The sequence below is a fragment of the Echiichthys vipera genome (assembly GCF_963691815.1).
Source record: "Echiichthys vipera genome assembly, chromosome: 15".
Classification (NCBI taxonomy): Eukaryota; Metazoa; Chordata; class Actinopteri; order Perciformes; family Trachinidae; genus Echiichthys; species Echiichthys vipera.
The window spans coordinates 9,460,273-9,594,459 of NC_139840.1; the positions used below are offsets into that span (position 1 = coordinate 9,460,273).

General features: G+C 40.1%; 9 protein-coding genes across 15 annotated transcripts; 4 read left to right on the forward strand and 5 right to left on the reverse strand.

The window, feature by feature from the left end:
• Positions 1–241: 241 nt before the first annotated feature.
• On the reverse strand, positions 242–13,427 carry ranbp3b (RAN binding protein 3b; the record flags this gene model as incomplete). Of its 3 annotated transcripts, XM_083928280.1 has the most annotated exons (17): positions 242–1,438; positions 2,236–2,431; positions 2,943–3,085; positions 3,742–3,862; positions 3,947–4,071; positions 4,646–4,742; positions 4,853–4,928; positions 5,030–5,124; positions 5,512–5,631; positions 5,982–6,091; positions 6,306–6,398; positions 6,608–6,673; positions 9,796–9,867; positions 9,987–10,064; positions 10,159–10,195; positions 10,347–10,402; positions 13,374–13,427. In XM_083928280.1, 17 exons carry the CDS (start codon positions 13,393–13,395, stop codon positions 1,395–1,397), a joined length of 1,551 nt encoding a protein of 516 aa, XP_083784406.1. In that variant the 3' UTR covers positions 242–1,394. The 3 variants fall into 3 exon arrangements, with proteins under 3 accessions (XP_083784406.1, XP_083784405.1, XP_083784404.1); XM_083928279.1 differs by lacking the exon at positions 6,306–6,398 and having other exon boundaries at positions 13,374–13,395; XM_083928278.1 differs by lacking the exon at positions 13,374–13,427 and having other exon boundaries at positions 10,347–10,430.
• Positions 13,428–22,229: 8,802 nt separating this feature from the next.
• On the forward strand, positions 22,230–24,753 carry ccl25a (chemokine (C-C motif) ligand 25a). The gene is made up of 5 exons (XM_083928295.1): positions 22,230–22,303; positions 23,013–23,098; positions 23,528–23,645; positions 23,770–23,887; positions 24,134–24,753. The coding sequence occupies exons 2-5, from the start codon at positions 23,035–23,037 to the stop codon at positions 24,155–24,157; spliced, it is 324 nt and encodes a 107-aa protein (XP_083784421.1). The 5' UTR covers positions 22,230–22,303; positions 23,013–23,034; the 3' UTR covers positions 24,158–24,753.
• A 3,021-nt stretch (positions 24,754–27,774) lies between these two features.
• On the reverse strand, positions 27,775–31,391 carry LOC310957630 (serine/threonine-protein kinase NIM1-like; the record flags this gene model as incomplete). Its single annotated transcript, XM_083928281.1, has 4 exons — positions 27,775–28,530; positions 29,617–29,885; positions 30,906–31,178; positions 31,322–31,391. The coding sequence occupies 4 exons, from the start codon at positions 31,389–31,391 to the stop codon at positions 27,775–27,777; spliced, it is 1,368 nt and encodes a 455-aa protein (XP_083784407.1).
• A 10,963-nt stretch (positions 31,392–42,354) lies between these two features.
• On the forward strand, positions 42,355–44,118 carry admp (anti-dorsalizing morphogenic protein; the record flags this gene model as incomplete). Its single annotated transcript, XM_083928287.1, has 5 exons — positions 42,355–42,646; positions 42,733–42,869; positions 42,976–43,098; positions 43,206–43,395; positions 43,694–44,118. The coding sequence occupies 5 exons, from the start codon at positions 42,355–42,357 to the stop codon at positions 44,116–44,118; spliced, it is 1,167 nt and encodes a 388-aa protein (XP_083784413.1).
• Positions 44,119–45,314: 1,196 nt separating this feature from the next.
• Positions 45,315–47,956, reverse strand: LOC310957853 (excitatory amino acid transporter 1-like; the record flags this gene model as incomplete). The annotated part of the gene is made up of 8 exons (XM_083928587.1): positions 45,315–45,459; positions 45,631–45,765; positions 45,903–46,097; positions 46,249–46,482; positions 46,648–46,822; positions 46,940–46,997; positions 47,271–47,452; positions 47,854–47,956. 8 exons carry the CDS (start codon positions 47,954–47,956, stop codon positions 45,315–45,317), a joined length of 1,227 nt encoding a protein of 408 aa, XP_083784713.1.
• A 2,828-nt stretch (positions 47,957–50,784) lies between these two features.
• On the forward strand, positions 50,785–54,308 carry cib3 (calcium and integrin binding family member 3; the record flags this gene model as incomplete). Of its 2 annotated transcripts, XM_083928293.1 has the most annotated exons (6): positions 50,785–50,835; positions 51,585–51,619; positions 51,964–52,075; positions 52,553–52,700; positions 53,916–54,111; positions 54,287–54,308. In XM_083928293.1, the coding sequence occupies 6 exons, from the start codon at positions 50,785–50,787 to the stop codon at positions 54,306–54,308; spliced, it is 564 nt and encodes a 187-aa protein (XP_083784419.1). The 2 variants fall into 2 exon arrangements, with proteins under 2 accessions (XP_083784419.1, XP_083784420.1); XM_083928294.1 differs by lacking the exons at positions 51,585–51,619; positions 51,964–52,075.
• Positions 54,309–54,921: 613 nt separating this feature from the next.
• Positions 54,922–60,273, reverse strand: LOC310957638 (ras-related protein Rab-8A-like). Its single transcript, XM_083928292.1, has 8 exons — positions 60,126–60,273; positions 59,479–59,539; positions 58,596–58,656; positions 58,420–58,497; positions 58,213–58,302; positions 57,972–58,037; positions 57,837–57,887; positions 54,922–57,608 (listed from the first exon to the last, which is right to left on the reverse strand). The coding sequence occupies exons 1-8, from the start codon at positions 60,247–60,249 to the stop codon at positions 57,519–57,521; spliced, it is 621 nt and encodes a 206-aa protein (XP_083784418.1). The 5' UTR covers positions 60,250–60,273; the 3' UTR covers positions 54,922–57,518.
• A 1,500-nt stretch (positions 60,274–61,773) lies between these two features.
• Positions 61,774–72,241, reverse strand: LOC310957636 (tropomyosin alpha-1 chain-like). 3 transcript variants are annotated; one of them, XM_083928288.1, is made up of 9 exons: positions 71,962–72,241; positions 68,990–69,115; positions 65,107–65,240; positions 64,470–64,587; positions 64,313–64,383; positions 64,117–64,192; positions 63,235–63,297; positions 63,084–63,153; positions 61,774–62,434 (listed from the first exon to the last, which is right to left on the reverse strand). In XM_083928288.1, the coding sequence occupies exons 1-9, from the start codon at positions 72,073–72,075 to the stop codon at positions 62,352–62,354; spliced, it is 855 nt and encodes a 284-aa protein (XP_083784414.1). In that variant the 5' UTR covers positions 72,076–72,241; the 3' UTR covers positions 61,774–62,351. The 3 variants fall into 3 exon arrangements, with proteins under 3 accessions (XP_083784414.1, XP_083784415.1, XP_083784416.1); XM_083928290.1 differs by lacking the exon at positions 61,774–62,434 and adding an exon at positions 62,640–62,875; XM_083928289.1 differs by lacking the exons at positions 68,990–69,115; positions 71,962–72,241 and adding an exon at positions 66,330–66,748.
• A 6,161-nt stretch (positions 72,242–78,402) lies between these two features.
• ap1m1 (adaptor related protein complex 1 subunit mu 1) lies at positions 78,403–92,737 on the forward strand. 2 transcript variants are annotated; one of them, XM_083928283.1, is made up of 12 exons: positions 78,403–78,582; positions 79,501–79,657; positions 79,777–79,844; positions 79,946–80,076; positions 81,740–81,887; positions 82,066–82,192; positions 82,463–82,605; positions 85,192–85,263; positions 85,516–85,674; positions 85,783–85,908; positions 91,479–91,554; positions 91,970–92,737. In XM_083928283.1, the coding sequence occupies exons 1-12, from the start codon at positions 78,541–78,543 to the stop codon at positions 91,990–91,992; spliced, it is 1,272 nt and encodes a 423-aa protein (XP_083784409.1). In that variant the 5' UTR covers positions 78,403–78,540; the 3' UTR covers positions 91,993–92,737. The 2 variants fall into 2 exon arrangements, with proteins under 2 accessions (XP_083784409.1, XP_083784410.1); XM_083928284.1 differs by having other exon boundaries at positions 82,466–82,605.
• Positions 92,738–134,187: the final 41,450 nt, after the last annotated feature.

The window sequence follows — 134,187 nt, forward strand, 5'->3', positions numbered from 1 at the left end:
TTGATCCTAGTCCTGCTCCGTGCAGTTAGAGCACAGCGTACATCAACATGTAGGCCAGATCCAACACATGGATACAAAACAGATCTCCTTTTCTTTGGCTGTGGTTTTGATTTCATACTGAGACAATCAATGTCCAAGTATACCACCGTGTACTGATGTCTAGCTCTGAAATTTGGAATTAAGTTTGTATGTGGCACAGAAAATCAGGTTTCAGAAGGAAAAATCCCAGATGTCAGTCCAAAATGGTTTATTTTGTAAAGGGGTAGTTGGAGATGAGAAAACATGGTGAGCTACTAAATGATATTTTCAAATGTACATGACATTCAAAGGGTATTAGAGTTATCACTCAAATTTTCCACACATTAACGCAAGTCTTCATTCCAACATGTTTTCCATGACGTGACAATGACAATGGATAAAACTTTTGTATATTTTCAAAATAAAAAATATGTATCAACACAGTAAACCCTTGGGATGCTGAAAAGAATAAAAAGAAATAATTACATGCAGAATGTAGACTGAGTCCATTTACTGAATTTGGAAAAAAAAAAAAAAAAACATTAAAAAACCCACAAGGTGAATGACTAACACAGCTTATCAATTTAGAGGAAATTTTGAGGTGAATGCATTTGCTGTTTTGTCCTCACTTCATCAACTCACATTAGCAGAAACCACATTGGTTCAGTCTTTTATTCTGTATAATATAGGTCGATAGGAAATATAAGAAACTGCTATTAATGACAACTTAAGTGGTCCTGGCTAGTCATTACAAACAGCACGTGTTGAGATGCCTCATGGAAAATGACGATCCAAAATAAATTACATATGCCAAAACTCAACGCACACTGGTTGGGATCGGTGGGGTGAGGGCGGTAGGAGGAGGGTTGGACTCAATGTAGGAACAACTGACTGATGACTTGTCAATACAATATGAATGAAGCTCCTCTGGATGTGTGGCGTCCAGAGGTACAGCTGTAGAGTGAGTAAAAAGGTCCCAAAGTAGAAACTGCAGTCTTAACATGTGCCATACTTTAAAATGTAGAGGAAAACACCCTTACACTCATCAATATGATGAGCAGAAAAGTCCCAAACCAAAGCTTTGAAGTCTTTATTTTTGCTATCGGGGAGAGGAAAAAATACTCGAGAACAAAAATAAAACACAAAACAGGAGAGGGAGGGAATAAACGACTCCAGATATTACGCTGAATGCAGAGAAGATGAACTGCACGAGTTGGGTGGAACACTCCGGCACAAGGGGTTATTTCCTGGAGCTAGACTTCTAATATCCAAAAGTACTGGTCTGGAGGACCCATGTTGGTCAAGGGGTGTCCATGGAGATGCCTACAGCAAAATGCCTCAACGGCAGCATCTTAACAGGCTGTCCATGAGTGACGCTATGTGGTTCCTGCTGCCTGGCTCTCTCCTCCCTCTGAATTACCTGCAGGAAGAAAGTGACAGCAGGTTGACATGGGCTTTGTAGGCCAGTGGTCTAAATATATACCAAAACAAATAGCTGAGGTCAGATGTATAAATTATGTGTACACATAAAAAAATGTGTTTATGTACAAGTGCCTAGGCCCAGCACATTTTCCGGTTGAGAGAGGTGGGCTTAAGTAAAGCACAGATGAACATGTACGAACACGAGCATGCTCACGTGTACGAGCACGAGCACGAGCATTGATGATGGTCCTGATGTCTGTTTATATACGACTGTTCCTCGCTGCGGGCATTTAAAAAGATGCCGCCAAAGGTTTTGCGGTGGTTTGATGTGGAAGTGTTTACTGAGGATTTGGTCAGATGAAAATATTCAAAAACAGTTGGACAACAAAAAAAAAAAACTGGTGATGCCGTACTATCAAGAAGCAATCGAGCTGAGGCCCAGATCATTTCAAGTAATGCAAGTACATGCGGGACTGAGCAGCGGGGGGAAGAGGGAGTGGGGACAATCACACTTAAGTACAACACAGATCATCTGGGCCAAGTGTAAGTGCGCCCTAAGAGAAGAGACTGAAACTCATCACCATTGGTACATCCATGCTGACCACTCACAATACGCTTGGTAACACATAATGGCACATAACTTGAAGCAACTGTGGTACACAAACGGACTATGACGGAACAAACAATTAACTTTTGACAGAAATCCGTATGTAGACAGAGCTCTTGCACCCATGTTTGACAGTAAGTCAATCACTGTTGAAGCACACACACACACTAACAAGAAAATTCACTGACTCGTAGCAGGAGTAGAGGCTGAAGCTGAGGCAGGGGCATTGTCTTCCTCGTCACTGTCGTCCTCATTGGACTGCGGTACCTCGGCCTCAGGGATGGTTGTTGTTGGGGTCTCTGGCTCCTGATCCGCCCTGCTCTTCAGGGCTAAGATACGGTGATGTAACGCTGCAGCCAGCTGACCTATGTCCTTAGAGCTACCCTGAAGAGTAGAGACACAAAAGGGGAAAAACACTCAGCTACACTGAAGGAAAAAAAAATATGACGTCATCAGTGCAGTTCTGGAGCACACTATAACACCCCATGTAGATGTTTCACGTTAAAAGCTTGCCTGAAAAGAAGCATTATGCCCTTTGAGCAACTAGAATGCTTTTGATGAGAAAAGGTCTTTGCAGAAAGTTTTTAATTGCATTAACAGTAGGTTAGTGTCTACTGAAATTAGGTGAATGCGGGCAGTACTAAAACCCAAAACAAAGGGTTGAGTATTGCATGGCTATGCTGTTGTATTGTGTTTTTTCCCCCAAATTACCAAAAATAAACTCCCTGCACCAGGCCTAATTAAAGCATCTGGTAGTGAGTGACAAATATATGTACAGCTTTAAAAAAAAAAAAAAAAAAAGACCTGTACACAAGCACTTTTTAGTCTTTGCATTTTTGTAGGAGATAAAAAGACAAAAATCTCCCCAAAGCTTGAAAAAAAACAAAAAACATACCGATATTAGGAAGACCTTGACCCCCTGGTCCTCTGTGTCCATGGCAGTGATTCGTACACTCTTCTCGCTGGCCTTGTCCACCTGCATCTGAGCCCAAAGTTTAGTGTTGAGAATCAACCGGAGGCTGCCCTGGGTCCTCATCACTGGAAAAGTTTTAACACAAACACACACACACACACACAACAGTAATGAATTTCATGCCCAAGCTGCCACTTGTTTCACCGTTTTTTATGCCTATAGCCCAGTGTCTTTTCTGAGAATGACTGAGGTTTGCCAACATTTTAAGGTGATAGTTTTATGTTCATCAACATTAATCAGATCTGAAGTGTTATCTACCATGCACCTAGGGTCTGGAATAGTGTTATGCTAAATATCTGATATCTAAACTTTGTAAAAAGGCCCTTTGTCTTCTATTCTTAAAGTCTTATTAATTGATGACAAAACACTTCTTACTCCACGTTCCACCATCACACATGTAGTGTAACAGCATGCTGTGGTGCCTAGTCAACAGAAGAGTGAAGCACAGGAATGGGCTCCCCCTTGTGTTCATTGTCAGGTATTTTTTAGAATTATGGCAATAAATACCACAAATAAGAACCCCATGTACTTTTGATTTATCTCTAAATCATCCCAAATCTTTCTGGCACAAACATTCAACTCGCTAATAAACACTAGCATTCAATTTTTCAATCAGACCATGCCCTGATCATTGAACCATAAAAATCTGAAGCTGTGCACATTCTTGACAGTTAAATGTTTACTTTTGTCACCCCTGTGAAGTTTCTGCAGGTGTGTTTACCTAGACGTGACTGTAGCGTGCCGTCGTCTGTTGATGCCATGTCGTTGAGCCTCAGCAAGCCTCGACCTCTCTCTATCCACGACTGAGCAGTCTTCTCAAAAACATATAACTTGCACTGCATCTGACGTAAGAGAGACAACAACTTTATTGTTTTCCACCACATTCATTTAATGCATGTGTTGAATCAAGAGGTCGCGTCTTCTACCTGTAAAACATTGCTTTCTGATTCCTCTCCAGTTTTAACGTCGACTTTCTCTAAGATGCACTTCTTGGCTGTGGCTTTGGTGTAAGCTGCTGCAGACTCCTCTAAAGACTCTGACACGCTGTTCACTGGTGAGATAAAATACAGTAGTGAGAAATCTGCACCTTACTGGAGATAACATCTGGTGTCTGACATTTTGATAAAAAAAAAAAAACAGCATTCAGTGCAAAACTGCCTGGCTGGCACTCCGTCACTAAACACAGACGCTATACAGGCCGTTGCAGATCCTTTGCAAACAACAGCCACTTCCTTTCTCAGCACATATGAACGATTAATTCATTACATTTCATTGTCACTGGATAAAGAGAACAATCACTTAAACATACAGTACTGTTAGACCACAAAAACATCCACAGTATCACCTTACTAGGTGATGTAAACTTTTATGTTTAGACCACAGAACAACTGAGTACTGTTAATAAAAAAAAAAAAAAAAATCTGTTTGTAAATCACAGCCTCCACTGTTGTAAAAATATTCATCAAACTAGGCTGTGCAGTACACTCATTTCAATGTCACATTTCTATTGGAATGCTCATTTAACCATCCCAGGTCTTGCTTTTGTTGTTTGTAGTTCTCACTGCAGTGCAGCCAAGTGTCTCTCTATTAGTAGACAAATAATAATCAGTGGGGTTGTGTTTTACCCTTCTCTGGGGTGGTTTCCTGTGATGAGGGCTCTGAAGCAGGAGCAGCTGAAACGTCTTTATTTTCCTCAATTGAGGACTCGCCCTTCGGGGGACTCTGAAAACACAACAAAGCTGATCACTGGAACTTGTTCAAAGCTTACGTATCAGGAGTTTTCCAATATGGCAGACGACAGACTCACTATACATCAGGTTGCATCAACTCACCAGAACTCGTTCAGACATGTTCTGCCCAAAAACAAATTTTGCCCCACTGTCTGTACTGTTTGTGGCATTTTTTGAACTGAAAGTACACAGGAAAGAAAAACAAAAACCAATGAGTTGATTACCATCAATTATGAATGAAGATGAGTTGCAAATACTTGGAGGACATCATTCCATTACCTTGGGGTAGAGATGTACTGTAAGAAATAATTAGTGCCCTCTGATTCCAGTGGCACGCCATCCTTTGATTTGCCTTCTGTACTGTTCTCTTCCAACTAGAGAGAAATATGTTAAATTTGGTGTTATGTAAAAGAAAGAAGTCACCCAAATGTTAAGTTTCTGACCATATGCAAAATCTGGCCCAAACATTCCTACCATAACAGTTCCAGACTGACCACAAAACTATACAAAATAATATTGACATCGTACAAAACACTACAGGAAATTATTTTAGCGAGGGAACTAAGACCTTTGACGTAGTGTTAGTAAAAGAGTGCTTGAAAGTAACAAATTAAACATAAAATGTAGACTATAACAAGGCAACTCATTATTCAGATAATCATCTCAGATGTTTAAAAGCCCTGTGCGTATCTGTTTTTGTTCACGTTGGCACACTTCCTGTATGTTAGAAACAGGTCTAAGACGAGTGGAAAACAACCCACCTTTGCTCTGTCTTTTATATTCTGACCAAACACAAAAGATATTGCTACATCTGCTTCCTTCTTCTCTCCTTCGTCACCGTCTTTGTAACCGCTTGCTCCATCTTCCTCATTTTCATGTTTCTGAAATGGAAACGAAAGTAGCACCAGGGTCAACTTTATTATTATTATTATTGGTCAGTAATTATTTTTAATGTAATGCTAGATCTAATTTCGCAGTAGAAAAATGTAGAAAATGTACTTTTACTGACTATTTGCACATGCAATACAGGGAAACTTGTCATATAACTTAAAAAAAAAAAAGAATACCAGGCTCAATATATTCTCACATTACAGTGGAACACAGAAATAACCACACATTTTTCCTCCTCTATAAATAACACACCAAACTTTAAGGCTTTTACACAACTTTTTTCTAAAGCCTAAAACAAAGCCTGTACAGAACTGACTGGGATTGTATCGATACCAGGTACCTGTGAATTGGCCAGGGTGGCTGAGTGCTCTGTGTTGTTCAGGAAGAGGGATTGGGTTACAAGTGCCCCGTCTGATGACTTTTTCACACCGTTGGTTCCACAAATGGAATCTAAAAGAAAAGACAGAAAGGAAAAAGATAATTTTCTGGTTTTTTTTTACAGTCTCATAGGACATTTAGCGTGTAAGGTACATGCCGCAAAAACACTATGCTCTTGCACTATACAAGTTATCAATATTAAAAGTTAAATTAATTATCAGACAAAGATGATTTATGCTTTATAAGTATCAACTAATTAGTGCAGGTGACTCCAAGCTGCACTCACTGGACTCTATATGTGATTTAGAGGGCGGCGCCTGGAGAACTGCAGGGCGGAGGACACTGCGTTGCTGCTCCTTGGGTTTCTGACTTGGGACGCCTGCAACAAAGCCAACTTGTCTCATACTTTTTGAACACAATGAGATGTTCTGGGTCTACATGTTCAAGTCTAGATGTACCATTTCCATTTCTAAGAGGGTTATATAAAGGGTGCAAGTCTGGGTTCAAGCTCAAGACTTTGTTTCCATTTCTATCAACTCAGTGTGAGAAAACATTATACGATGAAGGCTTACAACCTCAAACACCAACCTGAACTTGGTGCCTGTCCATGTATGAGAGTCGGTGGCTTTAAACGGAATCCCATAGGCTTCTCCTCTGGTGAGACGGAGCACACAAGAGAAGGCAGACATTAAAAAAAGATCCAAGAGTCACACAGCAACTTATAAAAAGTACGTTCTTTCTGTCTTTGCACCTTGCACCACAGGGCCGTTACCACAGCAACCCTTGTAGAGCTTCAAGAGTTGTGATGCAATTCTGCTTCTGCGCAGTAACATGGCGGGCTCTAGGGCCTAAGATCTATTTCTACCTCTGACTCTCCATCTCACTGGCTTTATTAGCCTGACATGACCTGGCTCTAATCAGCGCTAAAGCAGAAAGCTATATCCTCTTTTTCCACAACATTTATGAGATAATCCCTGTGTCTAGTGGACATTCATTTTAAACAAATTTTAATTTTTTACAACCTGGGCCTTACTTATAACGATCATTACAGTACAGTTGACCTGCTATACTTACTGTAGTTCTGTATGCAAGTAGTTAAACAATACCTGTTTGATTTCTAGTGTATTCATCTTTGTTTTCACTTCCAAATAAGTGCTTTATGCAATATGCTGAAAACAGTTATTTATCAATGATGCCCTGACTGTTTGCTTAAGTGGATGCCCTGTCCTCTCTGTAAAGCTATACTGACTGGTGGACTCACCTCTGCCAACTCTAAACAATTTAACCAGATTTCAGTTTTGCATCGCTCCCTTCAAGGAAATGCATAATGACGTAGACGGCGTTTATATTCATTAAATCGCCTGAAAACAACAGCAGCCTGCTACAGTTAAAGCACACAGACATCTATACACACATACCAGACGGTTCAGTTAGAACGCAACTCCCACACAGACATGACCCCCACATGGACCGGCTGTGTTTCAATGGAATTCATCAATGAGCGGCTAATTAGAGGTAACTGCTCCCAACAGCGCGGGGATCATCAGCCCGTATGCACGTCTTTTAAGCAGACAATGTCTGTAACAGAGCAGCTAATATTTGTAGCCGAACAACAAGTTAGCGACTGTCCTGCAGCTGCTCTCTGTTGATTACACAGCAACTGAGTGTGACGAGAGGAAAAGAGCTCAAATGCAAACACTGTGCTGCATCACGTGTCTTTCGGTTTGATTAAAAAAGGCGTTATCTTTTCAGGAAAAGAAAGTGTGAAAAAAAATAAAATAAAAAAAATAATAAAAAATACCCGAATACCAAAACCGAAAATCTACCCAACGAACGGATATCCGAATATTTGGGTCCCGCCCTACCACAAATCTAAGCCAATAGTCTGCACAAGCGTGGAGACCCAAAGCAATTCTGTGGAGGACCTAACTTAACCTAATTAGCAGACTTTAGGACTTTTCACACAGTGATTCCAAAGGAATGAAGGAACGTCGGCTTTGTGGTCATTCACACAGACCAAGCAATGGTGGCGTAAAGCTGCACCAGTGTGTTTTTGCCCACCAGAGGTGTTGGTGTCTAGTTTGTGCGAGTTGATATGCACAGTTAATCAACCGCTCACAGCTGACCTGACACTCAAACTGCCAGGTTTATACATTAAAGTCGCAAAACTGTCAGCAGAGAGAAGGACAGAGAGACTACAGCATCACAGCACCCATGCATATGTGTTTGAGAGGGGGAGAAAGAGGGACAAGAGAGGGAACGAGACGGTGGACTATTCAACACAATGTTTTGTAAGTTGCGGCTCTGTGACCTCCGCTACCGACTCAGAGCCACAAGAGATGTGTGTCCCCATAACGTCTCCGGGCCTCTCACACAGATGGCGGGATTTAATGAAGAGGCAACAGCCCCGCAACAACTAGGCAGTGTGAATGGGGCTTTCTCTCAAATACAAAATAAATAATCTGGGGACAGTCATTATATATTTATGGTCTATACAGATTAGCATAAGGCACAACACCTCACCAGCAAAAAACTGTTTTATAATCCCTCATACAACCAATACTTTGACATTTTCAGCGGCACAACTATAAGCATGTGACACTATGGAACTTTTTAATAATCCCTCTGCCCTCTAGGAGTTTTGAGAAGCTCCTCTCTAGCAAGTTCAATTTCATTTAATACTGACAATTAGCTTACCAGACAAATACACCAAATAGGCTTCACCTCCCTCTGTTGGGTATATTGCATGTTCATTTTGCAACACATAAATGGACACAGACCATGGTGCCACCACAGAGAGGACTACCAAATTCTTACAATGTGACCAAACCTCAACCACAAGCTCATCGAAACAGCCTGAACCGATACAGAGATGTCCAACTTGACTCCACAGAACCGGTGAGTTTCTTCCATTTTAGCCATTTTATAAGATTAATACTATATATACATAAATGAGGCAATTTAGAGTAAACTTGTTGTTGTACACTCATTTATCATTCAAAAACATTCCTAGGGCTTGGCAATACAGGCCAAAACTCATATCTCGGTATTTATAGGCTGAATGGTGATACACGATATACGCCTTGCTATTTTCTATGACGTGGCTAAATGTTCAGTTGTAAGTCACACTTGCATGTGGGATGTCAGAAGCACTTTCGTTAAAACAGACAGTGATCAAAATAAAATGCAAAGACAGTGTTTCCTTCCTTTTTCAAAAATATACAGCCGCAAACATGGAAATGAAAAATGATTTTAAATAACTAGCATATATTGAAAATATGCCTCTCTTGCGCTGTGTCTCCATGTTGCAAGAAAACGTCTAAGTGATGAGTGATATATCGCTATACCTTAAAAAGTCGATATACTGCCCTAATCATTGCTGAAAATCCACTCATGCTACCACATTTGGTTGTAAATGAAAGCTTTGTGTTCTATAATTGCATGTTTTCATAAATTCAAGAATAACTTCAGACCTCCATGACAGATACATGAAGGGTTAGCTCAAAAGTAAAATTACGACATGCAAGTTAACTAGAGCTGCTCGGAGTGAATGGGGTGCATTCACACAAAACTTCACTTATTTGCAACTATTGCTGTCAAGCTGTAGGAAAATAGAAGCACATGTTAAAAAAAATATTCCTGACAGTTCTCGGGCTAGCAAAAGTTAGTGTTTGCCAATTGTATTTGTTGCCTTGAACTTTCCCTGAAACTAAGATTTTTACTGCAGGGGGCCTTTAAGCTGTGAAGAGAAACAACTGGTGGTTTAGATGCCTCACCTGGCTCAGAGTCAGAGTTCCCAGTTGGAGACTGGCAGAAACTTGAGGGCATGAATACATTGTTCTTGGGAACTGAAAAGTAGCAAAGAGGCATTGCACTCAGCATACAAATCAATGTGTACACCACAAGCAATCTTGGTTCTTGAATAAAAAAAAACATGCTCTGCTTAGTTGTCACCACGTGCCCTTACCAGAATGTGGGGGTGGGAACGATGAGGTCCTTTCCCTTTTCACTGGTGGACAATAACTTCCCTCGTCTTTATCTGAATCTGAAAATAATAATGAAATATTAATATTATTGCACTTTATATCACTATATATGAGAAAGATAATATTAAAGAAAGAATTAAGACTCAGATTTACCTTCTCCATCCTCTGCACTTGAGCCCTCTGCAGATCGCTGCAACAGAAGTGAAAGATTTGAACAACTCTTCTGTAATGTGTGCTTTTCAAGAATGCTGTCCATACTGGATATAAGCATAAATGAAGTCAGCAAAATTATAAAATATGGCTTCAGCTTCAATACATATTTAAACAACAGAGAAACTTACCTTCTGTGCTTTATCTTTTTGGAAAACAAACACAGGAGGCGCTATGGCAGGCTTGTCTGTTAAAAGAAGATGTAGGCTAGTCATCCAAGCACTAACAAAGTGTACAGCAATCCCATCTGTTTGATTATCGTTAATAGCATTAGAAAACAAAATAGCTAAGAATATAGGAATCACACTGCTGCATTTTCACTAGCATTGTAGCTCCATATCAGAAATAATCTCTGTTCACATTAACAAGCCTGAAAATGCATACACTGGGCATGTGCATGCCAGTGTAAACAGGAAGCAGATTGTCTAATGTTACTCTGTGGTTGAAAATCATACAACTGTTACTGAAAGTAACACATAAGGCAGTAACAGCAGTGGAAAACACAAATTGGGAGTTGTTGCAAAGCAAATACAGTAACTTATTAAAGTTGTACTAGGAGTATTCTCCATCACAAAAGGAAGGAGATCACAAATTGAAGATGGATGGATAGATTATAAACAATACAGACCAAAATGCTTCTAGATGCAACTGGATAGACCTAAAACCAATTAGAGCCATGAAACGTGACCTACAACCAATCACAGCAACGAAACAGCTTTGCTTGCTCAGTGGGTAACAATGCCGGAAGGTAAAAAATTAAGGCTCACACTAACATGCATTTCTGAAAATATTTTATTTGAAATATGGACAATACAGGGGCAGAGTACTGAGTTATATTTGATTAGCGTTGACTAGTTTGACAGTTTGATCTGAGTTTTGTGAGCCCGAAATTTGTCTGCATGGCAAAGTGGCCAGACGTATCAGCCAGAAAAAATTAAACATGAGTTTTGCAGATTCGCCTGGTTTCAAGGCTAAACAAAAGGCATGTCAGCATACCTAACTGATCTCTGATTCTGCCGGTTCAGACTAAAAAGCAACCATGGAGTTATCAAACTTAAACAGGCTCGGCAGCATTTCCAAATTTCTCTGCTTTAGAGCCTTGGAACGCTGGAGTATTGTGGGTGTGAGGCGTAAAACGTAGCAATAGATATGCATTTTTAAATGAAAACAACAGTAGTGTTGAGGTAGCAATAGCCTACTCATTCCATGGCCTAGATTTTCCTCTGAAAGCAGTAATGCATGAGGGTTGATGAATATTGCTAGAAGGTTATATGCATTACTACTAATCGGCATAGTCATTTAGCACTTAATCAAACACCAAAATTCAATGCACAGTGATACATACCACAAGCAATAACATATGAAACCAAAAGTCACCCAAAATATTGAGAGATGCAGTAGACATCCTATATTTCAGAATGTATGTCAGACAAAAGTTTTGGTTCACAAACTTACAGTGCCTGCCTATATATAAATACTTCTGGTGAAGCTTTCAGTGCGGTAAAACACAACCTTTTACAGTTTATTTAAATGCCATGGACAAAAAGAATAAGTGTAAAAGGAAAGTGTGGCTCATGAAGATACATTTTTACAATGCTGAACAATGTCGACCAGTCATTCAACCAAGAAATTATACCTTACTATGCCTTATTATATCTTAATCAGTCTAGACCTACACTTAATCATACAATATTAGGATTATGACCTAAAAATAATCCTCAAATACCTAAAAATAAGAACCAATGTGAAGTACATTCATGTAAATACCAATGTATTACACAGCCATTAAACTTTCAGTCACTCCACAAGGCCAAACAGTAACTATAGCGACTTTTGTAATCAAAGGGGGGATTTTATTCAGCTCACCACACAGATTGTGTTGCTGCTATAAGCTAATGGCACAGATAACCAGAGAAAGCAATCGCCAGGCAAGGTAATGATTTGATGTCACCTCAGGCCACTTAACTTAATGCGTCTACCTTCACACTGTAACCTCTGCAAGATGTGCAACCCTGTAACGTTAGCAGACAAAGGTTTCCCTCTGTCTGGATTGGGCCTATTACACTGAGCAGGTGTAGCATCGTTGTAAGCCTGGACGGGGTTTAAAAGTATGCAGTAATTAATAGCCAAAAGCACATTGCCGAGATGGTTTCATGGCCCGATATTCACTGTCTCAAACACAACCCCCTCGTATCTTACACTAACTGTATGAATGAACACGTTTATTTGGCAGAAAACAAGAAAATGTTGTGTGACCTATATTAACATCCAGATTTGTAACTGAAAGGCTATCTCTCTACGGCTTGCAGTCAGTTATCTTGGATAATAACTGTAGGAAGTGAAATTCAAGCAAACCCGACATGCTCCCGGCTTATGTTAACCAGCTAGCCTTAAAACTATCTGACTCGTTCCAGCAAATAGTCTGCGCCACCGGTTGTTCCCTAAAGCCCCGACCGTAGCATAGCTTATTGGCTAAATAGTTAGCTTGCTAATGCGCCTCATCCCGCATGAGTCATCTCGCCCGACAAGCAAGAATATTACTGAGCTATCCCATAGATTACTTATCAATAATGAGTATATATGCCCAGGATAAATGGAGAATATCAAATAAACAGCGAATGCATCTAAAGCATTGTCTCGTAGCTTTCGTTTTTCCTCTCTACGCGCCTAAATGAACGTCAAGCAATCCTGCAACACAGAGCTAACTACATTTAACAAGGAGGATGTCGTGCTATAAACGTTTCCTATCCATTGAAAAATCATATGTTACAAGCTGTGCTTTTTATATTCGGTCTTGCAAACTTTTGGTATATTTCCACGTTAACGTTAGGTCTTTTAGCTCACCACAAATGGCACAACATCCTGCCTATAAATAGCCGGGTGCTAGCCCAGAGGTAAGCCTGCTAGTGTCAGGCAGCAGTCGAGGGCGTTCCGAGGCATTCCGGGTATTAGCCAGAGCCCAGCCGTTAGCATTGTTAGCCTGCTTGCTAACGTTGTAGTCATTTGAAACGCCGCAAAGCTATAGCTCACCTGAACTCACTACTAACAATGTGGCCAGGCGGCGTAACACCAGTTATCAAATATGCAGTCAATATACATGCACAGTTTATAACGGCACAATAGCTGTATTGTTTTTTCTCACACTGCCACTTACTCACCTTCGTTTGCCAAGTCCGCCATTTTACTTCTACGCTCACACACCCACAACCCACCGCGCAGATAACACAAGTTGAGGCAGAAATGTTTTCAGTGGCAGAGAGCACATTGCCACCGTTTACTAATGCAGTGAGCGCCTCCCCGCTCTCTCTGCTGTGGCCGTCTGTGAGACACATAAATAGCCTACTGCCTGTGTCCATGGTTGTCACTGTGTTTATGTTTTGAAGGGAACACATGTTTCAACCTGCCCCAAATAGCATTTTAAAGTTTTCTTGGACAGCCCAACCCAGGGGTCTTCAACGTTTCTTTAGGCCATGGACCCCTTAGCTGAAAGGGAGACGAAGCAGGGACCCCCTACTACATTGTATTAACCCCCCTGTTATCCTAAGGGTCAATTTGACCCCATTTAATGTTTAACATCTAATTTTTTTGTTGTTTTTTTGCTTTATATTTATGACTTTTCCTCATTTTATGGGGACAACTCATAAAAAAACTAAAATTGGCATGATTATATTTTTTTTTTTTTATTGTTCTTATTGCACATGTACTTGTTGCACCGGTGTTCCTTTGGGTCAATTTGATAATCTGGATGTTTTAATCATTAATATTATCGTCTATTTTACAATTCAAATATTATATGAGGTCAAATTCATGCTGCTGTCCTTGATAACGGACGTTACTTTCATTCCAGATGTTACAAATAACACAAAATAGCACTTTAAATAACAGACTTACTTTAAAACACACAGACAGAAATCCCTCCATGCAATTTAACATCAGTGATTTTTTTTCATTTTGTTAAATAAATACATAAAGTACCCGACTTAACTTGAGTCACAAATTGGTTTGGATCATTTTCCAGATGTTTAAACTGCTACGGTCAAATTGACCCCTAGAATAAATGGTGTTAGTAAAATTTGAGGGCAACAGGAGGGTTAAATTGAGTTGCATATTAAATTGGGCCTAACAGCTAGGGCGGTCTGAAGCCTTTTATGGTGCATGCACTACTATGGTAATACAATGATTATTATTAACATAGGCTATTCATATATTTATACATCTTATGTTAATGTATAACATACATTTGGAAGGCACATTAAATCCTTCAGCTCAATTGTATTTGTGCATGGCTGCCTCAGTGCCTATAAGCCAGTAAGCCTATCATCAAGGTTGTGTGAATGTATTGATTTATGAATAACTGGAAAGATTATCCAACAATCCCAGACCCTCTGTTGAAGATCTCTCGCCTAATCTACTAATAGGCTACAACAACTCAGGTCCTTATAGAAATAGCCTACCATGTTGTGAGAGCACTTATTAAAAAAGTGTTGTCAGCTAGGATACCTTTAAGTAAGAATATAAATAAGGTACATTTCTTATGACCTTGGAAAGAAAAATATAGGCTAACTATCAAATCTTCCCCAGCAAATTATATTGGTGATTGTCATTGAGATACGTTTTGTGGGCATCGTCATTGTTGTCATGATTAGAGAAAAGGAAAGGCTTTGAGAAATGAGACAAATTGCAGGAGGAGTAAATGTTCCACAGGTGCACAAGCATGAACAATCACATAATAAGATGAAATATGTCCAGAGTGCAACAATAATGAGCCCTGAAGAAAAGCCATCGATTGATAACAAAAGAGACAAAGTAGTTCTGAAAAACACAGAAAGTTAAGCTTCTGCAGAAAAGATAAATAGGTTTACTCTAAGTCAGATGTGACAGGGCGGGGTGAGCGAAGCAAAGGTGAGTCATCATAGTCTTAAGGTAATTAATTCATGCACAAAAATCGCTGCAGAGGAATGGCGTTCATGACGTTTTACTTTTAAACCCTTCCAGCATTGAGGGATATTCTAGTCTTGGATATGTGTCTGCGTGTGTTTTTCCTTGACACATTAGTCAATTTGTTACTTTTCCAGTTACAGCTGTATCTCTGCAGCCTTCCTCATAAGTGTTAGTGAACAGGTGATGGTAGTATTTACCATGACAGCCAATAATGTGAAGCGAACAAGGCATGGATTCAGATTGTGTCTCATCACGTTTACATTTATACACAGAATGGCACAATGCTGCCCCACAGTGAAAAAGTTTATGGGTATGAACGACCAGGACATGGCAGGATATGACATGGATAAAAACAGACATGATGATTAATATGCATGGTTATCATGGAACTTAACAAAAGGAATCTGGTTGAATCCTCTTTGATAGGCTTTGGCAAATGGTTTGGAGTAATTTCAAGAATGAGTAATTTCACTAAACAGACTTAATATAAAGATTGCCTGTTGAGTTTTTTTTAATAGTAATTCTTTCCATCAAAACACTTTGTGTGGCCTTGAAGTCTTACAAACATGTTGAATACATTTCCTACGTCATAAACATCTGCAAAACCTTGAAAAAAGTGTTTTGAAATGAGCATTGATTACACCAGCCTGAACTCCTCTTCTTACTGGTGTCTTTTTTGGAGGGCCACAGTCACTATGCTGTGAATCAGACATGAAAACATCACACACTGTTCTGCAGTGCCATTATTCCCAGAACTGTAAACACAGAAAACCCACTGATCAAACCTGGGAGTGTCACATGTTTAGACATTTGGGAAAGCAAGCATGAATCTGATTTTTTTAAAAACCTTTTTAGTTCATCTTTTTTGTACATTATTGTCTGACATTTTTGTCAAGTTAAATTGTCTTTATATTGATGTTTTTTATAGCTTTCTGTTGTATACAGACTTCTGAGATGATCTGGTGCTTTGCATGTGACATTTTTCAATCCAAAGCCAAAGCAGTTCACTCCATCTGCCACCAGATGGCAACAACATTTAAAGCTGGAGGTAAGCCATCGTTGTACACAGACAGTTAACACAATACTGTACTGTATATACAGCCGAGATCAAAATTAGAGAATACATTATTAATACTCGATTTATTCTGATATATAGTTTTTCTTGTTCAGAATTTGATAGAATATCCACTTGGGCTATACCACCTAGAGTTTTTTTTTTTTAAATAACGAAGCAACTTCAACAACAACAAAAAAAAAAACAGTGAGCAAAATTAGAGAGCAGCAACCGTTGTGTCAGAAGAGAAGATTTAAACAATGTTTTTTAGTTCTATAGGATTCAAAAATGAACAGGAAGTGTAGAGGCCACAGCTTTGAATGACTTCAGCACATCTGCGCCCACAGGACATCAGTAGTTTCTCACACTGCTCTGGTTTGATCTTGGTCCTGTCTTCTTCAGTCTCCTCCACAGATTTTCCAGAGACTCTCTATGGAGTTATGTTATCATTAGAAAACTACATTTTCTTTTTCTGGAAATAACAACAATTAACCTGTTAACAACATCAAAAATGACATCTACATCCAGACACAATGAGATAAATATTTGATTGTCTTGAGATAATGAAATTTCAACAATATCTAGAATCGTAGCTGCACTCTGTTGAGGAATGAAACCCATTTACCCCCTCTCTCTCTTTTATAAGAATAAGGGTCAAAGCAACAGCTCACACACAAGAAAATGACATGTTCTGCAATTAGAAAGTGAGCGGATGCCAGATAAAGAAACAGAGGGTTAGAAAACAGTGGGTAAATACAGCACAGACACAAACATAAACAGTTTTTTGCCCTGTTAGTTCAATAATGGTTAAGGAACACTGAAGAGAGCACATTTCACAAGTGTTTGCATTGCACAATAACAACCAAACTTTTTTTTTAAGAATCATACTCCAAAATTCCCTTCAGGCCCAACTCAAAACAAGCCACTGCATGTGTTTATGCTGCTTGCCACAAAGCCCTCATCTGTCAGGGGAGCTTGGCTTGTGCTTCGAGGCAAAACCGTTTCAATTTTTTTTTCCTTATCCATCTGTTGTCCAATGTCCACTGTAAATGTGCAAGTCAACATTTTTATTGGTTGCAGGCCAGGGAGCTTGACTCTCACTAAACTCTAATTATACCCCAGCTAAATGTTTGTGCGTTTTTTGTTGTGGTTGACTAAATTAACTGCGTTACCACCCAGTTCAGCAGATTTCCAAACAGGCTCTGTAACATAATATAGTAGAAGTGGCATCATAAGAGCCTGGAAAAGCTGACTTCTGTCCTCCTCATGTGTGAAATGTGCTGCTTTGAAGTACAGACAAACTCGGTTACATAACACACAATCCCCCCCCCCCCACACACACACACACACACAACCCCCCACCCCCACATGACTGTAACTAACACCTAGATAAAAACCTGGGGAAATTTCACTGTAAAATAACAAGGGTATGATGCAAACATTCTTCCACAAAACCCAAAACCATCTACTCATCTTCTGAGCTACAGTATGTTATCTAAAGAACACAGCCTTTTGGTAGAGCTAAATAGAGTTGTGGTTGATGAGTAAATTGGAATAAAAATAATAATGCTAGCAGGTTGCGGGTGTTGCACATGTTCATATGTACATATATACATATCTTTACATAATAAATTGTTTTTTGCTGCTATATTAATGTTCTGCATGTCATGTATAGCCCCTTTAACATCTTGACACAAAAGGAAGTACATTACAGAAGTAATGACACCATCTCATGGAATTTTTAATATTACAGTGAATACTTTGATTTTTGTTTGTTTGCATTGTTGCTGTTGTTGTTGTTGTTTGTACCTCTGCCCATGGGGTTGCCTTTGTCAGTCTTTTGTTAACATGTTGCTTTGTTGATGGTGTCGGAGAAGTAATCGCTGAGTTGTGACGATGTCCGCTGTCTAAATTCATGAGCAGGAAACCTTTTGATCTTAGTGACATTTCCTCATCTAAAACGGTCAGGGCAAAGTTACACTTATCAAATGAACTTATCTCTTGACCTTTTTAACATTAAAGTCATAATCCAAAAGATTTGAGATATGTTGTTTCTTGCCGCCTCTTTGGCAGTAATATCTAATTGCAGGCGAGCATGTACTATCAGAGCCCTCCATCGTGTCGCTATGGATGTTGCTCTTTTGTAAACTTTATTTACACACATTCACCTCTCTACTTCCAATCCATCCTCTATAAATCGTCCTCGTAAATCCATACACACACACACACACACACACACACACAAACACACACACACACACACACACACACACACACACACACACACACACAAACACACACACACATACATTCCAATTACACTTCTGCCCTTACTACAAGCCTGACTCAGAAGTTGGAAGTTCTCGATTTCCAATTACAATGAAACGCAGCATCACCGGCAGTGACAAGCTTCACCGGCAGACTAACTGCTGTCATAGCGTCACTAACATGGGGGTATATTTGTATGTAGGGAGGAAATATCGCCGCAGACACAGATATTGGAATAATCAGCAAAGAGGCAACAGGTGCTTTCATTAGTGGGTCATGTGATGATGATGGATAGTAAAATAACAACTAACTTTTTATTTGCATTTTCAAGCTGCAAGCAGGAGAAGAAAATACTGACTTTGGAACTCCTCTGCCTTTCTATTTGTCATCATGACCAGAAATCCTGAAACCCTCTTATACTTCAAAATCAGATTGTTTTCCTCCACGTTTGGTTCTGCTTTTCTCTTTTTCATACACATGCAGTTTACAAATGGATGGTTGCAAAGGAAGTAAATATTAAATCACTATCATTATTCAGTCTACAGCATGTGAGACAACCTTGTCCTAATCTCAGCTGTCGTTTTTTTGTAGTGTCTGCCAAAGTAAAGTTTCTCACACATTGATAAATGACTTCTCATTTATGCATGCAAAGCGACAGCAACGGTGAAGTGATAAAACAACATATCAAATTGTCTGAAAGGAATGCTGAAGACAACCCACTGTATCATCACATGGCCCGAGTCCAATACCTTCGGCAGTGGACCATCATCTCCTGACAAATATTCAATGCCATTAATCCATCAGGATATTTTCGAATATGCAATCATAACCGGGAATGGAAATAACCAGAGCCAACTCTTTAGGGTTTTTTCTTGTTGAAGGTTGCAGGTTGCTTTGCCAAAGGACATTCAGATCTTCTTCTTCTCTTTCATTTTCTACTGTGATCGAACTCACATGCCAAACATGGAGCAAGACCAGAATCACACAAAAAGACTGAGGCAATTAGAGAATAAATCAAATTTATATGAAGTATTTTAAAGACTGGGTGGGAACTGAGAAGATTCATACATTTTCAGATTATTTCTGCAGGGCACAATGCACATTTGAATGATCAGGAGTAAGTGCAGTTAACAACTTAAGTGAGCACAAGTATCCTACAGGCAAAGGAAATGAAAAACGCCTCATTGGGCTTTAGCAGGGTGTTTGGATAAGAGTAAAAGTATAAACATTGAACAGTGCTATCCAATGTACACTCAAGCACTCGGCTCATTAATATCTGTCACAAAGCGCTCAGCCACAGCCCGTTTGGGAGAGGTGGGCTTTTGTAAAGCACGTTTGCACATGTACGAGCACGAGCGTGCGCACGTGTACGAGCAGGAGGACGAGGCCTACGGAAGTTCTGACGTCATTTTATGTGCGCCTGTTCGTACATGGAAAAAAAAAAAGACGGACCATGCATGGACCTTTAAAAAACAATGGCGGCGAAAGGTTCACGTTGGTGTGATGCGGAGGTGCAGTGTTTACTGCAGATTTGGTCGATGAAAATATTCGAAATCAGTCCGACAAGACGCACAAAAACTCAGAGGTCTACGGAAAGATTTGTAAACAAAGCGATGCATCGCAATGACGTCAATCAATGCATGTGATGTGTTACGGCGTGATGACGTATAGGCAGGCAAGAAGCATTCACGCGAGGCCCAGGTAGTGTGAGTACAAGGGGCCTGGCCCGCGGGGGGAGAGGGAGAGGGGGACAAGTACCCTAAAAGCAGGGGGCACGATACGGATGGACAGTGTGAGTGCGCCCTCTGTGACGTCACCCATAGGTTTCTAAAGAGCCATGTGAAGCTCAAGGCCTGCAAACATGTGGAGCGTGTGGGTGAAGCTGAGACGGGCAGAATGGTTGCTGAAGGATGGCATCCAGCTGTTACTCAAAGCAGCCATGCCCTTAAAATAACTTTTGCATAACTTTAAGCCTTAGTATAATTTAAACAGGTAAGTTGAATAAAAAATTCCCCCTCATACAAATCAACTATACAGAAAATAACGCTTTTTTGTACCAGGCTGTTAACGTGTTGATTTCTGCTGTAAAGGTGGCCATTTTAACATGGTGGTCCATGATGAATGACTCACTTTTGGAGCCAGCCTCAAGTGACCATTCAAGGAATAGTTTTTGAGTCTTCTGCGTTGGCTTCATTTTTTTTTCCAGGTTGCCACTTTACCTTATCGGTTGTTGACACATTAATTTCAGATGCACATATATTAATGACTTTATAATAAGGTGACTAATGACTTGTTACTTCCTCATTCCTGCCAACTCCAAGGGTCAAAAGAGGTCTTTCAGGCTGTCATATAAGGTGAGTTTTATTGATTCTGAGATACAGCCTTTATGGGCTTATAAAAACTCACTGTGTGCCATCTGTTGGGAACTTCCACACACAATTAAAAGTAAATGAGCAACAGCAAAACTTTCTCCTTTATACTCTACATCAATTAATGTTCTCTAAAAAATATGCGGCGTTTATGTTTCAAGCTTAAAAAAGCTAACCAGAGACAGTGAAAGCATTTTATCTCAGCATAGAAATAATGCGTAAGAGCTAAATAATTAATATAAAATCATACCCAGAGATAGGATGTCATCTCTGTGCGCATGGCAGTCATGCTTCATATCATCAAATGAAGGTTAGAAATAATTTCACAGGAAATGTACAGGCTAAAAGTATTGGATTTCACTATAACGGCATCCATCATTTTAGAAGAGCGGGTCTCAGTGCTGCGGGCCTAGTTTTGAAAGGACTCCTGAAACTCAACAAACTTTATACCCACATCATGAGGAACGCCCTCAAAGTTTTCTTTTATCTGCAATTTAAATGTTTTATGTCTTTAACATCACAAATAAATCAATATTGGTTGACAGAGATGTCTGATAATGAATGAATGAAAAGGGTAATAGGGTTTGTGGAGAGATGTTGATAATGCTAGTTTGCCTGTTTTATGTAGTAAGTATATTATTTGCACCTATATGTTATCATGGGTAACGTTTAATCAACTCGTATTGTATGTACAAGTATAGCATATGTGATATTGTTATAATTGATTTATTGATATAAATAGATATTTGATGATCCTTCCTTTGATATCGACCCAGTTTGAGAAAAATACACATTTACATTAACACAGAGGATTGGGACTAGATAAGCTTCAACAGTTCCATCTTAGCACAAGAAGTCTGTTGTCCAAGTCTGTTATTCCATCCTTTGTGTTAAATGCTGTTGTTAAGTGCCCGGATTTGCTCTGAAGAACTTTTTGGATAGGAGCTGAGGACAAGTTATGCAAGAATAATGACAGTAATACATTCATCATAATAAATCACTCAACAGCCTTTGACGAATAATTGGAAGACTGAGTATTTCTCAATCTGTAACTATCAGCGTGAGGAGATGTTAAAACCTTTAAGGGTTTTATAGGCCAGTCTCCAATTACAACAACCCCAGGCTACATGGGACTTGATTCTATGGTAGGAAGCATTTCCTACTGTATGTAAACTAAGACCAACTGTGCACTTGTTTTACTTAACATCACAAGTATCTCAAGTTCTCTTTCTATGAACCCCTACATTAGGTGGGGGCACTTAAAAAGCAGCACACACTATTCTCACTATGTCATCATAACACATTGTGTTAGGTTGCGTTAAAAAAAAAGAAAAAAGAGAAATGGGTGCAAAGGTGAGTTGCGTTTATTGAAATACGATCCTGACTGCTGAGTCCTTTATAAGAGCCTCGCCTCGCCTGCTCAGCACAAGGAGAAAAAACATCGGAAGAGTTGGAGGTGAGTAACCTGTAATGTAATATAAAGAGAGACACTGGGCTATCTTTTAATTTGGAGTTTCCTCAATGGTCTGTAATGGGCATTAGTATTCTATCAGATAAGTAAGATTTATCAAATTTGTAGCAGTGTTATTTATTATTTACTATACTCTACTTTATATTGTACGTCAAGATGTAACTTTTCATTTGCGATCTCTTGGCAGGTTTACGTTAAGAATTTAAATGTTGTGCCTTCAAACAAAGAAAGAAAGAAACAGATTTTTAAGTAAGAGCGAAGTTACAGTGAACGGATGTGAATTATTTTTTCACCAGCACATCAAAGGAAGTAGCTTTTTTTTGCTTTTCAAAAGAGCAAAAAAAAATAAAGTAATGAAAACATACATGAATGACCATCAAAAAAATGTTTTAGAATTGTGACTGCTTTATTTATCAGGTGTCAAAATGTCCTGAAATGTAAATAGACTCAAAGAGAATGACATTTGTTTAACAACCAAGAGATGTACAGTAAAAAGGCGAAAGTTGTTACATACATTAGTACATGCAACACATGTACATATACAAAAAGAGAGTGGATCTTAAATATTTGCACAAGGTTCAAGGTTTCTAATGTGATTAGGGAAGGTGCGGGAGGAGCTGAGGTAGTCAGAGAGTGATAAGGTTGATTGGCGGTAAACACTGTAATTCTTTACATCCATCTGGCTTTTTTTCAGAGCTGCAACTACAGACTGCACCATGGGGTTCAACACGCTGTTCTTCCTGCTCACCCTGTCCCTTCTCTGCCTTGCAATGGCACAAAGTAAGTCCCTGTTAAAGAGCAGCCGGTATCTGTCATAGAGGCAGCATGTAGTACACAACAAAGATAAAAAGAGGGTCAATGAGCAGAGGCAGGTTTATTGCCTCACTACCTGCGTGGGCAGATATGACCTCGTTCGGGACCTTGAATCTCATCAATAATCTTTTGATTGATTTATTTAGCTATTGCACAATTTAAAAATTCTATAGGCCGACATACAGCAAGCCACAGTCTCCAGACGCCTTTTATCCTCATTCCTCTTTAGGGAGCGTGTGTGTGTGTGTGTGTGTGTGTGTGTGTGTGTGTGTGTGTGTGTGTGTGTGTGTGTGTGTGTGTGTGTGTGGGAGAGAGAGAGTTTATATGTTTGTGTGTGCTGTAGCACTGGACTTATTGGACTTCTGACTTTACTGTAATGGATTTCTAATTATTCAGCAACCTATGAAGACTGCTGTTTCAAGTATGTGAAAAAAATGACCCTGGGCACTCAAAGACGTGCAGTGGAGTACAGATTGCAGGTGCCAGATGGAGGCTGCAACATCCCTGCTGTGATGTAAGTCCACATGTACAGACACTATTTTTAGAGAGAAAGATTTGTTTTGGATAGATATTTTTAGATTAGATTGTCTATCACGGCTACTCAAAACAAACATCTGTTTGCATCAATTATCCTCTAGCTTCACCATGAAGAGGGGGCGTGAGCTCTGCACAGACCCCAGAGAGAGATGGGTCGAAGAACTGAAGAAGAAGATCGATGGAAAGATGGCCAGAAATGGCCGCAAGAAATCCAACAAGGTGGGCGATATCTGAAGTTTTTTGTTTGTCTATATTTCAGTCCCAACTTGTTTGCCTGTTTGCCTTGTTTGAGAAAAACTCAAACCCTGTGTGTGTATTTCAACCAGCTTCCAGTTGAAATCTTAATTAATATTCTCCAGAAATGAGAGTCTTGACTAGAGTAAAGAAAAATGACATATGATTTTTGAAAACACTTGAAACAATTTGAAATATGTGTGAACTGATGAATTTCTTTGCTCTTTACAGCATCGACGGCCGTACAAAGGCTGAGGGCGACTGCCCAGTCATTTTTTTCTGCGCCTGCCAAATCTTGTCATTAAGCAACATGCTGTTTTATGGAGGTTTTATGGCGTCTTACTGGAAGGCAGTTGAGGAGGCTGGCAAAGGAAATTTTGTAGCATTACTTCTGCTTTCACTTTGCACTAAAATAAAGGTCAACGCTCGGGTAGAATGGCAGCAGCAGGTTGTTGTTCAGTGTCGGACTGCTGACGCTGAATGGCCACCATTCACATATACATGCCGTCTCTAGCATGCTGGCCTTTTAATACATGAGGTATTCAATAAGGTATTCAATCAACGGTGATGGATTGTAAATGATAATAATGATATACAGTATATATACAGTATATGTATAATGTTTAGAGTATTTCTTGTATGATGTGTCCATATATCCATCAAATTCTTGTTTATATGCAAACGTAAATTGTTAAAGGTAAATGTCTTTGAAATGTGTCATAGACAAAAGAAAATCTCTTGTCTTAATTTTTTCTATCCAGTGTGAAAGTCTGTCTTTTCATACATTGTGTGTATAGGTTGTATTATATCTTTCCAATAGAGCATTATGACAATAAACTTACCACTTCCTATTCAGTGTTTTTTAAAAGCGTATGATTATGTTCACATACATTTTCCGGCTCGCCCACTGATATATTGTTTGAATTTGAATAGTTCATTTGAATTTAAACACATTTTTACACTATATTTTCTTAAAACAAGGGACATTATGTTTTAAAAAAAAAAAGAGAAAAGGGTCCTTGCTCATGAATTTTAATCATTTGAGGAAAATACATGGTGTAAGCAAAGTTCAGGGACATTATATCAAGGCATATGGCAGTAACGTTTACCTTAAGGGCAGGTTGAGCTCCCTTAAATGCCTGCACATGACCTCATTTCAAGGTTTCTTTATATGAGCCTGCTTCATCACCTGATGTTATCATCATTAAATATGTGTTGTGCTGGCAGTATTTCACTTTAGAAGTTAAGATACAATTAAAATACGACACAGTTCTATGTAACAAGTAAATATGTACTCTGACCTTACACAAGTGAATTCAATAGCACAGTTTCTACAACAGATCACTGCCATAAAAAGAGACCTTGATCTTGAGTTTTAGACAGCCATTTATAGTAAAATAAGTGACACATTCACCATTCTACACGCTTGTTATATAGAAATTGCTCTGTAAAACAGTTCATGTGAATGTTATTTAGATGATTTAATAATTTTGCACACATTTGCCTTTAAGATGCATACAATTGTATATTGTTCTGCTTCCAATATTCCTTTTTTTCTTTTCCTATCTCATCTTAAAACTTTAAAATTCACAGCCACAGATCGCACAGCTAATTAGATCAAACAATTAACAATTTAGGCCAGTAAAATCCCAAGATTTAAATATTATGAATGCAGCTGAAGTGCAAAACATCTGCAGAACGAGAGCAGGCACATAGTACCTGTTGTGATGTGCTGATTTACAACCATTAGTCTCTGATCTGGTGCTGGATTTACTCATTGATTTACTTCTTTACTCTCTCATTTCCATGGGCTGCTGGGACATGCAGCTGATAAAATCTCAGTATGAGTAATACATTGCGTTTGACTGTGCTGTCTGATTTATGACTTCCCCACATTTTCACTCAATAGCAACGTTCTTACACAGTTCAGGTCTGTGCACTACAGTATATTTATTTTCTGACGTGTGTTGATTCAAGGAAAAGTATGAGCACATCTTAGCTAATGCACAGGTGACTGAGAGTGATGGAAATAAGTTGTTACAGTAAGTAGGGCAATCAACATTAAAAAGGTGAAAATCCTCCAAGTAGGCTGCCAACAATGCCAAAAGGCGACAGTGATAGATATCCTGACAAATGCATAATAATTACCAAGACATTAATGACATATACAATACTGATGGACATGCAAGTAGAGTATGACTAATAGATACAGCACACCACCTCCAGAGGTCAAAGACTTGGGTTGCAGCATGAAAAGGATTTTGGTGCAGAGGCTTTAGTTTCTTCTTGTTTATATCACAACAATGCTGACAATCTTTACTTTTGCATGCTGGGGCAGAAAGAGATGGCTTGTTGGCATCGTGATCAGAAATTTAAGCCCTTTTTCAAAAAGGGGAAAAAACCATGAAAGGAAAATATGACACTGGGAAACAATACGTGTAGAAATCACTTTCCGCTGAAACAAACGTGGTAAAAAAAAACCATTGAGCACAAATAGAGAAAAATGGAAGGAAAAAAGTCATAGCACAGACTTGTTGTTTCCAAGTAGTATCTCTGCCACCTTCATAACTTTGAAATTGATGTTAACAGAAGTCTGTGCAAGTTTGCTGTGACGCCTGCTGGAAGTATAAATCATGACTTTGACTGGAAAGGGCAACAAAAAAGATGAAAGCAGATGAAAAGCCTTGCACACCACAAAGTTATTTGAAAATGACATTATATTTATTGCCATAATATTTTGTACTGTTTAATCTAAGCCCAAAAACTGGTATGCCAGCTAATTTATTTTATTGTATTTGCAGGCTCATAAATAACTTAATAACTAATATTTGACAGCATTATTGTATTTTACAAAGCATGTAGGGAGTTGTTTGTCATTCTGAAAGGTCAGAAAAGGTCAATGTTGAGTTCACTTTCAAAAAATATCTTGAGATCAGAATTAAGATATTTACATCTGAGCCTGCTCTCCATGTGAGTCTGTTCTGAGACCCTTTGTTGAAAGTCTGGCTGTAGCCCACAGCTTCCACAGACCTCCTCTTTTGAATGCAGTGTAGTTAAATCCGGTAAGCCCCACTGATGGGGCTTCTCAAGTCTAGGCTGCTGTTGAGGAGATGGACCTCAGTGATGCCAAGATCTGCACTGGGAACAAATAACCATTCAGCCATTTCCCACCAAATCAAAACAAATGTGACTTTACCATCACAACCATAAGATAAAGGAAGTGAACACACAAAGAGTCTGTTGTGTGGCATTCTGACCGGGCTACATAGTTAAACAGTGACCCAGACACTGACCATGACACCAGACAGACACCAGGCAGACACCAGGCCAGACCGTCTGTACAGACATCCTGATGGACTGTCATGAGTGTTTATTTTCTTTACAGCCATATATACAGTACGTAATGAAATGATGCTATCTTTGAGAACTGTGGTGCATACAACATGCTACATATTATTAGTTAACAAACTAAAAAAAAAATTCAATGTGCAAACAAAGTCAACAGAAAAAAAGTAGTTTACAAAACAGCAACACAGGGCAGTAAGGACACATATAAGACAAAAATTACAGTAAACAGTGTATTTCTACAGCTTAAACTTCTGTTGATGCTGGGCGCTGGCATGTTGGATTGTGAGGTCTGGGCTCAGAGAGATCTCCAAATGGAAACTTGGAAATAGAGACTTTTGAATTCAGCTGGAACACAGCATGAGTATGAAGCTGATGTCCTCAGGCAATTAGCTTTGCTTAGCATAAAGACTGGAGGAAGGGGAAAACAGCTACAGTAGCCTGGCTCCCTCGAAAGCTCAAAAATGCACCAAAGGCAAATAAGCGCATTTTCAAAAATATTGAACTTTTCTTTTTAAGAAATAAACTTACATGATGATACAGACTACAGAGTGGTGTTTGTTTAGCAGGTCATCTGAGCCTGCTCTCCATGTGAGTCTGTTCTGAGACCCTTTGTTGAAAGTCTGGCTGTAGCCCACAGCTTCCACAGACCTCCTCTTTTGAATGCGGTGTAGCAAAATCCGGTAGGCACCACTGATGGGGCTTCTCAAGTCAAGGCTGCTGTTGAGGAGATGGACCTCAGTGATGCCAAGATCTTCCAGCGCTGCCTTCACGTTCAGTTCATCTGAGCTGAGGATGTCAGAATTTTCAACCAGGTGGTAGGGTGTAGGCTTACAAGAAAGGTAGGCCTCGGGGAAGTCAATACCTCTCATCCAGTTGCTGTCCATGATCTGTTTCACAGTGAGGCGATCCACAGGGGCCGGCAACAGGAGGCCCTTAATGATCTCCTTGCATGATCCAAGGACATAAGGAGGAATGTCATAGGAGCCCTGCAGGATACAACACCTAAGCCTGCCTGTGTTATTGGCTTTGAATGGCATGGTGGCAGTCGCCATGAAGTAAAGCAAGATACCAAGAGCCCACATATCTGCATATTGACCAATGTAACCTTTCCCTTTGAACAGCTCAGGGGCTACATAAGGGGGAGAGCCACAGAAGGTGTGAAGAACATTGCCGGAGCAGCAGGACGTGCTGAAACCAAAGTCACCCACTTTAATGCAGTAGGTGTTGGTATAGAAGACATTCTCGGCCTTCAGGTCCCTGTGGATAATATTATTATCATGCTAGGAAAAAGAGAGAAGAAAGAAATGCTTTACATTGTTGTATCACATATGGTTTTCTTAAAAGCTCATTGGAAAGTTAATTAGCTCACCTGCACTGTTTATTTAAGGTATTGGAACATTTAAATGTAAAGCCACAAGTAAAGCTGTATTCTCAGGGGTCATTATTGCCTTGATTTATTAGTCAACACCTCCAGCTCAACCAAGATATTAGGGGTGGATGTGTTTCTTACAGTTTTTCTCAGTCACTTTGGTACATTTCTCGAATCATCTTCGACATTTGCATAACAGTAAGTGCTTTTCTCAAAACACTTCATACAAATAGCAAAACACCATGGATTACCTGCAAAAGCCAGCCTCTTGCTCAAAATCCTTAGTTCATCTCTCAAAAGTAAATATCTGCGCCAATGAACATGTGAGTGCCATCAGAATTACAAGTTCTTGTGTAATTGTGTTCGGATAAGACAGTGAAATTGCTTAGTCATGTTGTCAATACAACGGTGTACTCTGGAGTGGTGTTCTGGTGTAAACTGTGGCTGAAGTTCTGATGACAATTATTGTAAAGTTTAAGTTACATCTTAGTGTTTGCAGGAGATTGATTGCAAGAGCACTGCAAGTCAAGATTCATCCGGGAGCAATTTACCAATTCAGGACAGATTTAGAAAATGTCTAATGGAAATATAAAGAAATAGGCTCGACATATTATGACAACTTGTTCAACCATTTTGCATGTATAGACTTATGCGATGAACTAATGCCTAAATGGTGTGGGGCCGGGACTATTCAACAGAGGCCCATTATAATACATTTCGATCAACATGACAACAGCGACTGATAATGTAAAAAACAGCAGATAATTGTACACACAATCATTTGCATGAATGTACCAAAGCATTTGAAACTTGTTCAAATAAATGAGAAACTACTTTTTTGATGTGCACAAGTGATTTCCATTGTGGTCTGAGAAGTGTGCCAAAGCAGCTGAGATATATTCTGTTACTCCAATATTCTGCACTGAAAATGTCATCTCTCATTTTAAGACAAAATGTACTACTCACAATGTACACCTAAAGGGTGCTGTTGACTCACCATATGTTTGACTGCAGACAGGACCTGAGAAAACACAAGCTTGCTCTCCAGGTCTGAAAGGCGCCCCCCGGTGCTGATGCGGGAGAACAGCTCTCCTCCGCTGGCATACTCCATCACCAGGTAGAGCCTCTTGAACGTCTCCACCACCTCATACAGGCGGACGATGTTTGGGTGAGACAGCTTCTCCATGCAAGAGATTTCTGAGGTAAAAAGCGCTTGCGATCGTTTGCCCAGGCGCACTTTATCCAGGATTTTTACTGCAACTCTTTCTATCAGATGACGACAGATATGGGAAGTGAGGCATCAAGGAATACACACACTTGACCTTTCATCTCTACCTTTTCTATTATTGAATCTTCCTCATGTTAAGAAGCATTGCTTTTACTTCATGTTTTGATCTTTGACTTTTATTAATTCTTACAGAATGTTTGTTTATCCGCATCATCGGCATGTTGCACACAAATTGCTGGCAGAAGACAGTATTGATTAGTGGATGACTGGTTGATGAGATCTCCTTTGACATCTGGAATGACCCCAAACTGGATTTACCTTGTGTAACATGTTGAGCTGAGCTCCCTGAAGTGTCTTCCATGAAATTAATGTGTCTGCATATTCAATTATTTCACGTTCATCTTAGGAGTCCATGGAAACTCTTTGTTCTATTTATTTATTTGCTTTCACAGAAACAACCGGATCTTCTGTGTGTAGTTACAGAGATGTATAGTAAAAGTTTCCTTATATAAGCCATGTACACTCTCCAATGATCATGATGTTTAAATGGAAAATGCGATTTAATACAAATACAACTCTCTCGAAATATAACATTAGCATAAATTTAGGAAATGACAGATTACAAAGAATATCTGAGACAATAATATGACATGAGTAACATTCAGTTTAGGCAAGCTGACATGACCCACTTTTATTGGCAGTGTTTGCAGTGGTGCTTCAAATGTCTTAACTGGGAGAGTTTTCAGAGACGTGTGGCCTTTTTTCTAAACAATTCATCATTATTTTTGACAGATTTATTGCAACAACTATCGCACTTTAATTGTATAAGATATTGGCCTTTAAACCAACTAAACTCCATCATCATGTATTTTCTCATTCTAAAGAATGAACAGAAAATACAACAGTGTGAGAAGCTTGAACATTGTCCTTGTGACTAAAAAGGTTATTTATTTAATCCTTTCCAACAGTTGAGGTGTCAGTCTAGAGCCCTTTATTCTACCTGATCACTGAAGCTGAGAGAATGGGGGTAAAAAATATTGAAACACCCAGAATCTTACCTTTGGTCAGGTCATGTATCCCCAATCTAACATGGGAAAAGTTTCCGGAGCCGATCTCTCCTTTCAGCTCGTAAAGGCCCACCCGCCGTCCAAATGTCAGGTCATCCATCACCCTGTCTGAATGGGTCAGATTATACAAGGCCTTCCCATACGCAGTGAGCTGCGTCACCGCATTCTCCTCTGTCAAGTTCTCCGTCTCCACCTTTTTTCCCACCTTTGGGGACATCAGGGTGAAGATCTCTTCCTGACGTGGGGTTGTCTTCAAGTGAGCCCCTGAGACGGAAAAAGAAGTTGGTGTCATACTTTGTGATGTAGCAGCAATGTTTAAGATACTAAAATTATTATTTACCTATTACCTTCAATATATTTACACAGCATTTATTCAGATGTAAATGTGTCGCTGTGTCTGTACTCACATGTTTTCCTTTTGATGTTCTTCTTACTCCTCTCTATGTTGATGCCATTAGTTTTACTGTTCAAATACATGATTTCTTTCTACACAGGAAGGCTTTTTTTAGATTTAGATTTTTTTTTTTTGGGATCTAGAAATGTAAAAGGTGGAAAATCGCCACAAAACAAAAACTGAAGGAAAAAGTGATCCGAAATGATGTGAGCAGCCTGATGTGAATTACAAACCATCCGCATGCACCAGGAAAAATGCTCTAAGATGATGTTTTTCAGATATCCAACTGTCTGCATGTCCAGATGCCAGATGCTGATGCTCGCCTGCTGTCTCCCTACACTGCAGTATTGTCTCATGCTGTATAATCCACAACTACTGCATGATACCATGTAATCCCAGAGCGTTGGACTCCTCCCATGCAGACAGACAATAGACAGGCTTTACAGAGGCTTCTTTGAGATCCAGACATACGACCTGATGCATGCACTTCAACAGGACACTGATGGGATTATCTCTGCATTGTGCTGGTTATTTGACCATCATTACTGTTAGGGGTCAAGGGACTGAGGAAAGGTTATACCTGCAGTTAAAGTGGTTCAGTTTCCTGTGGTTGGGACATTTAATGAAGGCCTACTGTAAATTACGATGTAATTCAAATGCTGTCATCAAATGTTTTTTTTACTCTGTCAGAGGTGCTGTGTAGTTGAAGGCTGCACTGGGAACAAATAACCTTTCAGTCGTTTCCCACCAAATGAAAACAAATGTGACTTTACCATCACAACCATAAGCTAAAGGAAGTGAACACACAAAGAGTCTGTTAGTGTGGCATTCTGACCGGGCTACATAGTTAAACAGTGACCCAGACACTGACCATGACACCAGGCCAGACCGTCTGTACAGCTGTACAGACATCCTGATGGACTGTCATTCCCGCCAGCCTCTGCTACCCAGACTGGACACGGTGTCTGTCTAAGAATCATCATGCATAAGCTGCATGTCTATGTCGTGAGGGACTCAGTTTAATCCAATCACCACCTCACGTGTGGAGTTGAAATGAAGGGAAGAGAGGCTTCATTCAAAAAGGTGTGTTTGTAAAGGAGGGGGCATTTTCATATTTTTCATTATTATGAAAATACAGTACCATAATGTGTAAGTGGAAACAAAATCGCAGTGTATTATTGATGCTTATTTTAAGGAGGAGTAAGATCTGAATGGGATTTATTGCCAAGTAGGTTTTCACATACAAGGAGTTTGCTTCTGATGTTTGGTGCTTACAATAATCATATTAAGAGTGAAGACCATAATAAAGCAAAGTAGGCAACTTCAACAGTCAAGAGAATAATGATAGAATTGAAAAATATGGAAAGAAATACTATTAAAATACTATAATAAATATTATATTATATTATGTTATGTTATGTTATGTTATGTTATGTTACGTTACGTTACGTTACGTTACGTTACGTTACGTTACGTTACGTTATGTTATGTTATGTTATGTTATGTTATGTTATATGCCATGATTTACAAATCATCCCTTTTTTGTTCACCAAGAAAAAGAAAAATATTACAATATGTTTCCATTTGTCACATCCTTAAAGTGTTCAGAAAAATGTCTGTCTTAATGTTATCAATTCTATAACAACTGGGCAAACTGTATCAGCAGAGGGAGATTGTGTGAAACAATCCGAAACTTCAGAAACAATGCAGCATTTTATTTTATTTGACTTGTGAGATTTATCATCAAACCCACAGAGTTTATTTTCACTTGTGATACCCAAACATGTTGACCTCTGACACCTGATGATATTAGTCGTTTCTATGTTTTAGGGGAGTCTGTTTCACATAACAAAACAAAACACACAGTTCGTGGACCCCCATCTTTAAGTTTTAAAAAACAATGGTGATCCGCTTTACAGAGTTTTATAGTTTTTTAAAGACATAGCAAATGATCTACATAATTAAATCAAGTAATAACTACGCCTTAATCTGGGTTTTACCAGGATTTTGATGCACTTCAATAAAGTTTGCTGTAAATTAATGGGAGGAATCAACAACTGAAACTGTTGAAGGCGTCACCTTAATCAAGGTGTCTGAGTGCTGATGGCTCTCTGAACGATGATCCGTTGATCCCGGTGAAAATGAGGGGATCATATCAACACTTCAAAGAAGGACTAACACCTTATTAAGATAAAGAGAATCAGTCAAATACCAACCTTATAACATGGCTAAAAATCTTTCCTGTGATTAAAATAAGACTTTTTAGAACATGATGTTGTACATGATGTGATTAGTTTGAAAAAGGAACAGGAGTACTAAGCTTGATCTTTTAGCTGTATAATTAAGAGAACACGAGGTGATTCTGAGCCAAGTTGCCAGTATAGTATGTTCTTAGCTGAGAAAAAAAATGTAAACAAACTCATTGACATGTCTGAAATCATGTTAGCTATAAAGTATGTTATTCTAATTCTTAATCTGGGCTCTTTCCTCTGAAGGGAAAAAAAAGAAGCTGAGATTTGTAGGGCAGCTCTGAGGGGTCTGGCCATTTGGTGTCACGTTGAATAAACACAAAGGTGCTGGAGTTTTCTGAAGGGGAGGCTAAGGCCCCCGCACTGATCCTGTTTATGTGTTTGGGCCGGGTTTTGTTTTAAGTTGGAGGTGCTAAACACCTTCCCCCTGAGATAAAAGATGATTAATGCCTTTGAATGAGTGACGCTTTAATGGCTCAAGGCTACTTAAGCCCTTCATTAGGGTGAGCTCGGGCCGGTCGACACACTCGAGGCGCTGGGTCCCTCGTAGCAGAAACAGAAAATCTGCAGAGATTTCCTTTGAAGTGGGCCCCTGCTTTTAAGAACACCATCCCCACAAAGCATTCAGCATGGAAATTTGATTAGCTCTCACTTTTTTTTGACCCCACACCACTTTGAGAGCTTGTTTTCAGGGTGACATTTGGGGCTGAAGCTTGATCCCATATAAATATCAGAGACATCAGTGAGCAGAGGGACACTCAGTATCTGGCAACTGAGGAGCACATTCGGACTAAAGCCATGGATGTACCCCGGCCATGTCTTCTCCTCCTCCTGTGTGCCCTCCACCTGACCTGTAAGTACTGTTTGCTCTATTCTATTCTGCTGCTGCTGATGTGACATGCATAGAAGCAGCTATTAACTAACTAACTAACTAACGAACTGACCAATCTGTATAAAATAGAATTGCTTATCTTTAATGATATGACTGGTAAACATGAGCGTAGAAGAGGGTGTGATGCTGCACAGCAAGGTGGGGGCAATTCACTTTCAAGATTACTAAATATTAACTTTTTTTCATGCAAATCCAAAATGTAATGTGTTTGAGTCATGCATGATATAATCACTATTTTGCAAATAAAGCAATGAATATTGTTTTTTTTTTGGCATGGCTGTTCTAAGATAAGAGATAAGATAAGATATTAATTTATTAGTCCCACAAAGGGGAAATTTCATTTTAAGGAACTGCTAATTAACACTTTTCATTAACAAATGACCTTGAAGAAAATTGATTCCTGCATTAATGTGTGTAAAATAATATGATAAAAAAATATAATAATATAATGAATAGACGATACAATGATATCAGTGTTCACTCCCTGATGTTTGTGTTGCGTTGTCTAGTGACCGGAGTGTTGAGCAAACACATAGATCACAGAAACCTGTTCGCACAGAGACTGTGCTGCAAAAGACAGAGCCACTTTGTCTACATTGGACAAGGTAATGCACCACATGTTCACAGAAATGTAAAAGCATCTGAGATCCACTACCCCTGCTGTCAGACATCAAACCGATTATGTGTGTGTGTGTGTGTGTGTGTGTGTGTGTATGCGTGTGTGTGTGTTTTCACAGACATCTCTGGAAGTCCTATCAGTGTTGATGTGGGGATGTGCAGGTCTCACTGTGGGGGAGCACCCAGGCCATCATCACATGAAGCAGGACAGCAGGAATACTCCAAACACGCCTCAATGCTGGAATTTCTCAGGAGCAAGAAAGTAAGTGAAGTGTCCCCACACGGCCACAAGGGCGCGCTGTAACGTTGTGAGTGTCTGACAAAGTTGTTCTTTGAAATTATCATAGGCCTTGATTTGATAATGATACTGAAGTTTCACAAAGCATTATTTTAATATTAAAAGCATCATTCATATCTTTGTAAGATAAGTTTTTGTGGGCAACCAAACTGCAGAAACCAAACAACAAAAAGAATCAAAGGCCACAAGTGTCTCAGTCATTTGCACCACTTACATGAATGCGCACAGAAACACGTTTGGACATGTCTGAACCCAACTGATGATTTCTCTGAACCCTACAACAGATGAGGACACGCGCACCTGCAGCTCCAGAGAGTCCGCAGCCGCCGAACCAGCTGCGCTCCTGCGGGATGAACCAGGTGTGTGAGCCGACCGGGATACGTGTGGACCGGGTGCTTCTGTTAGAGGGACCCCGGGAGGTGGAGGTCATCGAGGACTGCCAGTGCGAGATCAAGCTGACCCAGTGCATCCGCACCCCAGCACTGAGGACTTACTACTCCGAGACGCCGTATGAGACCGTCATCGACGTGGGAGGATGCTCCCGGTCCAAGGGCTCACCAGGTGTGTGTTTGAGTGTGTGTGTGTGTGTGTGTGTGTGTGTGTGTGTGTGTGTGTGTGTGTATGTATAGGGTTATATACTATACATAGGCTACTAGTGTCTTTCTATCTATCTATCTATCTATCTATCTATCTATCTATCTATCTATCTATCTATCTATCTATCTAATTAGATATAAAAATTACTGACTGAGAGACAGGAAGTCCCCAACACAGATAGAAAGATTGAACAAAATTGCAAAAAGAAAATGCAGCCAGTTTGTCAATCAGTCCATTTGAAATCAATATGTCTATCTATCTATCTATCTATCCATCTATCCATCTATCTATCTATCTATCCATCTATCTATCCATCTATCCATCTATCTATCTATCTATCTATCCATCTATCTATCTATCAATCCATCTATCCATCTATCCATCTATCCATCTATCTATCTATCTATCCATCTATCTATCTATCTATCTATCTATCTATCAGTCCCACAGATAGAAAGATTAAACAAAACTGCAAAAATATGCAGCCAGTTGGCCAATCAGCCTATTTATAACAAAAGGGGATAAAAAATGGTGCAAAAATGTTTTTAAACTTAACATTTTTATGTTAGTGCACATCCAGTGGCCACAGTGTCACTGTCTCACAACCAATATATTTAACTGCAGTGTGTCTGTGGTATAAATAAAACATTAGAAAAGAATATACTTTATACTATATTAGATAGCTTTAGATTTATCACTATTCTATGTGCTTATCCAATGAAAGCCACAATCTGTACTCTTCGCCTATTTCAAGATTTTAGCTAATTATGCACACATACAAAAATTAAAACGACCTATTCAATTAAATTTCACTTTTCCAAACATGACACTGATAACTATATGTATATATATAACAGGATCAGCACAAAATACAACTTATGAAGTCGTTGTCTAAAAGAGCCCTCAGTGATCACAAAGCTCAGCCTGTTGTAATGTGGGGATATCTGTTTATTTTCATTTGTATCACAGATAATAATTGAGTTTCTCCTGCTGCCCATATATAACTCTAACTTTTCCTTTTTGAATCCTTCACAGAGGGATTCTCCTGTGTCCCCACTAAGTTTGACTCAGCCTTGGTGGAAACCCCCAACAAAGTGGACCTCATCCAGACAGTGGCGGCCTGTGAGCTGAAAGAAAGCTGCTACAGGGTCCCATACATGGAGTATTATTATGAAATAGTCCATCACGCAGACGGAGTCAAAGAGGAGAGACTCAAAGTAGGTGTAAACTAAAACTTTATAGTTCTAATAACTTATCAGTCTTGTTCAACCACGAAAAAAATGTGAGTGAATCCATCTTTATATTCGATTCCAGACTAGCAACTTCTTTTTCAATTAGCATAGGCTACTTAACACTGGAAGAGAAATTCATTTGTGATGGCAGTTTCACACTCTCTTTTGTAGTCAAGTTGAGAGGAAACGGGGGTCTGCTTGGGTGCCAGACAGTAAGGAACCATCTTCATTCATCAGACATGTGTGGAAGACAGCACTTAATCAAGCTAATCCACTGGCCGGCCAGTGGCTGGACTGCAGGATGTTTGTATATTCATGTACAACCTGCAACAATACACATGACAGACTGGCAGATTTGAGTCCCAGCTCAGCTTTATTGGGGAAAATACAGTTTAAACTGTTTGTTGTTCATGTAGAAAATGAGGATCTAGACTCATTATTCTCCCTTAAACCTATACAAATTCACAAAGCCACACTACGAAGCACTTACTACAAAGTTTATCTCACAACTCAACGCATTGTGGTTTTGATATCAGACTTTGCATGATGAATAGCTGTTAAGATTCACTCAATGTTTTACTCATCATCGTACACTTTACCCCACGGCTGGTGGGCCACCTCCGACCTTTAGTGGCTCAGTGTGGTGTTTGTTCATAAAAAACTATTCTGGGTGAGCTCCATCATACATCTGTGCTTTAAATACATAGAAATCTAACTGTAAATAGAATTTAAGACCACATGATATGGTCTTCGTGTCATTTAGAAGAGACAACCTTAATGTGCGCTGCTCCCTTCACTTAGAGTAACTTTCAAAATAACTAAAATTAATAGAACGGGTCTCTCCACCTTATTTCAAAGCTCTTCCAAGTGCACTGGTGAATTAATTAGTTGGCACTTGTCATTGAGTATTGGTATTTTAATATTTCAACAAGTTCATGTATTTCTTCTATGATTCCTTGTGATTGTTGTTGTTGTTTGTAACTTGTTTATGCTGTTGTCTTAGCCAGGTCACCCTTTAAGAATATATTATTGATTTAAATTGGTCTGATGGGGTTAAGTAGAACAGAAAATATCAAATAAAAAGATTTTGAGAGTTTGAATTCCTGGATATAAACTGTCCTCTTCTGTGCTTCAGCACCAAAGGTGCGAGCACAGCGCAAACACAAATGGTCCCTGCAGGTGTCGAATCAAAGCAGTTAACATGCTAAACTGCCAGCTGGGCCCCAACTCAACTGGGTCAATATTTGTGACCAGCTGTGAGCTGATTGCCCTCTCTCTGTGTTGCTAATTTTCCTCAGGAAATAGATGTGGGCAGATGTTTGGGAGGCTGCACTACAGGAAACCGATGCCTTCTCAGGTAAGCACGAACACAGCTGCTAAACACCCACCCACATACACACACACAGCCACACACTCTGCCTCTCTCATAACAATTGCCTGTGAGCTCTGACACTTTCCACTCAGCATGTTGTCCACATTTAACTCCTACACCAAATGTCAGTCTGTTAGAAGTCTGCCCCAGTGCTTTATTTTCAGATTGTGGCAGACTTCTAACAGTGTAATATCAGTTTATCATACGTATATGAGAAGTATAAGAGGTTCACATTCCTAATTTTTATATCACTGGACTTTGATTTTATGGGTGGAGGAGAAAAAATACAAAGTACAAAAACACTTATCTGAATTTTAATAAACCCCTTATCAACCCAGTATCATACCAACATGCTCCAGCACTTCTTTGAAGCTATGTGGTGTTTATACTCAAACATTGAGTCTTCCAAGATGTTTTTTATTGCTGCATCATTTCATCCATTACAAATATTCTAGATGTACTGTGCATCATTAAACCTGACATTTTCAGTAGCTTTGAAAACTTTGGGATTTTAACTATAATTTGAAATCAGGTTCTGGGGCTTTGTACAATTTCTTGGATGCACAACATGATTTTATTATCACATTGTCACTGGACAGACATAAAGGCATAACATGATAGAAGCACAAAAGGAAGTTGATTGTCACATTGCCACTGGACATATCAACAATATAGAGACATAGAGATAGTAGACACTATAATTATGGTATTTAATTGGTATTTTTTGTGAAAGACTAAGGCTTCGGGCAACATAAAGTACAGATACTGTAGCTTTATTGTACCTCAAGGGGAAATTTGATCTGCAGTTGGCAGTAAAAAAACAACAAAACATTTAAAAAATACAGTAAACAAGGTATAAAACATAGTAATAGCACACAACCAACAGACTGATTAAGGGCAGTTTCATCACTATAAATGTAAGTGTCAAATTACACTCAAGAGTTGTGCAAGTTAAAAGCTTTAATTGCACAAGGAACAAAATAAAATTGGTACCTGTTTGTTTCTGCTATATGTATTCCTTTAAGAGTGGATGGTCAGTGCTTGACAAGATTGACTTCTGCAAAACTTGATCACAGTTGTCTGTTAAAGATCTTTGTGAGAGAGAGCTGCTGTATGCCATTTACCTTCATGGCCTGTGTGACAATTTTGTATTTTAAGATTCCCATAGAACGACATCAAACAAAAACATTAAAATGGACTCAATATAACATTTGTAGAATAAAACCATCAAAGTCTAATCCATGTTAAAAGAGTTTAGTCTGCACAGGAAACAAAATCTCCGCAGGCATTTCTTGAAGATTTTGGATATGTTAAGGTCATGAGTCAGGTTTTTATCAATCACTGTCCCCAAGTATTTATAGGACTCAAGCATCTCCACTGTGCCCTTGACTGTGGTTGGGAGAAAGTGGCTGTGGTTTTTTTTTCCAAAATCTATAACCATGTCCTTAGTTTTGAACATTTAACTTGAGGAAATGGGTCACACCACTCCACAAAATCAGTCACCACTGGCCCATGATTGACCTCTCCATCCTGGAGCAGACTAAATATACATATACAACGTATTCAATTGTTGTTTGAAGGAGTGCACAAAGTGATTTAAATATTCTTCCTGTTTTCTTTTACATCACTCTCTCATCTCTCCCAACTGAATTTCTGTGTGTGTGTGTGTGTGTGTGTGTGTGTGTGTGTGTGTGTGTGTGTGTGTGTGTGTGTGTGTGTGTGTGTGTGTGCGCGTGTGTGCGCGCGCGTGTGTGCGCGCGTGTGTGTGTGTGTGTGTGTGTGTGTGTGGAAATAATATGTAGTGATAAAAATGAATTTCCCATCAAGGGTAAATAAAGTAATTATTGTATCTTCTTTTGCAGGAGTCAGTCTGATCCAGCAATCTGCCACTTGTGGGCTGACAAACAGTCCAGCTCCTGTGTTCCTCAGAGCTACGAGAGCCACAGCTTCCTTAACCAGCATGGCCACATACGCACAGTCCTCTCCATCACCTCCTGCCTTTGCCAAAACTGAACACTGTGCCCCCTACTGGAAAACAACATCCGATCTCTTCTCAGGAGTTTGAATTCACAGCCCATTGATGACCCCACCAAATACTATAACATTTGTTTAAGAATTTGCTACCCTAAAGTATTATTGTATTATATGTAATATATGTAAAGTGATAATTTTGTAAATAAATTTAATACAACAATCTGTGAGGACTGTACCACTGAACAACACATTTGACCAAACTGCTAATAAAACATAAAATATTTTGGGTAGGTGCATTGCTAAGAAAAAATAAGGCAAATGACACTTAAGACACTCTACCACTGAGCAAATACAGTGTGTAACCCTATTTTAAATCATTACATACATGTAATTAGTATGATCAGTACATAAACTTCAGATTAGAGTTTAGAAAGGTAACAGCAACAAAATGAAGTAATGGAACACCAGATGGAATTTAAGAGAGTCTGAAATTTTAAATACATTTAAATCAGTCTCATCTAAAGTTTCAAAGAGAAAGTGAAGCTTTGTAGAAGTAGTGGAAACGAGCACATGAAAAGCAAACCAGTTCTGCAAATGCCCCTTTGAAAAAACACACGTGCAGGTAGTTAATAGCTTCGTATTTTGATATGAACGTGTGAAACAGCTCTTTTGTGTTTTTTTCTGTCATCGTAAGAGAAGGGGTTTTATGACTTGAAGGTGTCCTGTCGAAAAACTTTGATCTCTTAAATGTTTATTACAGTGGGGGTAACCAACTTTTTTCCACCGGCAATCTGTCTTTCGCTCGTGCGTAACTGTGCGTAAAGATCAAAGGAACCAAATGGCACGGTGAGCCACTTCTGAGTTTCCTCGGGAATCACGTTGACAAATAACTGAAAAACAAACCAAGCTTAAACAACAAAGTAGGTTTGGTTTTTGACCTCGGAATTAGTAATACTTTATGCAATTTATATACATTGCTGTATTTAAGTGGTGAGGGTTTAACTCTGTACCGAAACTCAACATTTCCAGAGTACAGACACTTTGGAATTCACACTATAACCTTTATTCAGCGCGACTTGCGTCCAACTGCTTTAAATTGTACACAGAAAAGTGTTTTTATGGGCTAAATGAACAGACTGGTTGGAAGTTCCAGTGATCTTTCTGCACCACATAAATCATTGCCATTGCAGGAGGTCAGGCCAGTTCTTGCAAATTTGGTGATTATCCAGCTGTAATTGGATAAGCAGTTATGTAAATCTCGCGACACCCGTCTCTTTATCGAAGTAATTGGTTACCACCTAAGACACTGTGGCCATTATTCTAAATTAATGGATTCATTTAGGCGCAGTTAACCTCCCATGGTGAGTGCGTTTCCTCAAGAGATCAGCTCCAAGTTGGTTCTGTCCATATTCTCTACACTCCTCTACTATAATATCAGAGAAAATATATTCCACAACAACATAGGCACTGTTCAGTAAGTACCGAACTTTTTCAAAGGCTGAGAGAAGTTTATTTGAGCCTTTATTGCCAGACGTGGAAACAATGGGCTTGAATAAAATCTACAATCGGGTTCACACCTTGTTAACGCCGCCATTAGTCTCCCTTTACATTCGCTGATTGGTGATTTACATTTGCGACCAAATAGCATCTTTACTGCTGTTTACCAAGGCTTTGGGGGCTCTGAAGAGTGTATGGGAGCATTTGATATAAAAAGTCGAGCTTCCAGGACCCTGCAGTCACTCCAACTCCAAGTTGCTGACCGGTTGTATGGTCCGGGGACACCGACGCAAAAGGAATCTACTCAAACCTCAGAGATGCTGCTGTTTGTGATCAGCTTTGCCGCATTCGTGTGCACCGCCGCTGCGTTGCCTCCACTCTATTTGGAGAATCATTTCACCTCCGAGAACGAGTCAGAGGAAGTACGATCAGCTGCCATCAAGAGACTGTTGGAAGTTTTTGGGATGGAGGACCCCCCTGCCATCCACGGACACAAGCAGCCACCTCAGTACATGCTTGATTTGTACAACACGGTTGCCGACGTGGATGGTGTGACCAAGGACCCGTACCTACTGGAGGGGAATACTGTGCGCAGTTTCTTTGACAAATGTAAGCTTTGGTTTGTGCATGCATACGTAGACATTGAAGTATGGTCACGTTTGTGAAGGTGTCTAATGATATCACTTCCATTGCAGTGCGCAGTGAACAGGTGGAGTTCAGGTTCAATTTGTCTACGGTTGCCATCACTGAGAAGATTCTTACTGCAGAGCTCCATCTTTTCAAGCTGCGACCTGTGGCACCACTGGTATTCAACCGACATCATTACTGCCAGGTATGCACCATTAGACAAAATTATGGTAACAATTTCATGAAACACCCAGATGCATCTCTCCTTTGGACATTACTATAATGCCCCTATCTTTTTGTGTTTCGTTCAGGTTAGTGTTTATCAGCTGCTTGACACCAGCAAGAACAACAACACACATGAGAAGAAGCTGCTGTCTTCTCGACTCATCCCAGTCCACTCTACTGGTTGGGAAGTGTTCACCATTACACAGGCAGTAAGTGTCCACTTCTCTTTCAGGTCTAAATTAACTTTTCTAGGTGATTTTTCAACTTACCTGCCTGAATTCTGTTTTAATGGACTAATGTGAATTTCTTCATGAAGGTCCGCTCCTGGATGATGGATGAAGGCAGCAATCTGGGGCTCCACGTGGTGGTTCGGACCATAGGAGGAAGCCAGGTGGATCAGAAACTGATCCGCTTTGCTTCAGGACGCAACCACCACCAAAGCAAACAGCCAATGTTGGTCCTCTTCACTGACGATGGCCGCCGCTCTACTTCTCTTGAAAGCATAGGTAAGATTTAGGTCACCTTGAATGTCCTTTACTTGATCAGGGTATCCCCAGTGTTAGTAAAATTCCACAGTTTATTTTTTCTATTTTTGTGGTCTTACTCCTTAAGAGCAGGGGTGTAGATAAGAATTATGGGGCCTAAGTAAAAATCCTGGGCCACCCAACCCCCATTCTCTTCTCATCACTGTTATTCAATGTATCAATTTATCTGTTGCTATCAACAACTCAAACACATCTCTTACAACACATACCATATAAAATACTGTATTTTCTAACAAAACACTCTCCTTTCCCTCACCAGATCCAAATGATACCACAGCCACTTCCAGCCTTCCCCAGGCCCCCATGTCAGGTCCACCCTCCCGTAGCGCCCGTTCCCTGGACTACAGTGAGGAGGAAGGTGCGTCTTTGCCCTGCCAACGCCAGCCCCTCTACGTCGACTTTGAGGAGATCGGTTGGTCGGGCTGGATTGTGTCTCCCCGGGGCTACAACGCTTACCACTGCAAAGGCTCCTGCCCCTTCCCTCTGGGTCAGAACATGAGGCCGACCAACCACGCCACAGTCCAGTCCATCATCAACGCTCTGAAGCTGATCAAAGGCATTGAGACGCCGTGCTGTGTGCCCGACAAGCTCTTCTCCATCAACTTGCTCTACTTCGATGATGATGAGAATGTGGTGCTGAAACAGTATAATGACATGGTGGCTGGAAGCTGTGGCTGCCACTGACCTCAACTAGTTACTTGTGTTGGGCTGTACAGATATTATAGGTAAGGTTTTTGGTGCATAGATAAACAACTGCCCTTTTATGTGCAGAGTCCCATATGTGGCGTTGTAATATATGTAAATATCCATAAATTATAATATATGGCAGTGATAGAAGTGATATCCTGTGAAAGATGTGAATGTGTATATTTTATGTTTTATGTTGTGAATTGTTGTGAATTGTTACACAGTCAGAATAAATGATGTAAAAAGAAAATATTATAGAATTGATTTATTTGCCAAATTATTTCAAGGTCTAAACTGAAGTTGATTATTGCAGAAAAACTCACTATTTACGTCTCAAAATGGTCAAAATTTGGTCAGAAAAAAGAAAAGGAAATCCCAACCCCTGCAGTCTTCATCTCCCAAAATGTGCAAAATGGAAGAATGCTTGCAGTCTTCTCCAGAGACCGCCGTTTTCGACCTGCAATCATTTGATTTTGGAGAAATGTCACTTGGTACAGCTACACCAGCGATAGAAATGAGGAAAGGAATATATAGAATTTTAGCCATTTTTGATTGAAATTATCACAAAAAAATTTTTAAATCCTGCTCAGACCACACAAGTAAAAGTCAATGATAATTGAGTTTAGTGAGACATTTTCACAGCAGTTCCTTTACATTAGGACGGATCTCACTGAGTTATTAACTCTTAAATTGATTATATTTTCTTACGGTCAGATTTATTCACAGAAATTATATGTGCTGTATTTTTTTCGCTCATTAATGTCTCTAATGAGGAGGACAGAAACACAATTTGAAGTACAGTATCAAGTATATATCAAGAAAAGCTTTCTTAAGATTTGATGCAATTAAATTGTCTCCTTTCATTAACACAGACCATAATATATAATACCTAATCCAAGGTGAGGAAAAAAGTACCTTTAGAAAGTTAATTGTCCAGGGTTACAGGTGCTGGAAATCCTTGAAAACTTGAATTTTAATGGTGTACACCATGCTTGAAACTGCTTGACATTTAGTATATGTGACGCAAAGTCGACTTACAAAGACGTTACACATTTTGCAAGGTGAAACTTTGTTGTGTTTTAATTTGTCTTTTCTTTAGAAGGATGTCATGAAACATACTTTTGGTTGCTACAGTACATGCATACATATTTTAGTTTGAATCAAGCTGCAATGGTGCACTGTGGTATTGCCTCTCAGTTAGAGGGTTTCACCTTATTTTCTTCTACCAAGCATTCTCCTGCAGGACATGGACTCTTGAGCTCATGTCTGGAGAGATGCTGCACTACACCCACACCGATACAGTCAGACAGCACGTTGGTGGTTGTCCTCAGACGATCTCTGTCAACAAACATACAGGGAGTTCTAATGTGAGGAACTTATAAGTATAACTGTGCGTTATCCTCTTAACAACCAACACCATGACGCACAATATTGGGTTATTTTCAGACTCTAATCTTTGAAATCAATTTGCCACAAAAACAAATTCCAGCCACACACAGACAAACCTACAGCATCCAGTCAACAGAGATGATGAACGAAATGCCTTCAAGGGGCAGCCCAACTGATGACAACACTATCGCTGTGGATACCACGCTTCCCTGTGGGATACCTGTGGCCCCAATAGCGGCAACTGTGGCAGTGATACTGTAATCAGATAATTTTGAATGAACAAGTAATAATGGTAAACCTTATTATACACAGGAAATACCCAAACGACTGAACTGTGAAACATTAAAATAAAGAATGTAATTACGTTCATGCAGGTGAAGTGATTATCATACCTGATGATGATGATCTGGCCCGTATCAAGCTCCATATTATGAACTTGGGCGATGAATATGGAAGCTATTGCCTCATAAAGTGCTGTGCCATCCATGGTCATTGTGACCGCTATAGGCATCATGAAGCGTGTCACCCGTTTGTCCATTTTAAGATTTTCCTCCAGGCAGTGGATGGTAGTGGGTAGAGTCACAACACTGGGGAAAACAAATGCATATTTATACATTTTCAATAGTAATCAAGTCATTATTCAAGGTTCTTGTTATATTCAATATTTTCTCAAGCCAGATCCATCTTTACTGAAATGTATGTACTGAAAAACAATTAAGACAAGGAAGTCCAACCCACCTTGATGAGGTCCCAAAGGCAGTAGTGACAGCCTTGAGTAGGCCACCCATAAACCTGATGGGGTTCTTGCGTGTGACAATGACGTAGATGAGGGGAAGGGTGAGGAAACTGTGGATTACCAGGCCAGTGATCACAGTGAGAGTATACATGGCAAGCTGGAGGCCTATGACTTTAATGTCTTTCAGCTTCAAAATCTGTCCTGCAACCAAGAAGAGGACTCCCACTGGGGTATACCTGTGGGAGGAAGATGAGACACAGCAAAGGTGCAGTGCAGGGGGGCAAAATACAGCATATATTCCGAAGGATGGATGATAGTGTGTTCTGTACAAACTTCAGTGATTAAACTTGAATATTATCATTATGTTCCACATCTTCATGCTAGCAGCTTCTCATTCTTACCATATGGCTACGCTGATCAGATGCATCGTGGCTTTATACAGGCAGTCAAAAAAGTCTTTCAGAGGTTTCGCCTCATTCTCCATACTGCCCAGGATGAGGCCAAAGGCGATGCAGAACACTAATAGACCCAACATATTGACCCCGTCTGAGGTGCCTGGCATTGGCACTGTGTCATCTAAAGGGTTACAGTGCTGTTACACATCATTATGATATTGATTCCTTTTAAATAAAATTGTTAACTTAATTGTTAATTTGGTCACAATAACCAAGAAAGGAAAAAAAGAAAACTCACTTGTTTGAGTCAGATTGGAGACAGCAAGACTTTGGGTTCTGGAATAAACTGTTTTATACTGAATAAAAGAAGGAAATCATAATTGTTAAGGACCATTATGAAAAAGTCGAAAACCAAACGATGACCACTGCAAATCTTACTTTTTTGAAACAAGCAGCCACCAGATTTGGGGGAAACATGTTTCTGTAAAGCAAAGAAACACAGTATAGTTTAGCTTACACACACACACACACACCCCAACACACCCACGCACACACACGCACACACACACACACACGCACACAAACACACACACACACACACACTTGATTAGATCCAGAAAGGCATCTACAGTCTGCAGAGCCTCCCCTTCATCACTAGGGGGCGTTGAGGCGTTCCCCGGTGATTTCCCTGGCTGGACAAGCAGAACTAGGACGATACCCGTGAAAACAGCCAAGAAGGTTGTTGTTATGTAATAGCAAAGAGCCTGGAGCCCCATTTTCCCATAGGTCTTTCTGTCCACAGATGAAATGCCTGAAATTCAAAAGGAGGCGCAACTTATAAAGGAACAACATATTTTAGGTGTGTGGCTGACATATCATACTGTATGTATAACAGTGTGTATAGTATACAAAGAGTCAACTCTCTGAACTTAGACTGTCCAGGACTTATCAGCTCCCCTCTAGTTCCCAGGCCAAGTCGCAACGGACTGAGCTGCTGCTAAGCATCTGCTAACAACAAACTTCACTGGATTCAACATTTTCTTGAGAAGTTAGGTTTGACTGAGAATGTGGGTGCTGTGAAGGGTGATATTTTTATCCAGTACAGCAACCATGCTGAGAATGTGTGCACTCTTGCTAGTGCTGGACACTTGACAACACAACATAGCCAACCAGTTTGGGGCCATTTGACTGAAACACATCAGGGGATCTAACCTGTAATCAGACTGGAGATGATGAGAGGAAGCACCAGCATCTGTAGCATCTGTAACAACAGCTCTCCAGGAAAGGTGAAGTACTCTATATCTCTGGCTGTCATGTTACTGGATTTCAGAGCGAAGCCCAGGGCAATCCCTCAGGGAAATATAAATGAAGGTGGACATGCCAGTGTGTCTATCAAATGACTGCTTCACATAATAAACAGTGCCTATAGAAAGTCATGATACCCCTTTGAAATAGTCCCTTTTTTTGTTTTACAGCCTGAAATGATAATGCATAAACAATTATATTTTTCCAGCATGATTTACAAATTTTAGCTGCGGCCCTCTGTTAGACACTTGAAAACGGGCAGGTGGTTCACCTTCCAGCATGACAACGACCCAAAACACACCTCCATAAAAACAACACAGTGGCTAAAGGACAGGAAGGTGAATGTCCTAGAGTGGCCCACTCAGAGCCCTGACCTGAATCCTACAGAACATCTGTGGATGGACTTGAAGAGTGCAGTCCATCACCGCTCACCACAGAATTGACTGAACTCAAACAGTTCTGCAGGAAGAATGGGGAAATATTTCCCAATCTAGGTGCACAAAGATGGTGGAGACATATCCAAACAGACTGATGACTGTAAATAAAGCAAAAGGTGCCTCCAAAAAGTATTACATCTTGGGACTTATCACTTTTTTCAACCCTGCTGTTCTAGTTTTTCATTTCTTATTAATTAATTTTGGAAAAAAAAATGCACTTGAATGTTGTACGGCAACATGTATGCATGTATTATCATTTCAGGCTGTAAAACAAAAAAACGTGACCATTTCAAAAGGGTATCATGACTTTCTATAGGCACTGTACCACATGCAGTGCAATCAGTACACAAACAATAGCATTATGCTAACAAAAACAGGTGAAATCAACATTAACATGCCTGTAATGTAAAACAGTACTCAGGTTAGGACACACGCAGGATTAGAATGTTGTCACAGATTTGCATCCAGCATAGTATAAAGGAAAATGTACTCATATTGACTGCTAAAGTTCACAATCTAGTATGGACGCTCTCAGATTAGATCGAAAAGGCCATAAAAATGATTTTAGAACACGCTCATCTAACATTGAGATTAAAAGAGTGTTACTTTAAAATTACTATTAAAGTTAAATGTCAACTGATAATATTTCATAAAGAGACTTACCTATGACAATAGCAGCCACAGTAAGCAGAACAAAAGCATTTCTCCTGAGAAAACCTTTAATATTACATTTACTCTGGCGTGAAGCATCCAAACTTGAGGGCTCAGAGGTCTCCTGGCATGTCAGGGTTTCGTCCACTGTGCTCAGCTTAGAAGGTCCATTAGAGCTGGGTGGCATTTCTGACATACTTGGACCCTACACTCAATAGAGAGTGCAAAAAAAAAAGGTAGGGAGACAATTTAAAATCTGCTTATGTTTATGACAGCTATCTGTACATGCTATTCAAAACACAACATGGTTAAAAAGTAATAACATAGTGTACAGGAATCAGTTTTAAGGAAAAGACAACACTTAAATAAGAATCCAAAAGTCCTCAAGTATTCTTCATTCTAGTGGCGCTGATGGAAAAAATAAAATTCCCTTTTCATTTTCTATCAGCCTTGGTAAAGAAATGATTGTATCAAACCTTTTAAAGAACTGTCAAGCTCCAGGTGGTTTCCTCTTGCAACTTGAACTAGGTTTGGTGTAAGTTTATAGCTAATGATCATTTGCCTGTTTAAAAAGTTTCGTACCCTCCCCTTCCCTTGGGCCATTAACTCAACTTTATTAATAAGGCATATAAACATGCAGCCCAAAGTGCTTCACATAACAAAATTCAAACAAGACTGACAAAAAACTGGGGATTTTAAAAAAGCAGTAATGTTTGACTTGTCAGCATTACAGTATAATTCATGAATATAAACCCTCAAGGCAGTGAGCAAACAACAGGTGCAGGCTGCTGGAGGAGCAGGAGTTAAATACCTGTTTAATGATCATAGCTCAAAGTATAATGGAAAACCATGAGGGATGGAATTATTTACTATCATGTCTATTTTTTTTTTTTAACTTATAAGCAGTTCATAACAATAAGTCCCAATTGCATAATTAATTAGATGAACTGTCAATGACCTGGGCCTGGAAACAGCAGAATATGGATTAAAATTAAATTAATTAATTTGAGGTTTATTTAAGGTTTTGCTAAACTCAGCACAGTGAACTTCCAATAACCTGTAGCCAGCAGGTATTACTCGCAGTTGTGACAGAGTTTGCTGTGAGTCTGATGGTGCTGACTGAAACGCCACAAAAACAGGATTGAACAGCCTCCAGCATGCAGTGTGCAACATCTCCTATCATAAAAATAGCATAAGGCGTAAGATTGTCCAATATGAACATAATTCCTATAGAGCTGATAGACTTAATATTTAAATTATATACATGTTCGACTTTAGTTTTAGGTCATATACTGTATGTAATGCCTGACCTAAAACTGAATGGGAAAAGGTTTTTCATAATTGGATAAATATCCAATAGTGAAGTTCTCATCTCAAACAAAACGTATCTCCCGTCAAAAAGTCTATTTGCCCACTACAAAACCCTGGCTCTAAAGAGTGTAACCTGAGCTGTGACCGAGGCGTTGGCCATAGAGTGGCACTAAAGGGGGTTGATACCGCTTGGCATGATGCTGGACGACAGCCCTTATTCATTGTCAAAGGGGCTGCTATTCACAATGGAGAAAACGATGAAATGCTGCCATTATAATGGGGACCAAAGGGCCCGGTGGCAGCCCGACACCTGATCTCCTCTTTGGCTCTGGCTTCCTTTTGTCCCTGTATTTCATATCTGACATTTCCACACACCCTAAAAATGCACTTGATGCTGGAGCAGCGATGGACCTGAGGCTTGGTGTTTGCGTGCTCAGACATGGGGAATAAACAGACCATCTTTACGGCACAACAGCTAGATGCCTATCAGGTTGGTGTCAATCCTGCTTCTTTCTGAATGAGGCGATCAACCTCACTCACTTTCAGTGGGGCTTCTCTTATCAATACGAGCTATCCGCATCTGCTCTATACACTTGTCTTCACATCACAATCTCCAGACCTTGCTGTTCAGAAAAGTTTATTTTTGAACATTTTACATTCAACAGTCTTCAGAGGCAATTTGTGGTCCTAAGTTAGTGTTAGTTAAATGCTAATTGTTTGCATTTAAAACCAATGGTGGTGTTTAAGTATTACTCTCAGGCACTTGTACTTTATTTAAGTATTTACAGTCCACTATATTTAAGAAGGAAATGTACCTTTTTCTTTTACCTCACAACATTTATTATAAAATATTTACTGGTACTACTACTACTTTTCAGATTAAGATTAAACACAAAAAACATGCAGTGATCTTAGCAAATATGATGCATTGTTATATCTGAAACAATACCAGATACAATTAATGCATCAGTGAGAACCAATAATATAACATGATGCATTATGAGCACTATTGAGTTCATTTTGTTGCCAATTTGTTTTCTTGTGGAAATGCAGGACCTTTACTTGCACCAGAGTATTTTCATAGTGTGACATTGCAATTATTACTTAAATAAATAACTGAATATTTCCTCTAACTCACATAAAATAAGGGATTTAGCAAAATATATTATAGGAACATCTTTATTCTACTGCTCTTTGCAATAACGTCTCTTTCCTTCCGTAATGTGATTGTATTTGCAGGACTGTACATATTTTACAAGGAAAGAAATTCTCAGGTGAGCAAATGATTTCACTGATGGTTCAAAATCTAGATCTGAGTGATTGCTGGTGTGACACATATCAAAGCTGAATTTCCTTCTGTTCTGCACAATGCTACACTGTAACTTTAAACTTCTGTCCTACTGTGGGGCAGGCTGCCATTGAGATTGCTTTCAGAACTTCACTGTACTGGAACTTTTTCAGTGTTGACCACAAAAAAGAGAGAAATAGAGACTGTATATGAATAGTTTTCAAGCTGAACCTTTCTTAACTACACACTGACCCTCTAAAATACACAACTATATAACAGAAGATATCTTGTAATTTAATATTGAAAGTAAATGTTTTAAACCTTCCCTAGACTGTTCGACCGCTATCGGGATTTGGCACCGCAGCTCGTTCCCCTTGACTACACCAGCCAGCCAGATGTGAAGCTACCATATGAGCTGATTGGCAGCATGCCAGAGCTGAAGGTAGACCCACTGGCCCACGCACACCCTGCAGACCCGCTCCCTCACAGTGTTCCCAATCCATAATTAATGGCCAACTAATCGACAGAATTCTTTGAAACGTTATATGTTACCCGACTCCTTTAAACTTGAAGAATGCTGGTGAGTCCCTCAGGACACTCTTGTTGGAAATGGGTCAATTATATGCCTCTTTACACAATGACAGAAAGGTAAACAGGTGTGTTAACACGCTGGTCACTGACATGTCCTGAGAAAGGGAGAGTTAGATTATCCTTCCCCCTTACAGTATATGTTTATTATTCCAAATTTTAGAGATTATTTGAATTCTCATTAGCAAAAAAAGCAAGATGAAAACACACAGTCATTGAGCACAGGGAAGCCGTCACATCCATCAACCACCCGTTCATAGTTCTGTATGATTGACTGCTCTGAATTGTTTTATACGTTTTATCAGACGTTACTGGTGTCCCCTCTGTCCAGGACAACCCATTTCGTCAGAGGATTGCTGAGGTTTTCTCTGAGGACGGAGAGGGAAACATGACACTGGACGACTTCTTGGACATGTTTTCAGTCCTGAGTGAGATGGCTCCACGTGACCTCAAGGCCTACTACGCTTTCAAAATCTATGGTAAAATATCTGAAGAAGTGGTGTAATTAAAAGAAAATATTTTGTGGTGCATATGTAAAACATTTAATCATAAAAATGAACCTTTGCTTCCCCGTTAAATATTGTCTTGCTTTTCTTCTGATCTTTTAAAACTCAATAATTAAAAGTACTGATGTGGTAACCTCTTCCCTTTGCCTCAAACTGAGCCTGAACATTTGATGAAGGCGACCAAAATAATACATTTGGATTAAACATTGATATTACAGCAAATATGGACATTTGATCTTGAACTACACACGAACAAATATATTATTTTTTTCCCAAAAAAATTCACAAAGAAATGTGTTGAATGTTTTAGTGACTTTACAGTTGTACTTTAAACGTTTAATGACGGAAATCCAAATAGACGTGTTTCGAATTTGGGCAGTGCTGTTTAAAAAAATAACACCAGCACCAATCACAGATATAGGGTATGAATTTATATTCTAATTAACCAAGTGGTGTAAAAGTGAAGTATTTGAAAAAAGTCATAAAGTATCATGGTAATGGAACAATGTGTTGTGTTTTTTTTGCTGTTAAAGAGGGCGAAGGGTCAACACAGAAGAACAGGGTAACATGTAAATAGAGTGTAAAGAAGCAGATATGATACAAGCGTATGAAAGGGGATCATGGTGAGGGGTTTCAGAGCTGTAAGCACGATGGACGGTGCAGGGAATGTTATAAATGATTAACCAGTCCATTATTGAGGCAAAGAGCCTGTCAAAGCCCCGTTTGTATAAGCCCCCCCCCAATTAACTAACGCTGACAGATGAAGAAGTTACATACACACCATGATCATGGGTCAAGGAAACTTTTCATTCATTATTCAGACCAATAGAGGGGGTAAAAAACAAAGATGGTGGCATGCTGTAAAAGCGGTAAATAGCTGTGTTATGGTGGGAAAGACTGATGAGGTCATATGGGCTCAGATACCTGGAAATACCGCTCTATTAAAGGACTGGGTGTCTTTAGGTGCAAAAGTATTCATCTATATGGCGGCAAACAACAGTTATCTTACTTATTTCTTATTCAAACACCTTGTTTTGTGCAACCACTTTAGTGCAAAACCCAAAGATATTTACTTTAATATTGTAGAATATGAAGAAAACCATTAAAGGCCCACATTTTTCCTTGATTGCTTGATTAATCATCAACAGTTCACTTCTAGAAATCTCCTTCTTTTCAATTTTCTGAAAGATTTCAACAATGATGACTTCATCTGCAAGTCAGACCTGGAGAAGACGCTGAACAAACTGACCCGCAACGAGCTGACGGAAGACGAGGTGAGGATGGTGTGTGAGAAGGTGATAGACGAGGCCGACCTGGACAACGACGGTCGTCTGTCACTAGAGGACTTCCAGCACATGATTGTTCGAGCTCCAGACTTCCTCAGGTAGGCACATGGTAACCTTTTACCTTTTATCAGATATAATGAAGAGTAAGCCCGCCTACATACATAAGACGTAGGAACACGCATTTTATACTTAAGTGTCAGTTATTGTCATCTAATGTGAATTGATCTACTTTGCTCAGATTTGTTTGTAACCCTGATGTCTTTCTGTTCGCAGCACCTTCCACATAAGGATATAAAGAAATTAAGCAATTGAGCATTTTGTAATTTGAATAACACCTACGGACGGACTTACAATACTACATAATAATAATGCTACAGAATGTCTGGAGAGTTGGTGAATCCTGACGTCAACCACAAAAAAAAAATGTATTCACATTCTCATTTTTTTAATAACTGCTTTTTTTTTCTTCTTTATTTTGTAAAAACAACCAAAACCATTCTGATCATAGATCATCAGACTTTGACATTTAGCATACCAAGTAAATGCTATGAGTAACTATGAATTGCCTTTAATGGGACCATTACAGTAAACAGATTAGATTTGTACAAACATACTAAGTCAACATCCAATTTTTCTTTTATTATCACAGCTGCAGAAAAAACAGCAGTCATGGTGCGACTGCAGATCCATCATCACACAAAGGCATCAACCAATCTATAAAGACAAGGCTCATTAGTTATGACCATCAACAGTAGATTTGTGTTTTCTATCTTTAGGGGTTCGGTTACAGGCTATAAAAGAAACACATGCCAGAATATTCCAGTGGGTCATAGCAGGCCAATACAAGGAGAGCCATTTATCATGAAAGCCGTCAAGCTCCTTTGTGGGAGCACGGGGTCAACTGACAGTGCAGTTTCCTCTGAGAGCCAGCCAACAAAGACAGTGAATACAAATAAAGTACGTTTTATAATCTTATTTTATTAAATCAAAAGTACACATATCTACAAATTGTAGATATATTTTCATATGGGTTTAGAAAGTACAGTACAATTTAAGTAGATCTTTTTTTCAATGTGATATTTACAATGTTTCTTCCACTTTTTTTCTCCAAAATGTATTGTATCATTCTCCCTGTGTACTTCACAAATGATGGAATGAAAATATGGCTGTAAAAAGGGATGTACAGAATATTAAAGGATATGATTTAAAAACAAAATCAAAGAGGGAGTATCATTTCAGCTGACACAGTTATGAGTCCCACAAAACTCCGCTCCCTACATTTCTGTTTATGATTTAAAGCTACAGTATCATTCGAATGAGAAAACAGCACTATCTCCGCATTTTAAGCTTAGACTCGTCCAACTTTTTCTTCCATCACGCTAAATTCCCCTCGCATCGCTGTCCCAATGCCATTTCTACAAACACAATCCTGCTTTTGGCTCAGTGAATGACACAAAACAAAAAAACCCATACACTCCATTGCACAGGTCTACAAGTATGTCTGAAAATTACATTATACAAATATGCACAGGTCCAAGATTCACAATGCATAGCTCACCTATGACAGAACTGAGTATTAGCGGTTAAGACAAATGGCCAAGGTAGTCATGAGGTTCCAAATGATTTGATAATCTTAAAAAAAAAAAGAAAGAAAATGCGCAGGCAAGCAAAAGCAGATCCTCCCTCAATATTGTGCATATAGGAGTTTGATTTTCAGACTATGGACAAATGTAGGAAGGAAACATGAACAGTGGAAATATACTGAGACTCAAAATCAATGTTAAATAGTGGGTAAATGTTTGGATTTTACACATCTAGTTCACTGCGGCTCCCGCTCTTTATAAAATACTGCTTAAAATGGGTGGTCACCTATAATGCATACTGTGCATGTGGTGCCACCTAGCTGTCAAACTAATGGGCCACTATCAAACAAACACAAGAAAGTGTACAGTAATACTAATGGGACCACCTTTCGGCCTTCGGTTAAGCCAGCGTTCATGTAATAAACCAAGAAAACGATCATTTAAACTATAATTTGGCAGGGCAGTAGCACAGAAACAAAGGCTTGCAAATTATTTTACCTTTTTATAAATATATATAAGTACATCAGGGCAACGTTTTTCAGTGAACTAACACCAGGACAGTGGATCACTAGCAGTGAAATAGCAAAGGAGATCAAGTCATTTATAAGTTGGTGCAGTAAAAACAAATTAGGAATTATGGCCATTATATTACCAAGACTTGAAATTTTTTTTTTTCATCATTAACTAAGTAATTGAATTGTTGTATTGCAAACCTATCACTTGGCACAGACTACACACAACACACGAGTTACTGATAAAGTGCAAGGAGAGCTTCATGGATAGCAGGAGAAGGGGCTTACAGTGCGAAAACTTCAAAAGTGATTTAGACTGCTGATCAAATCACCAGATACGTCATTTTGCTCAACTGTGAATCAGAGCTGCTCAGACTTCAAGTCAAATTAAAGGCAACACTTCGAAGTAATCATATTTAGAACTGAAACAATTAATCAGCTATCAGCCAACTATTTTTATATATCGATTCAACTTTAAGTACATTTTCAAAAAAATCACTTTTGCTAGTTCCAGCTCCTCCAATGTGAGGATTTACTGCTTTCGATTGTCTTATGTGATAGCAAGCCAAATGTTTTTGGGTTTTAAGACTGTCGGACAAAACCAGATCTTTAATGTTACCTTGGGCTTTAAGAATGTTTAACAGGCATTTTTCACTTTTTTCTGACATTTTAGATCAATCAAGAAGAATTATTAATAACAAAAAATAAATGTTAAATGCTCTCTTATAACGCTGTATATATTTATATCATACAGTTGGGGCAGTGTGTAATTATAAGGGTAAAATGAAACAAACATAAGTCATATCAAATTATTGCCATGGGCTATGCAAAAGAGGAACTCAAATGGAAAACCTTTCAATCCAATTACTGGCTGATGAGTGATATGATTCTCAACAGCTGAAATGAAAATGAAAGCCTGTGCAACTCTGTTTCACTAGAGTTCAAGCCTATCAGTCTCTGGTTGAAATGTATCACTTAAGGGAAAGAGCACTAATAAAAATAGATCATGTTTGTATTTGCAATCCCAAAACTTTGACATTAATTTAATGATTTCTCATCCTCGGTTGTGCTACCGGCTATGTGAAACATGACTGCGTAGTACAAAGAGACTAACATCAGAAGTAAGAGCCTTTTGTGTGATATGGAACATCTGGATAATGCTCCATGTGGAGTCCTCTACCAGTCAAGCACCCATGAAGACAACAGATCTCCTTAAAAATGGAAGAGATGCACCACTGGAAGCTTTCAGAAGAGGAAGAGAGGAGGTGAAGTCCTCTGCTTACTGGGAATATATTGGTTTGTGTGGACTGGGAGGACAGGTCATGGCTGGGTAGGAAGAGGGACGGGAAAGGAAGTGCACAGTCCATTTATGTCCAGCCAGCTGGCAGCCAGTATCGAAGGCCTTGGTCCTCAGAGTAGGCTACAGCGGAAGAAGCTGGTCTTTTTCTGGGGCTCTGAGATCTTGACTCCATGACTGCTCCCCTGCGGCGTGTTGCCCTCCTGCAAAATTACAAATAAAAAAAGGTCACTGCCACCATGTAGAACTGCTGGCTCAGGGGCCGCTCTCATAGGGTTCAGCAACGCTGATATATTCTGAGAGAAATCCTGATGTACTTTTCACAAAAAGAGGCAGACTGCTATTGCTAGTGAAAACTTTGAAACTTGAAAAAAGCGTTTCAGTTAATACAATGGAACTGCTAAATGTAATGCTACTACGTTTTTTCTTACCAATTTTGTGTCCATTTTTGATTTGATGTCTCTGGCAAGTGTCAAAAATGCCTGTGAAGGAGAATAAATGCATGCGTTACATCAATGACATGATTTGTTAAGCATATTATAACTCAAAGAAGAATGGCTGCTTACATTCTCCACGTTGATATTGGCCTTTGCACTGGTCTCCATGAACTTTATTCCAAACTCTAATGCAAGCTGAAATGAAATGGGATCAGAATTTTTATTTTTAAATTATTTTTATTTATAAATACATCACCCTACATTTGATCCAGTCCGCTGATCACTGATTATACGAGTGCAATAGAACACAGATTATATTATTTATTATCAAATATAATTAGATGACAATGTTTCTCTTCATTCTTCTCACCTTCTCCCCCCTGTCTTTGGACACCTGCCGCTTGTCGTTGATGTCACACTTGTTGCCAAGGACCATCTTCTCAACATCAGACGATGCATGCTGGATCAAGAGAAGAGAAATTTAATTTAAAAAACCAACAACAAAGCTCTACATTTAATTTGATTTGCGAAGAAGAAGCAAACACGTGAAAGAGGGTCAATATGAGCCAGTAAATACCTCCTCTATGTTCCTTATCCAGTTCTTGATGTTATCAAAAGACTTCTCGTTGGTGATGTCGTAGACAAGCATGATGCCCTGTAAAAGAGGTAAATAAAATATGTTGAGATTAACGGAGCTCAAGGGCTGGTGGCTTTGCGTTACATTGGGCTGACAACACATTGAAAAAGACCCACCATTGCTCCTCTGTAGTAGGCTGTTGTGATTGTTCGGAAGCGCTCCTGACCAGCCGTATCCCTAAAAAAACACCAGACTTGTGACATCTTAAAGTGCAACATCAGAGAACAAAGGAAAGAATATGAAACGCCTTGAAGATCAATATTTGGATAAATCATGTGAGGAAGTCTCCATTAATATCTTACTGCAGTTATCCTCAAAGCAATTTCAGTCAAAAGCAACTGGACTGGTTGTTTGTCTAGGAAGACGTTTCACCTCTCATCCAAGAGGCTTCATCAGTTCATGTACGCATCTGACCAGGCTGGGACTGGTCCAACTAACTGGTGTGAGATCCAGGTATTTAACCTCTCACAAGGCCGATGATGTCGATGATGTGAGAGGTTAAATACTTGGATCTCACACCAGTTAGTTGGACCAGTCCCAGCCTGGTCAGATGTGTACATGAACTGATGAAGCCTCTTGGATGAGAGGTGAAACGTCTTCCTAGACAAACAACCAGTCCAGTTGCTTTTGACTGAAATTGCTTTGAGGATAATGATGACCTGGACGAATGAGAACATTCACAGGCTTACTGCAGTTACGTATGCCAACTGTTTATTAAAGGAGGTTGGTTTATCTTACATGGACTTCTCCCAACGCCGTAGTAACAAGGAGCTATGAAGCTTTGGTACATTAGAGGTCAATGTACAGGTGATTCATTTTGTAGGCTATAACCTCCTGATTTTTTCAAACTACAATGAAATATTTATTTCTGCTAAAATGAATGACCCTACTGTACATGTGTGAGGAACCTTGCCTTCAGTAAAGTGTGCCATCCGTACTTTACTAAAACAAGGCCAGTGTGTCAGATGTCCTGCATTCAATTATGATAAACTAACTTACCATATCTGTAACTTTATCTTCTTGCCGTCAAGCTCTATTGTCCTAATCTTGAAATCGATGCCTGGAGGGATAAAGAAGGACCATGAATGTCAATCATAACGTTAGCTTGTTAGCTCAGTGTAGCTACCTGTCAAACACTGGTCGACACTAACCGTGATACAAAACATCACACTTGGACTGGAAATAAACGGCTGCTCGGCTTCTTTTCGTGTCATACAGTGGTAATATATGCATAAAAGCACAACATATTTTATCATGCTTAGCTAAACGAATCAGAACAAAGTGCTACGTATCATGTTTCCGGTGTCTTACCAAGATGTAGACGGCACCTAATAGCTAACGCTGGAGCTAACTTGGCTAACCACAAACGTTAGCAGGAAGGGAGCCACCCGGCATAAATTTATAATACAACACAAACATTTATATTCCTAAAATAAAGACGGGTAGCAGTGTTTTCCCCTTCCACTTCTTAATATCGAGGCAATTGTACTTACGACATCTTAAAAGATAAATTATCATTTATCAAAGACAAACTACTTCAAGCCGTGAACGTAGCACAGCCTCCAGCAAGTAGACGGAGCCCCTCGGACAGCCCTGACACATTGTAAACAGAAAGAAAGAAATAGTTTACGTCACCAAAACCGCACCTATAGTTGAGATAAACGTTGAGTTGAAGGCGTCTTCTGAAAACCTGAAGAGGACACAGGTCTTCCCGACACCAGAGTCACCGATTAACAGTAATTTAAACAAATAGTCGTATGTCTTCGCCATACTTGATATTATTGCGGAAATCCCGCCCGGCGAAGCAGCGATGTGAATGTAGCGAAAAGGCGCCCCCTGCTGGCCCGGAATATACCTGCTGTTTATAACCGCGACCAGTGGGGGTTCAACGAGTAGCATCCAGCTGAAGACGATACTATTGGGTTCAACACTTCACTGACTGTAGTCTGCAGTGTTAGACGTGACAATGTACATTTACTCAAGTGGCCTGTCCTAAACTATGAAGAATTTGTTCTTGAACAACTTCATTTAAGCTGCTTTAAACGCATTAACTGTATGTAGGAGAGCCTCTATTATAAAGTCTATGATTAATTCAATTCAATTTTATTTATAGTGCCAAATCATAACAGAAGATATCTCAGGACACTTTACAGACTAGGTAAAGAACACACTCTATGATAAACAAAGACCCAACAATTCCCCCGTAGAGTACGATGGCAACGAAAACCTTCCCTATAACAGGCAGGAACGTCAGACAGACCCAGCTCTGTGGAGGACGGACATCTGTCTGCACTGGTTGGGGAGGAAGAAAAGGAGAGAGAAAGAGAGAGAGAAAAGACGGACAGATGGACAGAGAGAGACAAAGACAGACACACTTCCAGTAACTATAAAAATATCTATAGTAATGTGAATATGACTGATATGTTATGGCAGTTAATACAGCAGAATAGTAGAAACAAGCACAGCTAAGGTTATAGATTATAATAGCAGCAGGAAGCGTCATACAGGACCACGGCAGCAGGCACCACCATGATCAGCAGAGACCTGCGAGACGACAAAGCACAAACAACTCCGGGGAAGAAGCTGAATTAGTAACATGCATTGATTACACTTGTCGTTTTTAAAGGTGCTTTTTACTCAAAAAACATGTTAGTCTATTATGCAGTTACAGTAACTAGTTACTATGCAGATTAAGAATTGCACAGCAAAACATATGTCTGGTTTATTATATATGATGCATTACAACGTTTACATATTGCTTACACAACAATTCCTACATATCTCCTACATAATCCAATAAGCCTATATAATATTGATTCAGGAAATGAGTACCTCTACAGGAGAGGCTTTTAAGGTGGGAGACAGGCTTCGGTTTCAGGGGAGGCTCAGTGAGTGGAAGTGCAAAAATATAACATTAGTTTTCAAAAGAAGATCACATAGAATAACCTAAATGTGTGTGATTTGGTTTAAGAAACAGTTCCTAAACTTCCCCGGAGTTAAAACAAAAAACAATAAATAAAACAGTTTGGTGTAGTCTGAAGTGATGTCACACAGAGATATTAGATCTTGGCTCGATTGAGTGCCTGTGTGTCAATCCCATAGTCCTCCAGCATCGTCCCAGATTGTGATGACCCATGTTGTCATGACAATAGTTTAGTAATTGTATAGTTACTATGGTTTAGTACTCATATTTTGATTTTGTATGGTGCTTTTGCAGGTAAATAGACAAAAAAGTTCATGATTATAATTTCTCATTTAGCTAATTTACACTAAAAGTCCACAAAGAGTCTGAACTGATGGCCGACTTATCTTTATTCGATTGCTGTGGTTAACACGAAGACTGAATTGTCACTTACATACTGTATATCTCAACTGAAAACAACAACTAGCAGCTAAGCAATAATTCCAGTTTTGTGTTTGATGAATCCATTGTTGTGGCAGAACACACAAAAACACGTTGCATGTTAGCACATGTAAATTAAAGGCAGAGTGCTTTCTTTATAGTTGTGTTAAAATTGCCTGAAGGACGCACACAAACACACATGCAAAACTGTGCATACACAGACAGTCAACATATCAGTCAACAGAACTCACATCATCATAATCATCAGTTTTATTTGTGCTCAGAGTTTGGTCTACAACACAATTTCCAGCACCGAAACTGATTACCATATGGTCCCACAACCATTTAAAAAAAAGGCAAAGAAACAAAAGAACCATAAATATATAAAAAGGGGTACATGGGTTTTAACAACCAGGAATAAGAGTGAAATTACAGAGAATGGATGGCATGTAGAAAATATCTTTTACAAAACAAATGTTTGTTTTTTCTGTTTTTTTTTTTAAAGTTGTTTGATATTCTTCTTAGCATTTTACAAGCTATTGAGCTCCTGCAGTGTTTGGTCCAGGACTTGGTGCATTCCTACGTTTTGCTCTTTTTCTTTCGATAGGTTCTCTGCGAAAAAAAAGTAACAGCAGATATAAAATACAATGGCTATGTCAGTAAACCAATTCATTGATCACATAAGTGCAATGGGTAAGCTAATAAATATGATTAGAGCAGACATGGCAAAAGAAACAAATCTGACCTTTTCCTAATGGCTGATAAATATAGAAACTACGGATTAACCAGGCTTAACGCAAACGACAGAAGTCAGAGTAAAAGAGAAAAATATCTTTATTGAGCTTTAGTTTGGCGCAAAAAAGGAGCAAGGGGAAGTGAGAGCAAAGGGAGAAAAGAAGAAAGAAAGTGCTTCCAATCAGGCAGGGAGAGACAAAGGGAAAGTGAAAACATTGTGAGCTGAATGCGAGGTTTACAAGGTGTTCATATCATTGAGGGCATGATCCAGCTCCTCGCTGATAGCCTTGTATTTCAGCTTCTGAGTGTACAGTTCGTCTGCAGGTCGAAGGGCAGAGAGAGAGAGAGCAGGTGGAGGACAGGGCAGAATTGTGCAGACCATGATGGGAAATCGAGAGAAGAAAGAGAGAAAGAATCAAAGGTTAAAAATAAGGAAATGAAGATTGATAAAGATTTGAACAAAAAGGTTGCGTAAAGACACAGAGTAGATCACTGTAGGATTGAAAAGGATTCAAACGAAGCGTACCTTCCAGGTCATCTATGGTCTTTTCCAGCTTAGCCACTGATCTCTCTGCAAATTCTGCACGGGTTTCAGCCTTTAAAAAAGACGATAATCGTGGTTATCATCCCCACACGGATTCCCTCGGAGAATACAGCTCAAGCAGTCATGAACTTACCTCCTTAAGTCTGTCACTCAGCACTTTTATCTCCTCCTCATATTTGTCTTCTTTCTGAGAGTACTATAGAGACAGGAGAAAAGTCACTGAAATGCCAAAACAATACATGCCAACTGGATATTTGTCTCTTTATTTAGAAAGACAGATAAGGGTTTTATAGTTTTAAAGCTCAGTCTGGACAGAATAGGGACATAGTCCTCCACTTCCTCTTCTTTATAAAAAGACGAAACCTCATGATGCTCTGCTGCTCCAGGGGAACAGCTGAGTGGTTGTACTGGGAACCTCCTTTCTTTGTGAATGTGGTAGTTGGCGATAGCACAGTGGACATACGGTTACACTACTTGCCCACCGCACCCACTGTCATTTTGCTTTTCTAAATAGAAGTAAACCCATTGAGTTCATTTTTGTGCACCCACATGCAAGTATCTGTACATCAGCAGCATCAGATTTACAGCACGGTTGGCATACGTAACTGCGGTACGAGTATCAGGAGTTGGATTTCCCCCATAATGTGATGATTTAAAGTGAGAAGCAAAAGTGCAGAATCTGATTATTTATATATAGTCTAAATATTTGTTAACATCATATTTATATACAGTCTATGGTAAAACAGGGGTGCAAAGGGAAGTGGGCAACGCAAAGGGTGCTTACACTTCCCCGTCTCAACCTGGCAGCTGCCACAATAGGCAGCGCAGCAAAAGCTCGACCAGAGAGCCGGAGAGGCCAGACACAGCTGCGGTGGGTTTGCGGTGTAAGCAATAACGTCGATGTTGTCACAAGTTTATCAACAGGTGGGAACGTTTCCTCACCATGGCATCTGTAGAGTGAAGTTGTTTTAAAGTCAAACAGCAGGCTCCTTCAGGCAGGATTAATGACACTTACCTTGTCAGACTGAGCCTCTAGCGACTTGAGGTTGTTGGTGACGTTCTTCAGCTCTTCTTCCAGGTCAGCACACTTACTGTTTGAACAGAAGAAATACATTTAAATATCCTAAATACATCCAACATTGCCATGATATTTGGGTAACAACTGAATGATGCCTGCAAGGACGCATATAACTTCTTCAATTTGTGCTTACAGTTCTGCAATTTCTGCCCTCTCCTCAGCTCTCTCCAGCTCACCCTCAAGGATGACCAGTTTACGGGCAACCTGTGATAAAAAATAAAAATAAGAAAATTAAAATCACAGCTGAGCAAAAACAAAAGTCAGCTGAACTGTGATCCCCGGGCCTGTACCTCCTCGTATTTGCGGTCCGCCTCCTCAGCGATGTGTTTGGCTTCTTTGAGTTGCATCTCCTGGATCTCCATCTTCTCCTCATCTTTCATGGCTCGGTTCTCAATCACCTTCATGCCTCTGATGATCAAAAAACGCAGACCGCCCTTAGTCCAACACGACCACAAAGACCACAAATTGCTGCAGACTGCCTCTGACTATAGGTTTCATCCCCTCCCTTTTGTGGTTTCAAGTCCAAACATTATGCAGATGCTAGGACTTTGTCTTTGTATGTTTTGCCGGCATTTTCTCAGGGTACAAACATTAAATAAACTTACAGTATTGGTTTATTATACATCTTTGGAATTTCTTCTTCTATCCTGTACAATCATGCATGTATTTTGTAATATGCTTTATTTTAAATTTAGCTTCTTAATTTCCCCTATCTTAAATTTTAGCTTATTTTGTATCTTATGTGGTGCATTTCTTGTGCAGCTAACATCTAATTTCACAAAATAAACACTTAATTTCCCTTCTGGGGATTTTGTTATTATCTTTTTTCACTAAGTAGCTTCTCTGCTTCACTTTTGACTTCATACAGCTAAAATGTGTCCGGCCTACTCAAACTCTTCTTCACTGCTCCCAACCTCTGAGTCTCACCTTTCACTCTCATCCGCAGCCTTCTCAGCCTCCTCCAGTTTCTGCAGGGCTGTGGCCAGTCTCTCCTGAGCACGGTCCAACTCCTCCTCTACCAGCTGGATCCTGCGGTTCAAAGATGCCACATCGCCCTCTGCCTACAGAGACAGAGAAAGAGTCGGAGGGAGAGAAACAGTGAGGTCACAGGTCAGCCAGGAAACAAGCTGCTGCCACAAGAGGAGGGATACTGTTGAAGGTGGCCGAAGCTGCACATGGGAAACTATCTATAAGGGATTTGCGTGTGATACTGCATTTAGGTGTTTATGTAACTTATTTCTTGCTGTCAAAAAGTCTCAATATTATGAGCAGTTTATTGATAGTTAATTATTAATGCCCATTTATTCTGCTGAATCGCATAAAATGAATTTCCCCACCGATGATTTCTGGACTTTGCAGCTTGACCAGAGAGGTTGAAAAACTGCTGATGCAGAGTAACATAGTGGCAGACTTAACCCTGACATATCTGAGTGGTACAGCTGGCTGTTGAAATGTAAAAGCATGTCTGTTTTGGGGATAACAGATGACTTCTTCTGGGCCCGTTTCCTGTGGGACTGACACCACAGATAACAATGTCTGCTCTCTTCTTCCTGTGTAGAGGCTGAAGGGGAGGCGGTAGAGTAACCGCTCCTAATTTCAGATGTGTGTCAGAAGTTATTCAAACACAAAAGCTCAAAGGGCGAGTAGAACAAAGACTGCTGGCTTTGCAAAACAGGGGAAAAAATACATTTCCAGGTGTCTTTGGCCAAAGTTGGGGGGAAATAAGAGCTTTTAAAGCCTTATTCGCCTGCCACACCTTAATATTTACCCTACCGCGCTGTTAATGTAATACAGAGGGCTCTCGTTTCATTTGGAGGTGTTTGAGAGGATCTAGGGCGGGTTGAAGTTAGATAACGTAGCCGAACAAAAGTCTGAGAGGAAACGTCGCTACAGTTATGTCACAACTTTCTATAAACATCTAAAAACGACCCCATTGACACATTACAATGTTAAATTAACACATTTGCAAATGGGATTACGCCGGAGAAGTTTGAAATTCCTATAGGAGCCCATCATTCTCGCTTCCTGTAGCCCGATAATGACAGTTTTCAGTGTAAATGCTCTTTAAAATCCTCAATAGAGTCATGTGCGCAGTAAAGATAGAGTTTTTTAAGAGTAATTGAAGTTGGATACATTATTATTTATCTCACTTTTTCGCGCAGTTCCCGTTCAATGTCCAGCTCCCTTTGTACTGCCAGTGCACGGTCTTCTGCATCATCAGCCTGTTGCTGCAGAGCTTGGATTTTCTTCTTCACTCCTTCCATAATCTCGACTTTATTGTTATCTCACAAAAAAGGAAAAGAATGAGTCCCTCAAAAATGTAGCGGGTTAGACCGACCGTATCCTTAAAAAGTTAGTGTTTTTGCGTCAAAGTTGCAGGCTCCGATGAACACTTTTTTTCTCTCCGGGCAGGAAGTCAGGGACGTGCAGGGCTGGGATGAGGGGGGGAGAATGGGCTGGGAGTTTTCAGGAAATTTATGGCGAAATCCTCCAATCCTGTGAAGAAGCCTGTCCCGGATGACATCACAGGATCTAGGAGGGGAAGGCGCTGCTCTTTTCCTCCACAAAAGAGGTGTGTAAAGGCAGTGTTTGTCTTTCTATTGTGGACTTATAAGGCAAGTGTAAGGTGTTGCTTCGGCTGCGTGTGTCTGCGCTGATTGGAAGGAGGAGGGCACAGCATCAGGAGAGGAAGAGCCTCATCTGATTCATAAGTCTGATCCGGGTAGATTATATGAATCATATAATGTGACTCATTACATGATTGTGAAGTGTGTAAGCGAGGGGGGGACGAGAATCAAAGTAAAAAAAAAAGTCAAATGTAATAGTAAAAGTAGTGTAAAGCAAAGGTCCAAAGATTGACTTCCAGAAGGCGAGGAGGAGGGGCAGGGACTCAGGGGTGGGGCTGAGACAATCCTCCTCACCAGGGGTTGTTGACCTGCAGCGGCTCGGAATGTAAATTGATTTGGTTGCAGACATGACCCGCAACCATGGGATGGCGACACATTCCTCCAGCGCCCTCTTCCGCCTCCTCCTCGCTTTTTTTCATAAGCAAATTCTGGATTTTTTTTATTTTTCTTCTGTCCTTTTTAGATGTTTGTATGCAGCCTATCAACAACCCTCAGTGTGAATCGCATTAGAACAGCAGTAGTGGTGGACAGCCCACAGAAATCTAATCTGCGGTCATCTGAGACAGGAATCATCTGTAATCTGACCTTTAACCTTTGGGGTTTTATCTCACCTTTCACTGGTAGTTAGACAGAGGTGTACCGTGGAGACCTCTTTCATTTAAAGCTACATAGGTTTATTTCATTCAGTTTTAGTGTAATTGTCACAACTGAAACCTAAATAAATTCTAAATACATTTACAATATACACTTATTTCAGATTCTCAGTTGGGAAAATATGCTGCTTTAAAATATTGAAATAAATGAATTAAATATATCTGCAAATAATATTACACTGAATATCTTTGGACTGCAGGGTTTCAGGAATCTTTGGAAATTGTTTTTTCATACTTTTCTCACATTTTATAGATCGAGCATTAATGGAGATGATATTTAGGCTAATCAATATAATAATCAGCAGATAAATGGACAATGAAATTAAATGTCAGTTGCAGCCCCAGTAGTTATATGTGTGTACAACAACACATGGTCTTGTTACTTCTAGATAATGCATCTGTCTTAACAATGTGAAAAAGTAAAAGAGTACGGAAGATGATACCTTCATGCATCACTGCTAAAGCCATGTTAGAAAGGTATTTTTCTGGTGTCATATCAATGATATTGCTCAAAAAAGAAAACTAAGTTTGTTGTGTTTCTCTCCATATGTTGTTTTTCTTTGTGCTGAACCTCTTTTAGGGTTTATCAAATAAAACGCTAGGCCGTCTTTTTCAGGCAGCTGAGATATTATTGCAAAAGAAACAAACTAAATAAATAGCATGCACTCTAAAGGTGAATGGTCATTCGCTATTGTTGTCAGTAGTATTGTAAGGTATGAACGGTAAGGCCAGATCGAGCAGAGTTTAATACCTCCAACCCAAAAAAGGCCAGAGCAGTGATTTCATTAAACACTGCAGTATGGGCTTCTCTGTTTGCTTAAGCTGCATTCCTGGAATTCCTGGTCGACTACAGGCTGGCCAAGTTTTGTCTGTGCCTGAGAAATGGCTGTTACAGACCTCACAAAGACACCAATAACCCAGTTAGTGATTCTTAACACTATTCTCAACACTATGTGAAATAGAAGATACAAGTTAGTCATTTTCAGGGTTCATCTCTGGGTTGTTAGTTGCCATCTACATTGTGATGGATCACAAGGTCCTGAGTTTAGTGTACTGTGTCTGCCATACATACTGAACAGCAACTGTCTGTGTTTAATACACAAAATAGGATTTTCCAACTCTATCTAATGCAAAATCTTTATCATGAAGGTCTTCTTGACGGTCTCCTTTGTTCCTGGGTTTTGTTGAAATCAAATAAACATCAGACTTATAACAATTGTTCCCTCATTTTCCATAATTACAACTACATATATAACTTTCAAAATAGTTATTATCTATTGTATTTTTTAAATGTCATTGTTTTTTAGAAACAACTTAACACTAATCTACTAAGGTGAGTCCAAGCTTGACCTTTTTTGGGGAGTGTGAGCAGTAAAAGTAAGGCGCTGTGGGTGTTTAAGGCACTCGGTTCAATCCTCTTTGAAATGAAGCGTCTGAAAGAGCGGTAATCAATAGGCTTAAACAGAAGTTGTGGTGTTCAGCTGTAATGTGGATAATGTGTTTCAGATGGTGTCGTTGTGGTTAACTCACATCTGCAGCCTTCTTCTCCGACAGTTCCAGTTTCTCCTGAGCATCCTTCAGGGCCTCCGAGTACTTGTCAAGCTCGTCCTCTGTTCCCTTTAGTTTCTTCTGCAGAGCGAGCAGCTCATCCTCCAGCTGAAAGAAGGCAAACATGACAGAGAGTCAGGAAGGATACCAAAACCAAAACAAGTCTAAATAAAACACTGCACAGAAAAAAAACAGTATTATGATGGGGAAGGGAATGCTCATTCGTTGACATTTTTAGATTAAAATAAGTGAAATAGACTTGACAAATAACCAGAAGCTCTTGGATATAGGGAGTTAGAGAAGGTCTACAGCCATGCCAGTGTCTCTGTGGGGCTGTAGCTACTTTAGGAACAGTGGGGCTTTGAGTTAAATGCTCACATGTTAACAAGAATGATGTTAACATACTGATGTCTATCACGTATAATCTTTACCATGTTCACCATCTTAGTTTAGCTTGTTAGCATGTCAGTTTTACAGATACTAAGCAAGCAGCAACTTCCGGGCCTGAAAAATGAGGCCAGCGTGGAAGTGACTGCCAAAGACTGCAGTTCATCCAGTGGCCACTTGAGGGTGGCTCCAAGACCGAGCCAATCAACATAGACCCCCGTGTTAAAATTCTCAGCTTTACAGCACAAATAAACATGTTTAAAGCCTGGTACAAAAAACGTTTTTAGATATTTTAAGGTCATGGCTGCTTTGATTGACAGGTGGGTGCCGTCACAGGTGGCTTACATAGACTGTAGGTGTCCGTCGGCCTGCTCCATCAGCGCTCCACCTCTTTGCCCATTTTTGGTTTAGCCAGGCAAGTTAGGCAAGATGGCGATGGCCTAAGCCGCCCACTCTTAGCTTTATTTTTGCTCTTCAGTAATCTATGGGTGACGACACGGAGACTACGTCCATATGTTATACAGCATATAGTTTTTAGTTGTAAACCAAAGAATTGGACAAGTGGAAAGTGTGACATGATGATGGCCCAATGGACATGAATGTCTGTACAACGTGTTGTGGCAATCAATTCAATATAGTTGTCAAGATATTTCACGTAAAAGCGGTGCAAGAGAAAACGTCAGGTGATCACCAATGTATTTCATCATGGGAACTATGAATGTCTGAACACAACTTTAATAGCAGCCCATTTGATAGTTATTATAGTTCTAGATTTAATTCTGGACCAAAGTGTATCTCTAAACTATAGGACGTGCTGTCAAAGATTTTCATCGGGACCATTTCTTTAGTAGAAAGTAGCTTCATGGTCAACCCGTCGTGGTGAAAACGGCGCATTGCTGCTGAATTTTTAAAATTCTTCTATAATTTGGGCATGCCAGTCGTTTAATTGCTGCCAGAGACTGGTGTCTGCGATGTATGTAAAGATTGAGTATCCGTTTTGTGTATTTTCAGTGCCCTCCGTCAGCCTGACTGCACTCTGATGTCGGCCCATCTTGCCAAGAATAGCAAAGAAAGAATCTCCTAGCACCGCTTGAATCAGTGCCACCCAAGCAAACTAAAGAGCTCGCTATAATCTTCTAGGATTTCATGCTGACTGTTCCCTGATGTGGAAGACATGCTGGGGGTCCATATGTGCAGTGCCACTGACAACTGTCACTCCTTGTGCACTCTGTGGGTCTGATTGGGGCATTAGAAACCAGAGAGAAGATTCTTTCCACTTGCTTATATCTTTGCTTTGCCTGTGCCTCTCCAACTCCCTGCTCTCTAGCATTCCTCTCGTACTCCTATAATGACAAAACCACCTCCCACTGTGCAATAATTGCCTCCATTGAGACGTCTCAAATATCATATTACATCCCCAGATTGTACTCTGCTCATATCAAGTACGCTATCATTAAGTCAGACCCCATAATATCAAACTGTCTAAGGCTCTTGCACTGGAGCACCAAATATGGATGTGCAGACATTTGGACTTTGTGAGTTTTGTTGTCGACATTAAAGATGTAAATTGAGATAAGGATGCTGGGTAATGCAGTCCTCAGAGCAACAGCTGCTCTAAATGGGTTGTTTAAACGCCTGAAGCTCCACTTCTGGTAGCTTCGAGTAATCCCTCTGGTTCACCGTGGAGAATATGTCCAGCAGTCATCACTCTGCCATTCTGTTTGTGGGCGTCCTCCATCTTCTCCTGCCCACCAAAAGACAAGGCCCAGGGGCTCAGCATCAGCTGCTCTCTGTTATTCAGCATTTGGTGCTTTGGGAAATACTTGACATTTTATGTTGAGCCCCCAAGTGGTTTGGTCTGTATTTATTTATTTGAGACTACATTATCATTGTAATTAAAAATCTTCTATGTGAACAGCAAATTATTCTCATTGGGCTGTTTTCACAAAGTAATTAAAGTAAAGCTGGTTTAACAGTGGTTTAAATAGACTCTGTACGTCTCTATGTGCCCTGTGATAGACTGGCTTCCTGTCCAGGGTGTACCCCGCCTCACGCCCGATGTCAGCTGAGATCGGCTCCAGGCCCCCGCGACCCCGACAGGGACAAGCGGTTGAAGATGAATGAATGAATGAATGAAATAGACTCCATAAAATAATTTCAATGTACATGAACAGAAAAAAATTCCAACTTTGTTCTTGTGGTAAAAACTCTTGATAGGGCTATGAAATAAAGTTCAACTCAATATCACAACAGTATCAAAATACTAAAATAATGAAAAATAATCCAGTTGATGTTCCACTGTAATGCAGTTCAACACACACAAAAAATTAGGTTAATTAGTTCGCTCCGATTCATTCATTTGGACAATTCTAACCATATTGTTGTTGTAGATAACTACAGTATGTATCTGTTCTTAAATCTATATTCTATTTTCCTGTCTTATATATAATATATAAGTCAGTCTATCATAATACTGAACTGACTAACTCTAGATTCAGTAAAATGACCATTATACAGTCCATCTCATCCATCCGTTATTCCCAATCAAACCATCACACTTGACTCACCAGTTTGCATTTATCCTCCGCTGCCTTCTGGTCGGACTCAGCCTGTTCAGCCCTGTCGATGGCATTCTCCTTGTCCAACTTCAGCATCTGCATCTTCTTCTTGATGGCCTCCATGGTGACAGTTGGGTCTCAGTCTCGCAGGTTTTGGAGGAAAAAAATGTTTTTTGTTTCTTTAAGTGAAAAGCTGTTGCAGATGTTCAAAGGAAGACACCCTCACAAGAACAGTCACAATGTTGACAGGGGGACAGAGGGAGCTCAGAGCGAGTGAGCAGAGAGGAGAGGAGGATGCACACTGAGAGTTGGTGGTGCTCTATGTGATTTAAACTTGACTGGAGCTTTACAGACAGCCCCGCTCTCTAGTGACAGCCCTTTCCCACCATTTACCCCTTCCGCCACTCCCCGTGTTGGCTACTCTGGAGCTGTGCCCCCTCCCTAATCTTAACTTTACCTCTTGAAGGCTCTTCTGAGGAACAACATGGTGTAGATGTCATATCTCCTTATTTGGATGATGGCCTGTTTGTTATGAATAGTACATGAGAGAAATAGAAGATAAGAAGGAGAATGATCCAGACATCTCAGACATCAAAAGGACATTGTTCACATTAGTAATATAAGTTACTCTGGGTTCATTTCCCCCCCTTTGGGCTGCATATCTATATGCCTGTGTTCTTACTTAGGAATGTTCAAATTGATGTTAATACCAGAGTTGGTTAGAAAGGACATAGTTTTCATTCTACCGCTGAATGAAAAAGGGCTGTTGGAAAAGGATCCCGCCAAAGAAAATTGGGAAAAAAAAATGGAGAAAGAGCTGTCTGCTCGTGATCTACACCAGGCAGCAGGAGGGTTACAGTCGAGCTACACGGACATAAACCATAAGTCTACTGCAATTAAGATCCTTTTAATTACTACTGGTCTGACAGACCTTTATTTAGATCTGTTTTCTGTCATTTGTAAGGCGCACAACATAAAAAAGCATTGTCAGCTGGTGGATACAATTTGTGTTACAGAGATGTTTTTAAAGAATTTCATTTTCTGCCTATGAGATATTTGGAAAATGGGTCATGCGTGGTTTTCACTGCCTGCGTATTATTTGCAGATTAAAGTTTATATCGGAAAAATTACAAGAAAAGCGAACAAAAAAAAAACATGATAAATTGAAATTTCCTGTAGTGAGTTGGCGCTGCAGATGTCTGTGTGTGCTAATGACATCGGCACCAACGGACCTGTCCGCTTGCTTCATCTCTTCTGTGCCAGCTGCCCCGGCTAAATATAAAGATGACAAGGAAAGACGAAGAACATTGAGGCGCACAGTGGCCATTTAAGTGACATCTGAAGATAAACTTGGACACATGCATCTCTCATTTTTCATGTGGCATTGCTGCTATGCATTGCTGCGATTGCAGTGTATGATGTTATTTCTTATACAGACATGGTCCTGGTTGTGCCTAATGTGCATAGTGTTTTCTGTAGGTACTTTGAGTTTTGAGGAGCGTATTGTTGCTTCTTTTACTTGTTAAGCCAAATAAACCATTTAAAATCCAGTAGATTATATATTTTATATATATATATATTTAGAAAAAACAGCTCTGTTTTTCTTAGTTTATGAAAAGTGAGAGATTCGTGAGAGAAAGTGGGAGATTCACACAGATAATTATGATGTGTCAGATTGGCTGGGATCATAAGGTGTGAGGTCAGGGCCAATTTTGCCACATATTAATGCAATGGGTATGTAAAAAAACTGTCTGGGATCTCATAGCCAGCAAATACATAGATCCACAAATATTTTCTCTAAGAGCGTTAGAGACCATAAGAACTGTAAGTGGACTAATATTATTTTTATAACAAGAGTGAAACTTCAGCCTTTTTTGGCATATGTTTATGAAAGTGGTGGCAATTTGATAGCTTTACAACCTCGGGGTTAACACAAGCTTACATCATGACATCATGACTGTGTGCCTTACTCGGTGTGTCAGGATGCTGGCTGCACAGTGCACACAATGTTATGATCATTCATTTCTCAGATACAATTCCAACAGTTTAATGGAACAAATATTGATTTTGGAAGTGTTTTTGTGATGTTTTCTGTTAATAAAATTCCTTTTCAGTTGTATAGGGAGCAGAAAGTAGGTTTGGAGCCGCACCAGGAGAGGAGAACAGAGACGGACAAAGAGAGAGGAGGTAAGAGAGAGAAATAGAGACAGAGTGAATCAGATGCAGAGTGAGAGAAATCAGAACCCTCCCACAGGAAACCGAGCTATACTCCTCTTCTCCTTGTATGGTAAAAACTCCCCCAAAAGCCACAGGATCGCCTTGGGAGTAGAGTCAAAGTCCTGCTAAGTATAAATCACAAAGCCATGGGAATGGTGGAACAGATTAGAGTGTATATGATGAAGAATACAAACTAGTACAGTTTTAGTAGCCCTAAGTGCTCGATGTCATGCAAGGGATATGTGGACACTGACGTGACAGTTCTGTGTTAAATGTTGCCACTGTATGATCGATTTGAAACACATAAAGCATATTTATTCCACTAATCAGTTTAAGGGGACAATAATGAATGTCCAATGTTCCTAAAGTTTGCTGTGGCAACACCTGCGCATGTGACTTATCAAGTATGTAGCACCTGCGTGATGCACTGACTCATGGTGCACTGAGACAAGCCCATTCTGCAACAAAAGTAAACACGTCTGCCCTGTTCAGCTCTGCAGCTTCTGTACAAACACGTCCATTAACTACGCAACTCCAGTGATCTCCACCTACAGCCCCAAACACAAACACTGTGTATAGAATATGGAGGTAGCTATGGGAAGTGGCAATCTGTTATATTTGGCTCTGTAACTCAGTACAGTTGTATCTATGACTTCGGACAATGTCTAGACTCCATCTTACCAGCCAAGGGATCAGAGATCTGTCACTCTGATGAGGCACAGTTGTCTCGCTCAGGCCCAGCGCTGAAAGGCTTTTCACACCGAGAGGGGTTGGCGTACTTGAAGAAAAAAAACTGCAAGGAAATCAATTTTCTTTTTCCTGCCTCTGCTTCAATTGCCTCTATGTTCAACTTTATCAGATGTTAATGCAGAATAGGATTCATTCAGACGTCACATGTTTTATTGCATGTCTTTCCTTCATCCCTTCACATCTCTATCTCTATCTACACAGAGGTGAAAAGTACCAGCTGTCTGAGGAGGCTAAGTTATTTTAATGTTAAGCCTGTACCACCACAATAATTACTGCAGTGGCTTTGTGTATTATAATACACTGACATATTATAAGTGGTATAATTATAGATAGGCTTTATGAAGCAGAAATCATTTTACCTATGTTTCAAGAGTCTTTTCATCTTAAGTCAGTATCTACCGCTTGGCTGCCATTTAAAATTTGCAGTCACACTGTGAGAAGATCAAGTTAAGCGTGATGAAAATCCGAGTTGAACTTGAACGTGATGTTAGACACATATTTGCACTACTGAAATGCAAATACATAATGAGCGGTGGATTATGCAAGATTAACAACCTAAACACCACCAACTAGCTAAATGTCAAAAAGTGTGTAGACATGTTTGTCAATGTACTTTTTTGTTCTTGTTGATATTTATATATGATGATGATATGTTGATACGTTACTGTAAATATTAATTTCTGTACATTCAAATTTGAGTCTTTTGTAATATATGTTTAGTTTTACAAAAATAATTTCCCCCCGGGGATTATTAAATTATTTCTGATTCTGATTCTGATATTTACTGTTTTCTAAACAGATATAATAAAACACACACACACACACACACACACACACACACACACACACACACACACACACACACACACACACACACACACACACACACACACACACACACACACACACACACACACACACACACACACACAGGGCTGGTTGGGTAACTTGGTTTTCCAGGTGGTGCATAAAGCACCTGCTGGTGGCCTTTAGCAGCATGCATCACTATATCTATTAACAGGCAGTGTGAGAGGCGTTTCCCTTTAAAGAGCAATACAATATTTTGCCTGTAGGGTACAAACACTTCCCTTGTAGATTTTGATAGTTGCATATCAAGCGATCCAATATGCAAAGACGTCAGCAAAGAGGTAATGTTACAGAAGCAATATCAGATATGGCCAGTGTCTCCTTCTCAAAGCCACAATTTGCACAGGTCTCTGCATTATTTTCATTAAATCTGCCTAATGCTTTCTGTGTTCTTGTGGTCTGGGGTTGTTTTTCCCTAGGCTATGCCGTTTACGTAGTTCCAATAAAGGTAAATGTTGGTACTACAGCATACAGTGATATATGAGACAATAGTATGCTTCATCTTTGTGGCAACAGCATTGCAGTTTAATCGGAACAGCTGAAAATGTTGGAATGGGGATCATCGTTTAACCTGAAAACTGGTAGCACTAAAGTTATCTAGTGTAGATCAACTATGCTTCCAGTAGAGGGAGTTACAGGGCAGAAATAAGGTTGATAACATTTAACATTTAACATTGCTTGGTTTTTTTTTGAAGAGGAAGTATGCATGCAAGAGATGCAAACTCTGGATTTGTAGTTGTCTCGCTCAAATTTCATCTGTTTCTGTGATCTAAAATTGTCAGAATAAATGAACAGGGCATTTTGCTGTGTAGATCATCTACACATCTAAAGATTTGGCTACACACAGTTTATTACAAACGATGGAGTAAGGACAATTTAAAAGACAATAATATTGTTGGCAGCAGTATCAACAATGGGGCAGGCATCTCGCTCTGACATCTCTTTATGTGTAGGACCTGTTTGTGCATGTGTGCATATTTGAGGCCTGTGTGTGTTTGTGTGTGTGTGTGTGTGTGTGTGTGTGTGTGTGTGTGTGTGTGTGTGTGTGTGTGTGTGTGTGTGTGTGTGTGACTAAGAAAGGCATGCTTTCTTTCTTTCTTTCCTTCTTTAAGTCAATAAGTCTGTTAAGAGTCTCCAGTTGGTCCAAAATTCTGCAGCTTGTGTACCAACTAAAACAAACCAAAGAGAACATATTTCTCCTGTATTAGCTTCTCTGCACTGGCTACCTGTAAAATCTAGAATAGCATTTAAAATCCTTCTCCTTACCAATAAAGCTCTTATTGGTCAGGCTCCGTTGAGCTCATAGTACCTTATTACACATCTAGATCGCTGCGCTCTGAGAATGCAGGGCTACTTGTCGTTCCTAGAGTCTCCAAAAGTAGAATGGGAGGCAGAGCCTTCAGCTACCAAGCTCCTCTCCTGTGGAACCAACTTCCAAGTGTTATTCGGGAGGCAGACACTGTCCCCATATTTAAGAGTAAACTTAAAACTTTCCTTTTTGATAAAACTTACAGCTAGGGCTTACGAGCCCGGATTTTGTTCTGCTTAATTATGCTGCTATAGTCTGCCGGGGGATAATACTTTTCCAGATCCTCTGAGCTTCTCTCCTCTCTGTCTGTGTCATTCATGTCTCATCAATGCACGTTACTAATTCAACTTCTTCCCCGGAGCTGTTTGTGCTTTGTCGTCTCGCAGGTCTCTGCTGATCGTGGTGGTGCCTGCTGCCGTGGTCCTGTATGACGCTTCCTGCTGCTATTATAATCTATCACCTTAGCTGTGCTTGTTCCTACTATTCTGCTGTATTAACTGCCATAACATATAAGTCATATTCACATTACTATAGATATTATTATAGTTACTGGAAGTGTGTCTGTCTCTGTCTTTGTGTCTGTCTTTGTCTCTCTCTGTCCATCCATCTGTCTTTTCTCTCTTTCTCTCTCCTTTTCTTCCTCCCCAACTGATGCAGACAGATGTCCGTCCTCCACAGAGCTGGGTCTGTCTGAAGTTCCTGCCTGTTATAGGGAAGGTTTTCGTTGCCATCATACTCTACGGGGGAATTGTTGGGTCTATGTAAATCATAAATAAGTCATAGAGTGTGGTCTTTACCTAGTTTGCAAAGTGTCCTGAGATAACTTTTGTTATGATTTGGCACTGTAAATAAAATTTAATTGAAAATTGAATTGAATTCTTTCTTAAATGTGGAACTGAACATGGACATTTACATCAATCTGTCCAGATCTTGTTCCATGCTACAGATAAGGGATGAGACTAAAACATGGGAAAGGGTGAGTCTCTGTCTGGGACAAACATGACAAGAGAAACAGAAACATGTTGTATCCATCAACGACCATGTTTCACAGGTTTATGATAGGAAAACACCAAACAGGGCAAGGCTAATTTTAACATTCATGTGATTTAACCGGTCAACAAAACCTTTTTACCTTTTTACCTATTTATCTGATGATGCCTATATAGCAACCTATCAGACGTTCACCACATCCATTCCCAAATAAATAAATGTATATATGAGAAAACACACTACCTCGCTCTGGAGCACCACGCCCTCCTCTCCCGCAGGGGGCGCTCGTCGCCTGCGTGGATGGAGAGACAAACAGGGAAGGGTGGCTTTCCTCTTTTTTCAGTATTATGAATGAAAGTCTGTTCTTTGATTTTAGCCCTGGAGTAGATATTATCAAACATTACCAACAAGGTGCTGATAAGGAGCTGAACTAAGCTCGTATAAATTAGTTCAAGATGTCTGCGAGTGCGGTGTATGTCTTGGATCTAAAAGGAAAGGTAAGATAACGGGGCAGCCGGCTAACCATGCTAAAGTGACGTTAGCCTAGCTGGTAGCCTTGCTAGCACATTCTTCGTTGACAGATTATGATGTGTCTTAATCTTCAACAGGGGAGCTAATGCATGAACACAGGTTGATATGCTGTTTTATGGGTTTGGCCTGTTATGTAAGGCCGTAAAGTGAATCTAGACAAGGAGGTCAGTACGATATGATGGTTAAACTGAGAAATATTAGGCCACGTAACGTAGCGATAAGAAAACAAGTAGGTGAGCAGCTGTTAGCATCAGGGGATGCCAAACCAAACCTCCCTTCAAAAGTATACGGCTTCTCGCCTTCTTGCTTATATGCAATGTATTGCAGGCATTAAAATATATACATACAACCTGTTTTCAACCGTGAGGGTCGTCTGGTAAATTCGGCAGAAGAGTTAATCAGTAACGATGCACTTAAATCCAGAATAATCAAGTTTGATATGTGTTTGTTGCTGCCACAGCGTCCACAGCTCTGACTTTAGTGGAGTGAAACAGTTAATGTAACAGATTCATTATAAACAAGGCGGCTACTTGCAGAATACAAGAGTGAACTTTTCAAGCAATGCAGTAAATGTGTTTGCCTGTAGATTTAGATGTCAGATGTTTCCATTTGTTTGTACACAAAATACACCGATCCAGTCTTATGATGGATGAGTAAAGCATAAATGAACCAGCACATATGACAGTTTTGACTTTGGCTAGGTTATATTGGTAACTTTTCCCCTTGGCAACTGACCACCAACATGTCGATAACTGTCTCAAATCTTTACCGCATATCCATGATAGTCCATTTGTCCATCCAGGATTACCAGCAGTACCGCAGATGTCACTAACTTCACTAATCCTGATATTGCAAGATGCACAAATACTATCGGCTCCTTTCAGGTCCTGGTGTGTCGAAATTACCGGGGAGATGTGGACATGTCAGAGATTGAGCACTTCATGACCCTTCTGATGGACAAAGAGGAAGAGGGGACCCTCTCTCCAATCCTGGCCCATGGGGGAGTCCGTTTCATGTGGATCAAACACAATAATCTCTACTGTATCCTTGTTGTTCACTGCATGGTTTTTGTACCCAGGCAAATTGTCAACACATGTACTTTTTGTGCTACTTGGATTTTCAACTCTTGTAGTTAAAATTCTTAACATGCATCACATCAGTGGTTGCAACATCCAAGAAAAACGCTAGCGTCTCACTGGTCTTCTCCTTCTTGTACAAAATTGTCCAGGTAAGAGTGACTGGATGCTTTATGAGCTTTCATCTATAGCAATAATCTAACTTTATTCATAGTTAATTAATAGTTCATTAAACTGTATTTGTGTTCTTCAGGTTTTTTCAGAGTATTTCAAAGAATTAGAGGAAGAGAGCATCCGAGATAACTTTGTCATCATCTACGAGCTGATGGATGAACTGATGGACTTTGGATATCCTCAGACCACTGACAGCAAAATTCTGCAGGAGTGAGTTTCCTCTTTGGTGTAGTCTCACTGCGATTGACTTTATGTACATTCATTAGAGATATAACTTTTGAATACGGCAGTTATTTTTAAGTCTTAGTCATTTATTTTTATTATTTTTTATTTATTTATTTCAACAACCAATATGTATTCTGTTAAAGGAGCCTCCACACAGCTCTCACCCAAATACATAAAATAACAACATCTTTTCACGGCCACATGCACAAACATATAGCTCGGCCAGACCTTCTATCCCAGCAAACAACAGAGAAGCTTACAGCGTGATCACACTGTCCTTTTGGCCGCGGCCAAAACCGGTTTTTCAGCTAAAGTCTAGTACCTTTAAGCCATGTGAGCGCACCCGCTCCGCGCTCAACTGGGGCCAGCTGGCCCTCCACGGCCCGCTTGAAATAGGTGGGCTTTAGCGGAGCCGTTTGCACATGTACGAGCACGAGCGTGCGCACGTGTACGCGCACGAGCACGAGCCCTACGGCAGTAGCGTTATGTCCGCCTGTTCGGACATGTAAATAGAAGGACGGACCATGCGCGGACATTTAACAACAACAACAATGGCGGTGAAAGGTTCACGTTGGTGTGATGCGGAGGTGGAGTGTTTACTGCAGATTTGGTCGGATGAAAATATTCAAAAACAGTCGACAAGACGCACAAAAACTCCGAGGTCTGTGGAAAGATTTGTAAACAAAGCCACACACGCGATCAATGCGTGTGACGTGTTACGGCTTGAAGGCGTATGGACAGCAAGAAGTATTGGCCGGCCCTGGTAGTGTGAGTACAAACGGGGCTGGGGCGCGGGGGGGAGAGGGAGGGGGGACAAGTACCCTAAAGTCCGGGTCTCGGTCCGGGAGGATAGTGTGAGCGCGCCCTTAGATTACAACAGACAGGACTAGAGTGACTTCATTCTGTGCTCAGGACGCCATTATTCCTCTTTATCTTTAAACTGAAAATATTTGTTTGCTGCTATATTAATAATATTAATATCGAGGACAGTACCTTTTAACAGTTAGATTAAACGGAAAAACTTAACAGTTGAGAAGCTTTCATTTTTGATATTTTTATAATAATCAACTTTGTAATTTTTATCAAATTGTCGTTGTTGATTATCTGTTGATCAACTATTTCTGTATGCGCTAATTTTCACGATGACATTTCCTTGTGTTTTTACCGATCAGTATAGCACACTGCTTTTATACATTGGTTGTTTTGTATCTGTTAAATCAGGATAAAAAACTATACATATGGTTTTGCAGGTGGCTTTTTCAGCTTTGTGGTATCATCATAACATTTCTATATAACAATAATAATAATAATAATAATAATAATAATAATAATAGATTGGTTTTATATGGCGCTTTTCTCTGTACTCAAAGACACTTATACCTGCAAGTCAGAAGAAGCTTGCTGTCCTCACCTTAAAGTACTGTAAATGACCTTTCAACCTTGAGGGACTGTGGTTGAAGCAGAGATGTAGTAAGCTAACTCTGGATTTCCCCGGAGTGTTCGGAGTACAGCGATAAGTCAGACGATCCTCCCTAAGTAACCATAAGAGTCTCTGTTCTTCTTTGATGCTTTCTGGGAACTTGCCGCTGCAGACAGTTAATTTCCTTGTTCTCTATTTTGCCTCAATGTTTACATTTTTGTCTCTCAGATACATAACCCAGGAGGGGCACAAGCTAGACACTGGCGCCCCACGACCCCCCGCCACAGTCACCAATGCTGTCTCCTGGAGGTCAGAAGGCATCAAGTACAGGAAGAATGAGGTCTTCCTGGACGTCATTGAGTCAGTCAACCTCCTGGTAGGAACTCCTTGTTTTAGAAACGCTGTGTTGCTTAAGTAACAGTGCTTGTAAATGTCCTCCCTGTGTGCGTCACAACATTAGCTAGCTCTATTTTCTGTGGGCTGCTGTGAGTGCTTTTATTTAGTCACTCTTTGATGAGGTTGTCTGTGACACTTTTGATCCCTCTATTTCGCAGGTTAGTGCCAATGGTAATGTTCTCCGTAGTGAGATCGTCGGCTCCATTAAGATGCGTGTCTTCCTGTCTGGAATGCCTGAGTTGCGGCTAGGTCTTAACGACAAGGTTCTGTTTGAAAACACTGGAAGTGAGTTCCGTCTTATAACAGACCTCGGTCTTATTGTGTTAGCACATGATTTGAGCTGGGTTAGGAGCCGCCTGACGGACGATTTGATGATAAGTTACCCTTTCAAAGTATAAGAGTGACCATCAGATGATTCTTCCTGGCACTCATTGTCATACATCATATGTTACCTCATACAAGTTATATGCAAAGACTTGGTTTCTACCAGTTCATGTAATGCAGACTCTTCTTGTATTTTTCTTCTTTTAATATTGTCTTGTTTTTTCCATGGAGGAGGAAAGAGTAAATCAGTCGAGCTGGAAGATGTGAAGTTTCACCAGTGTGTCCGTCTGTCGCGCTTTGAGAACGACCGCACCATCTCCTTCATTCCTCCCGATGGAGAATTTGAGCTCATGTCCTATCGCCTCAACACTCACGTGAGTACGGCCCAGTACTGTCGATCAGACACCCTCCAGTGCCCTGTGTATTCTACCAGCACAGTCCGGGGGTTCCGTAGTGGGAAATTAATACCTGTCAAGCCTGAGATCCCACCACACTTTCCGGTCATTTTCTAAAATTGTCTCAATTTATAGTTCCTCTGGTTCTCATGGCCTTTTTTTACTGTGTATGTTCTCAGATATTGTCCTTACAATATCATCACCATATCAACCAATGCATCAACTGTAGGAAATGTAGGCATATTATTTTTGGGGGAATCCAGTAGTACAAGGACGATTTTTTGTTTTTCAGTCGTGGAACTTCTTCACTACTTTAAATGGTGTTGTGCCTAAAATTCATTACAGAAAAATCCACACCCATTAGAACCACATCTCACAGGCCCTCTGAAGGTCATATTCCAGTAACTCTTCCATAATATAAATATAGCCAAACAGAAACTACTACAGGACATTGAAGGATGATATTTGGAGTAAGCCAAAGCTTAGCAGAGCTATGTTCAAATCAAAAAGGATTCTTTCACAGTACACAATATAAAATGTTATTTGCATAGAGGGCAGAGGTCCCTGTGTGCTCAGTTAAGAAGTGATACCCTGCTGCTTTGCACTTTTGGTAGGCAGATGCAAAAGCACTCCTGAAGATCAGCGTTTGGTTGTCTGAAGGAAACATGTTGAGTTGGAGTTGAAACCAACCTTTGAATTTGTGCCGCTGTATGCTGTGTACGTTGTGTATGCTGTGTACGTTGTGTATGCTGTGTACGTTGTGTACGGGCTTGGCGCCATTTGGTGCAGGACAGACACTCAAACATAATCAATCAAATCCATAAAGTAATCCACAGGAATAAAGATACCTAATAGAAGTAAGAGAAATTATTACTTTATGGATTTGATTCTCTGGATTTGATGAGACAAGCGTTTGAAATGATTCATGTAAAAATCGTGTCTATTTGGAAGGCTTGCCCCAACATACAGTACCATCAACACGCTTTCCCATTCAAGTGAATTGACTGGTACTTTATGTTGTTTAGTGTTTTGCTCTTTTCCTTGAACGAGAAAGTAGAAGAGGCACGCACATTCAAAAAGATAAGTACTGGGTGCCGGACAAAAAAGCAGTACGAGAACAAACAATGAGTCGGCACACCAGAATCCGCTCCAAATAGCGTTTTTAATGCACTGTGTAACGTTTCGGGCCCCAGCCCTTCATCAGACAAGGTCATTCTGGTGTGCGCACTCACAGCTTGTTCTTGTTTCCTTGAACCTCATCAACGTCACTGGCGAGTGCAGAACTAGCATCAGCCATAGTCACAATGGCACATTTCTAGGATATACACCAGCTTGAAAACGAGCACAATTCCCCTTTTAACTGCTGCATCAGTTCAACAGTTTTTTTAAATAAACTGCTGGTCAATCATAAACTTACACTACATTACTTTTTTTATTTTTTATTTGGTACTCCTGACAGCAAGTCTCCTCCTGAATTCTGGTTAATATCTACAAAACTGTAAAACCCCTGTTGAAGGCTTAAGATGTTTAGAGCATTTCTTTGGAGGCACAGTGAGTAAGCTAGATAAATATTTATATATAAAAGTCCTAACCTGTAAAAAACTAAAGCCATATGATCTCCGCCAAACCGGCCTCCGCTCAAATGAGGCTAAACTGCTTCATCATCAGCAAGGCTGAGAACATTTCAAATACCAAAAGCATAGTCATGGAAGGAAGTGGAAAATCATATGTAATGAGAAAAAGGGTGAGGGGGTTAGGTTTAGGTTAAGAAAGTTTAAACTGGCATCAAATTCTCAATAAACGTTGCACAATAGGGTTACCAGTAAGCTTGTAGGAAGGGAAGTAGTACAGTGGAGCAGAGGTCTCTCCAGTTGTAGCTACTAGCAACATGAAAAACTTCTTCACTTGTGTATTGTTCATACCTCATATTATTGCATATTATTCATACCTCCTTTCCCTCCTGGGCGAGTGGTGCCAAGAAAGGTTCTTCATTAAAAGCAAACTGTAAAACGTCCCGCTTAGTATAAACATTAGTCACAATAATAAAAATTAAAAAAACCCACATATTTAAGGGATCAAGATTGTTGTCAGTGCCATCCTTATTTTATGATCGGCTGAGATATCATAAACAGATTTTCTGAAAATCCCTAACATCAATATCAGTGTCGGCCTGAAAAATCCAGTATCAGCCGGACAGAAGTTTTGCGCAATCTGTGTATTTCCCTCAGTTTCCTCACTGAGAGCACACAACACTGATTGCCCACAATGCACATTTGAGTTTATTTGTTGTTTTATTTTGGCAATAGATTTATGTATGACAGCAAACATATGTCCTATTCTTAAACATTCTGCAGTAGGTTGGTTCATGTGGTAGTTTTATTGACTATCCACCAGGTGGTGACTGTGTCATGTGTTATTTAAACTGACATGTATGTTAAGTGCAACAGAGCCTGTTAAAAATGAATTTGACTGTGGGTAAAATGTTAGTTTTAACATTTATTGATCCCAAGAGGGTTAATTGCGCTATCACAGATACGAATAAAGATGTGTGTTTTTATATCTCAGGTGAAGCCCCTGATCTGGATCGAATCTGTCATTGAGAAACACTCCCACAGTCGGATCGAGTACATGATCAAGGTAGGTCACTTTTGGGTTCATGTCATTCATAGCAGCATCCTTGTTGTGAAACCTGGGTCCTATTCATTAAAGAAACATGAAGTGACTGGCCCCAGGTATTTACAGCCATCACGGCTTATTGCTTGTGTTGTGTGTCTTGTTTTCATACATGACAAACCCTATTTAATACTTCATTAAAACTATCATTAAGGTTTATCACCCTGTAAAGGCGGGACATTGTGTTGAAAGTGACATGCTTGTTTCTTGTCTCAGGCGAAGAGTCAGTTCAAAAGGCGTTCCACAGCCAACAACGTGGAGATCCACATTCCTGTACCAACAGATGCTGACTCACCCAAATTCAAGACCACAGTGGGCAGCGTGAAGTGGGTGCCTGAGAATAGCGAGATCGTCTGGTCGATCAAGTCCTTCCCTGTGAGCAGAAATAGTTAATGTTTACACAAACGTTTGGGTTTTTTAACACATGAGGTTTCCAGAGGTTTGGGTTTTGTATTATAGGGGTTGTGTTGTGACTTCTCACAGGGTGGAAAGGAGTATTTGATGCGCGCCCACTTCGGTCTGCCAAGTGTAGAGGCTGAAGACAAGGAGGGGAAGCCACCAATTAGTGTCAAGTTTGAGATCCCATACTTCACCACCTCAGGCATCCAGGTACATCCTGTGCACACACCGACAGAAATGACCTCTGTCAAACAGTACTTGCAAATAATTCCACAAGTAATTTGTTTAACCTACATGCATCAGAACACGGGTAGAGGCAAAACAAGCTGAAACATGATTCCTCTTAATAAGATTCAGGGAAGAACTTGAATAAAAAAACAAGGTGTTTATCACAGGAAAATGTACTAAATCTGTTTACAGTTCAAACTGTGTTCATCATCCGTATATCTGAAACCATGTGTGAGTAGGTTCTAACAAATGCTGCAGTTTTCTTTGCACCTGCTGTTTGATTATCACCCGGCGCAAATGCATGCATAGTCCACATATCTTGCGGTTGTCAGCTGTGTCCCTGTCATCAGGGATTTAGAATTTATGGCATGTAGCAGTGTCTCTCATGTGAACTCTCACTCTCCAGAGTAGGAATTTAAACAATTCATATTCGTCCTGTTCTTGGCCAGAGGGGGTAGTAAGGGAGCACTGTTAAACTGCAGGACTCATTTTTGTAGTGGAGAAAACTGTTTACCGTAGATACAAACCAGAGAACAGCTGCTCATCAACTCGGACTTGGCCCTCTGCCTTCATGTTAATCATGGTGATAGAAAATGTCAGTCTTGGTTACAGGTGAGCAGATTCATTGGTATTTGATTGTGATTTCACATAAAACTGGGAAAGAAGTTCATGTTTTTCCTTCATGTTCGAATGAAAAACTCTTGCTGACCACAGACGGACACAGATGTGCTGCACCTACTGTATAATCACAGTTGTCCTGTGATTATATGTGCAGCACCTCAGTAACACACAATTGAGTTTTCCCATGTCTTGATGTGCGGAAACAACGGCAACTTGACAAACTCAATTTTAAAATATCATATATACATAGGAAAAAAAGACTGAGTTTTTCAGGTTTTTCACAGTTCACTTACATAATTCCCCTTCAGTGTCATAGAGCTTCATTATTAAAGAAAGAACTCTTGAATTGAAATATTCTCAAGGGATGTTTGAACCAGAAGTTGTAAAAAAAATAACAAACTGGTTTTCTAGGAACATAGGACAACTAATGAATGCCACTGCCAGTTTTTTTAAATTCATTTTTTAAAAGTAATAACATCAAAAATAAGTATTTGTGATTAATTCTTTGTAGTAAGTTTTGTTGTTTGAGCATCAGCAAATTCTTATAACAGTGTAAGCATTAAAATTATATATAATCACCATATTTTTTAACATTAATCTCTTTGAACAACTTCAGCTGATTGAGGCCTGAATCTCTCCTTCTAACACTTTTATTTACTTCTTCACTTTTAACTTCTTTCTTTCTGTCCCCTCATTAAAAGAGCTAAGAGGTCATATTTTCCAGCATCTCCACATTTCCTATGATAGTCAATACAATCTGATTAAGTTGTATGGACATTATGCAGCCCACTCAGAAAGGGTGGTATTGGCTTTGCAAGAATGTTTGCCTTTTTCCAAGGTAATTTGGCAGCTGAAAGAAATAATCTCCATTTCCTTCCTTCCTTTCAAATCTTTGCCAATCCATAAATGAACAGATGCTCGAACACAAGTAAGTGCATTAGATAGTGCAGCGATAAAGGCAGGTGTCGAGTTGCTTCGCATGTCATCAACAAAGAGCCTCATCCTATGTTTTGTTAAAGGTCCTTTTTAAAAATTTAGATTCAAAATGGCTTAAACTCTTACTGTTATCTCTAAAACTGAGTGTCCGAGGTATTTTCAACTCTTTTATGGTGTGTTTTTGTTAAGTTCCTTTGAACACTAGCAACAGACCACACATTTCTTTAATAACAAGCTTCGACCAAATGGTTGAGACGTGTATTAACGGTAAAAATGCATTTACAAAAAAAGCGCACTTTCAACAATCCAGATCTTTTTTATGGACCATAGCAAGGTATGAAACATCTTGCATGCAACATTAACATTAAACATTTTCAAAGATAAATAAATAAAATGGAAACTTACGTACACTCCCCTACAAAGGCGAAGTGCAGTAACTACGAACTCACTAATAACGAATTTCTGCACAATTTTGGGCCTAAAAGTGTGGAGGTTAAGATTGATTTGGATAAAATTAAATGACAAACTAGTAAACGATAATCAATACCAATGTGCCAAATATGAACAATAATGATACAATAAAAAAACACCTTGAAGCCATTTTTTTTTGCTATTTTGCTATTTTTTTTTCATAGTTACTGCACTAAGGCTGTGTAGGGCAGTACAGGTAATATACAAATAATAAAAACAATCAACTTCAAAAAACTATAAAAAAAAAAATGTAATACACAGTGCAATCTAGACTTTTGGCTGTTTGGTGGATGGATCCCTTTTTGTGGTTTTCTTAGAAACCATTGCTGGCCCGTATTCAAACACAAGAAAATGGAGTATTTCCTGTACACTTCGATGTGGACACACCCTTTGGGCAGAAGTGTTGCTGCCTTAAGTGATCAGAGAGAGATATGGTCAATGTCTTTAAAAGAAACCTAAAGAAATGCCTGAAAAACCGCACTGCTATAATCATTTCAAACACATACAATCGAATAATATTAAATCTACCATACGGACAACAGTTTATGAAGAAGAGAAGTTTGTATTCCAAGGCTACAATTCTTACTAATAATGATAATAATCAATGAACATCTCAACTTATTGATTGAGCACGTTTTTTGGAATATAGCATAAAAATCTTTGGCCCGCTGAGGTATTTATATACGTCATTCTGTTCCTCAGGCCGTCTGGAGCTAAAAACTAATCTGATGAAACAGGCTAAGGCTATATCCCCACTACTGCGTTTTAATTTTAAAGCAGCTTTTTAAAGCGAAAACCTCACAAGCGCTGTGGCGCCCTTTCTGAACTAATCTCTGTCCATACAATTACACCTGTAAATGCATAAGACGTGGAATTTAACAGCTGCTAGCATAGACAGCAGTGTCAGAAACCGTTGTTATTTTTTATCCACGTCGAATTAACCACCGGTAGTCAAGGCTGAATCAGGAGGCGAAATTGAGTGTCTGCATTATTGTTTGAAAAAGTCCAGACTAAACATAATCTCTGAGTTTTTAAAATGAGGTCAGCTGCGTTTTGAAAAGTCTTAAGTTTTAACTAAAGTTTTAGGGTCTTGGAAATGCCAGGGTAGTGTGTACGCCAGACTTAAAGGTAGCAAAAGCTATGCGAAAGCGTAGCAGCATGACTGTGGCCTAAATGTCAAGAATGATTTGTTAAAGTAAAATTCTTAACTGCCTGGAAGGAAGCCACCTATAAAAGGTCCAGTTCTGAAACCTGCAGTGCACCCTGGGGATTTATCTTTTTTGGTCTTGAGTGAGGGCTAGAGATTTTCCAGAGTTTTTAAGGTAATTTATTCAGAAATATATGACATCTCAACTACAGTTAAGGCAACTATGTACAGTAAGGGTTAAGCCCTCAGCTTGATTTGTAGTTTTGATAAAATAACTAGTTTGAGAAGTTAATATTAGATATTGGAAATCATTTTCTCCACTGACATTTAGGATCTACAAGTATCAACCTAACATTAGGATTGGTGCTTTAGTTGTAGCAGTTGAGGGCCTCCACAGTACATCTGTCTGTCAAGTCAAAAAGCTTAAAAACCCTTTTCTCAGTGTTTGCAATCACACTGTGGTGCAGCCGCCATCTCAGAGGCAACCCATTAAGAGCCATATTCCCATCGAACTCCTATGTCAGGCCAGTAACCTTTCCCTTATTACAGGGCAACAGCAGACTCTAATGCAGCCAGTAACACCAGTCTCTACGTGTGAGAAGAGCCTGTGAAGCTTAATTAGACACATGTAAATATCAGAGCATGAGAAAGTTCCTCTTAACCCTACCACTAAGTGTAGGGGAGAGCACATGTGAAGTGTGTATGATGCACGCAAATGCACCTTATAAATTTAACTAGAAATGGAGTAAACCCCACACTTTGGCCAGAGCGTCAATAACAGCAGAAGTGTCGTTACTTTTTGAAATTTCAGTCTTTAGGTGATGCTGAGGGAACCCAAACGAGTTGGCAGATGCTTTTTGGGTCAGAGCTTCTACCAAAAGCCTGATGATAAATCCAGACCACACATGTAGTCTGTACTTACCAAACGAGATACAACAAACATCCTCCTTTCCCCCTCTCATCTTATAAGCCATAATGATATTTTGCGGAGGATGGCTTTTGATGCCGTTTTGCTGACTACGTACCCACGGTCAGGCCGGCTGCACGTTTGGCTGCCGGGTTCAGGGAGAAGTGCTGTGCCGGCAGACTCGGTGATCCTGCGTCTATGTGTTTGTCGTCATGTGTCTGGTGGCCACGGCGCTCTCTCTCTGACCTCACTATATAGTGGAAGGTAATAACAAGGCGGCCACTACCGAAGCCTTACCAGAATCCCGCCGCCACTCGACCCACAAATTCCTGCCCTGTCTGTCCGGCTTCTGGCTGGGAACAAGCGTGATGGAGACATGGCACAGCAACAGCTCCCAGAGAGGGGTCGTGTCAGCCTTTAAAATGGCCGCTCTCTCCTTGCTGCTAATTGTAAGATACCGAACTGTTTTTTTTTTTGGTTTGTTTTTTGTTTTTGCAGAAATATTTGTGTGAAAATTCTGCAGAAGCACACTGAAGCATGAGAGATATTCTGTTAGTCTGTATGTTTTAGCACACATCGACAGATTGCTACCGCAAGATTAAATGATACACCACAGAGAACTGAGTTCTCACAGTTTTTTTCCCCCCATCTGACCGGGAAACATAATGTGCAATCATGTTCAGCGATGGACAGGATGGCAGAATATTTTTGTGCCTTCTCGAAATCGAGCTCTGTGGTAACACTGCTCTGGTGAAATATCGGTTAATGGCTTGTGAAAGTTGTATCTTGATTATGCTGATGTGCATGTTTTTTTTTTTCTCCCACCCCCGTGAAAAATACAGTTATGTAAATTCACGTTGTGTGTGCCTTGAAAGCTGGTCTGTATCTGCTTCCCTCTTCTCAGTGTGACTCATACTACTGCTTCCTCATCAACAACACTACGTTTACTACAACTAGCTGCTCGCTACAAGCTTAAAGGGGTACTCCACTGATGAATCTGTCTTTCGTGTTTTGAATACTTTCTGTATGTGTGAAAGGTGTGAACGTTTGTACCCTGCTCCTTTGCAAAAGATGTCGGCTCAACAGATTACAACAGTGACTGAAAAGTCAAATTACTGAAAATATTCATAGAAACTTCTCAAACTACTCCTGCTAAGAATTAGTTTGCAGTATCGAAGTGGGACATGCTATTGAGTGTTTGTTGGGAAGTCCTGGGTTCAAACTCGTTGACTCAGGCTTTTCATGGACACTATTTGCGCTTTCTCCTTGTGTCTTCGTGGGTGTCTTTCGGGCGCTCCAGTCCAAAGACATACACCAGGTGAACTGTCGGCTCTTAATATCTTATAGCTGGGAATGTATTTTCGTTGCACCTAAAAACTGTTTATATCGAAAAATTTATAGTTTGGTAGATAAAAGACACTCTGTTGTCTCTGTTCATACCAGACATTCAGCTTTGTTTTCCATCATCAGGTACGTTACCTGAAGATCATTGAGAAGAGTGGATATCAGGCCCTGCCGTGGGTTCGCTACATCACCCAAAATGGAGGTAGGTTATAAATTCAGTAATACTTGTGCAGAGTGCCCATATGTGCAGTTCTTCTTAGGCAACAGTTGGGCAATACAGTGCAATGTTGTGAGAACCAGCCTTGAGCTGATGCAGTTCTATGAAAAGGGGATACACTGTAGAAAATGAGGCAATGTGGCAACGTCCTGCGAAATGTGAGAAAGTGAACTTTTTTTTGTTGTTGTTCGAGCTTCCCTGATCTATGTACCCGGATTACCAAGGTTGCACATGTTGGTCTTTTTGCTAATGTTGCCACTAATTGCCAAACATCCTCATCTCATTTCCTTTGTATTCCATTCATTCTGGGTGTAAAGCATCAGCTGCCTCCACTTGATTTATTTTCGATTCTTTCTTTTCTTTTGTCCATTTGATTAAGTCTTGTCCATTTCCTCCTCAGATTACCAGCTCCGGACCCAGTAGGCAGCGCCTCAGCCGGCAGTAGGCAGGTGGAGATCGGAGGGGGCGGAGTGGAGCCGCTAATGCTCTATCAATGGCAGGTGTCAGTCACGAGACCGGAGGACTGTCTTTTTGTTTAGTTTTTGTATTTGTAGAAGTTCTATTGATTTCTGATCAATGCAAATATTAGACGGAGCCTTCAGTTAGGCAAGGTTTAACTAAAAAAATAAATAATTGATTGACTACTGTGTGGCTCCTAATGTGAGCGAGGCCAATGTATGAGTAATGTTTACATCCAACATATAGTGCAGAGATGTTCACAATCTATCACGATGGGTCAAATGGCTTAAAAGAGTATGTTACAATTCTCATTTAAAGTTACTGTAATCACCTCCGCGCCGGTAAATATCACTCTCCGGTCAGTCCAAGTAGGATCTTTTTTTTATATGACGCTGCTTTGTTCTGCCACAATTCCTGTTTGTTGATTATCTGTATATATTTGTAACATGTTAATGAACTTCAAGTCAGTGTTATATGTTCAATAATTGTACATGTAGAAGCAAAGTTATCCTTTTTTTTTTAGTATTATCACCTCCATGTGATGCCATTGATACATGCAGAGCAATGCTCTCCCGCATGGCTGTTGTGCTGTTCATCAGTTTGACTCCTCTGACATTCAGCTTGGCAGAAAACATGAAGTTTAAGTCGCACTGTAAACAGAATACCAGTGGAAAATCCCTATTTTCCACCCCCGACACCTGTTACCCCTTTTCCCTGTCTGTAACCACATACAGTTTAAATCATTAAATGTCTATTTAGAGAAAACTGTTCCATCGTCTCCCTGCGTCATTTTGTTTGTGATGTCACTGCAGTCATCGCAGTGAGCTGTTACAGTGTCATCTGCAGGCACCTGTCCCACAAACCAATGAGGAATGCTGAACGAAGGGGAAAAACTCTGCAGAGAGACAGAGGAGGGGGTTTCCTGTATCAGGCTTGTGGCTGTAGCAAACCCTGGATGGTTCTTTCCACCCCGTCCTGGAGGTCGGTTCAAACAGTGCAACTCTTAATACCCAGGGCCCGTGATATCATAGGCAATTGAGTGCCAGCACTCCGTAAACACGCAGGAGAGCAGGGAAGGATGTGACTCAAGCTGTGGTCAACGGTCGCAGACATGCTAGAAAGAAACGTAGGATGGACCAGCACAGACTAGCTATTGTTCATGCCAAGCCAGACTGCAGTGGTCCTGCATGAGGTCATTCCTTAAGTTTGTCTTATAAGGGGACTGTGATACTCTCAGTTCATGTGAGTCACTGAAAGCAGGTGGTGAAGCGTTTGTGCCACCGTGACCTGAAATGTCAGATTTTTGTTATTATTGTCACATGATGGACTTGATTCTATCGCTGGTGTTGTGGTGAGATAACATCTTTAAATTCTTCTCGCAAGCACCTGTTTTTGTTGAGACATCGACACAGCAAGTTCCCCTACACCGGAGCACAAAATATGAGTCACTTTCTGAAGAGAGATGGTGTTATTCAGCTTTCACTGCCAAAGATAGTCATCTAGACCCAGAAGTGTTAACCTGCCTGTAACCGAAACATGCAAGCTGCGCAAGTTATGTTCTGATCTTCAGCTGTATCTTTTTCCCCCCTCCAGTAGAACATGAACATCCTGAGAAAACATCTCAAATATTACAATATGACTTCAAGCAGTATTTTTCCTGGCATAATTGAGGCAGTGTGAGAAAATTCTGCAGCATTTGGAGCAAAGTAAAGTGAGTTTATTGAACTTTTTGCCGATTTTCAGATCAAATCTCTGAGCGAGTGCAGTTTAGCATCCAGATATTTGTCCCTATCTACCAGTGATCTGAAAAACAGGTATGAGACTGGTAATAACTCCTACTCAGAGCAGATTAAAGGTTATCTCATCTTCATCAACCTCTTCAACAGTCAGGTTACAAACACGTTTTACAGGATTTTCGGTTCATACAGACACTTTGTTGCACAATTGTTGCTAACATGATAATCTCAGATTCTCTGAGTCATAAAATCCCCACAGCACAGCCGTTGGTGCAACAGACTTACTGGTCGACGTGTGCTCTCCCTCACTGGGGAACCGTTTCTGTGATACTTGGCAGAGCATGTGAATATAGTGTTTGGCGTATGATGAGAAGGTTGCATTCATGAAGCAAATTCAACCTCTGGGGAGTCAGAGGGGAGTCCTGACTTGTGCCTCATGTTGCGAGATTGCTTACAGAAGGCATGATTACAGCAAACATGAGTATCCTCTCTCATGTTCACAAATATTGAACATAAACATATACTGTCTTATCTAAGGTCGACCACAGGGTTACCATAACATGTTTCTCAAAGGTACAGGTTCCTCATTTCTGTAAAAAAAAAAAAAAAAGTGTCAAATTTAAAGAATTATGTAAAAGCGAATCATAAAGCAGAAGTAGTAGTAAGTTTTACCTGCAACATGTGCTTAAAGTATAAAGTGAAAGCACATTATGTAGCAGAACGGCTTCTGTCAGTCTTACATTATATATTGAATTGTTGAATCGTTAGTACTGATGCCCTCAAGTGAAAGCAGTTTTTTTTTTGTCAGCTGGTCCAGGTGGAGCTAATTTGAACTGCTTTAGTGGTTTAACCGCACTCATCACTCACCTTTAACCGCTTATCCGGGATCGGGTCACGGTAGTATGTAATTAATAAACTCACCACGTGCTTTGTATCTAAAATTGTAATCTGCTTAAAAGCTGGTCACTATAGCAGTCAAATAAATAAATTAATACTACTTTTTAAGTTAAAAGAGTTAGAAGAAAAGTACTTTAGCAGAAAATGGAAATACCTCATTAAAGTTTAACTACCTCAAAATCTGACTTGGATTTACAGTATTTAAGTATGCACACAGTTTCATTCCTCCACTGTTAAAACCATTGTATGTATATTTTTTAATTTGATTAAATGCTCAAGTAATGTTATTTTAAACCAAAAATAATACTCCAAAATCCGGAAATATGTGCAAGGAATAAATAGATATGATTTCTTTGGTATAGATCATAACAATGAATGTTTCAACATTTTCAAATGTACATATACCTTATTTTTTAGTTTATCTAGATGCAATTCTTTTACCAATATTTAAAAAGACATTTTTTAAGCCTAAAATCACTTTATCTCTTTAATTCATAATTTGGATAATGGTATAAATTATTAGTATTACTTAAAGTATCAGGGCAACTTCAAGGAAATGAATGTAACCCAGATTTGGTTTTGCATTAACTGCGTGGTTTAATAAGTGCATACTTTGAGCTTTAACCTGGTACTGAACAAAATAAATGAACCTTCACATGCCCACAGCATAACTAGGCCAACAGGTGCATGAAATAAAAGCCTTACCTTTCACCTCAGTTATTTGGTTGCCATGCCAACGTTACACCTTTGTTACTCATTTCCAGCAGATGCCCCGCTGTAGTGATTGTCAACGGAAAATAACTATGGTTACTCAACAGTGTGATGAAGCAACAGATAGAGGTCTGACAGCGTGGCAGTGTCGACTTCAAACACAGGTGTGCCGCAAGGAACCCCCTGTTTATCCACACGGAACCCCGGCGCCTAGCAACCGAGGGAAATCCTTGCGTGTCACATCAGGACTCTGATCCCTGCGTGACGTCAACATGACAGGTCATTCCCCTTCTAGACACGCAAAGTGTCCCTTTAATAGCCTGTGTGGTGTCTCTCACCCTCAGTTGTGAAATACAAATAGTTGATGAGTCACAGTATCTGGAGAAAAGGTATTTTACTATAGGTGAACCCGAGGAATGTTAGGGACTTCCTTCCACACAACCTGAAGTAGTCGTTATGGTTGAAAAACACCAGGAGCTCAGTGTGTGGTCCGTGCTGGTTTTACAGCAGGGTATTCCTCAAGTGTAGGGAAAAATTCCAGCCTCCTGTGTAGACCGTTGGAACAATATTGGTTTAAAGAGCATATAGCTGAGTGTTCAACCTAGCCGGCCTTGAGACTCTGTTGTAATCTCCCTGTCTTCGGCCCAAACGTCGCTGACAGATAGTGTGCTGAAAAAGGCCACTGGAGTACGTGACAGCAGGTCATACAGCCTCAGCAGAGCCTTCACATTGGGGTCAGTAACTTGAATTGTCACAGGGTCAAAAGTGCACATCAGGGTAAACATTTGACACCGTCGCTATATTTACTTCCCATTAAGAGATTTCATGTAACAAGTGTTTTGTTATGTCTTTGCCTTGGAAACTGACTCATCAGCAGTGGAGTCCAAAGTCTGAAACATCAGCAAGTACAGTAAAGCACGTACAACCTTATTATCAACCTCATTTCATAACACACAGACCATATTATTATGGACTGCCAGAGCAGTGGATCCTAAGCTGTGGGTTGGACCCCCCAAGTGGTCCCAAGATGAATTAGAGGGGTCAGCATATATGATTAAAGGAATAGTTCGACATTTTGGGAAAATTGCTTATACCCCTTCTTAAAGAGTAACATTAGAAGATCGTGATCAATCTTGTGGATTTGAAACCAGTTAGCGTAGCTTAGCATAAAAACTGTGAACTGTGAGAATATGGTAGTCTGGCTATATCTAAAGGTAAAAAAAAATCTGCCTAAAGCTCACTAACTAACATGTAGTATGTTGTAGATTTCAATTTTTTGAAAAAACTGAAATGCAATAATAATTTAACGCTTTGGTTGATTATATCCCCAACTATTTCTTGGCTCAATCCATGGCAATTGCATGTTGTATTTTTCAAAATTAAACCTTTTTTCAGCACTATCCCAGGCGTTTTCTAAATGAAAAATTATCCATATGATGAACAGGGCAAGTTCTGAGTTTTTAGCATAGAGTTACCAGATACATAAAGTGGGGCATCAATGCTAATAGCATGAGAACACCTAGCGCCTTCAAGTGGCTTACATACTATCTTAAAAATAAAACATCAAAGAGGTAATTTAGGTAACAGGACTGAATAATAACCAAAAATACAGAATATCGAGTGAGAGAAGTTAGTTTTGGTCTGTCAGGCTAACAGGACTGAGAGAAAACATGGGGACCGACTAACATGTGTATTTTCACCTATATATTATGAACTTTGGAGGAGAATAATTTATTTAATGTATTAACTTTAAATAGAGAGATTTTTGAAGGATCTAATCATTACATTTCATGGTAAAATGTAGCGTTAGAATGGGGAGGAGCTAAAATCCTATTTGTTGAGTGTTCTTTTTTAATGCTTTTATTGTGGTTTAACATGATATATCTTCAAATTGTAATAAGGACAAAGTGCAGGACACTTTCCTTGCTAATATATGATATTAAACAAACACTTTTCATGCAAATTTGTGCATGTAAAGTCCTGGGGATGGAAGAGGCTCAGATTCTGTGGGATTGATTAATGATTAATCATTCCATTTCTACATTATTTTAAGGGGTCACGGACCAAAATGGTTGGGGACCCCTGTACTATAGGGTCAGTTGTCACACATACATAATTATTATTTAGTACTTGGTAGGAAAGCTTTTTTTTCTATCAAGCACAGCTCTAACTACTTTATGAATCACTCACAGATATGTTTAGAAACAGACTTCGACCTCAGACGTTACTAATATACACTACGTATTACAGACTTGCTTCACTGACAATAAGTGGAAGTCTTCTTTTTTAACTTTCTGTTTCTTATATTCCTGGAAAACTACCCTGGATACTGTGATGGCATCCAAAACAACAAGGCCCTCTCCGCTCACTGTCGGTGGAGTTCGGTGTTTGTTTTGTCAGTTAGTAAATGTGTCCTCCTTTTAACACTTATACAAACTCAATGTCAATTCAAGAGGCATATAGTACCTCTCTAAATATGCCCCCGGTCATTCTTTATCTCTCTATATTTACGTGTTTGTCTTTCCTCTGTGCTGTGGAGTTACAGTGCCACGACATGCCCTGCACTGCTGAAGGATTATGTGAAAATGACATATCTATAATGACTGTTCTGTACAACCTGAAGCCAACTCTGAAGGGGGGCCATTTGAATCAGGCCTTCCCCTTACATCTGTCTGTGGCACTGGTCTTGAAAAGTCAACAAACCCTCACAATCATTTATGGATGTGTTCGGCTGAGAAGGAAGTTGTCTTGTAGAAAAGACGTCTTTCTTTATCAAATACGTATAAAAGAAGAAGCACATTGTGTTCACATAGTAGAGAGTATAATGTATGTTTTATTACAAAGGAGGAAGTCTTTTACTCTTCTCTGTCACTGAACAAAACTGTCAAAATAAATGCTGCTTGAGGCAGAATGCGGATTGAGAAGTCTTTTCTTGTAGCACAATAGAGGGTAAAATCCTTGTCTGTCCTCTTTGAGAAAGCACAGGACACCTGGCTGTTAGATGTCAGTTCAAAGGCCTGTAGGAGCTTTCAGTAAGCTTCTGTTCTACTTTTATAGTTGTTTAAAGAAAGACAAGTGCACAGCAAGCACAAAGACACCTTGCACTCTGGATAATGACAATTTCAGACCTTCAACAGCACCACAGAGGACTAACCTCTACTCCTCGTCCTTCAAATTGCTTTTTTAACCAGCTACAAATATACATCTGGATATTATCTGGACAGTAACAGCTGTAATAGACATTGACACACTCATCAGAAACCCCCTAATTCACTCTGATTGTCCACCAGAGCTCCTTTTGGTTTTGCTCTCTGCTACTGAAAATATTTGTGTTTTCACGTCTCTCGCTCGTCTGGACATTTGATAGGCCTTGGACGGTGTCTGACATACTTTCTGCTGTCTTCTTGCCGGCCTGTTGCACCAAATGATATTTTAGCACAAGTGCATGGCAACAGCAAAACAAAGAGGCACAAGATGAATTCTTCGGCCGACCACTTTTTGAATTACTGATCATGTAAAAACCCGCTGCGGCTCCCAGATTGCAAACATCAGTCCTTGGAGCCTGCATGCAAACCAGCCCTCTAAATAGGCTTGTCTATTTCTGTTGGGCTGCGGGGGGAAACATGTGTTTGACATCAGTGTCACTCGCTAGACGTTTTGCAGTGGGGCTTCATTGTCCCCTTGCAGCAACTCTACTTAAATTAACGGGTGACAATGGCTGATTTCAAAGAGTAATTACAGTCCAATCAATGAGCTCATGTTTAAGGACAGCCCTGCTTACTGAGGTTAAATGGTTTTTCGGATCCAACATCGTGTCTCATTTTGAATCTGCTGTTTATACTACCTCTTTGAAAAAGGCTCTGGATACAGCAGCAAAGTAAACACACGCACAAAGTACAGCATGTCCTGCGCCACAACAGTCTCTCCAAGACTATCAAACCATGTACAACATGTGCAACATCAAAGGGAAAAGTCATAAGCAACTTTAAATTATTGAATTTCTTAAAAACCTGATGTGCAGTGACAGTCTAGGCAGGCGAAAGTGAATGAGCACCTCTATCCTGCCATAACAACTACTGTCGAGGAGCTCATAATCAAAACACTCATCGGGCAAATTGCTCCAGCTGTGCTACTGACGGTCCAGTGGAAAAAAATGCTTAGCAGCTCCCAGGTGTGGATATGTAACAGCTAAAATGTGTGTTTCAGCTAATAAACAAAATGAGGTCACTCAAAACTTTGTCTTATGAAATGTTTTGAAATGAGAATGACATTAAAATTCAGTCCTTGTAGGAAAGGTCTGAGATATACTTTTCCTGACATAAAAGGATAACATGAAGGAGACATAAAAAGACAGACATAAAAACAGTGGAGTTCAGGAGGATTTACCTTCAAATCTGTCAGATTGTGAGTGTTACTGCAAGCAAAGTTTTCATTTTCAGTTTGTCGGATGTAATTCTAACCCTAAAGTTCATTCTAACCAAACCACATTATCATTTTTCATAGTTTTAGCTACCTATATATAAACCCTAACATCCACTGTTATTTGAACTTGTTGTACTTGTACTCGACTTTAAAAAGAAACCTTTTCACACGACATGCACATGGACATTAGTGGCGCTGCCCGTCACATGATCCTTTTGCGGTCAAGGAAGCAGAATCTTCATGTTATTCACGTCCACAACACAAAGTATGCTTTTTGGAGTTTCATACAATTTTGTGACTCCGAGCTGAATGTCAATGTGAAGTATAGGACACAGCTGAAAAAGAGCAGCCTGTATCGCAAAATCTCAGGATGAAAAGTTCAAATAAAACACTCTCCTGCTGTAAAGTCAGGTGATGCTTTTGACCAGTATCCTCATGAACCCAACCAGTAACTGTTTCCCAGTCCCAGAGTGTATTTACCCAATCAGCTCATGGAGAAGAGAAGGAATGAGAGGCCTGTGTGACACCAGCTCTCTCCCTCTATAATTTCCGTCCCCATTTTCCACCAAGACCACTCAATCTTACAGCCATATGGCGGTTTGCTGCCATAACCATTCACAGCTGAGTAAAAATAAACCTTTGGGATGCATCCTTGGGACAGGGGTTTTGAAGACGTATTCAGTACGACTTGTGCTTGACTTTGTGCTGGTTACGATAACCTACTGTGATTCATCCTATCTGCAGATGATTCCCCTCATATAATTTGCGAGGGGAGTATGGTCAGGGCATACAATATCATTCAGTTAAAATTCAAGGGTGAGGCAAAAATAGAAATTCAACCACATGAAGAAGTTGAGACCAGAAATAGCTTGTTTGATGGGTATATATTTCAGTGGTGCAATGATGGGGTCTCTCTCCAGAGAGCTTTAAAAGCTCCCCCCTTATTTATGATTTGGGGTAGGATGGTTGCACACATGGTTAGCTTACTGTGTGCTTCTGCATAAGACACAGAGAGTTTAAGAATTCAAACATCCTGACGCATTTAGATAAAAAAGTCTTTAAATGTACACACACTCCCAAAATAAACTCACGTGTTGGGAACGCCACTTAATCCACAACTAAAGTAATTAGATTAGCCGATGCTCTTTCTTCAGTCGTTCAGCAAACACAGCATGTCTTCATATCACAGTCTGATGTAGTAACTACGGCATATTAGGAGGTGCGGCTGCTGCCCACAGCCTCCCACCTTGATTAACCTGTAAATGTGGTGCAGACATGGAGACACGATCTTCGCCTACATCAGGGCAATTACAGAGATTACTGTCTCTATAATTATTGACACTGATTTATAGCCTGTACTGTAACAGACGGTATTTCACAACGGAAAAAAGGGCTGTTGGGACATATGTTCATTAACAGCTCAAATGCTTTTGTGCAGACGTAAGATTTACAGGCATAAAGTTTATTTAGTTATTAAGCTCTGTAAACTCTGACATGAAGACTTCACAGGAATAAATTTGACTTTTAAATGAACAAAATTCTCTTTTTGAAACGCCACAGTGGGTTTTCAGCAAGATCGATCAATCCCAATGTAGGTTTTTAGTCACGCTATATGCCTTAAAATGCGACAGACAGTTAGTTGCTCGGTCGGTCCACCACTTTGGTCCAGATTGAAATATTTCAATGATTGAATGGATTGCCATGAAGTTTTGTTCAAATGTTTATGGTGCCCATGATGAAAAGTGACTAATCTAACTTTTCCTCCAGCACCACAATGATACTATTTTAATGGAAACATTTTGCACAGACATTCATGTCCTTTCTCAGGTTGTGATCACTTTGGTGAGCCCTTAACTTTACAGAACCATCCGGTTAAGACATTTCATTTCGTCTCATACTTTGGTTTGTACCTGCAAAGCTAACCACATTTTCATCTGCTCTTTAGTGCGAATTAGCAAATGTTTACACACTACATTAAAATAGTTTACATGGTGATTTTTCCTGTTAAACCTGACCAAGTTAGCATTGACACTGTGAGCGTGTTAGCATGCTGGCAGTCAGTACAGCCTCACGGAGCTGCTAGTCTTGTTTCATCACAATGAGGACATCTGTAAACCATTCATTTCAAAAGCAAGAAAACCACCAAAACTGGAAGTACAGGGTTTTTTTCATTCTACTATGTACCTGAGAAACTTGAATATTTGACAGTGAAAAGATCCTCTTAAATTGACCCTTTCACCCCAGGTTAATTGACTTCTCGACTCTCAGCACTCACAAGTGTTTGAAAAAGTTCAGCTGCCATCTGTCAGCACACCAAAGCTGAGGTTGTAGTGCTGTGATCATTATCTCAACATCTACACAGAGGGGCAATTTACTAGCATGCCCACAGGAGATCATAGGCACTCAAGCGATAAATTACAAGACTCAATCAAAGACTTTTCCAAAAATGATGTGTCGCTGCTTACATTTCAGCAGCGTGGAAATTTTTTCACGGTTATTCCTGTTTTATGTGTCATTGTCAATAGGATGTGCTTCCTCATAACTTCACGTTCAAGTTCCCGACAAGAATACACCAGGGATCTTTTCACCGCATCAGCATTAACATTGTCCTAAATAAATAGACAGGAAATAATTATAAAACATTGGCAGCCAGGTGATTTGAATACTTTGCCCTGTTGTCATCATCAACGTGTCATGTTGAGTAGGGCACGTTGTTAAATCACAGCTTGAGATAGCCTGCCGACTACACAGGAAATCCTACTTCAGTTTAATAAGACCACATGAGCTCTGACTTCAAATATGTGTGTAGTCAGTGTGGAGTGAAAAGGAGTTTAAGTGTGAATATAATGAAGGACCATGTCTGTGATTTTGCACCTATTAACAACACATTACTCTTCTATTACTGGCAACCGTTTTCCAAAGAATGTAGTACGTTTTAAGATGAATATGTCTGACTTCCAGGCCCTGGTTTCTGCTTTTCACACTATCTTACTACGACAGGGTTGTCCAACCCTGCTCCTGGAGGGCTGCTGCCCTGCATGTTTTAGGTTTCATGCAGGGCGGTTGCTCTCCAGGAGCAGGGTTGGACACCGCTGTACTACGGTATTACATTTTATCTTCTTACTACTACTACAACTATTTTAGACTATTTATTTATTTCATTGTTGCAGGTAGTGGAGGGTAAACACAAGAGTATAATCACCTCTTTAGCAGTTTAAAGTATATAAAGGAGAGTATACACGCGTCCTCCTACCCATCCACCTAGTGTACACTCGTAAGCATAAGAATGTGCATGAAAAGTTTGCTGAACATAACAACAAGGGTTTCCGCAATAGTTCTTGCTCACAAAACAGTGGTGCCACGCAAAGATAATGTAACTGTAGTAATTCATTTTTTAAAAAGTATTTGGGGACATTTTTGCCTTTGTTAGAATGGCAGTGAGAGATGTGACAGGAAAAAGGGGCTGAGAGAAAGGAGATGTCAAAGGGGGGCTGCATGGGTATGCTGCTGTGAGTAGAGACCATGCTGAATTATCTTTGCTGCTGCTTTCAAGAAACAAAGAAACAGGCTCACACGGGTGTTTTAAAAATGATTTAGTGCTTTTTATATTACAGAATTGTTGTTTGGTGGCCAAGTGTCCTCAAATATCACAGCATCCTTGAATACCCTTGGAGTTGTTTGAGCAACTGCCACTTAATTTAGGTGGCTGATCCGGATCTGCCTGCAGGACATCTTTCATTAACCGAACATTGTGAAACATGTTTGAAGATTGAAGGGAATTCTTCGCCTGCCACATAATAGCTTAAATATCCCTCTCTCCCTCTCTCTCTCTTTTTCTCTCTCTTTCTCTCTCTCTCTCTCTCTCTCTCTCTCTATCTCTCTTTCTTTCCTGTCTAGCACATACACACCTGACAGGACAGATGAAGTGAGGTAAGGAGCAACAAGAGGCAACAGCATCCCTCAGGGCTGAGGCTCCTCTCCTTTGATCCTTCACAGCAGATATGATCATTGACGGTACCTCACTCTCCTTCAGAGTCATCTCCTTCAATTCAAGCTGCGCTAATCTCAGTGATCTTTATCCCCATACTTCAAAAAAAGAAAAGGACCAAAGGACCTAAAAAAAAAAACCCTGTTTGTGACCTCAAAGTTCAGCTGAATCTCCTGACTTAAATCCTAATGAGGAGTTTCACTAGCGAGGGATGGAACAAGCTCAGCTCGGCCACCTGTTTGCGTGCTGCTCCGCTCTCCAAAGGAGGCTGAGGGCGAGCCAGAGTTCCCCCATTTGTGTCAGGCTCATAGCTTTTAAACAGATGCTGGACCCGCTGTAGCCAAACCAGCCTCACTTTTAGTGTTGACCCATGTGGTAATTCTATTTAGCTTCTCACAGACCCCATTAAATTTACCCAAATGACTCGAGCCAAATATATCAAGCAATTTCAGTTTATATGGAGTCGACTTTAGTGAGTCACTTTTAGTTTTACCAGCATGCACAGGTTGGTTTGAAGGAATCCTCCAGGAGATATATTTTGAGGATGATTTAAAACTCTAGCTTTATTCCCACAGGAGTTGTGTTAAAGTGTTTGAGTGATATTGTTAGAAGCTTGTGTGGGAAAGTCTTCAAACATGTGTTCCCTCAGAATGAAAACAGCGTATGCCATCCGTTGACTCACACTGCCATGCAATATCAACATCCACTCCCTCTGTGTCTGACAGAAATTGTGTGAGTGACAGATATATTTCAGCATTTAGTGGAGTAGTAGGCGGGTTACAGAGGAAGAAATTAGTCAAATGTGTTGATTGTCCTCGTCTAATTTAGCAGTACATCCCCATAAACTCATCGGCCCACCCTCTTAATCATCTATTATCCTCCTACATAGACAACAACAACAACAAAGCTCATTTCCCTCTGCGGATGGTTAGCTGCAATGGTTTTATAATGGCTTACACGTTGAAATGTCCTTTTCTATTTTATAGGAAGAAGGAAAAATAATAACAGCAACATTCCTGAGGGGCTGTAATTTTCTTCCGGCGGGTAAAAGTTGTCCATTATGGTCAGGGTCAAGGAACACATGCAACCCCGTCATCAGGGCCGCGTGGTCGGCCACATCAGAACCGCCAGTCAAGACCAGTGGAAAGGCCCTTTCTGTTAGCACAACACACAGCCAATCACCAGGCAGAGGCCCCAGCGCCTCGGTACATTTGCCCCCCCTAACCACGCCGCGCTCTAATTTAAGCACACATATTCCATTGAAATTACAGTAGACACATACCACCCTTCCCTGCAATTTACATGATCTGCACGCTGATGGGGCGAGCTTAGACAATGCTGATGCCGTGGATTCTGAAGAAGTTTCTTTTTCTTTGTTTTGTGCAGGTCAGTGGAGCAATCCAAAGGTCAGAGACAAAGAGACAAACAACAAGACAAAAAATTTGATTCATTCAGTGATAGCATCTCTGTCACATAGAGATGGATCACTGAACAGAAAAAGCCACTCGCTGAGTTCTTTTGCACTTATCAGATGGCACATGAGTTGGCTGCCAAACAATTTTATGAACGAGTAATGAGAAGTGGGAGGTGTTTGCCCGGACTCACGCCATTTGTGCTGCAAAACCTTATTCCATCCAGATGTTTCACACAAACAAAAGTAATGAGTTTGATACTCACTGCAAAACTAAGTCAAATATCTTCATTCTGTCTGTGCCAGTTACAGTTTGAGTGTTGGAACATTTTAATCTCTCAGCGATAGTCTGTGAAGATTCATCCTAAAACAGATGTTCCCAGCGTGTTAGTTTGAACCATGTGAAACATTTGAAAGACGCCAAACACTAAATCTTTTTATTATATCAGTGTTGAAATAACACATTTCAGGCTAGCATAACAGTGAATTATACAGATATTGTGAAACTTTTTACAACAAGGTTAGAAATTATTTCAGCCTTTAAAAATGTGTACAGCATGTTGCTAACCAGAATCAAATTAAGCTTTAATACTTAAAGGTGCAATGCAGGGATTGCATTTCATCTGCAAGAATTTCTAGATTTAGACGACACTGTTCATAATTGTGCTTCTCACCAACGCCGAATGATAACAACATGAGGCTGCAGATTACCAAACACCACGCAGATAGCTGAATTATGGTGATAAGAGAGACCTGGCTGTGCAAAAACATCCCTGATTTAGCTGTGGAGCCTCTGCTGGGTGTGTAATCTCTTGGATTAGATTCTCCGGGGACCCATCCATTGCAGTCTCCAATCTTTCTTTGTTCGGGTGTAGACTGTTTTAGGGGAAAAGCTGTGATTGAAACTATTGTACTGCTAACGGTGTGGCTGCTTCTGTGAGCCGGGGTACCAGACAGGATGGGCCAGGGACTATAGCTGATTAGTAGGCTAATTTCAGCAGATACTTCCGCAACACAATACATAAATGTATTTGACATAACATCATAATTCTTACTTCTTCAAATTGTTGATAATGAGTTCATTTTTTTAATGTTTTAAACTAAATCTGACTACGTATTACACATTGCACCATTAATGAGGAAGAAATGTGCTAAATTATAGGCGCTGTACTCGAAATACAGCAAAAAAGGGCTTAGATTGCCTCCGCAAGGCTCACATCGTCTCAAGCCACCTGCGGTAACATGCATGTGCGGCCGGACCAGTGAGAGTGATGCCATTACTCCACTATATTTACATAGCAAATATATTCATTTGCTTTTATATTAATGTTCTGAGTTCTGAGCAAAGCTCCTATAAAGTAATTGTGGCCTACTCTTCCTGGAAAGGTGTTTTGACTATTCATCACCTTTAAACTCGAACAGTGTTTTTACTAATGGAGAAGTTTTCTTAACAGTGAGAGAGCACGAGAAAAATAGAAACACACACCCTGGCAACATGTCTGCAAATCTGATGGTGTTGTAGTTATCTATGGTATGAACGGTGTTCGCTTGTGTGGGATGTTGCTCAGCTGCATCAACACTACGATCCAGAGTGGAATTTAACAGGGGTTGTGGGAACGTGAGGATCCTCACTACAGAACAGACAAAAAACAAACATCTTTACACCTACACAGTCTAAAACCTTCACAGTTGTTGTTGGACCTGAAGTTATTCCGCGTAGCTCCGTCTGAGACGTTGACAGAGAACACAGGATCTCACAAGGGCTGTCTGCGTAATAGGTGCAATGAAAGGCATGACAGATGATTTGACACACACACACCTTACCTGGGAATGCCTTGAGAAACAAACACTGCTGCGTGGTGCATCTGGGGATAGACGATGGCAGTGATGAGTCATTATGGCATGCTGGGAACCTGCAGGCTGATTATTTTTGTTTTGGTGTCTTAGTATTTTGACTATCAGATCCAGACGTGATCAACGGAATTTGTATTTATTTTTAGAAGGCTTTGTATTTGTTGTTCTTATGTGTTTTATTCTGAGACGCATATTCTACCAGTGTACTGTATTGAACACTATGTTTTTACTTTGCTTTCGATGCCAACAAAGATGCCAACAGTTGAACGCAAGCAGTTGCAGTTGGCAGGTGTCCAATGCAGGGCCATATTTAACTTTTGATCACCAAGGCGACAAAGATATCTGGGATAATAAACCAGACCAGTGGGTCCCAACTTACCCCAGGCTGTTAACATTGTTAGTTAAAAGAAATAGATAAACAATTAAAAATGAATATATGAACAGTTTGTAGAAAGTTATGGATATATGGTTGAAACGTCCATTTTATAATCCGTCCATAAGAACACATTTGGAACGACAGGCGAGGGGTACGGCAGACAAAGAGCCTGGGAACCATTGACCTAGACAACACTTCATGACAGATTTTAATCCCCAGTGAACATTTTTTCCTTTGGGCTGATGTCAATGTGTCAAACAGGTTTTAAACTAATGAACATTCGTCCAACGTGAGCGCATCATACATGGATGTCACGTTTATTAAACTGTAAACATGCTTTGTTCCAGAGTGATGTGGTTCATTCATTTACCCAGGTGTGTTGAAGGTACCACAATGCTAAGCTATCGCACAGTAAGTGCTTTTGAATAGGAATTTGTTCATTGTCACATATGATGGAGAGCCGAGGGGGCCTTGGCATTTGAAAAGGCCATATTTGAGGGCCTCCTCTGTGAGTGTTTACCTTCAAGGACAAATGAAGCCATTGAGTCCCTGTGAGCTGTGAATGAGCTCCTTCTGCACACATGGGCTTTTTGAATGCACATCAAAACAACCTCAGCAAACCCAGGGACGAATTCCTCAGGCGTTTAATGTGAGGGCAAATAGGCAACCACTTCAATAAAATACCTCTCGGATGGAATTGCATAAGTCAGAAAAGCAAGCGCTGGCTAGAGCGGGGTGAAACTCAGGGAACACCGACGGTTGAAAGTTTACCTGAAGTACTATTTAAAGAAAGGGGATTTATTGTGCTGACAGGTTTACAGCGGACATACATGCAAGTGGTATGTGCAGGTACAAAAACTCGATTGAGGGAATGCTGAGGCTGTCATTTCACTAGATATTGAGATGTTGAGATGTTGATATGCGTCACCACCTCAAAGCCGTTTTCATTCATTGAATCTTTGTAAAATATATAGAGGAAGAAGAAGAAAGACGTCTGCCACATGTCTATTTTTACATGCCGTCTTTTTGAGGTTGAAAAGACAATAACAAGTTGAGCTCTGCGAAGGCCATCCTATTTTAATTATATTGTACCAAAGCTCCCCCGCCCCATCTCCCTCCCCTTTCCGCAACCCCTTCCCTTCACAAACACACACAAAACGGCATCACATTACACGCTAACATCCCTGCACCATGTAATTATACAATCGGCAGAAAACATTTATTTTTAGGGTCAGTAAATGTTTGACTTTGCTTGTGTGTACAAGGCTGAGGGAACAGTCAGGGGTATTTCACTATAAAAATTTTAACAACTCAAGCTTCATTGTCCAGTTTGGGGATTTTATGATCTTGAAGGCGTTTACTTGAGTTGAAAGCGTTTCCAGTTCCAGCATCATCCAAGAAAAGACTTGGAGCACACAGTGTTCCCACTGTAACAGGTGTAACTAGTTAAAGCTACTTTAATTACTGTACAATGGGTGGATTCTCAAGGTAACACAGCTGAAATAACGTACATTATTTAGGGATTAAATTGACATAATTAAGTTTTACTGATCTGTGGAGGATTTTTAACAATGTACTCTACAGTGAGTATCAGATTATAGCAGTAGCCTGAACAAACAAGAGCACAAAAGTCCAATTTTCCCAAAAGCAACAACAACTGAAGCAATATGGTAAAATGGTAAATGGACTTGTACTTATATACTGCCTTTCTAGTCTTCTGACTACTCAAGGCGCTTTCACAGTGTTTGTCACATTCACCCATTCACACAGACATTCACACTGATGGCAGTGGACATCTAAATACCATCTAATCTAATGTAACCATTCACACCACATTTACACACCCATGCGCAGCACGAGGAGCAATTCAGGGTTCAGTGTCTTGCCCAAGGACACTTCGACATGTGGACCGGGGGCGGTGGGGATCGAACCGCCAATCTCTCGAATGGAGGACGACCCACTCTGCCTCTGATGCCAAGGTCTCCGACTTTAATTTTTTTCATTGCATTCATGTCAGAAATGTGTTGTGATATTAGTTGCTTGCTCACTGCTCAACTGTCTTCCACAGGAAAATAGTAAAGTGTTTGATTGTGTGATGAAATAATACAGATTTCCATTTAATTTTTTTCAAATAGCATTTTCTTAAAATGAATTTATCGCCAAGGAGCTTTCGTCTTCCATTTCTACAGAGCACTGGCCAGAAAGTGAGCTTTAAAAGCCAGTGCTCTCTGTGGCTGGCAAATGAATCTGTGAGTCATTGGGATAGGTCAGAATTCTTTCAAAGCTTTAAATATAAAATTAATTATGGTCATTTTGTGCTTTTAGTAAAGCAAGTAGAATCTTAGTCATCAGATGTTTAATTTCTGTATGACTAATTGTCAAATATTTTAAACGTGAGTGTGGTGAGAACGTTAAGAATTGTTTCAGTCGTCCCTCCTATAACAGACACTGTCCGTTCTGTTCAGCGCTACAACAATGAAGGAAGGCAAGGTCATTGTTATTTTGGAAAGTGAAGACAACAGAATATGCGAACTTGTTCGCTATTCTCTGTGACACCACCCATAAGCTTCTGAAGAGCTGAAATGAAGCTCACATTGGGCGGCTCCCAGTGGCTCTGGCTGCGTCATCTTCGCAGTGCCTTACGCAGACTGCTCCCGGCTAATCCAAAAAAATAGAAAAAGGTTGAGCGCGGATGGAGCTGAGGTGGATCAAATGGAGCCTACAGTATTTTACAGCACCCATCTGTCACTCAAAGCTATCATGCCCTTAATTATGCATACATTTAACCCTTAATATAATTTAAATGGGTGAGTTATATAAATGTCACTGGGAGGGATTAGCTATAGAGACCAAAACCTTTTTTTGTACCAGGCTGTGAACATGTTTATTTCTACTGTAAGGTTGAGCATTTTAACATGGGGGTCCATGGGGATTGACTCGCTTTTGGAGCCAGCTTCAAATAGAAACTCAAGGAACTGCAGTTTTTGGCACATCCGCATTGGCTTCTCTTTTTTTTTTAGCCCTGGACCTTGCAGTTTGGTAGCAGCCTCTTCCTGTTCTTTAACCCCTTTAAAGGATACATCTATTTGAGTCAGTCATATTCTGTATTCTCCTTATTATACCAGTACCAGAACAATAAATCCATCCCACTACCAAGTATTGCCTGTGTATTCCTCTGTGCCATAGAGCTCTATTGTTGTCCAAAACCTATTACAAACACATCAGTGAGCCACACTATTGCACTGGGTGATTTGTTCATTAAACAATGTCACTCTAGTTTATTTTCAAGTCTAATACACATAATATCATCCAGCTGCCACCAAATATGCATAAAAGTGAACTGAAAATAGTCCCAACAAATGCAGCATTTAATTATATTTGAGTAGTATTTGCAAAAACTAAAGTGCCCAGCTGTACTAGCACATTTCTGACTTGTTGTTGAGAGACATACTGGCAATAGCAAACTAATGTAAATCAGAACAGAACATTTGACATTATAATTTTGCATCTATTAATTTGGTTCACGGCCATTTTGACTAATTCAAACTGAACTGTAAAGAGTTACCCAACAGAAAAGACCTGAACCATGACTTTTGTCAGAAGGGTTCAAGAGCATTAAGCATTTTATTTCAGGTATGTCATTTTTGGGCTTGAGCAGAAAGCTGGGCGTACTTGTTAATAAGATATTAAATACACAGTTAGTATACAGCCAATGTTTGTTGCAGAACACCATCATTAGTAACTCAGAGAGAGAGAGTCATTCTGCTCAAACTATCTCTGGTAGCAAAAGAACAAGACTGCACACGGTTATGCTATTATTTATTACTCATCATAAGTTCATCAAAGAGGTATTTTAATGTGAAACGTGACAGTAGGGATAATTGCTACGGCTGCTATATGCTGTAGCTTGTCTGTCTTTGCTGTCCAGCACATGTTCTGAGGGCAGACATTTGCGGCTCTGCTGACTGTTGGAGGTAGGATCACGCACAAGGAACACTGTGTTAGTTTTAGGTAATGAGCACATGTTTCACCCATAAGGATCATGTGAGTCTGCACCTCGCTTTTGTCTTCCAAACGGCACGATCACCCAAAGCCAACTGTTTGCCAAAGTTGAGGCCTTATCTCGGGTTTAGAATAAATAAAACACTCACTACAGAAGTTATTGAATCTGGTGATGTGCCCATTCTTAATCTAATCTGCAACATAGATTGAATACATGCCAAGGAGTTTCGTAACGCATGACAAATGATCCGCACGTCTCGTTTTGTATCTTATCTAATGCTTCTTATAAGTATCTGATTGTCAGATAAATTTACTGGAACACATTCAAGTTATATTTTCTCCTATTTTATCTTCTCCATTAGTTATGTCTATTCATTCTGGAGAAAAGAAAAATCCAGGGGTTTGTTGCTTAATGTTCCTTAAAGCAATAAGAAACAGAGGTAAGAGGTTATATCATTCTGTCAGCCAGGGACACAAGTGGCCTATTAAAAGAAATACAAAATGGAAAGGAGAAACTCTTGGCTAAATCATGTTACGTCGGGTGAATGGAGTTTGACGGTTATGGTGGCATACTCACGCTCACAAAAACAAGAAATTTAGAAACAAATGAGCTTCTAATTGGTTTATTTCCTATTGTCGTAATATCGGCAATGCCCTGTTTATCTGTTTTTACCATAGAACACCTCTGAAGTGTTTGCAGCATTAAAGAGTCAGTTCACCTTTATAATAAAAATATGTAGACAGTAGATAGTTTTTGTTTTTATTTGGCCATAATTGATAAAAACTCATGACAGTTATGATTTCACTGCACCAACAAACTGAATGTGAGTCCTGTGCTTTGTACGTTTCTATCCAAAGCAAAAAATTAAGCAATACATAAACATACTAATTCTAGACAGGTGTGGCACATGAAACCAAAACTAATACCAAAAGGGATACTTTTGCAAATGTTTTTAAGAAATTACCCTTTGACATCTCTTCGCTGGTATATATATTTGTTTAATATTGGATTTGCAGGTTTTCTTGATCACTATTGTTTACAAATATACCATTTGAAGCCAGAGTTCTTTCTGGACTGTTGATTCCTTCATGCAACCTGAGACATGTCTTGACTTTCAAGGTTAAAGACCAAAGGTGAGCTGGCTTTTGGCTTTGGAAATAACTGCCTGAGGAGCTCCAGCTGGAGAACTCTAACCTTACCCATACAGTAGTTTTTCTAATAGACTTTAACTTTCCAACTTTCTTTATCTTTATGTGTTTTATCGTTTGCAGGAGTTCCTTTACATCCTCTTAAACATTGAAGGTTGAATCCAATAATCACAGCTAATCAAAGGAAGTCGTCGCTGGATGAGTCAAGTTAAAGCAAGATCATCCTCCTTTTTAGTTTAGCAGGATGTTTATCGGCCTCCGACAAGAATGTGCCAAAAAATGGTCATTGGAAATCCCTCTACAGAAGAAATTCACACATTGTGTTGTTTCAGTAGTGTATGTACAATAAGCATGAGTTTATACAGTAGTCATGGTTAACGTGAATGCATTATCCAATCTGTTAACCTGGTTACCACAGAATGTACTCACTGGCATTTCTTTCCTGCCTACAGATACCTGAAAAACACCTCAGTTTTATATTGCCTGAATGTTTTTCTAACAATAGAAATGAGATCGACTTCTATTGTCATTCTTGATTAGTTTGGAGACAGAGGGACCTCAGGGCTACAGCTTCATTACCTGCACTTAGTGTTTGGTGTTGATGGGAGAAGGAGGAGGGGGTTACTTTACCCAAGATGCTATCAGGTGACAGAGTATTTACCTCCATTGGGGTTTTCTGTAATTAAAGAGTTTGCCTTTACTAAATGCGGTGACCACTAATCACTTCACCTCAAATGGCCTTTAATGATCTCCGTCTCCTGTTGCTTCGAAAACAGACGGAAAATCCACAGTAACACATTTCAACACATTTGTCATTTGAATGTAAACTTTGATTTCATAATTTCTCTACTGGTAATTACAAGATGAATAAGTCGTCTAATGTGTTTTGAATAGCACCTTTGAAATATGACACCGCCGCACAAAATCTGCAGCCTGCGGGAACGCCATGCCTAAAGGAAAACCACTGAGAAGCCTTGGCTGTGTTAAGCTGGACCGCTTATCTAGAACACATCTCCAGGGCTGCTTAAAAAGTCGGCAATTATAGGTTGTCATGAAGAAAGAGAAGATGAGTTAAGCTGGAGCGGCACAGGGTCATTTTAGAGGTAACATTTTACATCAAACATCGTTCTGGAGCTTCATCCATTTCAGTCCATAACCTTAGTTTCATTTTTCTCTGTGAGGTTTAATAAACAATGTGCATGTTAGCAGTGCAGAACAATAGGGCTTTTGGATGAAGTCCCCCCAGCTTCTAATGTTGTAATCAGCAAACAATGATCATGACAGCAACAAATAAGTGTCTGTGTTACCTTGTTTTAGGTCAGAAAAAAACGTATTTGTGATCACAAGGGAAAGGATTTTTTTACCCTTGGCATGACTCATCACTGAATAAAAGGTAGTTCACTTAATGTTAAAAAAAACAAAAAACTAATGCACAAAGTTAATTTCAAAAACCTGATTTCACTTGGGAACACTATTGTTGTATCCTCGCCTTTGCAGTTTTGGGGTATTTAGTTCTGAATCTTCATTTATGTCATAATAAAGTATGTTGATGTCTTTATCAGTAAGACACACAATACAAAAAAGTGAGTCAATAACTGTTGTGTAACCTTGTTGTGAGTTTGTTGGACAATATTTAACTGAAATTATTATTGGACTACTTTTTTTTCCATTGTCAGCTTGGATTAGCAACATAATACCTCCAAGAAGCCGCTCATTGAGAAACTTACAATATCAAGAAACATGACCTCAGGACAATGATACCAGGGACGGCAATGAATTTAGTACAACGTATTTTGCTATGTGATATCCCCACAGCAAGTCATGAGATGTCATTTCTTCCGGGTGCTCAATTTGGCAGGGTTGTGGGAGATTAAAGGTTCTTCCGATATGCTTCCTCTCCCTCTGAAGAAGCACTCGTGCTCCCCTTCTAATTTGCCTCCCCCTGCCATTTGCTTTGTGCGCAGATTGAAGCCTTTGAAGTGGTGAAGCTCTTCATCTAATGTAAATGTGTGTGTTAGAGTGCGTGTGTTGGAGTGCGTGTGTGCGCACGCGGAAGCACCAGCAGTGGTGTGGTAATACAAAAATATAAGAGTTCAACAAAAGCGAGGTTTCCTGCCGTCCTCATTCCCATGTAACACAATGCAGGTGAACAATAAAAGCAGGCTTAGTCAGCGTCATTATCCACCGAGATTCACCGTGGGCTTCAGTTACATGGGCCAAGAACACATCCACTCACATCTGACTCAACTGGAGAGGTAAACTCGCAGTGTTTATCTGCATGGCCATCAGTATAAGGTTGCATATGAAGGATTGTGTTTCCAAATGCTACTGTATTTGTTTTTTTCCCCTACATTTTGAACATGTTGAGCACAAGATATAACAGCCAGTATCTGAAAAGTCTCAGATAACTGTGAGGATTTTACTCCGGGTTGATAACGCACTTCGAAAAAATGGCATGCAAATTCCCTTTCAATCGACTTTTTCATATGCAGGGTTTGTTATTTTTTCAACCATTCATTTCTCAACTGACCTCACTGATAGCGGACCCCTTTTAAACTATAATGAAACTGATTGATTCTCACATATCAACACAGTCCTAGCACTGTAGCTCCAATGGCCCAGAATATTAGTTTATGTGATGTAAACAAATATCAACCTCAGATCTTTTCATAAAAAAAAAAAAGAAACACGTCACAGTTTCTTCTCTTCCCTTTGAAAGTTCTCTTTTCACATCATCTTGCGTGCTGAGAGAGAGGCTGCTAGCGGGAGCTCGGCTGGCTCCGATTGCTGACAGACGTTAAAACGTTCCCTGATCTGATAGCAGCCGGGTCTTTGATTAGCTAAGAGAAACAATCATAACACAGAGCCACAGAGAGTAAGAGACCAGATATGGATTTGCAGGTTTAATTACAGCATCCTGCAGGAACAACGTGGAGTCCAAACACTAATATGGTACATTCCTTTCTCCTGAATGTGCAGCTGAGTGCATTTGAATGTGGAATTTACGGTTTCTCTATGTTTCAGTCCAATGTTTGCATTTTAGAAGAAGAAGAAGAAGAAGCACTTTATTAACACCGCAATGGGAAAATTTTTGTTAGATTACACCCTTGGGCCTGAAATACACACACATGCACACACACAGGATCCATAGACATGTATTAATGGAAAGGCATCAGAGCACATAGTCGGCACTGCAAGAAGTTTGGGGTGTTTATTTTAGAATTGATTACACACAGCCCCGCTTATTTGCCATAATACATAATGCAGTATATATGTAGCCTACAGTGTCTTATATACCATTTATTTAATGTTTACATTGTGCTTATAGGGATATCTATTGTTAGCATATATTGTGAGGATCTAGGTTCTGTAGATTTTCAAACATTTTAAGTTATTTCAAGATGAAATTACTTATCTGGAAACTATCCACTTAAGGATTTTGAAGAATAAAGGCTAAAAATTGTTTTTCGTACTGACAGGAACTTGCAGAAATACATTTTACACACACTATTAGAAACTTGGATAACGTTGTTACTGACAGCAGCTTCAAATGATGCTAAAGAGCAATTCAACAGGTTACTGGAGATGGAGATGGAGATGGAGTCTATGACTGAGCCATCCCAGCCTTAAATATATAATCTGTAAGATTTCCATCTAGTTAATCGTCTTTTAAGTCACTATCTATCAAAGAGTGAGTTAAAACAACGGTGATTGATCATATGACCCACTAATAAAAGCACTCACTCATGCATTCACTTGTACTCGGAAATCGTGAACTTCAAACTTCTGACAAGTAAAAGTGCATGAAAAGGAACGTTCAAGACTGAATTCCAAGTCAGGCTCACTCTTGTGTGTCTGAGGTTTCAGAGGCTCGCATGCAGTTACATCTTACTGCCAAAGCTGCTGCTAGAAACAACTATCTCAATTCTTACGGATTAAGAACAAAATCTAATCTAATCTTTAAAACATGTTTACATTTTTTTCTATTGTAAATAGACATAGTCTCACTGTAGTTATATCATTTTTCACCTATTTTAATAAGTAATATTTTTATGACTCAATAATAAACTGTCAATAAGTGATGACCTCAAAATTACACCGACAGCGGAACAAAACGTGAAAATGTTTCCCCCTAAGTTTAATAAAGGATTGTTTTCTCAGTTTTTCAACAATGCAACAAAACGGGGGCGGCTTTTAGCCCAATTTTGTTTCAGTATTGTTTGATGCTACAGTACTGTGGAGATATTAAGGCCGTTTTCATTCATGTGTGTGTCATTGAAGTTCCACTGACATATTTGTACTTGGTCACTATTTGAGACTGTTGTTATTTCCAGACGTCAGCATTTGGACATTCTTCAGTCCCGTTGGGGTCTTTTGGTGCCCTGACAGACTCTGAGGTGGCTCCATTCAGCAGGTCAATAAGACCTCACAGGAGATGCTGGCAGCCTGGTGCCCACACAGCCAATCCTACAGCGCTCTGCAAGACAATATTACAAGAGGCCCTTCACAATGCAAGTGGCCCCTCACAATGCAGGGTTCCTAGTAACAATGAGGGGAGACTAAAGCAGCAATCAATGCAGGACTCCCGATGAGGCAGACTAGGGTTGCGCAGACGTCTGGGCTGGGGATTTAGCTGGAGGCCTCAGGCCATCCCACCTGACTGCAGGCAACCTGAGACACAGAGTGGAGGGAGGAGGAGGGGTGGAGAGATGAATGGATTGAAAAAAACAAATTCCACCAGGAAAACTGTCTGAAGGAGTATTTAGGGTTCACAATTTGTTTTTGGTGGTGTTTTTAATGTTTATAGTCAAACATACAAATGATCTCGTCACCTCCAGATGTTTTCACCAGCTACGATGGGTGGCAGAATATATTAATCATGTTTAATGTCAGCTCTTGTGGCTTCTTTCTACCTGAGGGAGGAGCGTAGTGCCATCATTTTTTTTACTTTGACCATGGAACAATTTCTTTAACAGTCAAAGCTTCAGTGCTCACTCTCACATGGAGAATATGCTCCATCCAGCATACTAGCCAAGAGTCTGTAGCACAACTGAGGATGGATGGATTACCAGGCACAGACCAAGGGGCCCAAGGAGTCAGGGGGCCCCACCTAAGCCAGAGCCTCTGTTTGAAATGACTGTTAATACCATTTCTCCTTGAAAAGTCGAAGCCTCCAGTCATAACTAGAGATTGAGTCATTTAATATTGACAATATGTCAAAACCAATTCCTTTCACATACGTATATACAGTGCAGCTGCACAGGGCATACTTGTATTTTTATGTCATCTGCAGTATTTTGTGCGCAGTGTTGTTGCTGTTGATATATGCATGCAGGCAAATAGCGAACAGAACACACTCAAAACTAATGGCTAAACTGAAGCAGACGTAGTTGAGGTCGAACATGGATTTCAGTTTAAAATATTTAGATATAGATCTTTACTGACCCACAATCATAATTACAACGCATAAAGTCGAAACAACAGCACCAAGCATTGCAGATTTTGAGAACAGATATATAAAATAAATACATTTGAAATTAGCTGAGTATCTGGGACTTTTATTTTGAAAATAAGGGATCAGCTGCAAAAATCAAAACACAATTTATCCACATGAATTAGTCAATTTAGAATCACTTTGCAGGAAGAAATAAAACAAAGAACTAAGAAACAAAATGAAACAACACAGCTCCTCTCCGGCATTATACAATCGAGTAACTTCTGAATCCAGCCAAAATCTGTTCAAATTGAAAACAAAAAAGGAAATCTGAACAAATGGGAGGGTAAAAGTGCACTTGCATATGTGTGTCTGTTTGCAAGCTGTGTGTGTGCGCACGTGTGTTTCTTGTGACACGCTGCATAAATATTTACCATCTCTAACCAAATGAGTGTGCTGATGTGGATTTAAAAGCTAACATTACAGAGGATGAAATAATGAGCTTGTGGTTTCAGGGAGCTGGAGGGAAACACGCTTGGACAAATAAGGATGGTGAGTAAATGGGGCCTTTGTTGAGCTCTGTGATACTTCTCACTCTGCACAAACAGAAAGGAGGTGTCGGAGGTGATTAGAAAAACAAATGTCAAGTTCTTTCACTCAGTTATCAGCTCTTTTCAGTACAACCCTGCACAGGTGCATGGTGGGTGAGTGTGTGTGTGTGTGTGTGTGTGTGTGTTTACTTGAGTGTGTGTGGAAGCACGCCCAACTGAAGCTGCTGATAGTCAGGGTTTGACTTGATGTGATCTTAATCCATCAAGTCTTGCGATCCTCTTCCATAGAAATCTAAAGTTCGTCAGAATCACCGTCACTATAGTTCCTCAGCAATGCATTTTTCAGCAGCCGGACTCAAAGCATTCTCACGATAGGAGTCCTTTATTAATACAAACACACAAACAAAGATGGAGACAAAGGGGTTTTTGCAAAGATCCTTAACTTCCTCCTCAAACAGGTTGAGTCAGGATTAGCATAAAATGGAACATAAAGATCACATGGACTGAGGAATTTTATGTGCTTGCGTGTGAGGAAATCAAACCCATAACTGGCCTTACCTGCATGACTTGATGCTCCTCATAAATGGTAAATAATTACAAAGTAATACATGCAGCACAGAAAGGGCTTTGTGAAAGGACAGACACTTTGCAGCCAGTGCTCTTTTATTTCTCTCCCTCTGTCAACAGAAGTGCATATTTAGTTTATGATGTGCTCATTAAAATACTTGCAGAGTTTCAAGTAGCATTTTATAGGGAGGTTGCGCTCAAGGAGTTCTTCTGTAGATCAATTTATTACAGTTTTATCGCTCTAAGATGTAAACAGAGCAGGGAAAAAAGTTTTCTCACTTTGTCGGACCTTTGTCTGTGCTGTGTGCATCTCAAGGAGGCAAAGTTGTAAGTTTGTTGCTCATGTTACATGAGAGTTTCAACATCAAACTGTATTTTTTAGATGAAGGTTACTGCAGGTCTATCTTTCAGAGATGGATTCATTTTTGCAGATGTACGACGAGATTGGTAATTGGCAATGAGAAAATAAAGTCTGCAGGTTTTTTTTATTATTATTGCATAAAAATGTCGGAGTTAGAGTATGTTTTATGAAGAGAATAACTATATAATTAAATAATTAGCATTTCATGTAAAACACATTTGAGTAAAAATATGCATGCGTACAGAGACCCCACCCCCCCCTCCCCCCCCTCTTTTTATATCATAAATACAAATGGGTGAATTCAAAGCGGTTACTATAAAAACACACTGAGGGTGTGGTCGAGGATGGGACCTGAGCGGACAGGTAAACACGCACATGGAATGTAGTAATAGTTTTATAAGCCTGTTCAACTCAAAACACACCTACACTGTTACATGGTTACAAAAACATGTCCACGGTTGATTTATGGCTATTACCCAAACATAGGTCTCAGATTAGAAACCTCACTATCGTACAATAACTATGTACATAACAAACATATAGGTTTAACATTAGACACTCTGAAAAATTAAAACTGAAGCGATTAAGTTCAACCCCTTGACACTGATGAATCAGCTTCGCCTTATCAATAGAAATAAAGATAAGTCTGAAATGAAGAAAAAAAACAAATCGCTGCAGAACTTATGTCAACGCCCAATGCTTTGCAAACAGTTTTGACATCCTTTGAACTCTGCATTTACCTTGAACGATAGCAGGGTTTTTTTTTATCAGTTTTAAGAGAAGAGGGAAGAAAAGGTTGCTGATTTCCTTCAAAAGCACAGGAGGAGAAAAAAACAGGGGGCAGACAAATAGTTGGCTTTATTTTATGTCTGATTTTTTTTCCCTCCATCTCTTGTTCTATTTTCCTTCTCTCTCTTATCTTTGCTGCTTCTCTCTTTGTAACCATCAATCTTTCTTTTTTCCCTTTACATTCAATTTCCACTTCGAGTTTGCTACATGTGGTTTTGTGGCACTAAACATGTAGCATGAAATTTGGTGAGCGATTCTATGGCAAAAGCAAATCTCATTTGCATGCTAATTTCCATCCTGTGGATTCGGTTCGATTGGAGTCAACTCACTCTTACCAGGTGCTTTTCACTATTTCTCTTACCATTGCAGATGGTAACCCTTGAGCGTAGGCAAGATTCTCTTTCCTTTCTTAGCATCACCACGTGAAACTGCCGTGACATCATCCTTAATAAAACATTTAATGAATCCTTTTATCTGCAACCAAACATTAACATCTGCACTTTGTCAATTGTACGCTGTACATCATAGTTTTAAAATCTGGGGGAGTGAATGAAAAAATTGTAGCCGCTAAAAATGGCAGGTTTGTGTAGGATATCCGCTGTTCCACTAGTCACGACCAATCAGTGGTCTGCATAGCACCTCGACCGAGGTGGTACCAAAAGCACTGGGTATGATCCAAAACTTTTGCTAATGGACAACCAAGAAACTGTGAATCAAATCAAGTGTCACTTGTGTTTCATCTGAGAATTTGGCACAATGCTCGGCCAAGTCAGCATTAGCATGAAGCAACATGACATTCAACAATGGAAAGAAAGGGAAACAGCCAAGTTAAGTTATAGTTGGAGAGACGCCACAGTTCAGACAAAAATCAAAGGGACAAACTGTTGATGAGATGTCTTAGAAACTATTGGGTGTAAAAGTAAATACCGTTGCAGTCATAGTGACTGACATACAGTTCAACAAAAAAACAAACAGTTTTACCATCCTGTTTTGGTTACTCTGCATGTGTCTCGTTCAAACAGACAAGCTCATTGTAAGCGTCCACCTTGTTTTTGTAAGACGTAAGATTTCCATAACATTTTGTACGTGGCTTGAGTGTCAATAAAATCAGTCACATTGTAATATGTTTGTGTACAGGATGTCAACTAATCACAAGACACAAGAAAGTGAGGCTTTAACTGTTGTTCAATATATATGTCTGGAAATTGGTTGAGGCTGATTAACACAGAGACACACACAGACACACACACACACACACACACACACACACACACACACACACACACACACACACACACACACACATACGCATACACAGAGAGCAAGGGTTCATTGTTGTCCTGATTTGAGATGAGTTCCTGAGTTGTTTCTTTTTGTTTTTCTTTGTAATAATGTCATTATTATTAGAGACTTTGGCAATATTGGCTCTGCTACTCATGCCAATAAAACATATTGAATTAAATTGGCTGAATTTAAAGAACTAAAAAAAGGAATCACCAGTTGCATTAGGCAATCTTTCAGATGTCCAGGATGCTAAATATCATTTGAGAACAGATCTTTTATCATGATGGAAAGCCCAAAAAGCCCATTCTTAACATATCAGGTAAACAAATCCAGCAATTAAAGTGATTCCACGCCTGAAAGGGGCTTAGCATTATGCCCTTTTCTGCTTCTGCTTCCATCCTTTTACATCTCCCTCGCTCTCTCTTTCTGTGTCTCTCTCCCACAGTAGAGTTGTCATGTCAAGTCTGTCGTCATCTCTGGGGTCAGGCCTGGGGCGCTGCGTTGTCCCAGGTGAGAGGAGAAACCTCCTGGTACTCATGTTTATCACTCCAGAGCGGAGGAGCTGCTGAGTGAGGTCAGTGTAAACCTGGGATTAACCCTTCCCACTTTCTGGTTGACCAGAGGGTCAGGAGGAACTCGCCTGCCTCTCACTCAACTCCCTTGTTTTTACTTCTTTTGTTTGGAGGAGCATCTGAAATATTTCAATCATTTAAAGAGCTTTTCTTTGCTGAGAGGTTGGCCTGTGTTGCAGAGGAGAAGAGCTCATTGGTTCACTTGTGCAGGAGCAGGTGAAACAGGAGATGTTGGGGCTCTGAGTGCCGACACTGGAGGAATTCTTCAGGGATTCATCCCCAAATGACCAAAATATGAGAAATGTTAAGAGTCTAGGTCGCATATTGTTATATCTACAATAATTTGGTTTCATTTTATGTCCACAAGACCGCATCACTTTCTCAAATATTTACTTTTTTAATTTTGGAAGCGCTGTCCATGAGTTTTGTTTCTGTGACAACTGCATTACATTAGCTAGGTGGCTACACAGCTAACAACAAGCTAGCAACAAGCTTACAATGCGTACAGTGATAAAAGCACAACACTCACTGTCTGGTCTATCTGTTCCCACAAACAGGCTTGTCTGTCTTTGTTGTGATAGTTGCCTGAAAAGGAGCGAGAGTGACAACACCAGCGCTTTTTTGAAAGAGAGATTTTCAACTGGAAGTGCTCGACCTTGCAAAAAAAGATGCCGGCACTTAGAAAGGTGTTCTATGTGTGAATCCTGCATTAATATAGAAGAGCTGACTGAACGTTAACGTTAGCTTGTCAGCGTGCTCTTTTTTTGTGGTTAGTCCCAGCTGTGTTGTTTCTGCTTCTTGTTTAATTTTCAGTGGGGTTGTAGATGATTCACAATCCATAAATCTGCCATTACAAGAAACATGTTAGCTAAGAGAAATAAGATGTGGCCAATTACCGTAACAGGTCAAGCAGGTCAAGCAGCTAAATCAACGTGAAAATAAGCAGGCCGTCCTCAGTCACTGTTCATACATATAACAAAAAGTAAAGGACTGTAAATTATGTGAAATCCACGTATTTATTACAGTTAAAGTTACGGCTAGAACAAAAAAGTAAATCATGTGACGTAAGACTGCTAAACTCCACGTAGGGAGGTAGGTCAGGGTGTTGGATGGGTCCCAAAACACAGGACTTTCACCCAGAGGACAGGTGTTGGCCGTCCTCCTAGCAGTGTTTGTCTCCCTGAAGTACTGAACCACACCACTGCGTTGCTAATCATAACTAAATTGTTTCGATGCCTGACCCTAACGTTACCTTTTGTTTGCTAAACGTAACCATCATGGACCACTTACGTTAAATTGAATGTCCATTTTTGTCATATTTCATAAGTAAAATAGAACTTCATATTTTGAAAGATATGATATCAAACTTTTAGTAAGATATCATACAAACGTGTTGATGAGGTTTCTTTTCATTGAGTATTAGTCGTGGAAAGAAGTCCATCAATGAATATTTTTCTCCTCTGGCAAAGCAAATAAATGGAACAATTGTTGGACGTAGTTTAGCATTAACAGTCGACATGGGTTGCATTCAAATGAATTCCAACGAGCTATGGGTTTGTTCTAATTAATTCAAACTTGATTTGTTGATAGTTAGTGACAGCTCTATATCTATTGAACATATCAGCTGCTAAACACTTCCTTGTATACATTTCCTTGTTGAAATTGTCCCATTACTCACACTGTAATTAAACATGCAATTAGTAAATACAATGGGGGTACCAAAGGTCCACCATTAGACTGCCTATGAAGTGTGCTGAACTTGGTCTGAGGACACTCCAGAGCTCCCTGCGGGCACTGTGACCTCCCAGGCGATGTTAGTTCTTCGGCGCAGCACGAACATGTTTTCACTGTGGATCCTGGGCTCATAAAACACACTAATTAGAGGGCATCCTTCAGCAGAGTGCAGCTATCAGTCAGTCATTTTACGTTTATGGCCATTTTTTTCTGTTGCTGTAAAATCCTGTTGCTGAAGTGGTGTAGAGCTGACTTAAGGAGCCCAGAGCAGAGATAAGACACCTATAATGTCTCCATATCAGCTCTGAGGGTTAACACTGTCTCCATCCGGCTGTAACCCTTGGCCGGGCTCAGATACATGGCTTTGGCAGTCGCCCACACATGTTTCGAAAGCTAAGACATGTGTGTGTGTGCACTGCACTGATGTAGAATTGTGTAATGTCAAAAATATCCTGCTCTGTTTTTCAGCAGATCTCATCATAAAGAGCCAAAGCAATCTTGAGTGACGTGAAAGAAGTAGATTTAAAGAAAGAGACAGAGAAATGTGCTGTTGTCTTTGAGTTAGCATGCAAAAAATGCAGATAGGAATACCTTACAAAAGCTCAAGTCAAACAGACACTGTACTTAAGGCATGAGAAAAGATCGGAAGCCCGGGTCCCATCCAGCAGGCATGCGATGAGTCAGGATAGCTTGGGCAAAGAACGTTGTCTGGCGTGACTAATAACCACTGACACATGGGTATCCAGAACACGTGGATAGGCACACAACAGGCGAGTCTGGGCAAAGGGCTGCATCCAGCCTGACAGCCATTTACACCTGGATTAATCCTCTGATCTATCTCACACCAAACCATCCTCTACACCAGAGACTGTAAATGCATGTGAATGCATACGTTTTTGTTTCATTGCACGTTTGTTTTAGCTTATTAGTTCTGTGTGTCCGGAGTGATCCATCTGAGTGTACCTGCAGCAGGATCCTACTCCTCCACACGCTCACATGGCCATATACGCTTGTGATTAACAGCCCAGTGCAAACAGTAACAACCCTGCTCTGAGTCACTGAGTCAACATTCAAGTTGTCTTCTTGACTTTGGCTCTAAACAGTTCTAATCACACTGTCCGAGTATGCCTTCACTAACAGTGTGCATGAACAGTCAATTGTGCATACATATGACAAGTACTGTATGTAAAATATGTTTACAACATGTTAACATGTATCAATGTGATTTTTGATTTGTTTGGTTTTTGAGTCACAGTTTCAAGTTGAGTTTCCAAGAGCAAGCGTCCGCGCGCACACACACACACACATGCATGCACACACACACACACACACACACACACACACACACACACACACACACACACACACACACACACACACACACACACACACACACACACACACACCTGTCACCCTGGCAGTTATGCAGGCTTTGCATATCCTGTCTTCCTTTGCTAACAGGACTTAAAGATAAATCTTTCAGAGTAAACAAAGCAGCCAACATCTTCTCAAAGCTCATATAAACCTGATTTAATACACAATGCTGTGTATTTGTTCTGTTTTCCAGGATCTAGAGTATATACAGCTGTGTCATGTGGCTCCTGCCAGTTTAGCTATTTCTAAGGTTCAGCGTGCTCCCACAGAGCGAAACCGGGCAAGCTTTCTTCAACCTGACATAAGTCTGCGTGCCCAACGGTGAATAACTCTAGAACATTAAGTACTCCTGGTTGAAGCTCTTATTTGTATTATGTGCACTCACCATGGTAAATCATTTGGTGGAATGTGGTAATTCCTGCTGATGCCTCCAGGCAAATAAAAAGAAAACACCTGGCCGACTGTCCATGTCTTTTAGGACTACAGTGTGAAGTGATTTTCTTTTGTCTTTAGTGTAAATTCTCAAATTTGTCTAGATTGTTTCTAAATCAAATAAATAAAAGAGGTGTGATGTGATACATTTTATGAGCCGGTAACCTTATACCATATCTGCATTTGAAAACAAAGAGAAATATTATTGTATATTCCTGATAAAGCCCCTCAAAACTGGTCTGCATTATAAACCAATATCCTCATCGAAGTAAGTAAGTAATTCTTAACTTTTCTTTTCTGTGATCAAATTGTTGTTTTTTTTTATTGATTTGACTGCACTTAATTTTTATAATGACTATTCTGACTTATTAATGACTATACAATGACTATGCATGATAAATAAATAGAAATGTGTATGACCTTCGTACTGTTAACATGCTTTGGCCAATATGTGAACCATAATTAAGCCACAACCAGCAAATTTCCTCCAAGTACACATTGTGTGTCATGGCCACTTGTCAGTTAGTCACCTTATTTCAAGTGATAAGAGAGAGATAATTAAAACTATTTCAGACTCTGAGCAACCACAACTGTAAGCTAATCATATTAAAGATTCAATTCCGTATAACATGTTAAATTTGTGGATATTTTGAAGTGTAAAGTTTAGGCAGGTTGCAGTGGAGGCATACAGATGTGGCAACTTGCAAAAAGTACTTGAGTGATTACGCTCTTAACACAGCTGCTCCGTGTCAGAGCCATGCTGGAAATAAAGTATGTTGAGCCAAGAAGCTGCTGTAGTTATGTTATGAAATTTATGAGACTGATAAAGGGAAATACTAATCAAAAACACATGTCATACTACAAATGAACCTAAAAACCAGCTGCAAGTGACATCTGTATTAAAAACTCGTAATCCAAAGGAATCTGACAGGTTGACAGGAAATGTTTCACTATCAGTTTCATTTGTTGGCCTTATAACCCTTTTCTAGTGTAAATTTGTCAAGTGTACTCTCCCCAGAGACTTCACCCTGCTGTGATTTGAACGTGGGGCCACGACCTCTCTCTTTGGTCACTCAGGATGAAGACGGGTCCCCAGGGTCCTGATGTGACCGCTTCACTGGACACCACAGCTCAGAGGTATCTAAAGGAGAATGGGATACATTTTTTTTCCTTCAGGGTCGTGTAAACACCAGCTCCAGACCTGAGTGGGATCAAAGTGCTCATTAAAGAAGCCCACAACCCTGAGAAATGGCAGACCAAATAGCAGCCTATGGTGGTGGGCAAAAACTAAATTTGGAACAAGGGCATGCATTCATTTCCGAGGAATGGGGTGTCTTAGGCAATTGCCATTGAGCAACGACAGTGTTTCAAACAGTGATTCTTTTTCAAAGCTACAGTAACAAATGGTTGGAGTTTTGATGCAGAAAACACTATTTGTGTTGTTTGTTTCAAATATTAATGTCACTATCACAGCTATATTACAAAAATATGACAGAGGGTTTTATTCAGCTCAGGTCAGTAAAGCCCATGCATGATAAACAGGTGACCAAACCTCCAGTTAAAATAACATACCTGTGCATTACGTCTAATTTTTACTCCCCGGACGTGTCATAGTTTTCTGCTCATTTAACGGTTTCCGCCAGCTGGGCTGAAATAGTAGAAAAGCAGTGTTTGTGTGTGAAGCAGAAACACACTGAGGCAACTGTTGTAAGTGGGCAAACACAGAAGCACGATTTACATCAATGTGTTTTTTTTTTCTTTTAGAAGTCATGAGCAGCCTTTTCTATCAACTGACAAGATAGAGAAAAACACCTTTGATGTGGCCTGTGAGTGAAAGCAAAAGCACAAACGCACAATGGCATACCGCCTCTTGCAGACTGAGGCTCAGTCTGAGAGTTGTTAACCGTTGTGTAAGGGACAATAGGTTTTTCCAAATGTAAATCAAACCAGCCTTGTGTAAACAGACAGAACGAAACAATCTGGAATCATCTGTTGATTCAGATTTCTATTTGAGTCTTTGTGATTATGGCTTTCCCACCATGGCTCTGTAATTATAGTCCTGCTCTCCTCAGCAGTAAGGTTCACATTACAAGTGTGGTTATCAACATGTGTGCGAGAGCGAGTGAGAATGTGTGACAGTGAGTGTACGTGACGGGCAGCGGGAGGCTTACAGCGCAGCCTGAGCGTGCCTGTGGTTGACCTGTCAACCTTAGCGTCCACTGTGGAGGCTTAATTATCAGAAATAATGCCTCCGGTGAGACAGTGTGATACATGAGTGTAGTGATGAAAGTTTGTCCGTGTTGGAAAATAAATGAATTTACTCAAGGTTTACACAGGTCCCATTTTGAGGTACTTGTTGTTTACTTGAGTATTTTTATTCCATGCTGTTTCCTTCCACTACATTTCAGAGGGTAACATTGTATTTCTACTCTACCAGTTTTATGAGACGGCTGTATTGTATAGAAAACATCTGTTTTTAAGGTATGGTGCATGAATTAACCTTTGTATTGTCTTTCGTGACCCTCTGGTATCCCCGTTTGTGGTTTTAAAAACAAGTCTGAAATCAAATTTTACATCGTAAACCTTTGAAACAATTCTTACCTTTCTGATATTTTTACACTTTTCGTTTAATCTTAAAATGCTCCTAATAAGCGTGTGGCACACTAAAATGTAAAAGAAATCCACCAGGTGTTGAAACTCATCAATATTCAATTCTCATATATTTCTCATAAATGTCTGACCAACCATTATATTCGGTCTGAATAAAATGATTTTCCTGTCATCCGTCACAACGTCCCTCAAGAGGCAAGATGTGAGTCAACTTCGGCTCTGCTTTCCAGCAATGTCGGAGGCTAATGCAACGTCATCCGGAGCTAAAAAGAGATGAGATGGTCGCAGAGTTTGAGTTATCACTTACTATAGTTACACTATAGTTGTTGTATAGTATGTTATTTGTGCAAGGAAGATTAGCGTTAGCATCAGCTGCAGTGTTAGCTTTAGCGCCAGTGTCAGCGCTTACGTCAGCGTGAACTTCACCGGTAGTGTAAACAATCCAGCCATTTCACCTGTGCTGCTCACTATTTCACCGCACGCGCCGGGGGAGGAGGGAGCGTCAGAGGTCAGGCAGGGCGAATAGGGTGAGACGTTGGAGGGAGGCAGAGTTCTTCATGTTCAAATTTTTTAAGCAACATGCCAGAATAGCTTTAACATATATTGTCTTTAACCCAGTTTCAAACAATAGAGATAGCATATATGTTTAATAATTACAATCAGTCTCTATTAGAACACAATCAACAATGGAAGTGTGATTCGTTTTTGTGGTAGTGGTGGAGTCGGACACATGACAGAGGGTAAAGAGTGGGGGACAGTGAGAGCAAACAGCTTCTCCGTGCTTAGATTATTTACACACACACACACACACACACACACACACACACGCGCACACACACACACACACACACACACACACACACACACACACACACACACACACACACACACACACACAATAATAGTCAGTCAGCACATCATAAACACCAATGTAACAAAATGATAGGACAGAATTTTTAGTTGGAAAGGAGTAATTCACATGGTAGTATTTCTATTTTTTGCTTAAATCTTTAAGGACCATGATACATCTTCTACCAACGATGTTTGTTTTTGTGTTAATGCTGCCAAAAAAACTAAAGGATTAGGCAAAATGCTGTTTCCTGTGGCAAACGGGAGGATTTTTGAGGAGAAACGCAGGTTTACAGCTTTTAGGCAAAACCACATTTTAACTGTGGAATTTGGATTCTCCAGAGAAGTCATCAGTCAAACGGAGGACAGGACTGAGTTGTAGTTTCTTTAAGCTCAAGAGACAGCGCCAACAGTCCCACTTTTTAAGTGTAGATAGAGATATTCCCTGATGAAGCTCAGACAGGCCTAACCCCGAATGATGAATTAGGCTATTCACCTCTCCCAAATCCACACAGGCCTCTGTGTGTTTTGTCACATGAAAACACAAGGTTGCCTCTTGTACCCCAGGCCCAAGTATGTAAAAACAGAGGAAATAGCTGAAAGAAAAGGTGTCATTTTTCTTCATCTGAAAGAGTGCATGTGTGTGTGTGTGTGTGTGTGTGTGTGTGTGTGTGTGTGTGTGTGTAACTCAGAGAGAGCGAGTGAGAAAAAGAGAGAGCGCCTGCATGCGTGAGAAGCACATGGAGGGAAAGTGAGAGCGTGAAGGGAGAAAGAGAAACCGGCCTCTAATTCGCTGATCTCAGCTGATTACATTTTCCCGTCCAGACGGTAGACATTCCTCCAACCTGTGGCCGCAACCATCGGGCCCCTCGGTTTAAACTCCACAGCAGAGTCCCATTAGAGTTAAACAACCCTGAGTCTATGCAGGCCGCAGAAACAGGTGGGCGTGAGGGGTAAGACTGGTCACTGAAACCCTGTTAGAGGTCAGCAGACAGAAAATCTTCACCAACATTTTAGAGAGACACCATGAGGATTTAGACTTCAAGGATTGTCGTTCTTTCTTACGCCGGATTTTCTCACGAATGAAAAAGAAAAAGAGGGAAAAAAATATCCCTTTCTGTTTATTTAGATGGCTGTGCCACAAAGAGTGAAACATCTGATCTGTTTGCTGCTTTAAATACAGCCTTTGAATGTGATCTGCCTGGGCTGATCAGAGTGAAGCTGTCAGTCCTGATGAGAGTAAACCCCTTCACATCAGGATCTGTCAGTGACACTGGGAAGACTTGACATGGCAGAAATCAGTCAGATTGCATCCATGTTGTGTGTACATGCTCCTCTCACCAGTGTGTCATTGTACACCCGTGGTGGAATAAATATTCATATATGGAAAGTACCAATACAAAAGATGTTAAAAAAACATACTAGTAAGGGACCTGCTATTATAATCCTACTCAAGTAAAAGCATAATATATGTGTACAGTATTAGCAGTAAAAGACCTTGTTGTTTCTACTTTATATACAGTAACTAGCTTAGAGCAGGGGTTGGGCCCCTCCAAAGGGTCACACTCAGACGTTTAGAGGGGAAATCTTTCAAGGCTCCTTCAGAACTGCTTATTGGACAGTCAAATAGTTCCAGAAACCCCCTCCCCAGACACCTTTCTGATGTTGGAATTTGCTGGCCTGTGTCTTTGCCTGGGAACCAGACAAATCTGCGAGCTCAAGTCTTACTTACTTTATCCCCCACTTCGGACAGATTTCCAGTAACTTGAGATATGACAGGCCAAACACAACCGTTTATCTATAGGGATGTGTTTCAGGCGTAGACCGTGAAGACAAGCGCCATTTTCAGAAACACCAAGATTACCGCAGCTGATGTAGAACTTTCTGTTGAAGGCGCTATAAAGTCCATCCATCCATCCATCTTCAACCGCTTGTCCCTATCCGGGTCGTGGGGGGGCTGGAGCCGGGTACACCCTGGACCCGACGCCAGAGACAGACAACCATCCACACTCACATTCACACCTACGGGCAATTCAGAGTCATTAATTAACCTAACACCTGCATGTCTTTTGACTGCGGGAGGAAGCCGGAGAACCCGGCAGAAAACCCACGCAGACACGGGGAGAACATGCAAACTCCACAAAGACGGGCCCCAGTCGGGTTTCGAACCAGGAACCCCCTTGTTGTGACTTGTCCGTGCTAACCACCACACCAACGTGCCGCTCTATAGAGTCAGTATTGAACAAACTTGACAGTATATTCACAAAAAGTAGAACAATAAACTCTACTTAAAGCTTTTCTTGAGAAGAAAGATGTGTTTGCCATACTTCAACAGGATTTGGCAAAAGTTTAATAGTCCTATACCAACTCATAAAATACTGTAGTCTGTTTACATTTTTCTACTCAGGCATTAAGTCCCGTCCTAATGTGCTGTGATTGGCCATGTACACCAGGGGGACCTGGTCACTGGTCGCTCAGCATTACGTCCCTTCTGTTTCTCTAACTGGTTGTAGGTCCAATCCACTCAAGACAAGTTGGTCTACATTTGTTGACTTTTCCCTGGAAATCGAAAATTATCTGAGAGGTTCCAGACTGACTCACATTTACAATTCGGCCTGGCAGTGTCAGGTTAGCTGTGTCCAACCATTTCAGTAACTTTCAGAAACCAGCAAATTAACATTCACACCCACTTCACACAGAGACTGGCCAGCTGCGCAGAATTGAGAAAGGAACAAAGGTTTGAACTCTCTCTGACTTTCTCGTTTCATTCTTGCCACTACTGTTTCTGTCACTTTTCATGTGAACAACTGAGTGCAACACTTGGTGAATATTTGCCTGTTTTAGGAGAGACTGAACTTAAAAATTTCATAGGATACCTGATAAAGTCAGATGACACATGGTACAGTATGAACAAGTTTTCTTCTGGCATAATCCGATCCTAACTTAGAGACATTTGAAACATGACCAGTGTCTACCAGATACTGCCCCTCTATCAGGAAAAAACGCTTCTTCAATTTTGTGTGTTGTATTTATAAACACCTCAAATGTTTTTTAATGTAAAATCTTAATCTGAAAACTAACTAGTAACTATTGTTGAGTAAGAAAGTGGAGTATTTTTCTCTGACATGTAGTGGATTAGCAGTATAAAGTAAAATAAAGTGGAATAGGCAGGTAAAGTATCTCAACATTGGGTTAATGTAGTTACTTTCCACCACTGCGGTACACCCGCAAATACATGCACACAGTCAAAACACACACCTCAGCCCAACGACAGCATCAGTTTTTCCTGAAGGCCACAAAGGTCAGGGAAAACACTGGCAGTGTTTCAACAAGCACCCCTTCCCCTCCCTTTCTCTGCTCCTCAGCAGGCCACACGTTTACTATCAACAGGAAACATCTTTCACCGTAAAGGAAGTGTTGCTCTCTAATTGGCCTGATGTGATTCAATGACCAGACCGCTCTCAGCCAATGGGAGGGGGCTTATTTTAAGAGGAGGTATAAAGGGGAACAGAGGCCTGTCCAGAGAGCTTAGACGGCACAGAGTTCTCACACTGAATACATGGTGTGCTCTCGGCTCAACTTCTGCAAAGTTGTTAAGACTGTACATAGACGCATTACTAAGCACATCTGGTTTCATTGTTGCTTCATGGATCCCATAACACATCATGAAACCACAGTCTAAGCAAAAGAAGATGGGGGAAACCCAGAGTGCAAAAAAACTGACCTCGTTATGATTCTTCATTCTTGGCGTATGCGTTCCTCCTCGCACACTTTTATGAACTGAGAAAAGTGATCTACTAGCCTGTAATATATCAATTTGTAAATCATACAAGAGTCAACAGCATATGAAAGTGAGAGGAAGGTCCCGTTGAGAGGGATTTACTGTTTTTTTTTACTTTTAGAGCTTTGCCTCATGACGGAGCAGTTACCCCCTCAGCTGCCGCTGATGCCACAATATCATTTTTAGTGTGCACATTCCTAAAGGTGATTGTTCTTGCCAACTTTTTTTTTGTTTCAATGGACTGTGAGAGGCATGAGAGGCAGAGCCAAAAATATCATTACACAGAGGGTGACATTAGGGGAGCGCGGCCTGCCGACGGGGAGCTATGACGGAGTTCCCTGATTAGTGAGTTACCACGCTGAGACAAAGGGCCTCTGAAATCACAGGAAACAGAACAATCAAAGAGCCGGTGCACATTCCAAGAAAAGCAGCGCACCACAGAAACACAACATGATCCAGGACGTTGCTGCGCCTGAACGTCTGATGAAAGCTTTAGAAAAGCAAGTGCAGTGAATTATTAGTGAAGAAAGATGCCAAGGACAGCGCAAATAGCTGAAATCTTACTGAAACGCATACATTTGATGCTATCTTTGATCGCTATTCCTCACATTTCCCTGCTGAGAGGGGGGAAATCAAAAGAAGACATTACTGTGAGCCCTATTTGGACAAAAACTCACCCTAATTATAACTTCTGCACTGTTTGAGCCTGTTTTATAGTCTCACTGACAGGTATTTTCATACACTCGTGGATGCAAAACCTCCAAAGTGTGGGGTCCCCTGCCTCCCAAAAAGCACCACCAGGCCCACACAGCTTCCCTATGATCCATTAGATCTCGGCCTGGAAATAACTGGCTCCTTCCCTTTCTCCAAAATGGCAGCTCTGTTTCCGCAGCATTGGTTTGCTGGATTAGAACAATTACCCACCAGCCCATAATTTGTGGGATTCTCATAACATGCCACACCCTGCCATACATTTTCATTATAACCCCATTTTGTCCTCTGTTGAGGATATTTCAGGATTAAGGAGGACATCTTATCCAGTTTTTGGTGAAGGACCCTCTGGTTCTGGGGGGCTGCTTTGGGTTATGGCTAACATGGATGAGCTTCTAGCCACTAAATGTCTCCGATTTCTCCCCAATTGTTCAGTAGCAGGTAACGACAGGGTTGGGTAGAAACCCTCAATGTGGGCGCTCAAATTCTAGGTCAAGTGGAGATGAAGGGGATCTATTTTCAGCAAAATGGGCTGTTTATCTCTGTGTGTAAAACCAGTGGGGA

Bases quoted from the DNA above. Each gene is read 5' to 3' on its own strand.
- ccl25a (XM_083928295.1), top strand. From the start codon at position 23,035: ATGGGGTTCAACACGCTGTTCTTCCTGCTCACCCTGTCCCTTCTCTGC. The intron at 23,646-23,769 runs GTAAGTCCACAT...ATTATCCTCTAG, and splicing joins TGCAACATCCCTGCTGTGAT to CTTCACCATGAAGAGGGGGC. The intron at 23,888-24,133 runs GTGGGCGATATC...TGCTCTTTACAG, and splicing joins GCCGCAAGAAATCCAACAAG to CATCGACGGCCGTACAAAGG.
- LOC310957638 (XM_083928292.1), bottom strand. From the start codon at position 60,249: ATGGCGAAGACATACGACTATTTGTTTAAATTACTGTTAATCGGTGAC. The intron at 59,540-60,125 runs GTGCGGTTTTGG...TTATCCCTCCAG, and splicing joins AACGTTTATCTCAACTATAG to GCATCGATTTCAAGATTAGG. The intron at 57,888-57,971 runs GTAAGCAGCCAT...TCTCCTTCACAG, and splicing joins CCAATATCAACGTGGAGAAT to GCATTTTTGACACTTGCCAG.
- LOC310957636 (XM_083928288.1), bottom strand. From the start codon at position 72,075: ATGGAGGCCATCAAGAAGAAGATGCAGATGCTGAAGTTGGACAAGGAG. The intron at 63,298-64,116 runs GTAAGTGTCATT...CTGTCTCTATAG, and splicing joins TAGAGGCTCAGTCTGACAAG to TACTCTCAGAAAGAAGACAA. The intron at 62,435-63,083 runs GTACGCTTCGTT...TTTTTTTCGCAG, and splicing joins GACCATAGATGACCTGGAAG to AGAACCTATCGAAAGAAAAA.
- ap1m1 (XM_083928283.1), top strand. From the start codon at position 78,541: ATGTCTGCGAGTGCGGTGTATGTCTTGGATCTAAAAGGAAAG. The intron at 79,845-79,945 runs GTAAGAGTGACT...TGTGTTCTTCAG, and splicing joins TCTTGTACAAAATTGTCCAG to GTTTTTTCAGAGTATTTCAA. The intron at 91,555-91,969 runs GTAGGTTATAAA...TTTCCTCCTCAG, and splicing joins CTACATCACCCAAAATGGAG to ATTACCAGCTCCGGACCCAG.